The sequence below is a fragment of the Haemaphysalis longicornis genome, unplaced genomic scaffold (assembly GCF_048455015.1).
Source record: "Haemaphysalis longicornis isolate Haplotype H1 unplaced genomic scaffold, Haemaphysalis longicornis Haplotype H1 scaffold_6, whole genome shotgun sequence".
Lineage (NCBI taxonomy): Eukaryota > Metazoa > Arthropoda > Arachnida > Ixodida > Ixodidae > Haemaphysalis > Haemaphysalis longicornis.
The window spans coordinates 147880228-148024406 of NW_027526407.1; the positions used below are offsets into that span (position 1 = coordinate 147880228).

The 144179-nt window shown below is 46.0% G+C and overlaps 1 protein-coding gene across 1 annotated transcript; it reads right to left on the bottom strand.

Moving 5' to 3' along the window:
* Nucleotides 1-11030: 11030 nt before the first annotated feature.
* LOC144141186 (cytochrome P450 2A12-like) lies at nt 11031-84627 on the bottom strand. Its single transcript, XM_077672745.1, has 9 exons — nt 84437-84627; nt 81872-82080; nt 58464-58588; nt 32114-32220; nt 28541-28845; nt 26211-26329; nt 24895-25153; nt 14971-15161; nt 11031-11348 (listed from the first exon to the last, which is right to left on the bottom strand). Exons 1-9 carry the CDS (start codon nt 84443-84445, stop codon nt 11173-11175), a joined length of 1500 nt encoding a protein of 499 aa, XP_077528871.1. The 5' UTR covers nt 84446-84627; the 3' UTR covers nt 11031-11172.
* Between the last annotated feature and the right edge of the window lie 59552 nt (nt 84628-144179).

A 144179-nucleotide genomic window follows, 5' to 3' on the forward strand; every position in this document is an offset into this window, starting at 1 on the left:
TCCATATCAGGAGCTGCCACGGAATCCGAGGCTAGCGCTTTATTCGACACCTTCATTGATTTTTCATTGATTCAATTAATCACTCAGCCCACAAGACGTTCCGCAACCTCAGCTAACATCCTTTACCTAATATTAACAAACAACCCCGATCTTTGTTCAGATGTAATACATCTTGATGATCTATCCGATCACACCGTTATCACAGGTAACCTTAAATGCTCACGAGTTAAAAAGAACGTCACTAAAAGCAAATAATGTGTTACAGAAGGGCAAACTATGATGGTGTTAACCAGGAATTGTTTACCTTCGTAGAAGGTTTTCTAGAAGATTTCCAACCCGATCAGTAGAGATTAAGTGGAGTTCGTTTAAAACTAAACTTGCCGACCTCATAAATTTGTACCCGTCATACAATTTCTTGCACTAACACAGTTTCTAGGTTTAATAATCAGCTTCGCCGAGTTAATAATAAAAAGAAGCGGCTTTACAGGCAGGCTAATAAACACAAAAAATCAGCTTCCTGGAAACGTTACAAGTTATGTGACAGTCACTACCAATCCCTGCTAAAATTAACCCGCCGTAACTTTTTCGCCAGCGATCTGCCGTCAATGTTAACTAACAACCCCAAAAAGGTCTGGCGCACAATAAACCCTTCTAACCATCCCGACAATTCCCGTGGACGAGCGCCCGCAGGTCATGAATAGCACATTTTTTTAGTGTTTACCTGAGAGAACGTCACATCATTTCCAGCTGATAACACATCCACCGTTAGCTCAATGCCCGAAATAGTTATTAACGAGGCTGATAAGCTTTATTTACTCAGCTAACTTAAAACCACTTCCACATCTTCTCACCTTAGATTCAATAACAAAATACTAAAAAATGTTTGTCAAGGCATCCATCGTATCTTATCAGCTATTTTCACTCAATGCTTGTCACCCGGTTTAATCCCCGAAGACTGGCGAATCGCTAAAATATTACCCATCTTTAAATCTGGCGACCGTTCATCCCCATCTAATTATATACCAATATTGTTGACAAGCACCATTTCCAAATTTCTCGAACACGTCATTTACTCGCAGCTAATTAACTACGTAGAAGATCCTAACATCATTTTGAGGTACCAGCACGGCTTTCGAAAGTGCTACTCGTGCGACACTCAACTTGCCAGTCATACAAACTGACGCAATTTTTCTTGATTTTTCCAAATCCTTTGACCGGGTCCCTCATCACAGGTTGCTAATCAAATTAACACAGCTTAACATTCACCCGCTTGTACTAGCATGGATTAAAGATTTCCTTTCAAGAAGACTTCAGTTCATATCCGTTAATAACAGTTTCTCCTCTTTTGAGGAAGTGTACTCAGGCGTTCCACAGGTCCGCGTGCTGGGCCCGCTGCTTTTTTTTAATTTTCATGAATGATTTGCCTTACACGGTTTCATCCCAAATCAGGTTTTTCGCGGACGATTGCGCGATCTGTCGTACAATTTGGTGCAATGAAGATGAGCAGGCCCTCCAGGCTGACCTAGATGGTATAAGCTCTTCGTACTCTAAATGGTTAATGTGCCTTAATAATTCTAAAACAAAGCTTATGTCCTTTACTAAACGCGCATCTCGCATTTCAACCTCGTACTCTTCAAAGGTTACTCCAGTTGAACTTACTTGTAATTACAAGTACCTTGGTGTTTACCTTAGTTCGGACTTATCCTGGAATCATCATATTGACGTCATACTTGCATCGGCTAACCGCTCACGAGGTCTTTTAAATTATACCTTGAAGCATGTCCCATCGCACCTACGTAAACGCGCTTACACCACACTTATACGGGCTAAAATCGAATATGCGTCAGCCATGTGGGACCCTTACCAAGCTTACATAATCAACAACGCCAAATCACTTCAAAACCGCGCAGTTTTCTTCATCTTTTCAGACTACTCCCGTCATTTAGAACTGCTCGACTTGTCGCAACGACGCACAGCTGCAAGGTTATCACTTTTTCACAAACGTTATCACCACTCATTGCTTCATGACGATTTCTTGTTTTCACCAGCTTTCATTCTTCCCAGACACGACCATCCTTTCAAAGTGAAGCGTTTACTATGTCATACATTGCACTGCTCTCGGTCATTCGTTCCGCGTACAATCTTGACTGGAACGCATTGCCATCACACATAGCCACCGTGATTGATGCTGTTAAATTTAATCAACTAATACTCACGGATGTTGTGAATTGAAAACAAAACTATCGCTTGTTTATTCTATAAGTTCTGACATATTGTTCCGTTTCTAAAAGTTTTGTTTGTTGTTGCTACTACTGAGTTTAATTTTTGCGCGTTATTTCGAGCTAACATTACATTTATCATATTTGTGTTAGCGCATGCGTTGTCCTCTTTATGTTCTATTTCTCCTAGTGTATATATTGTAACGGTGAACTCACACGTGGACGGTTGTACCAGGTGGAAAGAGAGAGTTTATTCTAAAAGGCGAACTTGTGCCCGACAGCAAGCCAGTCCAAGTAAGCTTCGACTTCTTTCTCGTCTTCTTCCCTTGGCCCCCAAGCGGCCCGAAACCTTCTTCTTCTTCTTTGATGCATTATCAAAATCCCTAACAGGATTCCACTGAGAATGGAATCAACCTTACAGTCGTGGCATTGCCCCCCCTCCAAGCTGGCATCGACCCGATGCCATTGCGAGTTGACAACAGCCAAACAAAGGAGAAGCAGTCAGTCATGTCGGCGGCGTACTAGTCGGCATGTAGTGCTGCGTTATTCTTGGGGGTCACACGTGCGGGTGTAGTATGGCTTAATGCGCGCCACATGCACAACTTCCGGGCAGTTCTTCGGCGGGAAGAACCTGCTGTGGTGCCTTCGGGTAAAACCTCGAAATTAACGTCTGACAGACGGCGAATAACACGATACGGTCCGAAGTATCTGCGAAGCAGCTTCTCTGAACGTCCTCGCCGGCGGATCGGTGTCCAGACCCACACGAGGTCACAGGGTCGATACTCGACGTGACGGCAGCCCTTATTGTATCTTTCAGAGCCGACTACTTGTTGCCTTCGAATGCGTAGACGTGCGAGCTGGCGTGCTTCTTCGGCCCGTTGCGTAAATGCTTCCACATCCGGGATGGTTGTGTCGTCATGCGCAACCGGCAACATTGCATCTAGGGTTGTCGTCACAGAGCGCCCGCAAACAAGTTCAAATTGGGTACTGCGAGTGGTTTCTTGTAGGCGAATGTGGCATACGGTAGAATTTCGTCCCAGTTCTTGTGCTCCAGATCAACGTACATGGAGAGCATGTCCGCTAATGTTCTGTTAAGTCGTTCTGTGAGGCCATTGGTTTGGGGGTGGTAGCTGGTGCATTTTCGATGAGTGCTGTGTGTTACCCTTAAGATATTCAGCAGGAAGGTTGCTGTAAAGGCAGTGCCCCTGTCGGTGATAACAATCGTAGGTGCTCCATGACGCAGAACAATGCCTTCAAGAAAGAATTTCGCGACTTCTGAGGCGGTGCCGTTGGGAAGGGCCTTGGTCTCGGCATAACGCGTCAGGTAATCAGTGGCAACAATAATCCACTTGTTCCCTGACGCCGATAATGGGAAAGGCCCAAGTAAATCCATGCCAACCTGCCGGAATGGTGCATCAGGGGTATCAAGTGGGTGAAGGAGTCCTGCCGGCCTGACGGGAGGTTTCTTCCGGCGCTGGCAATCATGGCAAGTCCTCACATACTGGCGAACCGACCGAAGCAGGTTTGGCCAGTAGTACTTTGCATGGATCCGTGCGAATGTGCGACTAACCCCCAAATGTCCGGCGGAAGGCTCGTCATGGTAGTCTTGCAAAATTTCTCCTCGAAGAGCAGATGGCACAACCAGAAGAAACTTCTCATTGGTGTCGTAGCTTCGTTTGTACAGCACGTTGTCCCGCAGGAGATATGAAGGCAAAGATCGCAGAAATAATCGTGGTACTGCGGGGTTTTTTTACCGCGAAGGTGTTCGATGAGCAGCTTCAGATCCGCGTCCTGCTGCTGGTAATGGGCCATGTCGGCTGCATGGACGACCCCTACGAACGGAAAATCCTCTTCCATTTCATGTGCGTTGGTTGGAATCGGTGCTCGGGACAAATAATGGGCATCCGCATGCTTGTTTCCCGACTTGTATACAACCGTCACGTCGTATTCCTGTAGCCGTAAGCTCCATCGAGCGAGTCTACCGGACGGGTCCTTCAGGTTAGCAAGCCAGTACAAGGCATGGTGGTCGCTAACGGCTTTGAAGGGCCGGCCGTAAAGGTACGGTCGGAATTTAGTTATAGCCCATATCACCGCCAGGCATTCTTTTTCTGTTGCTGAATAGTTGCTTTCAGCTTTGGATAGCGTGCGGCTTGCGTAGGCTATAACCTTCTCTGTACCCTGCTGCCACTGTACCAGGATAGCACCAATTCCAACGTTACTGGTGTCTGTCCGGATTTCCGTGTCGCTGGTCTCGTTGAAGTGTGACAACACTGGGGCGGTTTGCAGGCGTCTACGCAGTTCAGCGAACGCTGCTTGCTGTTCCTCAGTCCAGACAAAAGGTACGTCGCTTTTCGTGAGGCGAGTGAGTGGTTCCACAATCCCAGCGAACCCTTTCACAAAGCGCCTATAATAAGCGCAAAGGCCCAAGAAGCGCCGGACAGCCTTCTTGTCAGTTGGTATAGGGAAGCAGCTCACAGCAGTTGTTTTTTCAGGATCCGGGTGCACTCCTTGAGCACTCACAACGTGTCCAAGGAATTTTAGCTCTTAGAATCCAAGGTGGCATTTTTCAGGCTTGATAGTTAATTGTGCAGAGCGGATCGCTTCCAGAACGCTTTTTAACCGTGTCAAATGTTTTCAAAAGAGCTAGAAACCACTACCACGTCGTCTAGGTAAACGGGACATGTTTGCAACTTCAGTCCTGTGAGCACGGTATCCATCATTCGTTGGAACGTTGCCGGGGCGGAACACAGGCCGAATGGGAGGACTTTAAATTCGTAGAGGCCGTCGGGAGTTACAAAAGCTGTTTTCTCACGGTCTCTCTCATCAACCTCGATCTGCCAATAGCCAGATTTTAGGTCTAGGGACGGGAAGAATTTAGCGTCGCGTAAACGGTCCAACGTATCGTCTATTCGCGGAAGTGGGTAAACATCGCGTTTATTGACACTGTTCAATTTGCGGTAGTCGACGCAGAAGCGAAGCGTGTTGTCCTTTTTCCTTACAAGCACTAGAGATGAGGCCCATGCACTCTTAGACGGTTGAATAACATCGTCGTGGAGCATCTCTTCGACCTCGGTCTTGATGGCCTCCCTCTCTTTGGGCTACACCCTGTAGGGCTGCTGGTGACGATGTGATGCTTCGTGATGGGAGTATGGCGCACCATGGCGCACCTTGGAGAGTATGGCGCACCTTGGGAGTATGGCGCACCTTGGAGAGAGCTTATTCTAAAAGGCGAACTTGTGCCCGACATCAAGCCAGTCCAAGTAAGCTTTGACTTCTTTCTCGTCTTCTTCCCTTGGCCCCCAAGCGGCCCGAAACCGTCTTCTTCTTTATTGATGCATTATCGAAATCCCTAACAGGATTCCACTGAGAACGGAATCAACCTTACAGTCATGGCAATATATTTGTTCGTCTGTTTGTTTCTGCTCCATTGACTACCCCCTATGTATTACCTTCCTGCGTAAGGCCTTTAGGGCTACTTTGAATAAATAAATAATAAATAAATAAAACCTATTTTCATAGCATTCTTTTCTAGCCTGTTAAAGGTCAGAATTCAGCCTATTACGGAATTTTTTAAAAATATTTAGGAATGTCTTGCTTTGTCGTTTTTATAAAATTCGCACCTAATCTGGTCATTTTGTTTCTAGACCCATATACGTCTGGGGTAATTCAATCTATCTTGGCTTTTTTGTGCTTTTAAAATATTGCACGTGGAAAGCTATTGTCATAGTTTTTGAGGCATGTTTCTAGGAAAATTAGGCATGCTTTAGAGGGGTTTGGTTTACTGTACACTTTGGTAGAGTTAGTCGCAGACATCAAAGGCCAAAATCTACCAGTGCTAGCTTCATTAGTAGATATTCGTGTCTATTAGGTGTCTCTGAAATCTCTCTTTAGCGGAACTAACACAAAGAAGGGCAAATGATCACATATTTTTTACATAACTCCACTTGACAAGCTGGCACTCGCCGGTATACTCGTAAGAGATACATCTCATGAAGTATCTCTATCCTCTGTAACTCGTGTGGGAGAGTCAATACTAATTTTACAACCATATGACATAACACAGGTATTTCAAGCAAATTTACTTGGTTCAAATTATTTTTATAAGGTCTTTATTTAGGTCACCACAATATCCCTTCCCATCTATTCGTGCTTGCATTTTTGAGAGAAGATCTATAAAATTAAGGACTACGTTGATTGTACTAGACAGTGAGCGGTAGATTAGCAAGATAGCTGTGTTTGGGTGGATAGCAGCGACAGTTTCGGTGTCATTCTACAAAACGGAGTAATGATACAAACATCGTAGGGTACGGTTAAGATATAAACTTACAACATATCCGCATTTATCTTTACTAAACATGCAGGTATTGTCATAATCAGTGCGCTAAGTGATATTACATTTGACGAGTGCCAAGTTTGAGAAAAACCAATTTGTGCCAAACGTATACTTTAGTTGATAAAGTCTGCCTTAATTTCCTCTAGTTTGATTCGAAGACCTTGTGCATGGAGATGATACAAAAAGAGGTGTTATCGTGGATAATAGTCATTACTAATAAGCAAGTTTATCAAAGTGTCTTGTGTGAAATAAACTGTCATGAGGGCTGCAAAATGGGGTGATAATATTTTCAGAGCTAATCACTTTATTTGCATTATTTCGCCTTTCTGCTTCAAAGGATAGCCCGATGCTAGACTTACCAAAATTTGTCCCAGTGCTTGCCTCTTTATCATCAGATACGGGTGCAAGTAGGTCCACGTAAATTTTTGGTTTGCTTGCTCTACTTGTGCATAGGGTTCTTGTTTGCATGCAATGCAGCTTTTGTCTTGCAGCCTTGGAAATACTGTAGTTTTGCGCACCCCAAACACCGGACGTTTCTTTCCTTCTCATTGCAAAACTACTCGATGTGTCCAAACTGAGGAAACTTCATACACGGAGAACGAAGGTGTCGTCGCAGAGTGGACATCTCCACCAGCCGACGCTGATGTGTTTCTTACCTGTGAACTGGTGGTAGACGCGCTTGCTCACTTGGATGACGGCCGTTCTATGCTTCTTGCCCCTCCGTGCTCTAATGAGCTGTGTGTGCTCTCCGTTGGCATTCAGATTATTTTGATTCACGATCTTCTAAAAAATATTTTCGTTCATGATATCTTCTGGGATACTAATATTCCTAAACTCTAAGAACTTTTTCTTAAGCTCTTTCATCGTCAGCTCCCGCAGTTCAATATTGGAGTTTATTTTTTAAGCTTCTGAAAAGCTTCCTTGGATGTCCGCGAGGTAACTACTGCTGTCCTGCTTACCCTTACATTGAAGTCACTCAGGCCCATTTGAGCAAGGTTGATTTTGGGAGAAAATCTTTTTGTTACTTCTGCTGGCTTCAGGTTCTTTGAAGTGATGAGTAACGCTTCAGTTCGCGTAAGATTTTGTAGAGAGATTGTTGGTCTGTTCTTTGCTACCTCTGTGAGTACAATGCGGTAAACCTCACTCCTTACGGGACAACTCAGTGAAGAGCCTCTCTCAGCCCCTCTACTGTACCGTTGAGTTGGGCTGGCTGAAAGCATATAGACTGACTGAAAGCTGGCTGGCTGGCTGGCTGGCTGAAAGCATATAGACTTCAGTTTGAACGTGCCTTCCAAAATGGTTTGTGAAAGTGCCTTTAGTTTGGGGTTATCACCGTACTCTGCACACAATTCTAGTGTTCCCTTCATTACCTTGTCTACCGTCTCTAAATGGCTTTTCATTAACGTTCGTTGTTCCCTGTTTTCCACAGTGCGCTGCATCAAAGCAGAAAAGGAGGCGTCTCTTTGTTTGCTCCATTTTCACACTCAAACCTCTGTCAAAATTTAGGCGACAACCAGAGAGTCCGTCACGAGAAAGCTCCGCGTTCTGCCATGACCTTCGTTAGCCGAAGGAATGTAGGATTTTTATTCTGTTATAATATATCTGAAACCGTGCGCGCCAGGTTCCTGCTCTCAATTTATTGTGATCTCTGCCATAGATCAAAATGCCCTGATTGTTGTTATCTGTTTCATTCTTTCTCACGTGGGCGCGCGTTGAAGGGGTAGAAGGCTATGGAATATGTTGGCGAAGGGTTGGCTGCTGTAAACGCTTTTAATGACGGTAGTATTTATTGGGCTACTTAAATCCAGAAATTTTGGTCTGTCTGTACATCTGTGTGTCTGTATATATGTGACTCGATTCATCACTCGGCCAACGTGAAACAAATTCTGTGCAGTACTCTTATACAGCCACAGCCAAATCCAAATGTCTACGTCTCCTGGCAATCTTCATAGTTGTCAACTTTGTTGATTAAGAACAAAACATTACACGTATATAAGACAGAAAATAAATACATAAGTGATATTCGCACTGTTCCTTTACAACAACTTCATGGATGGTTGATTGAAATGAATTACTGCATCTACTGCTAAATAAAATTTACTCCGTCGCCTGCTGTCGCCCGCGCCACTCTAGCTTCTAGCGACATTTTAAGAAATCAAACGGAAACAGTTACAAATGGTTCCACTTCATTGGTTGCACGTTCCACTTAGAACGCCCGTGTAGTAGTGCAGCGGGGTCAATAAACGTGTAAGTACGGGGCCTCGACTCACGCGCTTCTCCGCCGTACGGCATCGCTGGCATCCAGGAAGCCGGCCTGGAGCAGTGAAAGGCAGTAAAGTTAAATTCACTTGAGCAAACCCCTAGCGTGTTTACCTGTGGAGGAGCGTGACGGGAGAGGAACCGCGTAGAGCTGAGGGGGAAAGCGAAGAGAGACATTTAATGAACAGAGTTTGACTATATGAAAATGTCTTCCGTGCACAGTGGCAACTAATGGAGCAGATACGCGGCCAATTTTTCGCGGAGGATATTGGATGCGTATTCAGTGGACACCAGCAGGTGCGTGCATTGACATCCTAGCCAAGTAACGACTTCGAATCGAACAAAAAACGCGAAATTAACCGCACCGCCAAGCACATTTACGATGTGCGCTTATTCCGGCCTGAATATTGAAACATTTACCATCCTTTCCTACAGAAACTTGTGAGAGAAGCGGGAATACTAAACGTACTGTCAATACCTGCCACCGTGACTCAGTGGCTGAAGCGGTGGCTCAGCTATGAGTTGTGCTGCGGAGCGAAGTACCCGTATTCAGTTAACGGCTACGGTGGCCCGTTTCTTAACGGAGGCAAAAAGTAAAAATGGCTGTTTGTCGAACTTTTGGCGTACGTTAAAGATGCCAGGGGGCCAAAATAATCCGGAGCCCTCCTCTACGGCGCTCCTGATAGTTGTGTAGGTTCGGTGCGTTAAACCCCACAATTAATAAAAAAGTGTATCCAACATTCACTGAAAGTGATTCCAATCAATCATCACGCTTTGAAATCCCGGAGAACGACCCAATCCGACGAGTTTTCGCGCGCTAAGTAAGCGCAGTCACGAGCGATCTAAACAAATATTTATATGCGGTTTATGAAGTAAAGGTATTCTGTTGTACTCCTTATTTTCCAACGATGCGTGTATTTTTTTTTATCTAGAGGTGGTCCTTTTTCACATTTTTTAAGTAACCATATTGACGAAGTCGAAGTCCGGCTGCTGCACGCTGCGTGTGTCTAGAGACCTTATCACAGCTTTTGATCCGACGAGCTGGCTGCGCGAAAATGCAGTATTTTTTGACAGAACGCCATCGGTCCAATAACAAAGCGTTCACGTCAAAGCTAGGTACTACGGACTGACAAAAAACGAAATAACATTGGTGGCAGGATGAAAAAGCACGCATGGAACGGGCGAATAGCAGAACACCGCCTTAATAAAATGCACAGTAATACGGTGCAGTAGTGTCTGAATAACAAAAAAATTGCCGAAGTATCGGTTCACTTCGCTTCATACGTCGTCGAAAGGAGATAGCCTTCTGCGACCCCAGCATGTAAAGCCTCTCTCTTTTTTTCCGCCTGCCTGTCACGTTTTCGCCATCCCGTTTCACCCCTACCACAATAAACACGGCGGACATAAGCTCAGTTTAAGTTAGTTTTGCCGCCTTTCACTCTTCGCACAATATCTTTCGTTACTTTAAGCTATGAACACTCCGCCGAGGGGGTGCCGGGAGCGCCTTTTGTAATCGGAGATGAAATATTTTTTTTCATGGCGTGTTTTTAATTTGCCATTGCAACAATGAAGAAACCGTGTATTTTATTTAGAAGAACTATGCAGATATAACAATTGTATTGACGCCTTGCCTCAGCTATACCTCATTTGTTTTTTTGCTCAACAATGAAAGGCTGTAGACTTAGTAGTATCGATATGGTTTGACTATATAAGCTTCTCGTTGATTACTTTTTTTACCTTTTGTTCGGGGGGCTGATTCGAGGGATAAATGCACAGGCTGGCCAAGGAGTATCGTCTTTAAAATCAAAACAGACAAAACGAAAGCCCGCACGCGGAACATTCGAGAATGGGCACGTCGCTATCTACCTGTTATTCCTGCCGCACCTAAATTGCGAATAACGGTGAATGTTGTTGTCCGGCGCCGTAACGCACAACTAACAAATACTCAACAAATGTCACAATCTTCAGCCTTGTGAGCAATTTACCAGGATCTTATATTGAGCTCTAAAACTGCGAAGAACTATTCGAGATTAAGTGAAGTGGTAACGAAAGACATCATCACCGACCACTATAACTCACTGAAAACAACGTAAGAGCGGGGACAAGCACAGTAAATTTAAAACTCAAACAGCTATTTTAAAAATAAAAATGCGCCGCCTCAGCTCATTGGCAATCAGACAATCTTGTAATGTAAAGTTTATGAAGTAGAGACAAAGAAATATTTTTCAAACGTTTTTTTGGCACTTTCTCTTACACCAATAGGCTTGAAACACAAAAGCAGGTTTCCCATTACCTAAAGTATAACAATGATCTCAAGGGCGACGCTCGACTTTCTAAATTGAAACGTTCCGTCGGCTTTGTCTAGCGCAGTATGAAGCGTAGTTCTTGCACCCTTGGGTTGTTTGTAACTAGTGAGTCGGGCTCCAGGATGATGCGCTTTCCATCGGGAGGTAGCACGAAGAACTTCTGTAGCAGAGACGTCACGAACATAAAGACTTGAGTGGTGGCGTACCACTGGGCAGGACACATTCTTCCTCCTGTTGATCAAAAATAAACCCGTGAATCAATCGCCCAAGTTACCCTGCGTAGGCTGGCTTCGTTTGCAGACAGGTAAATTCACCTCATACAAAGTAACAACTACAAGAGGAAATTCTTACAGCCCTTGTGAGAATGCCCGCATTGGTATTTAATTTTTTGCTATTGCTATTTTTTGCCTATTTTAAGGTAATTAATATTAATTTATACATAAATTGTTGTGCAAACATTGAAAAAACTGCGCTTTTTTAGTGTATGCTGCCGACACTAGAACTAGAACCAACATTACATGAACGTGAAATGGAGACGAACCCTCTAGAACATTTAAATACGTGAACTATAAATAGTTCCTTAGATATTACCGCTTAGAAATCAAAAGCCCTAATAGTTGCACCCTGAAACAAAACAATTGACTCGAAACTTCGTTTAGCCATTGGGACAAGGAATATTGCATTGGTTAGAACGGTAAAAAATCTTGGTGTTCTTTTTCAAAAACAGACGTCCTGAGAGCCCCAATTTGACGCCACCTATTTAATCTTCTGTCGCAGTGTTGGCGTGTTGTGCGGTTGGGTTCCTTGTTGCCGCAAATATGAAATTACTAATATATAATTCACTTTTCTGCTCACCCTTACGGTTTTGTTTCCTTGTGTGAAATATTGTGTGGGACCATTAAAACTTTGGATGAAATTCATACATCTCAAAAGAAGGTCTCTAGGGCAATTGAAATAGTAGCATACTTCGAGCACACGGGCCCCATTTTCTAAAAGCTAAACATGGTTCCTGTACATGAATTGTACAATTCGGTAATACTCGCGCGATATAAATTATATATTAAAAACGAAGACCTGTACTTACCGCAGCGCGCTGGATTAACAACCCGTACCTGTACCGGCGATGCTCGTGTCACGCACACGCACCGAGTATACGGTTGAAAAATGCTTAAATATACCCTACCGACTGCACTAAATTTCTTGCCGGCTTGAAAACCTCAAACATAATAAATAATCTATTTATTGTAACTGCTAAAAGCATTTAGAAATTTTGTTTGTCTTTGCGGTGCCCGGTCAGTGGTTGTTTTGTAGTATGTAATTATTCCTGTTCAGCTCAATGTGTTAATAATGCTATGTGTGCCAAGAAATTGCATTTCTTTCTGACATGTTTATGCTATTTAAGTGATTGTATATAGTAAGGCTAAGTGGGCCAGAAAATGTTCTTCTAATGTACTTATGCCTCCTAAGTTCCAGGTGTAACTATGGCTAAGGTTTCCATAAAATAGTTCCTCTATCAAAACTGTCTTTTTGTCTTGCTGCGAATTGGTCTGCCATATTGTTTAGTTTAAGTATACGTACCTACATTTCAACTGCTTCTGGAATTGCCAAAGGGGCAGAGGCCTCATCAAGCCCAAGGTGGCTTTTTGCCTGCATCCACAGCATAACTATGATGTTGGAATACATACGACTTTGACTTGCACTTTGACATTCACTACTTACTCATTTCTCAGACAGCGGGAATTGAGTGTTTTTGGGTACGTGAATGCCATAAAGGCCGGTATTTATTCTAGTAACCGTGCTTCGAACGCTATGAGAAGCTTCTCGTGATACGTTTCGTCGGCGCCTTTATCCGGGTTATATGAAGAGATTTTGTGTTTAACTGTATAATAAACTGATACTCGTTATAATAATTGCACCTCAAAAAATCCCGATCTCACGATGCAAGCTTTATTGCGAAGCACGACGTGTACGCGCGGAGACAAAACGCCCGTGGCAGGTAAGACGATGCGGACGCCTGCCTTTATTATCGCTCTGTGGGCGCGCTACCACGGAACACATTTTATTGGAAATCGGTTCATAGAAAGTTCCAACAGCGTCAAATTTTTCACGCGTAAATATCGGTTGGAACTTCCACATTCAGTGCTGAAAAGAAAAGGCTCTAAACGTCGTTGTCATGCGCAGTAATTTCTAAGTGTAAGTCGCTTTGAGAAAAAAAGAAATTTTGTTTAGTCGGTTAGACGATGCTAGACGATGCGGATGCCTGCCTGTAATGTCGCTTCGTGGGCGAGCTACCACAGAACACAAATTTTGGGAAATCGGATCACGGAAAGTTCCAACAGTGTCCAATTTTTCACACGTAAATATCGGTTGGAACTTCCACTTTCAGTGCTGAAAAAGATAAGGCTCTAAACGTCGTTGTCATGCATAGTAATTTCTAAGCGAGAGTCTCTTTGAGAAGAAAAAAAAATTGTTTAGTGGCGGTCTAATTTTTACTCTTAGGTGATGTTCGTACGGTTTAGCACTTAGCGTTTAGACTGGACACAGCGCGCATTTAGTTCTGAATGCGGACAGTAGGTCGCATTTATTTCAGAAGAAAGTTCTCGGTCAGTTCTTGTGCACATGCAGGAACACCATTAGGTGATGCGCTTATCAGCCAACAGACCTATGTAGTAAGTTACTTGGTTGGTCAAACATAACTTAGCTGAAGAAGAAATAGCAAATGCTCCACTTTTATATGACCATTGTAAGATTTTATAAGCGCTTTTCAGAAATTTTCCATCTCCAAAATATAACGATGCTTTTCTACCAGCTATGCTGTGTAAGATTTTAGCTCCCGCAGTGTAGCCTTAGCAGAAAAAAAAGTACTAAGGAAAAAGACCGAGCGCTCATGAACGTGCGCTTCGTAAGCATCACGCTGCGGCACCCAGGCTTTTGTGTGGGCTTGCAACACGTGATGAGCTCCCAAAAAAAAAACAGGCAGAAATAGCGAGCGCACAAGGGAGTGCACCTTGTCAGAAGCGTTTGGCGTCGGCAAGCTCGGCCTTGGAGAACACTGACGGAATTTCGCTGCGTGATCTTTTGTGCACTCTTCTATTCGCCAGTTCACGCGTGTTCGCTCGTGAAGTGGGAAGCAGAGACTTGACGCCACTTGACGAAGGTTCTAGCGCGTGCTAGCGCGGTCCTCTTTAGGAGAGATATGAAAGGCTGCGGACAAAACCATGCGGGCCTGGGGGTCATGCACAATTTTCAGCGGCAAGTTCACAAGTTAATGTAAGGTGAAAGGGCGGGTCTCCAAACAGGAGAGAGGGGCCGCCAGCTCCACCATTTCTCCGGCTTTGCGCCACTAGAGGAAGCTGCGGCCATTGTTTTGTTCAGTTCTCCTAAGTCTAGGCCTGGCAATAGAAAGCCCTTCAGAATTTTCGCCCAGCAGGCAAAGTCAAGGTGCAAAATAGGGAACGTTTTTCACCAACTTATCGCATGCTATCGGTCTAGTTGTTACCTCAAAGACACCCCGTGACTAAAAGAAACTTAGAACATGAGCGTAAACATTTTGCGGTCACAAAAGGGAGCGAAAATGTAATAGAGTTCTAACCCTGCTGTTGCAAAATCTCTAAACGACGAATGGGAATGCCTTGTGTTTCAGTTGCGCAAGAAAATTGCGGTTTAAACTCTACCGAAAAGAACGAGACCGTAAAATACCTAGAAGAGAGACTATGTACAGGTGAACTGAAAGGTTGGAAATCACAAAGCTGTGTATTTGATTTTGTGATTAGTCGGCCGAGAATATCGCATTCCAAACAAGTTCAGCGTATTTTAAAAGAGCGTAGAGTATATAAACAATTGTATAACGTACCAACAGAAAATGGCATAAGCACTGGAGGTTTAGGTTTTAAGCTGAAGCCGTCTTCATCAATGAACCTTTCAGGCCAGAACTCTTCCGGGCGGTGCCAAAAAGTTGGGTCCTGATGAACTGCTGCGATGTTAGCAATAACAGTAGATCCTTTCGGTATAACGTATCCACTGTATGAGTTGTCAGCGTGGCATCTACCACGTAAAATGAAACAGCGAAAATGAGTACTATTCACTTCCGGCATTCTAAGCAGCTTAAAAACCGTGTTTTTTCATAAAATGCAATGTACTAGCAAAACGCCAGAGCATATTGTTCCTTTTCTTAGTTTATATTTATGAAGTGTTACACAAGAATGACCACGCTAGTATTGTATGGTACAGTAACGCCTGAGTTTTTCTGCGCCTTTTTTGTGGCGGGAGCCTCCGGTTCAAGGTATTTTTTACAGATGGCCATTGTAATTTTTATTTGCAGAGTAGTGTGGCATTCTAAACAATAATTGGGGTACAAGAATAATGTAACGAAGGAAGCACCAAATTACTCCTGCTCTTGTATATGATAATCAAGTAGGGTGGAACATGCGAGTATCACCACAACTTTGCAATAAATCTTGTCAAAAATATGTAATTGTATGCTCGAGTGCAAAAATATATTCTGGCCTCAAAGCCCAGCTTTCGTGTGTGGCTAAAGCGATTTTCTGATTGCAGTGGGGTTGACTTTGAACAGGACTCCGCATATCACCTCCCCAACGCCTCACGCAGTCTGGCTGTCGGCCTTTTTTTAAAACAACTCGAGTGCTGAATACAAGTTGGGATTGCAATGGAAATTGTTAGAGCACCGGTACTCGTCTTCAAAGCAGAAATTCTTTTTGCGGGCGTCAAATAACCACCACTTTAAATGCTAAGAATCGGGGAGCCATTGCCAGAGTGAATACGGCAGTCCCTACTGTTTTCTTAAGCTTTCGCCACACGGGCATATTTGGTAGGAATATAATCGGGAAAGTATCTGAAGTATACTTTTTGAGAAAACGAAAGCCTGAATACTTTGAAAACTTGGAATAGTCATTAGAATTTTGGTTACAAAATTATGCACTGCTTACTTTTTCCTTATATAAATCTGCGGGTGCATAAACGAAACAAAAAACGCTGTGACCGTAACCCAATGGCTGCATGTGAGGAAGTGAGGCAGAACGGAAGCACGGCAGCCTCCTGTAATTCATAGCTCAGTGCCAAACGCTTTTATTCATTTTTCGCCAACATACGGGTGGCATTGTTGGCTGCATTGCATCTCATAAGAGTAGTTTTGGGGGGTTTTTTACAGTTAGAACTTTTAGGTCATCCCAGCTTACTTTTCCGTGTTGGCAACTTCCACCGCGCGGTAATCAGCGTCATGTGGATATAATGATGATTAGACATTCTTAGTGCACAAAACCTACAAAGGGCAAAGAGCACTACATAAAAGATATTTAACGAGGTTGAAGTGACAGAATATATAAAGCATTTAACTCAAAATATCCGTGAAGCGACATAAAAGGTAATAAAAATAACTGGTGTAAAGGACCAGCTTGTCAAAATGCATGATAAATATTGAGGCGAAAAACTTGACATCGCGGAATTTTGAAGACTGCGTTGATGCGTGTTACGGGTTCATGCCCTAAAAAGTGCGATGGGTGTAGTGGAATGTGTGGTCCGTACAGTTGCGGGAATCATTTGAGGATTGTTGTGGCGAGTGCTTCGCATGCAATTAGGATGTGAACGACGGGTAGGCCCTCTACACCTGCTGCACGGGATTCTCTGAGATCCAGTGCGCACGTGGGCGTGTGTCGCCTGTGTGTGAATATCCCTAATCCAGCTAGGGCAATTTCGATAAATCTGTTGTGTGAACCTTACTCGTGATTATCCTAAGCGGGCTTTTATTAAGTGTAACATCATGTTTGTCGGTGCACTTCAGTGGGTCTTGCCATATTTTGTGATGGTGCTGTGTAAGGTGTGGCTTAATGGCGATGTAGGGTATTGTTGTTAAGTCTACTATATTTGTAAGTGCACAGCGGCGGCCATTATATCCGCGGTCTCGTTCCCGTGATTCCGGCATGGCCGGCTGCCCAGAACATCAGTTGCGGAAAATTTGTAGCATATACAAACATTATGAAATTACAAATAGATTGGCTATTTAGTTTTTTCTGGATCTGTGAGATGACAACGCCCGCACAACCCTCAAAGAGTCTGTATAGGGGATGGACTCATGAATTTGTTTTTGAGGAACGTCATGTACAATAAGTTACATTTCATATCCTTCAGCTGGGAACATAGTGATGTGTCCACTCATGGTTCTGCATGAATTGACATTGGGACCATAAGCGGCGCACGAGACCATAGTGAAGGTTTTCAGGCATCGCTGTAAAATTCAGGGCATTGTTACTTTTCCTGGAGAGACAAGAAGTGCAGCGCCTGGAAGCTTTCGGAACCGTGTTTGTATTTTTGTAAATCATGTAGTCATAAGTCATAAATTTTTATAAATGATAAATACCATGATACAGGAAGAAGTTGCCACTGCGCCAGAATGTCAGTGAATGACAATGTGTACAAGTCTATACATGAGATGGGGATACCTGACGCCTGATCTCTTGCTCTAACTGAAAAGGACGCAGAAACCGATGTGTGAGTTACGAAGAAATCGGAGACGGATGCGACAGTACGAGCTGTAATAAACGAGTGACAATTTTTTGACGAGCTTTTAAAAGCATATAGTAAATCTTAAAAGCATATAGTAAAAGCATATAGTAAATGTTCTAGGTGCCATTTGCTTCATTCAGCCCACAGGCTCTACGCGGACTATTGCGGAAATTCCCCAGAGCAAAACGGAGCACTGAGTAACAAGCATTTGCAGTGATGGGTTCATAGGCGACCCGTACACATCACTGCCTTAGTCCAGCCGAGACCCCAGCAAGGCGGAATAGACGCACAGGACCAGTTGTTTGTATGCACAACGTAAATGCTGACAGAAGGCCTTCAGAATGTTCATAATTTTTAGGCATTTGGGTTTAAATTTTATGAGGTGTGGAATGAATGCGACTTTTTCTTAACAAAGACAACACCTAAACTCTTGTGGTCCTGTATTATAATCTATTATATTTAGGGACTGAGGCAGATCCCGCGCCTCTCGGAGAATACAACGCAGCTACTCATAAAGGGTTATCTTTAAAGCCATTTTTATCTCGGAACAAGCAAGTCTGGTGACCCCAAGCTGGACTTGTGCACATATGGACATATTACATGATTTGAACAAGACTTGCACATCGTCCACATATACTGAACAAGGTATTGATGGTGAGAACGTTTTCCGGTTGAAATGTATCTTCACTTTAAACAACGTACACCTCTACACACCTCATCCAGACACGCCATTCTTTTGCACATGAACCTGTGACTGTGATCACCCAACTCTAACGTAGAATGTCCCTTCAGAAATGTAACTGGCAAGAGCCTTCAACATGTTTCTAGACACATAATTACTTCCGGCGCGTATGATCAAATAAGCAAGCGATGTCACTACGCCTTCCCGACGTAAAAAATAACTGTGACGTAAACGTGCTTATGGACGAAGGAATCATTATTGTACGCTTCAAGGGCCCCTATTTGATCGTTTGAGGATCGCCCCGCCCTGAACCCCCGAAGGTTTTAAATTTATGGATGGTATGAAGGAGCGCCAACTATATTGTTTTGCCGCATTTCGCACGTGCTTTCCAAAAGTCCTTGTCCTTTTGAAATTTTGAAAGAAAGTAAGTTATTCGACGTGGGGTATTTGCGAAGTACGCCCGACGCCTTGTCCTGGGTCTCTCTCGCCCGCCTACAGTTCTCCTTACACCTTCTCCTGATGGAGTTGCACGCAACACCAGAGACCGTGGGAATCGACTTTTCGGTGGCGTCGTGGTTGTGCGCTGTCAGTAGCTGGGTAGCTTCTTCAATGTGTTGTGTAATATAGATGGGTGGTGCAGTTTTGATGTTTCTGTAAATGTGGCCCACATCGCTCTTGCGTCATTGAAGCCATTACGTGAACGTGAACTAGTGGGGTCTGTACCCATGTATTTTAGGGAGGTAGGGAAGTGGTCACTAACATATGGGTATGTGCCAAAACCCCACTCAAGCAATGGAAAGAGAACTGCAGAGCCAATTACCAAACTAAGATGATTTTGAGTTGTGTCCTAGGTTATGGTACGTAGGCTGTTTTCTGTTGAATGTGCATGCTACCGAATATGTTGTAAATTTTCAATGAGAAGAGCTCAGATATATGTGTGAGAAGAGCCCGAAGGGGAATTATGTGCATTTAGGTGCCGTATATTGATATAAGGTTCAGGCAACTCAAGTAACACCGAAATCGGAACTAGATGGCTTGAAAGCAGGAGTATTGTAAAGGGAGGATACCGGTAACACCCATCAAATTTTATTGTGCTAACTGCCAGAACCACAAAAACAGTGTTTAATTGGATGGTATACATGCTATAAATTTTGAAGAGACAATTAATACACCGCCCGAGGTATGTGCGCATCCATCCCTTGTCATTTCTGAATACCATATATTCATCAACAAGTTCGTGTGTTTACTGTTCAAATGCGTTTCCTGGAAACACTTTATCATCGGTTGATTGGCATGCAGTATCGCATATACATCATCAAAAATGTTATATGGCGTCTAAAGTTCTATTGCACTGTGTTTTTTCTTCCCAGTATTTTGTTTGGAGCGACTGGAAATCATCGCGTGTGTGTGAATATGCATGGCCATTCGCGGCAGTGACTCATCTTTTTTCGCTTATCTGGAGGCTTAGACGACAGAACCCAGTCCTTTTGCTGTGATGCAGAAAGGAAAGGTCCAATGTCCCTGTCCTCGTCGGACGTCCCCAGACTACCCAACTGATCGGACGCTTAGAACCCCTCACCCTTGTGGGTGCTCTTTGCTGCACTCGCCACACCCAATAGCGTCGACTGCATCTGGGGTTGCATGGGCGGTGCGGCGAGTGTTTTAGCCGCTGTCCCTCCTTGTTTATTTCCTCGGCGCCCTCAGGATTAGTGAGGGCGGGGGAACCAGATAAGAAAGGAGCTGCATTGGTCCCGACGGTGTATGTGGCCACCGCCACCTTTGCTGGCTGGACCACCGGTGTGGTGGGGAGTTGGGCTGCCGGCGGCAACTCAGTGGGGGCCGTGGGCGGGAGCAGGTCTGACTTGCTGACCTGGGTCGCCTCAGCAACCAGGCGGCGCTACGCACCACGGCGAGATACCTCCCCAGGAGGAAAGAGGTGAACATCTTTCCCTCCTCGGGAAGGGTGATGTTCATACCGGCCGCACTTTGCGAAGGTATGTCAGCCATGGTAGGAGTTATTACCATGCCCGAAACGCTGACACTTGAAACAGTGCCGCGGGTTACGGATGGACGTGCGACAGAACATTGTATGAAGCCTTCATTTATGGGTTCTCGAAAGGTAGAAAGGTCTTGATGATGTGTTTAGTTGCTTTTTGTTTCAAATTGTGGCTTGTGGATACATGCCGAACAGCCGTAACGCCCTGATTTCTTAGGCCTTCCAAAAAGTTGGCATAGGTTACGCTAATCCGACCTGCCTCAGACATCCCACCCTAAGAGCGTTGAGGTTGCAATGGGGTCGGATCCTGATGTCGCCATCTCCAAGGCACGTTTGTTCTAAGACCGTTGTTGCTTGTATCTGGGTGTTCATTTCAACCAGGTGTTACCTGTTCTGAGTTTCTCACCATCAGATTTCTTCTCGCAAATTGTCGGAAGGAGCGGAAATGAACTTTTTGTGGGGACCCTTTTCAGGGTCCGATCATGGTCTGGGGGGATCTGTTTTCCCGTATGCTGTAGAAAAAAGGTGGGGACAGGGGTACTGGCTCCCTGCTTGGCAAACCGAGAAGGAGCCCATCGGCCGAAGCTTTAACAAGGCTCCGACTGCTACCGTTTGCGGTTTCTTATTTTCCACCTACAAACACATCGCCACTGTAGGCTACAGCTTATTTTGGGGGGCTCGGGGCCTTTGATGTCGCCAACACCGTCACTAGGATTATTCAAGGTTCCCCGTGCGGGTTAAGTGGGTGTGGGTGTGGGCCACCTTTACACAGCAGGTTTTTCTAGAGATAACCAACAACGAGTATTCTGCGCTGCATGTAGATGTTGAGGGAAACTCAAGGAAACATGCTGTTTTTACTTTCATTAACTGGTAACAGCCTGGAACTAGCGGTAAGAACCGTGATATTCTATTTCCTTTGAGCATACATGTATTATTGATGCAATGCAACCCGGTGGGTCATGTTTTGAACACAACTGCTGTCAGGAGTTTTGCGTCTGAAATCTGTATTACACGCGTTTACGTCGGCTTCCAAGCAAATAAAAATTACTGGTTTCCGCACTTATACATATCACCACTTATGCAGCTTCCATACATGTACATGCAGCTTCCACATACAGTGTTGGTAAGAACTGCGGACAGATAAAAAAAGTTGCTTTCTAGCAAGGCGTCATGTGTGAGACTCTGATCGACTGCGCCTTTATACGGCATGTACACTGTTTGTACTACTTCTCTAGGACATGCCAAAAGTGCGTAAGCAACAAGTATTACAACGTAGATTGATTGATTCTGATTCTGGGGTTTAACGCGCCGACGCAACGCAGGCGATGAGGCGCGCCGTAGTGGAGGGCTCCGGATTAATTTTGACCACCTTGGGATCTTTATTGTGCGCCGAGATCTCGTACACACGGGCGATTTTGCTTTTCGCCTCCATCAGAAAAGCGGCCACCGCGGCCGGGAATCGAACCCGCGACCTCGTGCTCAGCAGCGCAACGCCTTAGCCACTGAGCCACCGCGGCGGGTTATTACAACGTAGAAGCTTACGTCTCGAGTGAGGCTGAAACACTTTAGGCAAAAAAGGTAGAAAAGATACGTTTCTTCCTTATTGGCATTAAATTCTTTCTTTCTTTCTTTCTTTCTTTCTTTCTTTCTTTCTTTCTTTCTTTCTTTCTTTCTTTCTTTCTTTCTTTCTTTCTTTCTTTCCTTCCTTCCTTCTTTCTTTCTTTCTTTCACTCTTGCTGGTTTCTTTTCTTACTGGTCAAGTTTGTTTCTTACTCGTCTTACGTTTCTTTTTTACTAGTCAAGGTTAAAGGTTAAAGTCTTACTTCGAAGATTTTGTGTCTCAGGCACCTTCGGCTTGGCGTAGAAAATTTTGACAAATACTGTACACTTCTTGTATTTGCTTTTGACTACGATATTAGGCTCTAAATGCCATCCGATGTCGCACTCATATAAACAGATAAAATGAAACAGCGCAGAAATGTACGAGGGACACAGAAGAAATTCACAAGACAGGCACTGACTCACAACTAGTATATTACTGCGAAGGAACACAAATATATCAGGTGTTTTTTCTTCAAAATAAGCGAGATACAAAAACCGAAACTAATTCAGATAAAATTACTGCGACAGAAAAACTCGGCAAATTTTCCGTGAAGAAGTGGCAAAAAAATACGCTAGATGGCATACATAAAGGCCTTTCTCTTCTAGAAGAGCGCCAGAGAAAGCTGGCTTACACATTCGCCTGACTTGTCGAAGTCGTGGTCCACTGGTAAATGTACCGCTTATTTACCGATAAGATAGACTGTTTATGAGCAGATATCAGAGGTTCCTACGGACCACTGTTACATGGGCCTCTTAGAACCACTGTTACACTTCAGCATTTATACCCACCAACTCGCCCAACTATCCATTTTGTTGCATGTAAATAGAGTTTGCTTTACTCCTCGAGGATGGGTGCGTTTACAAGTACCCAAGTGTGGATTAATAAAATTTATTTTCTGACATATTTAAAGAGGGAATGCAGACAAAAAAGTGTGGTTTGTTCGAAAAATTGCCTCCTTTGAATCTAAGTGACCCCACTTTTAACGTAATCAGGAAAAAAGGGAATGGCCATGCGACCCACTACCTCATTTCCCGCAACAGAAGTTGAAATGTCATATGTGCCATCTCTGCGATTGGCTGAGACCGGCAAAAGCAAACCCAAATTAGGCACCGCTTATAAGGTCTCCCAACGAGCTATTCGCGCGTACATTTAGGGCACATTTTTTTTATAACAGTCAGAATGGCAGTGTGCCCAATGGAAATTATGAAAGTACTTGTAACCATAGAAGTACGATGGGTACTGCTGTTGATACTGCGTGCACTATGCCTATTTTAGCTGCGTAGCACTGCGGCGCTTTGCGGTTATTTCAGACGACATGGGCGATTGGCGCAAGCGACGGTGTCTTACGTGACCATATTGGTCGAGCGAGCACCACGTTTCATGAAACAAGTATTTTCGACCTTAGTAAAAACAAGCCAGATACAAATATGGTCAAAAACAAAGCAAAGGCTGGAAACAGCCAACCCGAGTATGGTGGCGCCATATATGTTGTGTAACTGTAAACAAGTCTCGGGGGCAGCTTGAAGACCTGCTTTGTGATGTCATTGTAGACGTCATAAAAACGCACGAGTTGGCTGGAGAATCAAAATGTGAACCTACAATGATTATGTTCTCAGTGAATGAAGCATTGATAGCTCTAGGACAAACGCTATGTGCACTATAAACACGAAATCTTTCGAATACAACAAACTTTAGTTTTTTCTATATGGCAACTTCAGTGATAAAGGTTGTTTTGTTCTCAATCCCATAGCGAACGTATGCCTATATATATACTTACATAGAGACGCCAGGAGCTGCGCCAGACGGAAGAATGTTTTATGGCGTTTAAACGTAGTAACTACACGAGTTCTAGGAGACGGTTGGCCTTGGAAAGTACTGAATATTTCAGACGGCCTACATTTTGGTACCAGCTGTCAATATGCCTCATGATTGACAAACCAGCGCGGAAAAAACACGGCACTAAAAAGGAACGAGAACTACACAAATCAGCACTGTCTCGTCTACTTCTCGTTCTTTTTTTGTGCTGTGTTTTTTCTGCGCTGGTTTGTCAATCACAGAACGTTCGCCAACTCGCCCAAATCACCGTCTTCTTGTCAATCTCTCCCACAAACGAAAATAGTTATTCATCGATCAGCATATACCACAGCGCGTGTGTCCCATGCACAAACTTTACGTCAGGAGCGGCGCGTAATAGCCCTTACAATACTTCCACCATGGCGCGAGGGCTTAAAGACGTAGTGATAAGTATAAATGTTGACTTACGCACACAGTTCACTTGAACAATAAATCCGCTTTACATACATTATGTTAATAATTAATTTACAGCCATTGAGGAAGATCCTCAAGGTAATTTCACGCCTCTAACACTTTACCTTTTTCTTCAAGTACCAATGGAATGTTATTTGCACAAAGCAATCATTTTGCTGTAATGGTGTGTTATTCTTGTGAACGTGACTGTGTAGACTCCAGCGCATTTATGGCTGTCAGCAGGAGAACCCACATGATTTCCCTCTGAATTATACCACTGAAGCATAGGTTACGTAAATAATATAGCCGCATTCGACTGGCGAGCGTTGTTCATAGCATTTGATGGCGCCCAACACACAAGAATTCGCCCTCGGTGGTATCATCGACTCCACTTTTTCCGCAAATATGTGAGAAAAAAACACTGGCGGATGTGCAGTTGCAAAGAGAATGCCAACCGATATGCAGCGAGCAGAGCGTTATGTTTGAAAAGAGCGTGGTAACAACAGAAAAACATGTGATTCAGCAGACTGCAGACGCTTCGTTTCCGACTGGAGGACCCCACCGGTACAACATATTTTGCATTGTGTGAAACAGCACCAAGCAACGTTGGGGCAGATAAGTTTCTGGTAAATTAGGCCTCCTGGATTTGAAATTTTCTACACTGTGGGAGTAATGTATATTAAAAGAAAAAGAAGTCATTGCTTTACTTATGTAGTAAAACGTAACGTACTCTCGGGGCAAGGGAAAAACACCGGGGGTTCTCCAGCGGTAGGTCTCCCAGATTGTGGCCATCGTGAAAGGCATCTGGCTCATGTCTTCCCGTTGCGGAAACCTGTCTTGACCTATGACACGGTCTACTTCCTCATAGATCCGTCGCTGAATGGTGTCTCTGTTGTCGGCACAGATAAGCAAGAGCCAGTGCATTGTCTTTTTGACATTATTGACGCCTGCGCCGAAGAGGGCAATGATGTTGCCGAGCAGATTGGTGTCTGCAAAATAAATTTTATTCACGTCTTATCAATGTGGCGATGCAAACGATTGTCTAGGTTTTGAGCGGCACAGATTAACGTACTGCAGATAGTTGCAGCTGTTTGACACGGCACTTTAACTCGAGAAGAAAACCCGAAATACTTTCTTTGATAACTGTTCCTGTCTAAATTCTGGCCTTCAAGCGAGAATACCACATTTAATAGCAATTTTTTATTTTGCGCGATTTAAAGCATAGCAATTGGTCTCAATATGTATGTTCAAGTTGTGCATATCTACCTATTAGGTATTCCTAAAAATAAGACTAGTTTTATGTAAAAACACCAGTAACTTAGGAGTAGGGTATCAACTCCCCGAAAACAGAGTTGAACACTGTTAAATCAACAAGTACTATCATAAAGAGTGACTGATCAAACAGTTTTGCATCGCCTTAGGCACACAGCTGATCGGAACCAATGGGCGTAACCTCAACGATATGGCTTGCCATAAAACGTTTATACACTGAAGCACAACACCAATTCCGTGTGTTCCAGAACTACCGACTTGAGGCTCCTTGTATATGTCCAGAATCAAACGTGGTGGCGCATTACGCAACAGGATGAGCTGAATTCGGATATCTGAGCCTTAGTTGTGAGGTTATATGCAGACATGATTCCACGGTTCGAGATACGGCTTTTGACATATCCGCTCCAGCTTTTATGGCATTAAAAATGGGGCTAAGTTGTATAAGCTTTGATTATAGCAGTCTCCAACAAAGAGCTTTGATGGCACCGCGGCTATTATGCACAACACACCTGAATAGACGGGGCACGCCATTGGCGCCATCATGTTGTGCATAGATCGTTGGCACTGCCCAGACAAAAATGACCAAGGGGTAACCAGCAGCCATTCGCGAAGAGCGTCCTACTGAAATCATTCGAATTTATGCAGAGTAAAACTCAGAAAGCCAGCACGACTTCCTTTGTGCCATTTCCTAAAATTCACAGGGCCAGAATCTGGGCTTATTTTGTAATTTATTTCTGTGCTCTTATCACTGTATTTTTCGCAGCGCCAACTTACCCGTAAATTTCGAGTCCATAATTTGCTGGTGATCTTGCATTTGCTTCAGGTACTCGCAAACAAAATCCTGATGCCTTTCCCCCAACAATCCGTCTTTCTGATGACGTTGAATTTCTTCTCTGTAATCATGTCACAAAATCCACATTTGGTTCAGCGATGCCGGGACTCCAACGAAATAGGGTATTTACGTAAGAGGATCCATGCTGTTTCTTTCGGACTGCAGTTCTAATGACTAAATTTGTTCAGGGCTCGTAGACACCATCTCACTTTTTGTGCCTTTCGTCTCTACGATTTAGATTTTTTTTAATCAGGATGTATATTGTGAATCTGCGTCTGTGAATCTGTGAATAAATAAATTAACCCGCGTCGTAAGTCCAAACTACGTTTTGTCTACAACTGGAATGGATGACCCTTCTGCATAATCAGTTATGTCTACGTGACACCTGTAGTATTGATATGGTTCTTATCAATAATTCAATGTGTAGAGTACTGTTTTCTGTAATTCATGAAGGTTTCAAAAACGAAAACTTTTCCTACTTTGAGAACATCTTTTGTTCTAACCAGTCGGCACGTGGTAGAGCAACATATGTTTATGTGCTGCTCTACGAAGAGCCGACTGGTGGGTGATCTAATATAACACCACGATTTCTTTGAATGTTGGAAGCGCCTATCTTAGTGGAGGGTTCATTACTCCCCGCATCAACAAAACTCAGATTAGCGCTATTTATATCACCTTTCATAAGCAACCACTCTTCACCCATGCAGTACCTCAGGAGTAGAAAAGCGTTGCTTAACATGTACCGAGTGCACTCTGGAGCAGGAATACCATACTGCGAAGGGTGCATATATTTGTTCCAGGCCCGCATGTACAGTTGTAATTCGTTCGAGGAAAGCAAAGCAAGACACAATTAAGGAGAGCGATAGTCGTATAAAGTAAATCCCCTTGGTGAAGAGAGGAATGGTAAAGGCGGGAAGCTACCCCCATGCAACCTGAGTGAAAGACAATCCAAAATTTGAACGGGTTCGACCATGTCCACATTGCACAATATGAAAGACGCCGCCTTCATAACGCGAGAGACCCAGGTTCGATTCTGGCAAAGAGAAGCGTTTTTATTCTTGAGTTGCTTCTTGCGCCTTCACTTATCATCCCCATCGTTTTGTGTTTGCCATTGTGCAAATTTGGCTCTTCTGCAGTGCGTTCGGCCACCACCTTCAAAGACATCAATGAGGTATAGAAAAATTCGCTTTAAACGTAACACGACTTCCCTACAAACACCTTTCGCACTTTCGCAGTGTTAGATGCTTATTTAAGAATAAAAAAGTGTTTATTGTAATTTTTTTATTTCGAGCTTTATTACTGTTTGGAAGGAACAGCTTGTTATAAATTTTCGTTCACCTCACAGCCAAGTTTTTTTCGCACACATCAATTTAAATTTCGGCCAGAAGGTATTTTTATGAATACCCGAAGCCCATCCTTCTTCCTAGCGTTCTAGGCTTTTGCGTGCGGTACGAAGCAAGTTCTGTTTAAATTATATTTATTTGATGAAATATCCCTAGCCAGGGAGCGCTTTTTACACGCAATGGGTTAGGATGAGTATTTGTAGGTTTTGTATAGTATTGATCTCACTGAATTGAAAAAACGCACTGCGAAAACGTTTTTATTTTGAAGTTTGCAAAGAGAAAATCACACAGGCGCCAGAAGCACATTCCTCGTGTTTTGTTACGTGCGCAATCTAGAACAAATTTTACGTTTTCATAACAGCTTGCCGGCAATAAAATTCTGGAACAAAATTCTTAGTGGCGGGTGTTTTCTCTAGAAAATCTGCACTATTGAACTGTTTTGTCACAAAACAGTTGCAAAATGATGATAGTAATATTACTCCGGGACAGGAAATGAGCTACCTGGATCAGAGAACCAATAAAGAAAAAGAAGGGGACTTGAGCTGGCCATGTAGTGAGAGGCACCGACAACCATTGGACACTTAGGATAACAGAGTAGATACCGAGGAATGACTTTAGAAGTAGGAAAAGGCCTTTGACCCGGTGGAGGGATAAAATAAAGATATTCGGGGGTAAACTTCCGACTCGAGCATGCAGGAGAGGAGCGGTTGGAGGTCAATAAGAGAGACCTTCGTCCTGCAATGGATGTGCGAAGGGTGACGATGATGATGATGGTGTTTATGATGATGAGTGACAAAATGTATTAAACTTTTTTTCACATTGACAAAAATGACTATTTAGACTTCGCACACTTGTGGAACCAGCATAGGTTTCAATCTTGCCGCCGTACTATTGGCTTTTACTCAGAGCGTTGGTATGAAAGTACTCACTTTATGAAGAGTTCCAATTGATCGTAAGCTACCTTCATTTTCCTAGAGGTTGTGAATGGCAGCAGTTCCGCGATCTTTACGGCTGCGTTCGGCAATCTGAAGAGGATTTTTTTTGGTTGGACGAGTTTATCCAGTTGCCCCAGCTTCTCGAACCAAAGTCGGTGCCTCTCATCTTCCATGTTAAAACGCCTCCCAAATACGAGTGCCGCGATGTTGTTTGAAATACTCGACTTGAGGAGGGGGTCCGCGTTCACTGGCACCCCGCTCAATTCCGCAATTCTCTTCCTCAACCGCTTGAGCTCGTCCTGTAAAAGGGATAAGAAAATCCCGTCATTGGAGAAACAGCGAACAGCACTCAAATGTGGCATAACGTAGACAGTCGAAAGAAAACAAGGGAAACGGTTGTTCGGATGCTCGCCGACCGGCTGGCACGCATACAATAGGCAGGAGCAAAATGACCCATTTAGCGACAATGTGCCGTTGGTTTCGTATTTGGTGTTGTCCGGCCCAACATGTGGCCCGGTGGTATAGCGTAGAAGAAGCATTTTGGTTAGTACCGTAGTTCTACCCGGATGTTTATACTCAGGGAAAACTTTCTGTGGTAATTCAGAGAAAGCTACGCGAGGGGGGGCGATTAGCGACGTCAACAAAGCTAACCGTATGCTTGGCTATTTAAAACGCAACTTTCATTCCGCCCCGTCGTCCGTAAAACTTCATTTTTACGTAAGCCTTGTACGCAACTTGAATACGCATCATTCATATGGGATCCTTCCACGGAAATTCTTACTCATTTGCTGGAAATGTTTCAGAACCACTCGGCACGTTTTATTAACTCAAACTACCACAGAACAACCAGCGTAACCACAATGAAAAACAATTTGGGCCTTCCACTACTAAGTTCACGTAGCAAAATCGCACGTCTCTGCCTCTTTCATAAAGTTTTTTTCCACAGCACTTTGCGAGATTGTTTAATCACTTCGCCATCATATGTATCATCGCGTCTGGATCACACGCGCATAGCCGGCTTCATCAGTTGTATTACTAAGGCTATTTTTAATTCATTCATCCCGCGTACGTCCAATGACTGGAACCACCTTCCACGAGACTTTGTAGAGATTAACAATGTGAATTTGTTTCGCTCTGCATTGTGTAGTGTTACTTCAATTATTTTGTGCACGCGCAATTTCTTGCGCGTGAAATGTATTTAAATTACTGTATTACTCCCGAAATGTATGTACGTGTACAAATTTGTATGTCTGTAGAAAAAGTTTAAGTATTTTCTTCTACATTGCTCGAGCCACCTTGGTAATATTTTTTAAATACCGGCCGGTTTTCATGCTTTTCCCCCCTTAAATGCAGTCCCCTCTCTAATGTATTACCCTGAGGGTAGCAATAAATAAATAAATAAATAAATAAATAAATAAATAAATAAATAAATAAATAAAAAAAAAAAAATAAATAAATAAATAAATAAATAAATAAATAAATAAATAAACAAAAAAAACTGAAATATGGCTCAGTTGACGTTTGCGCGCACGACGCACGCTCTTTCACCGCAAGGGGACGACAAATCGGCCTTCCAAAAAGCTCAATACACTCTGCCTTGCAGTAGACCCAGCTGGATATATCCTCTACATGTGTTTCGTACCATAACTCCAACCCTTGGCGGTAACGTTGAGGCCAAAGAAGACATTACCAAGCAAAACTGTTGATCCCAGCAATCGATCATCTACGTCAGTATCGCCTGTGCTGTAAAACGTACGAGGTTTGCTGGGCGGCAAAAGGAGAACTAGTGGCGTGAGTGACTTCTTTTAAGAGGAGGTGGTGTCATGGTGGCGCCTTCAAGGAGGCGGTCACTATTACAATACGTGGCCTGCATCTGTGACCAATCTGTGTTCACAGCTAACACTGGTTCAGGAATGGGGTCGATGGGACTAGGTCGACGCCGCCGACTTCATCACATGATACGAGGCTGTACATTATATTTACAGGGTGTGTTTTCGGATATATACAAGGCATGCCAGGAGAAAAAGAACAAATAGGTAGCCATAAAGTGGAACAGCTCGTGGGAGACAGACGTAACGTACTCGTCCTGAATAACGTAAGGTGGCTAGTTTGAGTATTGGGACTAGTTTGCGTTTGAGACTGAGACTGGGCTCGTTTCCGTATTACAGTGAAGGAGAACAACTGGCTCCTAAAAAACTGGTATGGCCTGCGTATTTCTTTCTGTCAATATTTTTCCGTTTTTTAAGTAAATAAACTTGGGTAATACAAGCGCTCGATTTGGTTTTATATTAGTGCAGCCACGGTGAGAAAATATTTTGATACACCAAAACAGGGCTAACATGCATTCTAAGGAGGGACACGATACGAGCACCATGACAGACAAGATTTTTGTTGCATGCGTATATAGCCGTTCTTTTGAAACTCTGAATTACCATGTTGTGCCATCATATCCACTATTTTCGAAATAATAATCAAGAATAGAAAACTACTTGAAACATTACGTCACTGGCTTTTTCCTCTCATGCTAGACCCCAGCGAAAGATGTTTCGCGTCATTTCGAGCTCCTATATTTATATTTACGAACACTCACGCACGTATTTGGCAGGAGAATCTTCGATATACCAAAAAGAAGCAGAATAATTTACTAGCTGTGAAACAGTTACTATCCTTGAATATGTTAGGTTGCTCTCAGATATAATAGAAAATAAAATCTTTGCTGGAACACCAAATATGCCGCAATATAGTAAAGTATGCCAGCATTGACAAGTTTAGTTTCTGATACCAAGAACAGAACGTGCACGTCAGTAATTCATTGCAATTTTATTTGCGTTTTCAGCATTTTCCCAGTGATAAAAACCTAAGAGTCAGAAGAAAATGCTGAGTAGTGAAAGGTGTTGTTAGTTTTTAGCAATTTAGGCAAGCTGTTTCTTGTCTCCATCTATTTCCCAACAGATTATTTAGTTATTTCAAAAGATGTGAGACAATCCCAAAATATTTCAACTTCTATTGCTAACAGCTCGTATGCATGTGTGCACTTTCTCAACGCATACGTTTTCTCGTGGACATGTTTTCAGGTTTCTACCTATCAATTCTCGAAATGTGTTATATTAAAGAGAAAAATTCAGGGTCAGATAATGAATAAAAAAAAACACAACATAACAGCTGCGGCTGTCTGTGCTAGACGTCTTTGTCCTGCCGTTGAGGTATATATTTTGATGATGGCGCAATGTTACCATGATGCTGATGATGCTGATATTCAGAGTATGGTGCTATTCCCATCCTCAGTAAAAATCACGGGCTCAAAAGTCTGTGTAATGAAGGCACTGACAGAATGGTGGCAGCCGTCACACACTGACTCGTTTCACGACGGTAAATTCGGCGAGATATTTCCGCCTCAGCTACAACTATACCTTGAAAACGCATATCTACAAGGTTTAGGCTTACATTGCAATTCCTACGTTTTTTTTTATAAAGCACTACTGGGCGGTTGGTTTTTGTTTCAGTGTATTCAGAGGCAAATTTTTCGTCCAACCACGAAGTGGAAAGAAATGTATGTAGACCACTTACCTCGAAGTTGTCGGCGATTACTTTTTTTTCGATGTCGACACCACCAAGAACCCGCAAAAAAAACTTTCTGTTAACGCTCCCGTCATCGCCGTTCAGAAACGTCACACCTAGGGAGAATGTCAGAGGGTCCGTATGAGAATAAACGAAAATGTAATCCTCTTCGATTTTAGCTCCACTTTGATAATTAGGTACATTAGGTACAGTAGGTACATTGTCTTATAAATGTCTGTAGAAATAGGTGACTGACAAAAAAAACCATTACGCAAAATGCAGACACAGGGGTAAATTCGTGCAGAATTACAAAAACATGTTTAAGAACCAACCGAAAGAGTCGCACCACCTGGAAAAAAGACAGGGGACAAAAGAAATTCGTTTTCGGTTTTTCGGCTATCACTCCAGTGCTGCGTTGTATGCAAGACGCAAATAATAACAGACAGGCAAGTTTAGTCTCGAGGCTTTCCACATTATGAGGTAATGGAATGACTGCTGACATTGGCTATCAACTTCCAGCCAGTAGGTTGGGGAAGGAATAGCTTCATCGTGAGAGGGGTTATAAATGGCCTGGTGTGGAAGGAGCTACTGGCTGAAAAATTTTCAACCATCTCGCTAGCCTTAGTCGGTAGCTAACATACTGAATCCTGACCGAGTCGCTACAGAGTGAACACGGACAGAGTGAACAGAGTGAACACATGTCATCGCCTGGGAAACGTTTGCAGTTTCTGTTGGTGGTCTTTCTCGTCGCCTCGAGGAAGTTCATGGCGAGCCTCGCGACAAATGGCTTCGCTTGAGTACATGTCAATATTGAAGCACGCAGAAAACTACGGCAGTTCCCGCTGCGCCGGCCGAGAGCTGGGGCAGTATGTGACTAAACATTTCACGCGTACAAAATACTAATTAAGGAGTAGCAGAAGATTTCCAGTTATTTGTCTCGGCGGCGTATCGCCAGCGTGATCTTCAAGAGCGGGTATGACTTTCAGAAGCAGATTACGTGCCTCTAGCAAATTCGGAGTTATACTGGCCATGAAAATAAATCAGGAATCCGCAAAATACGCGAGGCACGTTGCACTTAGCCCACAGAAATAAGCACCCACAGAGTGCTGTGAGCCGCAATCATCGTACTGTGGTAAAAAAGTCTGTCAGCGCGTGTGTTTGCTGCTCGTTGAACTTATCCGGCTCAGCGATACCTATACTATTCTAACAGTTGTCAAGAGTTCTCTGTCATTACATGACCTGGCAATAATTTATTTCGTCGAGGTTCCCTCACGCGAGCTATTTTGTGTTCGTCGCTTCCCTCGCCGTTACCGCTCGTCAATATTTCCACTTGACATAAAATTATTGGCGCGGCAACAACTACCGCCAGGCAAAAAAAGGACGTAACGCGGTACTGCCGCTCTTCCTCCGTCTGGTTTCTAGACGTCTTCCGTACTAATACATTACATAACTCAGCACCAAAGTTCCCCTAATTTTTTTTTCAGTGAAATTTTTTTTTGAAAGACACGTGTTCATGAAGACAGAAAAAAGACCGCTGGAAGGTGATTTCGTGTTTAAACAAGAAAGGTCAACGCCACCACGCCAACGCTTCTCTGAAAAGAAAATAATCGTGCCGCTTTCGAAAAACGCCAAAAGGGATAAGGCACGCAAATTGAAAACTATGACAACAGTAATAATATTCATTTTGTTATTATTTCTTCTTTATTTCAGGAAAACGTATTACAGGTTGCGCGGTCTAACAAAGTAACACTGGGCTTAAACGGCAGCCCCGACATGCAACATAAACTGCAGATGAAAAAGCACTGTAACGTGTACACAGAAACACATTGCGAAATACTTACGAATAAAAAAAGAGAAAACAAGTCGGCCTATGATACTTAGGACATAAGGGAAACAATCCAGATAGAAACTATCAGATTGTTCATTAAACCAGTCATAGCTTATTAAAGACTCATACAAAAGAAGGAAAGTGACAAATTCAGACTTTGTTTAACACACAAAGTTTGCTATGCTTTGACAAATCATCCTGTGGTTACATCTGAGAAAAAGCACTGTAAAGCCGAGAAGTAGAACTTAATACTGATATACGGACCTAGAAGTACAAGGCTGTGCGTGGAAAGCTGAAGGGGCTCGGAATGATCGTCTCAATTTAAATGAAACTACAACCTACAAAGCAATTTACATGCCTAAATGGTGTAATATTTATTATGTGCTACTCCGTTTCAAAAACCAATACTGGGAGACAGTTTGTTTACATAGAAAGGGACGTAATAACTCCGCACTCTTATACGGTATCTAGTTGAGCATGGGGGAGAGAGAGAGAGAGAGAAGACTTTATTGAATGTTCGCCTGCCGGAGGGACGAGCAAAGGCTCCGCGGAGCCAGCCCGTCTCTCGACGCTGCCTAGGACGTCCTCGAAGCATTGCCCCGCAGGCGTCCGCCAGTTCGGCGCGCGAGCGGCCTTCGGGGATGTCCCCTCGAGCCCTCCGTCGGCGCCTCCCCGGGCTTCTGCCTGGCGAGAGCCGCCTCGTGCTGCTGGACGGCTTGCAGCTGCTCCGTCAGATCCGACGATGCAACCGCTCGTGCGATGGGATCCGGCAGCCGCCCCTGTGGCGCGGCCGCTTCCGTTGGGTAGCGGAGTTACATTAAATGTCTGTCGCCTTACACAACGAACAATGCATAAAATTGCCTAAATGCGCGAGGGGAAAGGCGTTTCTTTACGGCAGTTGCTATTCTTAATTGATCAAAATTTGGTAGGAACAGTAGTTTTAAAATATCGTCCTTATTCTCATAGTATATTTTAAAGACGGTTGCCATTAAAAGGTAAACTCTGTTTATGCAAATGGCCAACTGTGCCCACAAGCAATGACCTCCTGCTAGCTTTAACTCTTGCGCGGTCTTCTTCCGCTTTCACAACATTCGGAGCGCACTCCTACATCTCTCCCTTGCCTTCGAGCACCGCCTAATGGCCAAACAGGATGGCAGACCACTATGGACACGGCAAGAAGCTCAAACTGTACCCCGACAGTTTCTACATTGCTCCCCCTCCGGGGTGGCATCAACCCGATGCCAGTAGAACATGCACACGGAGGGGCAACGGAAAGAATATGAATACACAGAACAAAATAACAAGAGACGGAAAACAAGTCAGCACAAGGGCAGCAGTAACTGGGAAAAAAATACCTGCACAGCCGGTCAAACGGGAGGGCCCAGTGGCCGGGCGTGATACCGCTTTAGGCGCTCCGCGTGCACAACTTCACAATTCATTCCTCGCAAAAAAACCTTGGAGTTGCCTAAGGTAATACCTCGTAGTTCAAATCAGAGATACGTCGGATAACATTGTAGGGAACGAAGTAACGATGCAGCAGCTTCTCCGACAGTTCACGACGGCGGATAGCGTCCGTGCCAAAACAAGATCGCCGGGAAGATACTGCACATTCCTTCGTCTGAGGTTTTGTTGCCGGGCGTCAATTTCTTGTCGCTTGCGGATGCGAAATCCTGTCAGCTGACGAGCTACATCAGCTGTTTGATTGAATTCAAGAAACTTCGGTGCCGGTTACATCATCGTTATCCGCAGGGAGCATTGCATCGAGGTTTGCCGCCACTGGGCGGCCAAAAACAAGCTCAAGTGGTAAGAACCGGGTCGTTTCCTTCGTGGCTGTAATATAGGCGAAAGTGGCATAAGGGAGAATTTCATCCCATGTATTGTGCTTCAGGTCGTTGTACATAGACAACATGTCAACGAAAGCTATGTTAATTCTTTCCGTCGTACCGTTTGTTAGGGGGTCTCGCTGTGAGTACTGTGTGTCCAATATTTCACGCATAAAGTCACATGCGAAAGCCGTCTCCCGCCCACTCACTACTACAGCGGGCGCACCATGTCTGAGTGCAAGTTTGTGAAGGAAGAACTTCGGAACATCGGGAGTGGTTTCACGAGGACGAGCGTGCTGCGCAGCATATCGCGTTAAGTAATTCATTGCCCAATGAGCCACGTTTTCCCTGAAGCTGACTAGGGGAAGAGGCCCAGTAAATCAATTCCTGAGGGTATAGTGGGTGAAGTAGTCCTGCAGGTTTGATTGCTGCCGTATTCCAGCGCTGACAGTCCCGACAGTTCATGAAGTACTGTTGCACCTAGGCTAAGAGCTTGGCCCGTAATATTTCTTATGAATTCTAGCGAATGTGCGAATGACCCAGAGGTTTCCAGCTTCATGCTAGTCATGGGATGCTTGTAAAAGTTTCGTGCTTAACTCTGCCGGTATATCAAGAAAAAGTTTCATTTTACTCCGATAGTAATTTCTATGTAGTCAAGAGTTCGAGGAAAGTTCGTCTGGTGAGGTTTCATTATGAGGACGAAATGCGGTCGCTGACCAAGTCAAGGTGACAACACAGAGATGTTTCAGGACCCTTACGGGTTCCTTGATTACACTAAGCAGGCAAGAGCCGTAGGTCACTTATTATTCTAAATGTGACCTAACGAACGGGTGTAGCTTGCCGGCCGATTGCCATCTGTCCTATTGATAGCGTCCCTTGTCTTTTGAATGAACAGGGATTCGAAAAGTTTTCTCGTGGCTGGGTTTTTTTCCTTGGCTATTATAGCGGCGTTATCCCAGTCGATGGAATGACCGGATCATCGGCATGCTCGGCCAGGGCGTTGGACGCTTTCTTGTGGCTGCCCACTCTCCTTTTGGGTTCCTTTAATCTCCTTCTGAAGTTGCCAGTTTCGCCCAACTGCAGCTACAGTTTCCGCATGGTATCTTGTAGGCAACACCGGGGTATCTCTTGCTTTCCAAGCGACCTTTCACTTTCACGAGCTGATTCCTCAGCTTGTTGGACGACATGTGGGCAACGCGAAGGGCATGCGTTAAAAAGATACGGCTTAAACCTTTGCTGACCGCAGGAACGTATGGGATGCCGGCGCATCTTCGATATGACTTGCCCTGGGATGGCCTGGGATAGAGAACATGATCTTCAGCACTCTTAATAAATTTTTCCGGGTACCCGTTCGTCAGTAATTCTTGATGTATCGTCTCAAGTTCTTTCCTCCTTTCGCCGTCACTTGAGCAAATATGTGTTGTTCGCGTCACAAGGGAAGAAATGACGGATTGCTTGTGACAGGCTTGGTGGCACGTCTCAAAATTTATCTCCGGTATGCGTCGCCTTCCTGTGCACAGCAAACGAAAGACTACTTCTTGCACGCCTGAGCTTGACATCGAGGAAAGGAAGGCTGCTGTCACACTCATATTCTGCAGTGAATTTTATGGAGGCTTCTATTGAGGTAAAAAGAACCAGGAGCCGTGGGGCATTGTTTTTATTCATGATGCAGAGCAGTCGTCCAAGTAGCGGACGAATATCTTGGGCCTGGGATCAACACCAGTGAGGGCCTTCTGTTAAATGACTTGCATGACCAAATTTGGTGTAGTAAGGGATATGCAAGCTCCCGTGGCAGTTACGTAGATCTGCTGGTAAACCTGCTCGCGGTAGGTGAAGTATGTGTTGCTTCAACAAAATTCGAGCAACTCACACACGTGTTCTACCTCTAAAGATGTGCGTTCCGCGAGCGTTTCGTCTGCCAGAAGGACCTCTTTCACGTTGCTACGGCCACGTCGACAGGAGTCGCAGCGAAGAGCGACTTGACGTCGAAGAACACCAATACATCGTCTTCATCCAGCTAAATGTCGCCCACTTTCTCCACGAAACCTGAAGAATTGGCAATGTGAGTTGCTGTCTTTCCGGCGAGCGGGGCCAACACTTGGTGTAGGTAACCCTTAAGTCGGTGCAACGGCGACCTTGTGAAGTCGACGATGGGCCGTACCGACTTACGGCTCTTGCCTGCTTGTGTGATCAAGGAACCCATACGGGTTCCGAAACGTCTCTTTGTTTTCACCTTGACTTGGTCAGTGACCGCATTTTGTCCTCACGATCGGAATTTCGTTTGTAAAGCATGTTGTTTCGTAGACACACCGATGTGAATCCTCTAAGAAAAGCATGGGGTGTACCAGAGTTCTTATCCCGCAGGTATTTAATGAAGAGTCTGAGTTCCACGTCGGCCAGTTTCCGGTCAGGCCTATCTGCCGTTTGGATCATCCCGACAAATGGAAAGTCCTCCTTGCCGCCATCAGGGGAATCGGTGGAAATCGGTGCCTTTGACCAACAATCAGCATAGCTGTGCTTGTTACCCGACTTGAACACAGCTGTAGCGTCGTCCTGCTGCAGCCTTAAACTCCATCGAGAGAACCGTCCAGAAGGGTACTTGAGGTTCGCGAGCCAGCAGAGGGATGGTGGTCGCTGACCGCTCTGAATAGTCTTCCATACAGGTATGGATGAACTTTGCTGACAGCCCAGGCGATTGCAAGCCATTCCTTTTCTATCGCCGAATAATTACTTTCTGCTTTAGAAAGGGTCCGACTAGCATAAGCTGTAGTAGCGTTTTCCACTCCGTCCTGACATAATGCAAGAATAGGGTCAATTCCCACATTCCTGGCATTAGTGCGGGTTTTCGGGCCGGCGGGGTCATCGAAGGGAGCTCTGTTTAGTCATCTACGCAGCGTGTCGAAGGCTTGTCGAAGGCGCATCAAAGGCGTATCGAAGAACAGCACATCATCTTCCATAGGTCGGGTCAGTGACTCGGCGATATTCAAAACGTCCCCAACAAATCGTCTCTAATAGGCACAGAGGAACAGAATACGTCGCACAGCCTTCTTATCATTTGGAGGGCGAAATGACGCGACGGCAGTCGTTTTCTCACGATTGGGACGACCACCGGCGACATTTAAATTATCACCAAATAATTTGTGTTCTTCGAACCCCAGATGACACTTTTGTTGCCTAATGGTCCAATCTGCAGAGCGGATAATTTCCAGGACACTTTTGAGCCGTGACAAGTGCTCGTCAAATGAACTGGAGAAAACGACTACGTCGTCCAGGTGTGCAAGACAGTACTGCTATTTAAGCGCAGCGTGGGCGGTATACCTCGTGAGCTGGAATGCAGATGGCACAGAGCATGGGCGGTAGGGTAGTACCTTGAATTCATAGAGGTCATCTGGTGTAACGCATGCCGTCTTCTCAAGGTAACGCTCGTAGACATCGATCCGCAAATTTACTGACTTAAAGTACAGGGTGACAAGAATTTGGCATCGCGCCATCGGTCCAAAGTGTCGTCAGCCTTTGGGAGCGGATAAACGTTGCATTTCGTTATACTGTGTAACCGGCTGTAGAGAAAGCAGAAGCAGCGCGTTTTGTCTTTTTTCCACACACGTACGACAGGACAGGCCCATGCGCTCTTTGTAGGCTGGATGACATTATCGATTAACATTTCTTGGACATCGTAGCTGGATGACCTGATCGCTTAGCATTTCCGAGTAGCATTGCTTCACACACCTTCGGGAAAACTCTGTAAGGGTACTGGGAACGAGTCATGTGGCTTGGTCTGTTAGGATGCGGTGCTTCGTCACATGAGTCTGGCGGACTTTGGGCGTCATGGTGAAGCAGTCAGAAACTTCCTGCACGAGACTCATTGGATCATTCTTCAGAGGCGGTGTTGAATGTTTTTTTCCGTGACTCGCTTCATGGAAATGTAATTGTCGATTTCTTTGGGTCAGTAACTGGACCATTCCCTCGAAGGAAGTCCTCACCAAGGTGGAATTTCTTTAGAGCATTCCTGTTGGACGACGAAGGTGCCGAACCCTTTGATTTTAATCCGAGCAGTGCACGTACCCATTAGAATAATCAAGTGACGTCCTTTGCAAATCTGCAGGCCAGTCCAGGGCGTCAGCACCTTCTTCAGTGTGATGGAAAAGGCTTACTCATAACGGAATGGTCCGCCCCAGTGTCAGAAACGGAGTCACCTCGCGTCCATCGATTTCCACGGAGACATCACATGCTAAGTGTAGGGTGGCATAGCTCCTGGTTTCCGCCTTGTCGCTTGCCTCTCGCTCTGCTCGTCGTCGTGGCAGTTGAGGCTCTTCGTAAGAATCTATGCCAGAGGCCTCAGCTCCGGGGCCGCGCAGTTTAATTTCCCCGCCTTTCAGGGCTGCGCGATGGACGATCAGCAGAACTGGGGGCGAAGCGTGGACTCGAGGATCGGCGTTTCATGGGCGATGGCGAACCTGACACTTGGCGTCACGGTGCGAAAATATTTTGACAGTCGGCGCCGTAGCCTGCAATCTCTTGCAGGCACTCACCATTCATCGGACGCGGAGCATTTCGTTGCAAATGCTCGCTAGCCGATACGACAATAGGGATATGCGCGGCAGACATGCCCTTCTTGTCCACAGTGGAAATAGAGTTGTCTGAGGTCAGGAGGGTACCACAAATCATTTTTCTGCTGTTGTGTTTCCGGCGTATATCGCCGCTGCTGCGAGGCCTGGGGTTGAGCGGGCGGCGTTGGCGCAGGGGTAGCGATGGTCTGCAGCGAGAAGTGTTGGTACTGCGGCACAGCAGCTACGTATGAGAATCTTGGTTCCTCCCGCTGTGGCTCCTGTATTGGCTGATAAATACGCATAGCTTGATGGACTTCTTCTCGTATCATTTTAGCGATAGGCACCGTCGCTGCTGAAGTCTGATGCTGGCGCAATGCCTGGAGCTCCTCTCGCACGATTTTTCACACCAGTCCGCGAAAATCAAAGCAGTTTTTCAATGCTGTCATGCAGCTTGCGTTGGAGACAGTGGCTTCAGCTCGGCCGTAATGTCCCTACGCTGAAATGCGCTTTCAATTGTGGTTGACTCGCTGACGAATTCGGCAATCGTTCTTGGGGATTCCGCATTAGCTCGGCGAAGATGTTCTGCTGGATGCTGCGCATAAGGTGCCGTAATTGTCATCCGTCGTGGTTGGATCTGCGCGCCTGAAAAGCCGGGCGATATCCTCGGAGTACATGGACGCTCTCGTTGTGGCACTGAGTTCTGGCTTGAAGAGCAGCATTTTCCTTGCGGCCACTGCTCGTGTAAGTCGCCAGTAGTCGCTGGCGGAACTCCTGCCAAGACGAAACTTTGGACTCAGGGTTCTCAAACCACGTTCACGCATATTCTTCAAGAGAGAAGTACACGTTCCGCAACTTACGGCCGTCGTCCCAGCCGTTGATTGAGGGGACGCGCTTCAAGTGGTCCAGCCACATCTTCCACGTCTTCGTAAGGCTCGCCGTAAACTACTTTTTGTGTACGCTGCTGCTGATCCACGTACTGGAGGGGGCGTCCATCTGGTTCACGTTCACTGTGTCGACGGTATGTCCTGTCAAATTGGTGTCCCGATGAGGTAAGGGGCCGCACTCCAGCGGCAGTCCTAGTAGGCAGCGGTTAGTCAGGTAACTACTGATATAAGGGCTAACCCTTTGAGGGTCGCATTTTTTGCCCAATGCGACCACCAAGGTTGATTTTATATTGCTGATGTAAATTCTTCAGATGAATCTATTTCGAGAAAGCATTATCGTAATTTTTTTAGTGTAACCATCAGGTGACGAAAAATCGTTTGTGGTGTTACGTATATATGGTTTATTCATGAGTAACACAAAACACTCTAAAAAAAACGAGAGATTAACAACCCGGCACCTTTTGAGTGAAACAACATCAGATAGTCATCAGTTTAGCGGGCACAAAAAGCGGAGAGCGCACCGGGGACGATACCGAAACCAGCCACTGCGGGCGCAAGGGCGCGCGCGGCCGGATGCGGGAGCGACATACGGCGCACCGCCAATAAAATACAAAAAAGGACTAAAAAGATCCTCATAAGTTGCGTAGGCGATCTTGATCTGTAGCAGGCGCAAGAAGCGAGAGGCTCCCGGGCGCGCGGTTGGCGATACCCAGGGCACCCCCTCGTTAGCGTATGCGCACGTGATAGCCCGTCCACAGCTGAAGTAAATCATCAGAAAATAAAAAGAAGACCCATCGGCGCAAGCAAAAAAAATACGACGTATTTAAAAAAAAACCACTGAAGTAAATCATCAATAAATAAAAAGAAGAGCCATCGGCACAAGAAAAAAATTGACGCTTTTCCGAAGTGCGGCAGCACATGCCAAGCAAGAGAAGTTGGCGAAAAGGCGGGCTTTTTGAAGATACAAGCAATGCCGTACCTGTACGTGATTGACCATTTTGAAAGTGTTTACTGATGACGTAAATGTACGGCCATGACCCTCAAAGGGGTCACAGGTGATGTTGAAATAATGCGCTTATGAATAATTCAAATATTTACCGGTGCTTTCCTAATTTATATACTTGTAAAATTTTATGTGCGACCTAACAACGGGAGCGTCCATGGCTACGGCACCGTCCATCGTGATGGCGTAGCGCAACGTTCCCCCAACACTTTGCATATGAGTAAGGCATGTCTGTGTGCCCAATGGGGTTAAAATTAACATCGTAACGCGAGTAACCCAGGTTCGAATACTAGCAGGGAGAGCGGTTTCATTTTCGAAGCCTGCGTTTGGATACGTGACGCCATAATTACGCAGTACCCATGACACAAACACGGCCTATTGAGTGTTCCGCGATTTAAAGCACCGCACATAACAAATGGTGACGCTAATGCAGCAGAACATGAGCTCTGAAGCCGGCTGTACATGCTGCGAAGTTACCCCCGCGTTCGCATGAGCGGCGCCGCTCTGTGTCGCGCAACAACTTTTAAGTGTGAATGCACTTTATAAGCGACCCCAAACCATCCACCGCCGGCGGCAGCGGCGGCGGCGTCGGCGGCGTCGGCGTCCGCAGTGCTCATCTATATTTAAAAAAGAAACAGCATCCGGCGCCAGGTTTCGATCCGAGGACTTTGCGGCCGCAGCGCGACGCTCTACCGACCAAGCCACGGACACTTTTTTTTTCTTTATTACCTGCTTGGTACAATAGAACAAAACAAAAGGACATGCTTACAAACAGTACAAGGTAAAATAACACCAACCAATACACTGTGGTAGGTGCAGCTGAGTTAAAACCGTCATATGGTTACAAGGTCATCCAATAAGTGCATCCAGTTTGGCATAGCCTCTTCGAGTTTGTACACATCTCGGATGTAGGTCACACTCTCAGTGAAGTGGTCCTTAGCAGCCCGCCCGTTTGGGTTCAGGCTCAGAAGCATAAACATGTCCAGAGGGACACCGTCTTCATTATCGGTAGGCAAGAACCGTATACCAAAGGGTGTGATTGGTAATGCCTTTTTAAGTGTTCTCTGGAGGATGTCCCAATGGAAAACGGCATCTGAACAATCCAATAATATGTGCTCAACTGTTTCTGGCCTATGGCAAAAAACACAGTTTACGTCCCAAGGAACGAAAATACCTCTTTCCTGCAACCATGGTTTCACGGGCAGTGTCCCAGTGTGCAGCTGAAAAAAGAAACTTTTGGCTGATGCCTTCACCGGCATCTTTTTGACTCGCTTTAAGACATTCATTGAAGTGGGATTAATACCTATGGGTCTGTAGACGGGAACAGGTAAGCATATTTCAATGACATCTTTATACAGTTTTCTACGTGATACACCGCTGAGATACTCCTGTGAAAACCGCGCCTTTAGAAATTTATACGACCATACAACTTCACGCAGAAATCCTCGAAGGCTGGTCCTTGGTACAGCGCTTGTAGAAACAATGAAATCAGGTAGTGCCTCGCAGTCTTATCTGAATCATTGTCCGTAGGAAGCTATCACTTTGGTCTCTTAGAAACAAAAAACGTGACACCACTTGTCTCAAAAATAAATGCACAAGTCCCAGACCCCCCGACTTAACAGGAAGAAACAAATTGGAACGGCTCATGCGCTCCCACGACCAAGCCACGGACACGACGCTGATATCAGTGTTAGTGACGCGCCTTATATCTTTAACGCATTCAAACTACGTCGTCAGCGGCGTGCGTTGGCGACTCAGCGGCGTTATAGCGGCTTGATAACTGCGTGGTGTACACGTGATACTACAAACCCGATGGAAGAGATGGAAGAGAAGGCGGCGAGGCGGTGGGCTGCGGGGGCCGAGCGCAAGCGCCGCAAGCGGGCCGACAACCGTGCATTCGCACTTTCACATTCTCCCCCTCGGGGAAATGCGGGGGAATTTTTTTTCGCAGCTTCGAAAGCAATGAACGTAGATCGTTTGGCCGCAAGTATGACATTGCAGCTGCGAAGTCGAAGCACAATTCGCATCATGTAGAACGGAATTGAGACGGATCGAATTCAAGCACGTTTGGCCCGATTTGAGGTGGACTGGAAAAACGCTGATGCGGGCTTCTCCGTCAAAGCGCCCGCATCTAGCCCCGGGTCAAGTTCACCAAGAAAAAAGAACATACGCCCACTCAGTCACAAAGACCCGCCCATGTGCCCTTCAATATTTCTAGCTGAACGTTCGCTCATTTAGCTATTACAGATATGTCATATCGTGCCAAGTGACATCGTGCGGTGACGTGCAGAACAAGCGACAAGCTGGCGATGTGATATCGTGCCAAGTGACGTCGTGCGGTGACGCGCAGGACGGGCAGGCGAGCATGCGCCTTTCCTTCTCTTTTTGTGAACGCCGATAAGCATCGGAGCTGAACTATTTAAGCCGCGCTATCGCTTCAATAAACGTTCTTGTTGTTGGAGCAGCAGTCTCTGCTTGGTCACTACATTGGCGACGAGGCACGGTCTGGACCGTGCGGGCCGCCGGAAACAGGCGTGATGGCGTTGGGTGGCCGTATTTCGGACTTTGATGTGCATGGAAGTTCGACATGGGAAGAATACGGCGAGCGCATCGAACTGTGCTGTGCCGTCAACAAGGTGTCGGAAGCCGTGGACAAGAGAGCGGTGCTGCTGAGTTGGTGCGGGCAGGAAACGTACTCTCTGATATCGACGCTCGTCAAGCCCCTACGACCGCCGAACGTGGAATACGAGGTCCTCAACGACACCGTACAGAACCACATTCAGCCAAAGCCGTCCGAGCTGTATTCGAGGTACGTGCTTTCGAAACAGGACCAGGAATTTGGCGAGTCTGTGGCCGACTACGTCACTGCCTTGCGAAGGTTAGCTTGAAACTTTGGGTTCGGCGGGGACAAGTTGCCGCTTAGTGAAACGCTTCGTGACCGGTTGGTTTTCGGAATCGCTGACGGAGTCGTGCAACAACGGCTACTGGCGGAAAAAAAACTGACTTTCGAAGCAGCGTACGATCTCGCAGTCACGGCAGAGGCTACAGCTAAGCAGCACCAAGCTATAAGCGAAAGAGGACGAGGAGCTGAAGCTCAGCTAGAAATGACCGCGGAAGTAGGCTCGCGAGCTAAAATGCCGAACGCGGAAAACCACGGAAGCCAACGTGTCGCGGGGGCGCGTCAGCAGGGTGAGCAGCGTTGTTTTCGGTGTTTGGGCAACCACGCAGCTGTGCGGTGCAGGTTCAAAAATGCCAAGTGCTTCAAGTGTTCCGGAAAAGGACACATAGAAAGAGCATGCAAAGCAAATAAGACGCAAGCACAGGATCAGCTGGCTCAGACTACGGGTGGCACAGGAACCGAGTACGATAGCCTATTCAGCATCGGCCAAGTCGCAAGCGCTGTCCCGAAGTACGTAGTTGATGTCGAGATTGGCGGAGAAAATGTGAAAATGGAAGTGGATTATGGGGCAGCGCGATCTATTATCAGCCAGATGGACTTTCAAAAACTGCTGGTGTCAAAGCGTGGAAAGCTGGAAGAGCCGGACACGCAGCTGGTAACCTGTACAAAAGAGGGTATCGAGATTTTAGGAAAAGCCGTGGTGCCACTGAGGTTCAAGGGTAAAAACAGCGAGTTGCCGCTGCTGGTTGTCAAGAATGACGAACACCTTGCTTGGCCGCGATTGGTTCGGACCTTTGGAGATAGAAGTAATGGGTCTTCATTCCATCGGCAGGAGCCGAGAAATTTTCGCTGCCCGATTTCCGCAGGTGTTCAGCGGGTCTCTGCCTGGCGCTGTTTTACCGCCCATTCTACATCGAGCTGAAGGACGGCGCCCTGCCAAGGTTCCTAAAACGCCGAAACATGCCGTTTGCGCTGAATTATGAGGTTGTTACCGAGCTGGTTAGGCTTGTGCAGTTAGGAATATTGGACCCAACCCAAGACTCCGAATGGGCAACACCCATTGTCATGGTGCGGAAAAAGGATGGCTCGCTCAGGATCTGCGGAGACTATCGAAGCACAGTTAACCAAGCAGTAAAAAGCAATGTATATCCTCTACCCACTAAGCTAGGAAAGGGGTGGTTCTTCTCGAAGCTTGATCTGGCACAGGCGTACCAGCAGCTTGTGGTCGACGACACAACTGCCGAACTTCTCACGATAAACACGGTACAAGGGCACTACAAAGTTCGCCGGCTACGGTACGGCGTATCTGTGGCACCGGGACTGTTTCAAAGGGCAATGGACACTATCCTTGCTGGACTACCTAAAGTAGCTGTGTAGCTGGAAGACATCCTGGTGGTCAGCGAAATGGCAGAGGAGCATGAATGAATGCTCACGGAGATATTCGGCCGCCTAGGTAAGGCAGGACTCAGAGTGCAAGCAAAAAAATGCGAGTTGTTTCAGGAAAGCCTCGAGTTCTTGGATCATCGCATTGATAAGTGTTGCATCTACCCTTCCGAGGCGAAAGTCGAGGCCATCCACAAAGCCCCGGCCCCAACTAACAAGAAGGAACTCCAGGCATTCTTGGGTATGGTGAATTTTTACAATAATTTTTTGCGGGGCAGATCCGAAATAGCCGAGAAGCTTTACCGTTTGCTTGATGACAATGGTACCTGGAAGTGTGGCGAAGAGCACCAACGGGCGTTTGAAGGCCTAAAAAAATTGCTAACATCGCAGTCCTTGCTGGTGCATTTCAACGGAAGTGCTCCGTTCATACTGTCCTGTGATGCATCTCCGGTGGGTGTGGCTTCTGTACTCGCTCACTGTGACGAGACGGGAAATGAGCAACCCATTGCCAATGCATCAAGGACTTTGTCGAAGGCTGAGCGGAATTATGCTCAAATAGACCGAGAAGCATTAGCCGTGGTGTTTGGAGTGCGTCACTTTCATCAGTACCTCGCCGGCCGAAAATTAGCAATTCTCACAAACCACAAACCGCTGCTAGGAATATTTCGGCGCCAGAAACAAATACCAGATGTTCTGTCACCACGCATGCTACAATGGAGCCTAATGCTGTCGGCGTACGAATACCAGCTTGACTACCGCAAAATTCGGGATCACGCGAACGCGGATTGCTTGAGCAGGCTACCGGTTTCAGCATTTCGGTTAGAGGCAGAAGCGCCAGGCGACGTATTGCTTTTCGAAGCCGCCGAGTACCCGCCAGTCACTGCCGCAGAAGTTGCTTGCTGCACGTCGCAAGACAGTCGGCTATCGCAAGTACGGAAATGGATCATCGACGGCTGGCCAAAAGAAGGGGTACCGAAAGACTGCGGCGCATACGAGATAGCACAGAACGAACTGTCCGTGCATCGCGATTATGTGGTCTGCGGAAACCGCGTGGTAATTCCTGACGTGCTGAAAAAACGTGTCCTCGTCTTGATGCATTCTAATCACCCGGGAGTGAATGCAATGAAAGCTATCGCGAGGTCCTACGTTTGGCGGCCTGCGCAGATCGAAGAATTGGTGCGGCACTGCAAGGCGTGCCAGGAGAACCGGCAAAGTGAGCCGAAAGCGCCTACGCATTTCTGGACGAAACCGGAGCGAGCATGGAGCCGAGTGCGTATCGATTTTGCGGGTTCTGTCGATGGTGCCGTTTTCCTATACCCGGTTACAACTTAAGAACGGCACCTCGCGCCTCATCACTGCAACCGGCTGTTCCTCCGCTCGGCGCAAAGAGTGTGTTACTGCGAATGTTTCTGGAAGCACAAAATAAAAGAACCCCGAAAAACAAAACAAGTAAACTTAATGTTCTTGGGAGTTTAAAATTTCAATGTGAGATATATTACCACAACTAACGTGTATCAAAACGTAAAAATATTATTAAAAAATTGCCATTCCCAGTCAAAACCCGGTGCAAAAATGACAAAACAGAAAATTATTAAGAAAAAAATAACAAAGCTCAGTTAACTTTTTATGGCTTACGTGTTGTATTTTACACACGTTTGCATTATTGACTAGCTTTGAAATTACGATATGTTAGCGTATAATGGCCTTTTTGCTTCACGCATTGTATTTTTGTCCTTACATTTTCCACCATCTCATTCTCCAACATGGACGTCTCGTACGAGGTCGATTTTTTTGGCGGAGCATGACTACAGAGTACCACCTGCAGCCGCATTTGTTACTGTTTCTTGGACTCCAGATTCTTCGTCGCGTTTGTGGTCTGGGGCGAGTTCACCTCCCCCTCAGAGCCCGTCAACGCCGAAGCATCTGTACAGGAAGAACTGCAGTTCTTTGTCGTCACGTTCGGCAGACAGTTTTGAATGTCTACATGAAGCTGCGAGGGGAGCACCAGCACGTTGGCGTGAAAGAAACTTGCCGCAAGACAAGTGAGTACACCGGTGTCAGTTTCCGGAAGATTTTGGACATCAAATCCAAAGCGAAGGCGACGGGCGGGAAGCTGACAACACCTTCGCGGAAAAGGCCCGAAGCGAGAACCGCAAACGCCGCACTGCGATGTATGACGGCTTCACTTTGTGCGCGCTGAGAAACATTGTGCACGACCTCTTCCGGCGCAACGAGCCTCCTACTGCACAGAAGAATTTCGGAGGAGTGAGCATCTCCCCAGCGTTCGAACGTGGACCATCCGCCGCCTCCTGAGTGACATCGGCTTCGTCTTCGAGAAACGCGAACGGAGCTCGATGATGATCGAGCGTCAGGACGTGCTGATTTGGCGGCAGAGGTACCTTCGTCAGATCGCTGAGTACAGGCAGCAGCACCGCAAGGTGTTCTACACAGACGAAACTTGGGTAAGCGCTGGCCACACCATGACGAAGGCTTGGAGGGACAATACAGTGAAAACGTCTGAGGACGCTTTCCTGCGTGGTTTGACGACTGGGCTCAAACAGCCATCCGGAAGAGGAGCGCGGCTGATGTCACCCACATCGGCAACGAGGATGGCTTTGTTGACGGCTGTCTGTCCGTCTTCAAAGGAACGAAGTCGGGAGACTATCACGAGGAAATGGACGGCGAGCATTTCGAGGCTTGGTTTGACTCTGTTCTCACTAAGCTGCCCCAGGGTAGTGTTGTCGTCATGGACAACGCGTCCTACCACTCTAGGCGCCTGGAGACTGTCCCGACCATGTCCTCACGCAAGCCTGACATACTAGTCTGGCTGACATCAAAAGGTATCCCGAGTGATGCAACGATGACAAAGAAGAAGCTTCTTGAACTGGTGGTGATAGTGAAAGGCCAGTTTGTGAAGTTCAGAGTTGATGTCGCGGCAGAAAAGGCTGGGTGCGTCGTTCTGAGGTTGCCACCATACCACTGCGAGTTTAACCCCATCGAGATGATCTGGGCGCAGATGAAAGGTGAAGTTGCTAGGCTGAACACTGACTTCAAGATTGACAGTGTGCGGAAGCTCCTCATCACAGCAGCTGAGAACGTTTCTCCAAGCAACTGGGCCAAGGCTGTTGAGCACGTCATTGGAATTGAGGACAAGTGCTGAGAGGCGCGTGGGTTCAGCGTCCATGTGGAGCCAATCATCATCAGCCTTGGAGAGGAAGACGACGACAGCTGTGGGAGTGCAGATGACGACCTCTCCGGCATCGAACAAATGGAGTGAGGCTTACCATGCTGCAGTCTTCAGCTCCGAAGCTCCAAACGGCTCTTTTAAGAGCCCACCAAATGTTGAATAGCGGTCTGGCCTACAGCGAGCTTGCCACCTGTGTATCCTCCCACTATGTTTGCTTTATGCAGCAGAATTCAACTTTTTTTCTGGAACAATACCAAGGTTGTTTACATGGCTGGTCAACAATGTAGGGCTCAGGAACATGAAACATAAAACTAAGGGGGATGGTGACACAATCTTGCATTATTTAAAAGACAATCTTGTATTATTGAGGCGACGCTCAAACTTTATGCTCGGCTGCCTCCCGCCTACCTATCTTTGTGGCCTCACGCTCAATTCTTGCCTTAAAATATTTTCATGCGGCCACTTCTGCAGTGTTGGTTTCACGGTTTCCAATGGTCTTGTTTACCTTTTCAACGAGTTGAGGTTTGTGAACAGCGCCAGGATTCGTTATCCGGCGATTGCTGGTCTTTCTTTCCACACGAGCCAAGCTGATTAATATGGAGAAAGACACTAGTCCATGGTCAGAAAAGACGTGCGACACCGCATCTAACCACCCACTGCAAGAAGTCCCTGGTAACGCAGAAGCGGTCCAGGTGAGCTTGAGGCGTGCCATGCCGCCATGTGTTGCGGGGTGGCACCCCACTGACGTCCCGGGTCCACATGGATTCTATCACTGTCCCACAAAACGAACATTAGTGTACAATCTGAGAGTGTCTGGCTCTGCTCTCCCTTGTCGCTGACACTTTACGCAGTTAATATCCCCTCACAAAGAAGAAATACATTTCCCGTTACATTACGTGGTACTGTTTGTGGGGAAGCAAACAGGTCAGTACGAGCTTACGCCTTGTCGGGGGAATGCACCCAAAGGAAACAGAAAAACTTCCCGCTCATTTTTGCATCGACCAGGGAGAAACCACCATCTGCCCAAGCTTGCAGTCAACAATTTTAAGGAAGTCTTTTTTTCTGTAAGAATGGCTGTTCTGCCCGCACGACTACATTTAGCAGGCTAACTTACTGTCCAACCAACAATTTTTTTGACGTTGCTACCATGTGTGCCCTGCCTTTCCACAATACACTCTTCTACCCTTGGAACGAATGCCAACATGTTGCAACAATGCACAAGATACGCTGAATACCATCAGGGCAAGGCTGTCTGATCAAGTTCTCGGACTGCCTGAAACTTTCAGCGACAAGCTTCAACGAGAGGAATGTGCCTCGCGGCAGTACAGAAATTTTTTTTTAAATGGCTGCTACGATAACTAGCTGCTGTACAAAATGTGCTCATGTCGTTTTGTTCTCTTTACGTCTAATTTGTGGCGTTGTGCCTGATGAGTAGGAACCTTATGCGCATAAGCTTGAAATTGTCTTGCAGCATTACGTGACCTGCAACCATATTTCTCGTTGTTTGGTGATTTTATTTCATTTGGAACTGCTGGCAATGAAGAGTTGCCGAGGTGCTGAGGCAAAAAACGACTTGTATAGCAATCTCACTAAGCCCCTTTGCACCGGCAGAATTTGGAAGTAAGGTATAAGGGAAATCACTGCAGTGTTCTGAGTGGCATCATATGCTACTTATGTGCTTGAATGGACTTCTCATGGCAGAGCCACGTATGGGATGTTTTGTTTTCACTGAGGATGTGTACTTTTTCCTCTCGCTACAGGTGTGCTTGTATGTGATTTCAAGTCAAAGCTTGCAGTGTAATTCAATGTATGTAATATGTAATTAAAAAAATTACATTTTACGGTGCAGTTGCAATTTTGCAACACATCCCTGGCTTGGTGTCGTGTTGAATGGTATCAAAAAAGCAGCCGTTGCGATTTTTGTGCATGTAGAGTACACTGCTTATAACGAATGCATGTATAATAATCTCAGGCTCATTGTAAGACACGATAAAATGTGACTCATATTATGGGCATGGGGAGGTCATTGAATGCAACTTTGTTTTCATTAAATGCAACTTAGAAGACTGAGTGTCAAGTTTGTCGAAAGTGCCTCACGTAGTTAAATAGGCAGCTGAATAAAAGTGTAAGCAGCTGTTTCAACATCTAGACTGTAAAGCATACTTCAGGGAGAAATGTGAGATATCGAGGTTCTTAGCAGTGCGTTATTGTGATAATGTGGAGGCAACATTGAACAAAACTGTGTATGGGCACTGTGAATGTCTTCAGACACCTGTGGTAGTGCCCTAGTGGTAAATCCAGATGGAAGCCCTGCAGGGAATCACCTATCGCACTCTGGATTCTGTTGTTCAGTGAAGCTCCATGTCAAAACCACACAACATGTTTTAGCCCAATTTAGTTTTGGGGGGGGGGGAGACGCCTGCTAATGTTTCTGGGTTCTAATAACCTTTTCATATTGGTAAATTGGTACCTCAAGCTTGTGTCCATGATACCTCAAGCTCGTATCCTTGAGTAAGTCTGCCAGTGAGACTGTCTGCATCATGCCCTTGTTTTGGCACTTCAATTTGCATAGAAGACACTACAACTTTTCATTCATAAACATTTCAGCGCAAAAGGGAATAAAAACAAATGCTGTTTATAGGTGGCGGTTCTCTAGCCAAATTATAAGTGTGAATAATTCACTCCCACATATAATTAAGAGAAAAGCAAACTTTTTTGCTATTTGGCTTGCGATTTCTTTGAGCTTTCCCCAGCAAATGCAAATTCAAGCAATAGGCATAAAAAGGTGAGCTGTAACTATGACGCCAAAAAATTTTCCCTGTACAGGCATTTTCCCCAGTATCGTAAAATGACAATCCAAATGCCGTGTGTTAGGGCGTATTAGAGCGTAAAGAAGTGAAATAGCCTGTTATAACCTATATTGGCGTTGTCAAAATCGCAATTGCTATGGCAGCTGCGAAAGAGCATTTTTCAGGAATGGAGAATTTACCATCTATTTCGAGACTAGATCAGAATCGCATTGCGTTGACACTTGAGCAGAACTAAGCTTAAAAGCGCTTTTCCCCAAAAATGTGCAGCACCGTGAAGCACGGTTTTTACGCGCAGAGACTTCATGGTCGCTTCCTGTAAACTGCAGGCTTTCTTGTCAAGACTGTGTAAAAAAACGCGTAACAGTGCGATATTAAGGACAGTCGTAGAAATGACGGCAGTGCTTAGTCAATGCACATGTAAGGAGCAATAACCAGGAATAGAAAGTAATAAACTCACGCATAATAATGAAGCAGACGCGAAGCTATTTTTCACGCGAGATCTGAAAGGAGCAATTCTGTTATTTTTTTCTTCTTTTTACAAACAGCGCGCTACCTATGTGCACCTCCGATTGGCGTGGCTTTCGTGCACACATTAATAAACACAAGAGTGTTTGATGCCATTGTTATTACCCATCAGCATAATCTAAAATAGCTCTCCGCGTCGTCGTCGAACGCGCATAATGTTGCGTACCTCGCGAAATTAATGCTTCAGCACATCGAGTACTTCACGTACGTATAACTGCATCGATCTTTGTAACACGGTGAGTCTTATATAAATTAACGACGCACTCGCTCTTTTACGCCCTATATTAAAACTTATTTGTTCATTCGTATGTCAAAATTACGAAATCTCGCGCCGTCCACGAATTGGTGAGGTGAGGTGGGGACAATCGATCAGTTCTGAAATGAGAGACGGAAGAAAAACAACCGATAGCAATCACCGACAGCGCACGCACACAATAACCACACCGGACACGAGTCGTTTCCATGATTTTCGGACTTAATCTGCCTATAAATTACTGCAGTGACGACAAACAAACTCGGTGAGAAAAGCAGATGATGTCACGCATTTACCGCAATCCTCTTTCAAAACGCGCGCGCACTGACGTCACGGGTCCGGCGCTTCGGCGGAGTGATACGCTACATGAGGTGGTGCCGTTCTTAAGTTGCAACCGAGTATAGTGGTAGTTGATGCTTTCTCGAACTGGTCTGAGGTGGAAATAATGACGTCAATGCACTCATCTGCCGTAATCGAGCGGCTGCGTAAGATGTTTGCAACATACGGACTGCCGGATTTGATTGTTTCAGATAATGGCACAGCGTTTACCAGCCGGGATATGCAGTCCTTTCTGAAGTTGAACGGCGTTGAGTACATGTACACTGCTCCCTACCACCCAGCAAGTAATGGTAGAGCAGAACGCATGGTTCGTGAGCTTAAATGTGCACTAAGAAAACAGAGTCAAGGCTATCTAGCGTGGAAAGTGTCTTGGTTCTTGTTCAAGCAACATTCACTCCTCATTCCGAGTCAGGCAAGACCCCAGCAGAGCTTATGCTGGGCAGGAACATGCGCTCGGGCCTGTCAAAACTTCACCCCGATGCGATGGACGTGGAATGCAGCCGGCAGCCTCCAGAACGAAGTTTTCTGTGTGGTGACTTTGTCTACGCAAGGAATTTTTGCCAAGGTCCTAAGTGGTTAGCTGCTCGTGTGCTACGGCGTCGGGGTCACGTCATGTACGAGGTTCAGACGTCCGACGGGAGTTTCCATCGACGCCATCGGAACCACGTGCGAAGGGCCTGGGAACCAACAACTCCAACAGGCAGGACAAGAGCTTCGTTTGCCTTTCCGGAAACGCCCGGTTCGGAGCCTGGCTCTCTGGAAGCCGGGGCTTCTCTTACGGGCCCGTGAATTCTGGGGGCGACGTCACCTGTGGCCTGGACTCCCGAATTGAGGCGTTCTTCTCGCCAGCGTCGTCCAGTGCACCGATACGACATAGATGACTAGGAGGGAGGGATGTGATATCGTGCCAAGTGACGTCGTGCGGTGACGTGCAGAACAAGCGACAAGCTGGCGATGTGATATCGTGCCAAGTGACGTCGTGCGGTGACGCGCAGGACGGGCAGGCGAGCATGCGCCTTTCCTTCTCTTTTTGTGAGCGCCGATAAGCATCGGCGCTGAACTATTTAAGCCGCGCTATCGCTTCAATAAACGTTCTTGTTGTTGGAGCGGCAGTCTCCGCTTGGTCACTACAAGATATTTTCATCCACACATTGACCGAATATTTATTGTGCACTTTTTGAGTTGATGTATTCATTTTATGTACTTACGCAATGGCGTAAAGAATTATAAATGTTGTTGAAAGCATTATTCGGCATCAGCCTCTAAATACGTTTAGTAGATAGGAATGGTTAGTCGCTGTTAAACTGACAGTTAGACTTGCCAGCAATTGCACAGCAAGAACTTCACGTACAGCCATTTTGGTGCACCGGTACAGTTATATCGATGAAAATGGGCAACATTTATGTGCCCCGGGTTCCCTACAGGTATTTTTTCAAAGAGTGCTTTGCCTACCCAGAAGACTTTACTGAAATATCGTTTTCTTCAGCGAGGAGTTCAGCGTATTGAAAAAGCACAGGCTCGGTCGTCGGTTGGTTGAAGAGTGCGGAATAATCTTCGTGAAGAACTCTAGCAACAAAGCTACATTCGCTGCTGCGCTTACGGCGACCGCTGCTCCCAGCCTGCCACGTACTTGCGAAATGCGATCAAGACGTGTAGCGGGGCGTTATACGGACGCACTACAACGACCACCGGCCTTCTCAGTTGAGGTTCCGTAACCTCAACCCATGTTCTCTCAGCCAACCACAACCTCCCCCAAGAATGCAGGCCCGAGTACATGCACAAACTGGTGGCCGCGTCTCGGTGTTCATGAAGTGAATGCCCGGTCTACCTCGGCAAATCATGCACCTCTCTGGATGGCACTCGCAAGACGAGCGGCAAGGCTACACAACCTACGAACACCACATCCCATACCGTTATTCGACAACGCTCACAGTCACATCAGAAGTTAATCACCTGTTCGCGAGGTGACCGTGAGTGAAGACGCCGTTTACCCCCTCCTTCCCGTCGTTTCGTGTAACCGAGTCTCCCTGTCTCATGTCCCCTTAACATGCAACCGCAAAATTGTATGCAGCAGGTTAGGCGAGAAACTGCGTCGGTTGGGGTAAACTGAACTCTTCCCAAGCGCTTCTTGAGAGTATGCATGCACTAGCGGAAGGAAATTTTTTGCAAGCTGTAGTTTATACTGGAGCAAGACTTTCTGTTATTCTTTTCCATCTCTGTACTCTTCTACGAAGAATAAACACCCCTACATTGGCCCTTAGTTGTGGCCCTTCGAGGGGCACATAGACGAAGCAAAAGTTTGGTTCATTTGAAAGCTTTTCTTGTTAGAATCATACTGACATCCTTTTAACGCAAATTTAGACCAAAAAAACTATATAATTAGAAAAAACAAATGGCCATGCCACTCACTAGCTCATTTCCCGCACTAGAACTTTCTTGCTGAAACTAGCCTCTACGGCGTTCTGTAGAGCATGAAGTTGCTTGCTTCCCGCGACTTTTGTTTTTTGTTTTTTGTTTTCTTTCAATTCTTTTGATGCCCTCGGGCAAAATACGCAATACAAAAAGAAAATTGATGTCATATGCACCACCGTGCGATTATCGAGAGGCCGGCAAAAGGAACGCAACTTAGGCATGTCTTTTGACCTCGCAGAGGGACATATTTTCGTTTAGGTGTAATCCATACCTATTTGATATCTGTAAGAATGGTGACGTAAACAATGAAAGATATGTAAACATAGAAGTACCAGTGCGTACTGCAGTTGGTACTGCGCACACTAGTCTTGCTCCAGCTACTGAGCAGAGCGGCGCTTTGGGGTTTTCTTACACGACCAAGGACGATTGGCGTAAGCGACATGACCCTGCTTGTCCAAGATACCCCATGTTTTACGAAGCGATTACTACTTACTGTACAAAAAGCAGCCAGTTGCAAATTCGTGTAAAAACAAAGCAAATGGGAACAACTCTGCGGCTGTAAAGTCCCTAAAATTTTAAGGGCCTTATGCGGCGCCGCATTCGGGTGCCATCTAGGAGGACCGACGGTAAACAAGGCTCCGTGGTCTGCTGCAGAATAAACGCCGCACTTGAAGTTCGCTTGAAGGGCTGTTTTTTTTTACATCATGGCAGACGTCACGAAACCCACAGTTTGGCGGCACAATCAAATTTTTAGGAGAAATTTAGTCATTTCTCATTAAATAAATCCTCGTTTTCTGCCTAGGAAGTACTGGGGGAACTATACAACACCAAATCTTAGGGAAAAAAAACAAACTTGTATTTTGTCAGCACGGCCGCTTTAACGAAAACACATAGTTGCAAAGCTTTGCGCAAGTTGTACAGCGAGTCCATGTATTAGGGAAGATCGTCACCACATTCAATTCACACTCCCGTCGCAGTGCACTCAAGAACTGTGTTTGCGTCGGCAATTTCTTTACCATCTTCACCCGCCATCTCACACCAGCCACCGACCATTCGTATTAGGGATGCATAGTATTCATCTGCCTCAAAATTGGACACCGGTATTTGGCTATCCACAACTTGGAAACCATAGTGTTCACTTTTTACCGTTTGGTTGCAAACAGGACCTTGCGGCTTCATTGCGTGGTATTTCGTACGCAATGTGATAGCCTCTCCTGCAAGCCGCTTCTTATTCCACGGAATTGCAGTGTCTACATGCCTTGTCCGTTTTTCACGAGGATTTAAAGCTCTGGCAGCACGGGACGCCAGCGGTGACCGAATTTTGCTACTTAAAGGCATAAAAGATTCTTCGGTTGTCCAGCGCAAGTATCGATCTGTCGTTCAACCTTTTTCAATCTTTGGTCATTCGTATGGTCGCTCGAATGGTCGATATGGCATTTTTGTTATCCCGTACCTCATTATGAGGCAGGCCGAACAACTGCTAAACATTTTGATCAATCAAAGAGCATTCGTAGGGGTGAACCTAGGGACGGATGTTTAAAAACATCCTGTCACTAATGTCGCGGATTTACCTACCCCATGCTCTGGGGATGCCCCTATGCGTCGACCGCCCTTCCTTCCCCTTCCCTTGGGCAGTGGGAGCACGAGCTGGTCAGCTCACTGTGCAAGGCCAAGATACGCCTTATTGCTCACGCTGGCTCGCGGCTGTAAGCTCAGTAAAGATTTTTCAATCCCAAAATCAATAATCACGCTGACATTTCTGGTAACATTGAGACATTGAATATACATAAATACTGGCACCCATCATTCTACGAAGTAAAGCCATCCTTTTTGCAGTTTTACTGCACACATGACTGGTCTTGACATAGATCGGACACAAAACTCTTACTGCCGCGTGTCAACATTTGAAACAGAGCGGTTCGAGTTGCTTACAGCAGAGCTATAAACAACGTGAATTGTTAACCACCTTTTGAACAGCGGAAAAACTTGCTGAAAAATATCCCGGGCCACCTCCGCTAACGTCAACCCTAGGGATAGCGTAGCATGCAGTGTTGTAGTGCATTCCTCGCGCCCCGGTATTTTTGCCCACGGAGACGAAACCGTTGCTGGTAGATATAAACAGCTTTGCTGAAAAGTACCGTGAATTTGAAACACGAAGCCTCCAAGCGCGAGGCGGTGGAAAACGGGTGTCGCAGTGTGTTTTTGTAGCACGCGGTATTTTCTAGCTCGAGGCTTAAACGAAGTCATATGAGCCCCCTTTAACCAAGAATCCTCCCCTCTCAACTCCCCCACCAGGCCTCCGGCCTTCGCTTTTTATTAAAAGATTTGACGACAACAATAAGCGATTGTCCCGTTGTTTAAGTATTATGACTACATCAACGATGACATCAGATGACGACATGAGACGCCGACAGCTCTAATCTTAAGGGGCTCGGACCTTAAAAGGTAATTCCGCCTACCACCTACCTTTGAACTTAGGCTGACCGAAGATGGTGTTTTCGGAACGAAACAGCAATCCCTTCCTTGTCATCACCTCCTTGATAGACTTGAAATTATTCAAAAAAATGGTCTGCTTGGAGCCAATCTGAAAGCTGGAATAAGGGTGAAGAAAAAAAAAACTTTTTGAGGCATAACCACTCATACCCTCTGCAGTGTGCTCAGATCTGTGTAACCGCATCAGGTACCTCTCGTTTCCGGCGATTTGTTAACATAATCCTCTGTGATTGAAATTTTGACACGAACCTTGTTTGCTCTATTTAGCTAAAAAACAGAGCAAAAATTATCAAGCTACAAAACAGCGCTGATGTAAACTTGGAAGCCAATTGCAAACGCAACTGCGCGAGTTATGCCTATAAGAAATAGACGAACCAGTTTCGCAACGTACTGAACCTATAACGCCTTAGGGTTAACAAAAAGACTCTATTCCAGACCGATATCCCTCGTAACTAGATGGACGTTTAACATAATTTTGCTTATTATTATTGAACAAGAACTGTGAGGCTGCTTCTAAACGGTTCTGCAGAAGTACCCCTGGTAAAACAAGACAACAAAGCCACGTCAGTTTCTCTAATTCTACTGCTGCGATAGTTTATAAATCTAATTAGGCAATGCTATTTGCAATTCAGTCCGGTAATACTGAAAAACAAGTCCAGAAGCGTCATTCCGGTTTGCTTAGACTACGGTACAGGTTTAAAAAGGACGCCGACTGTTCCTTTCGGAAAATACTTTGCAAATATCATTGTGGCCAGTCGTCTTGGGTGACTGCAAAAGTTATCAAGTTAAGCCATTATTTAAAGTCTGTTCTGTTTCATTTTTTTAGCTCAATGCACGCCGCCGATTGGCAGTTAGCCATGTTTGTAAAGCATTCACGAAGAGACGTCATCATCGCCAACAAGAAATGGTAATGGTGGCGTCCGAACGTCAAAGTACACGTGAAACTGATTGGGATCCAGAAAGAAGTGGAATTTTGAATAAAGGTGCTGCAGAATGATAATATGGCGGGGAAAAAATATTATTCCTGGTTATAGCAAGTGGCGAGTGTGCGCAGTGAAGGTTGGTTTTCTATGGTCGGTGATCACACGTTTCTAGCAGCGTCGTGAGAAGCGGAGCTAGGGCCGTCGCCGGCTGTATGTGACCTAACTACAATATCCGCCCCAATTTACGCAGTTTCAAATCAAGCCAATATCCTAAATATAGGCGGAAAATAGCTGTAAAAATCGAGCGTGACTTCTTGCATTCCAACACTATTTTCCTATCTCACGCGATATTGTCACCTGCGTAAAATATCTGCCAAAGAGCTTATGTCACAACGCATACAAAATATCCACTTGCAAACACTGAAACTCTAATTTTTGGGGAAACTAAGGAGCAAACCGACACCACCCGGTTTCCCGACCTTTGCTGAAGAAAATGAATGGGGGATCTTACATCGTGCCGATTATCAAGGATGACAGCGAGACACCTGCATTTCGGGGTGTCTTTTGAAATCTCGGTCTTTCGATACGCCGCCCGAGGTGTTGAAACTCTGAAACTAAACTCCACGCATATAAAGCTGTAATCACGCCTTCACTAGAGTATGTGTCAACTATCTGGTACCGACATACGGCAAAAGTATCTGATATGTTATAATCGGGGCAAAATGAGGCAGCTGGGTTTATCACCTCCTATCATTCTCACCACCAAAATTGTAACATTTTGTAAGCATTCTCTAAAGCTCCCATTGCTTGCAACGCGGAGAAACCGACTTTCTTTTTTTCGACAATGTATATCATAGCGACTCGTCATTTTCCAAACATTTATTCACACGGGTCCCTGCGTTTCTACTCGCTTCAATCATCCGTATAAGGTGGATCCCATACACTCACGCACTAAGTCTCGTGTCGCCTTCTCCTTGCCCTGTCCTAGCGCTGTTCCCAAACTAAGTATGTACGAACAAGCCCGCATTAGCGCAGGTATTAAGAGATAATAATTTTCAACTCATCCGATTTCCACAAACGAGAGGAAATCAGAACGAGTGTACAACCCCTAAACATCATGTCTATTACAGAATCCTCTCTTTTCATGTCTTCATTACTAACTTACTTTAAATCCGACAATATTTTGTAGCTACAATTGATTTTTAACTTGTAACGTGTGCGTAGAGAATGTTTGTTGCTATTTCTTGAAATATGTTTTATGTTATGGCGGACTGCTTACTGTGTTTATTACTTACTGTGCTGTTAGTGATGTATTTGTGCTATTGGTCACTTTGATTACTACTATTACTCCCTGACATGTTGGTTTACTGATGCTGTAGGGACCTCCTGTAGGTACTCCCCTTACGCAATGCTTTCTGGGCTCTTAAGGAATTTAAATCAATCAGTAGAAATGTTTGCTACCCCATTGCCGTTTGCTTACTGCGAAACCCGATTCGCATTAGCGTTCGCAGGAGTGGGTGGACAATGTGCATCACTACATGCGGATGCTCCCTGCACTGGCTTACGCTGCCCACTTTTTATTGAAGGTCGCGGAACCCGCCACCATCCACCCGGAGAGGAGCGGAGTGCCGAAAAATGGCGAAAATCGATGATACCCGCAAAAGATGGTGGACGGACGGGTGGTTGCCTTTCATAGGAGCTGTGCGCCTGCAATAGAGGCTGCATGCGTGGTAGAAGTTTCAGGCCAGGAGGCATCAATCGTAGAACGCCGGTGAGGGGTCGGATGGGTCGTTGGCTTGCAGAGGAGCTGTACTCCTGCCATCGAGGCTGCCCGCTCGCTACAAGTTTCACGCGAGGATGCCTCAACCGATAAACGACCAGTCACTGTTCGGTTGGATCGCTGCCTTCCAGAGGAGCTGTGCGTCTGCCATCGAGGCTGCCCGCTCGGTACAAGTTTCAGGCGAGGGGGCTTCGACCGGAGAACAGCCAGTCACTGGTCGGATGGGTCGTTGCTTTTTAGAGGTAGTCGCAGTGGCCTGAAGTAGTACTCACTATTGGCTAGTACATCACGCAAGCATCTGACTGAAAATGTTTTTCCGGTACAAAGTTATTCCATATTTTTAATCAATATTAGCATTGAGCGATTGCGCACACTGTGCCTATCCAAAGCAAGGGCAGTGCCCTAAGTGTTTGGCTTTACTTGTATGAAACACGGGCACGCAGTTCATTGCACGTAACCTTAATCTTTCATTCTAAATTTTCTAGGCACGTCGGTAAATTCAAACCCCCCCAAGGGCAAGGTAATGGCAGGACGAATGACACAATACCTCAGCGGCCGAGCATGAAAAAAGCACCCTAACTTGTAAGTTGATTCTCTGGCGTAACCATTGTGCGCATACGATAAAAACGGTGGCGGGTAGAGTTAAAGGCATGAGGAAGCGAGTTTCACAACATATATTCCATGTTCGAGTTCTTAGATGTTATTTTTATTCATATGCCACAGAAAAAGTCTACTAAGGGCCTTTCCAAAGGGACCCAATCCCAAACAATTTTGTGAGTTGCCGAGGATTTCAACTGGGTAACATTGAGCATTGCGATCATGTTTCGCGAGCATGACGTGCGCTGAAAAAAAAGTTTATGCCTACTATGGAATATATAAAAATAAAAGGTTAGTTCACAAAATGTCCGCTAAGGGCACGTAATCTTTCCCAATTTTCTCTCAAAATGAAGGAATGCTTGAAAAATGCCTGTGAGTATGCAAGTGTTCATTTTAAGAAATGCTTTTTTTTATTTGAATTAAAACGCCACCAAACTGCAATTTCAGAATCGAAACTTGGTATATTGTTTTAAGTTACTCACTGTGTCACAGGTTTTTATTTGATCATATTCAGGATGAAATACATGTTGATTGCAAGCCAAGTAGCATCTCTTAAAACAGAGTATTTTTTAGCACATCCAAAAACTTTAAGACAATAAGTCGCGATTCACGTATGGGAAAGAAGTCTTAGGGAGCAATACTAGACCTGTCGGTGTTTCTCTGTGGCTAAGGCGTTGTGCTGCCGAGTACAGGTTCTATCCCGGCGCTGACAGGTTTTCTGATGGAGGCAAATAACGAAAGTTCTCATCTGTCTAGATTTTAGCCCCGCAAAGATTCCCAGGTGGTTTTTGTTACCCTGTACTCCTCAATTATTGCAAAACTGATCAACTTAGTGCTGAAAATATCGAACTTTTGAAATTTTAGGAATATAAAAAAGCTTTAAAAAGTATACTTGTTGCAATTTTTAAGAATTTACAAGTTCAAATTACTCTGGAGCCCTCTCCTACTGTGTACCCTAGGGCCCAGATGTAGGTGGAGCGCATAATAATTTTTTTATATCTTCCAGAACATTATTTTACCGATGAGAACAAGTTACAAAATAGCAATAACCCTAGCGTGGTCTTGTTGCTCAGAACAAAGCCATGTAAATTGTATAAAAGTTTTGATGGGAGTGTTTGTTTTAGGTTTATGCAGTTTCATACCTTTTTTTTCAAAGTGGAGCGAAACTGATGCATAAAGAAATTCTCCGAAATAATAACGGTCGCGCGAAACCTATAAAAGCCATGATTGTTAAATTTCAAATTAAAACAGATCAATAATCTCTGTGACATGATTTGCATGGAATGACCTGTACAGTTGTGTACAATGTTCGGACAAATGTCACAATGTGAGAATTATTGCCAGGAATGTTGCCCGCGTCACGAAGTTATCGTCGTCGTGTGTGAATACCGTGTCTGTAAGCTTCCGGCTGCTGGTGCTGAAGATAGCTGGTGCGCAGATGAACTGCATTTCTTCGGCGTTGGCTGATCGCTGCGTAGAAAACTGGCTAGTTGAAGGGGCACGGAAGTGAATTTGTCGAGGTCCCATTTTTGCTTTCACTGCGTAGACTGGCGCGCATTAACACACTTTTCATCGTCTAGCCGATTGATCAGTGGGTAATTATTTTGCAAAGCACGAAAGGATAAAAACTACCATGCGTGGTCTGCGGCGGCCGCACCAACTAAAGGCAGTGATGTCGGAAGAAGGTGCACCGGGATTGGAATATCTCCGAAATTAGCATTCAATCAAGTTTTGGTTTCGGTTCTGCAAAGATCATGCTTGGCTTCCGAGGGTATCGTTGGATGGGCATTATCGATATCTCAATAATCGCCATACCGCACTTCTTGCATGTTGTCGGTTGTAAAATGCCTAAGATAAGCCTCCCAGGACGGCGTGGAATCGTAGCGATCACTAGAAAGGCCTACTCAGTGGATGAAAGCCCTCCACGTCAACTCAGAAGCTCAAATTCAATGCGCTTTTCTCCCGTATTTGGTGGTTGCCTCACTCATGCCTGTATCGTAAAAAGCGTGTTTGCACCTGCCAAAGGTGTGCTGATTCTGACCTGTGCCGACTGCCTGCAAGCAGTCGTTGCTTATGGCAACACCGCACCAACGAGAACTCTCTAGTGCGTCAGTGTCAGTCTTCGTGCGTTTTGCCAACTCGTTCGTGGTGCAGTGAACGTTACGACCCGAAAATGGTTAACTCAGGCTAAAACATCGGACGAAAACAAAAAAATTGACTTACAAAAAAAAGAATGTACCCTCCGGGATCCGGACTTGCGACTTCCAAAATGAAACTTCTAGCGCTACAGACCACTGGGCCATGGGCGCACGCTGCCGTTTTTTTTTCTATATGGCCGGTCCTTTATCAGTAAACACACACTATACAGACCAGAAAGGGTACCAACAACGAAACCTGGCAGAAAACATACAATACATAAGGCGGCCAACCTTAACTCCGGCTTGGCCTTTTTCTTGTTTTCACAACTGTGTGTTCCTCTCTGTTCCTCTTCTGTCCCAACAGCGCAATCACGCCTCCCCCCTCCTCCTCTGAACCAGTCATTCTCTTCACTCAGTGGAGTTATAACGTACTCGCACTCACAATTTTATTACAGTATTATTGTTAGCGACCGTCAATAATTTGCACAAATGCAAGAAACAGACCACCTCGGTCTCTTCTGCACAAACAACGCTGGAGAACAAGTCAGATATCAAAAGAAAACAAAAGTTGGGGGGAAGCATGAAATGGGGCGCTAGATAAACAGGCTCCAAATATTACTCCGATTACTTACACATAAAACAACCAAATGCCATTGCAAAGTATTATCCTGCCATCTGCTTCTTTTTTGTCGTTCAAATCGAGCGCCAGAAAACTTGGGCAGTTCGCGTTTTATGCTCGTAAAGTGTAAAAATCTAAGCTTCTCTATTATAACACACACAATAAATAATAAAGCCTATAGTTACTGCTATATTCAGTAAAAGAGGCAATTATCTACCAGTTGTGTTTTAATTCGTTTAAGCCACCGGCTGCCAACGGCCGCAACCGTGAGTACGGCGTCCGGCGGCGCGGCCGAAACACTTTCGGATTCGCACTGTCTGCCGTCGACCGTGATCTCTGGTATGCCGTTACCAAGCGCAGTTATTATGATTAATTTCGCCACTCGACGTCATCGGTTATGTCTGTCCTGTTCCAGTTCGCATTAAAGTATCTGAGAACAACTTTTCCACCTAAAGACGGGTAATTTCGTTGGGCGCTTGCCCCTGAACCACCTGAACGTCGCTTGCTCTTCTGCGTCGTGTCCTGTCAGGTGAGCTGTCTCGTCACAGTTGCCGCCTTTGTTATCACTGGATGTCGTTTGTTGTTGTCATCGCCGCTTTGTGGATTCGTTTACAGCAGCCCGTGTGTGTGTGTGTGTGTGAATTGTTTAACTGAACTGGTTAGGTTGAAACTAGAGGGTTCGTCTTCAGAAAGGCGATGGGCGCAAGTAGATTGTGGTGTTTTCATTGAGCGCTAAACGCCTGGTGCTAGACATAGTAATGTTTCCTGTTCCGCAGCAGTATATTAAACTGCTTCAGAGTTCATCACTGAGAACCACGTCTTATTCGTGGTTTATCAGAACACGGACGGCTACTCCTCCACGCTGCGCTGAGCAGCGTTTACGGCTTCGTTAATCACCGCTGTCATTTGTGCCGTGTTGACAATGGCGAGAGAGAATCCTTTGCGAGCGAATGTGCGCGCCTCGCAAGCTTCGTTGGGTTATCGGCGAGCCACCTCGTGTACGGTGCCGCTGTATGCGGACATTAATTTTAGCTGAATGCTGTGTTACCCGAGTTGTAACATTCGTGCACCCAATCATTTCCGTTCTTTCATATGTGGTAATCATATGCCATACTGTTTTAGAACTCTGGATGGCCTGAAAACATCACGTTCCTCGATTCAACTGGAAAAGAGCCACAAGCATTCTCAGCAGTGTTTGTCCGACAAAACGTAAGTTTTCAGACACAGTTTTATTAGCACGGTGTGCTATTATAGTTGAATAATGTTGTATTATCTAAATGTAGAAGTACTCTCCCCTATACTAATAATTGGTGTTTCGTGCATAACCTAACATGTAGCCACTAAATAGCAACCTTGATTGTTGATTTCGGAAAACTCAAAATTTGCCCAAAATCATAATTTGGGTTTAGCAGGTAATAACCATGTATCAGAATTTCCTGGTGTTAGTCATGTTTACGTTGAAGCCATATTTCTTAGGTGTTGACACAAAAATGTCGGTACCTTTCTACTTTCATCTTGGATGAAGCACGACCAGTTGTTTTGTTTTGTTCACCCTTTTTCGGATGTTTATCATGTGAATTGACAGTCCTTGCAGCCCACTTTCCAAGTTAGTTATGTAACTGGCTGTGCCATCTAACGACGCCGGATTAGGGTTCTGAAGGCTGCCATTTACAAACGCTAGTGGAGCACCACCAATAAGGAAACATCCTTCTACAAAGAAATAGATTTGGAAGTGTGAAGTATCAGCTGCTTTACCCTTAACTGCAACGTGCTGATTACAAGGTTTGGGGCTTTTCGTGAAAGTACTGCGGATGTTCAGCTGACCAGCAAAGAGGAAGACCACTCAAACACACCGCTCAAGGCTGATGCTGCTGCAAGATACGAGCAAGCATTGAGTCGACTCAGCAATACATTTCACCTTTTCTAAGCGGCCGACGTGCAAACCCCATGTTCTCCTGATTGGGCGTTTTCTTATTCTTTCTTCCGTCCACCACACTCGAGTCACGTTAATTTTGGAATGGTGGGATTCAGAATTTTCGGGCAAGATAGGTGTCACGATTTAGCGCCGCGTTCGTGAACCTGGGAGGGTAGGAATACCCTCCAGACGAGTGACGACATGTAGCGTGCTGGTGGGGACGGTGACTAACGGACTGACCACGAGCTGCTGTGCTCGGCGGGGTTTATTCGCCAGCCCCACACATTGTTGTCCACCGAGCCTGGTGGGGCCACTGGACCTAGCGGCCAACGAAAATCAGGGTCGGGGGGCGCCACACACTTGTCACCCCCCTCACCCCAAGATTGTACAACACAACCACAAAACACCTGTCACCCCGGCGAGTAACGGTTCGGCGGTCTCCGCTGTCTTTCACTCCACCTGAGCCCAGGTGTCGATGTCGGTGAGGCAGCATGGGGTGCTGCTTGTGCCCCTGTGAATCGTGACACTGGCGACGACGGAAAAAGCCCGCGGAGCGGCCGAGGCCACCGTGAACGCCGCCACCGAGAACGCCGAGACACCGCCCCCTCAATCCAGCGCCATTGCACCATGCCGCTGTACGGGAGGCTCGAGCCGTTCGAGGGTGAAGGGTCCGCCTAGCCGGTCTACGAGGAACAAGTCGGCGTGTTTTTCCGGGCGAACGACACTCCCGAGGGAAAACATCACGAAATTTTCCTGGCCAGCTGCGGGACCTACATCTTCGCTCTCCTGCTCGACCTGCTCAAGCCGGCCACGCCGCATGACAAGTCGCTGGGTGAGCTGCTGGCGACACTTCGGTCGCACTACAGCCCGGCTTCGTCGACGTTAATGGAGCGCTCCGATTCAACATCCGGAGCCGCCGAGACGGAGAGACTCTCGGGCAGTTCGTCGCAGCGCTGCGAGGGTTGGCGAGCGGCTGCGCCTTTGGGGACCAGCTCGACTCGCTGCTCCGGGACCATTATGTCTGCGGCATCAACGACACCGCCATGCAGACGCGACTCGTGGAGCTTCCCGACCTCTCGCTGGACGACACCGTGAAGGCAGCGCTGGTGATGGATGCTGTGGCCAAGGACGCGGGCGAGATAGCACGCGCGGCCGGCTCACCGTCGACGGAGGCGGCGGTAAACAAGATGGCGACACGGCATGACTGGTGCGTTCGGTGCGGTGGTGACCACTCACCCTCACAGTGCCAGTTCGCGCAAGCGGAATGCTTTGCGTCTGGGAGGACTGGGCACATTGCTCGGGTGTGCCGAGGGATACGACGGCGAGCGAACAGAAGCAGCAGCCGGCGTCGAGCACATGTTCCGCGCCAGCCCACGGGCAAGGGAGTCGGCGCAAGGGTAGGCGGAGGGGGCATGCAGCAGCAGCTACTGGTTCATCAACGGATAGGATTCACGTCGTGGCCGAAGACACGCAGATTTTCGACATGTGGCACGCGGGCACAGTGCAGCCGTCGGTGCCACCATACATGCTGACCGTCGAAGTCTGCGGGCGCCCCATCTCCATGGAGCTAGACACAGGGGCCAGCGTGTCGGTCATTGCCGGGAAAGCCTTCAGACCCACCTTCCCTGGCGTGTCCGTCGAGGCGTCGCGCGTCATCTGCGCAGCTACTCCGGACAGCTCGAAGTCGAGGGTCAAGCCTAGGTCGGCGTTCGCCTTGGCGACAGGGAGGCCACCCTGTCCGCCCAAGTCCCTCCAAGGGGTCGTCACTGACGCTGCTGGGGCGGAAGTGGATCCAGGCTTTGGTGTGCGGCTTCCAGAGTACCAGGAAGCAGTGCAGGTGGTGGAAGACGTCCCGAGCCTCCTGACCAAGTTCACCGGCACGGCGGCAAACATTCATGTGCCAGAGGGGATGCCCGGCCCCGATTTTTCAAGCCGCGCCCGCCGCCATTCGCCCTGAACGATGGGGTAACCAAGGAGCAGCAGCGGCTGCAGCGAGACGACATCCTGGTTCCCGTCAAATCGTCAGAGTCGGCCGCTCCCATTGTGCCAGTCCTGAAGCAAGACGGCAGTGTAAGGATCTGCGGGGACTTCAAGGTCACCATCAACCCCGTCGATACCGTGGAGAAGTACCCGCTGCCACATATTGAAGATCACTGGTTGGCGTTGTCTGGGGGACAGAAGTTCACGAAACTCGACCTGAGAAATGCGTACCAGCAGCTGGTGCTCCAGGAGTCGTCCCGGAAGTATGTCACAATATCTACAACGCTGGGACTCTTCGAGTACACGTGCCTACCGTTCGGCGGGGCCTCAGCTCCTGCCATTTTCCAGAGGGAGATGGACAACCGGTTCAGGGACATGAGGCATGTGGCGGTGTACTTGGACGACATCCTGGTGACCGGTAAATACGACAAGGACCACCTGCAGAACCTACAAAACGTCCTTGCACGATTGCAGGATACCGGGCTGAAGCTCAAGCTGGAGAAGTGCCTTTTCTTGGCCCCCAGCGTTGAGTACCTAGGCCACGTCATTTCGCAGGCAGACCTCGCCCCGGCACCCCGCAAGGTTGAGGCTGTGCTCAAGGCGCTAGAGCCCCAGAACAAAAAGGAGCTGCAGAGCAACCTGAGCCTTGTAAACTTCAACAGTAGCTTCCTTCCCAACCTGCCGTCGCATCTGCAGCCGCTCCATCTTTTGCTTCCAGATGGACAGCAGTGGGCCTGGAAGAAGGAGCAGGACTTGGCCTTCCAGCGCAGCAAGGAGCTGATCACCAAGGCTCTGGTGCTGGTGCCCTTCGATCCGGCCAAACCTGTCGTCCTGACTGTAGATGCGTCGCCTTACGGCGTGGGAGCTGTCCGGGCCCTCTGGGAGAAGAACGGCCAGGAACACCCTGTATCGTTTGCATCCCGTCGGATTCATGCGGCAGAGCAGCGGTACAGCCAGCTGGACATGGAAGGCCTGGCCCTCATGTTCCGGGTCCAGTGCTTCCACCAGTACCTGCGGGGCCGGAAGTTCGAGGCGGTGACGGACCACAAGCCGCTGCTGGGACTGCTGGGGCCTGACAAGGCAGTTCCAGTGCTCGCATCGCCTCGAGTGGTGCGCTGGGCCTTGAGGCTCGCGGCCTACAACTACCGGCTGGTCTACCATCTGGGAAAGGACTGGGCACCTGCTTGGGCCGTGAGCCGACTTCCCCTGCCGGAGGTGCCTGCTGCTGTTCCTGAACCTGCCGAAGTGTTCATGCTGGAGCACGCTTGCCCGGAGGTTCTGTCCAGTGTCGCAGGCAATCAGCCGGGACCCAGTCCTGTCACAGTTGGTCAAGGCGGTATCCCGAGGGGAGGAGTTGGCTTAGCGGACGTACAGACACAAGGCCGCCGAGCTGAGCCTGCAGCAGGGCTGCTTGCTGTGGGGTTCCAGGGTGGTGATTCCGCAGAGCCTGCGGTCCAGGGTCCTGGAGTTGCTGCACCTGGTGTGATGGAACATACCCGCGAAGGGGACTGACGCCGTATTCTACGCGAGAAAGACGAAGTGCAAGGCCAAGCGCCTGCTGAGTAGTTGGGAGAAGAAGAGGTGAAGGAGGCACGGGCGCAGAGAGCGAGACCCCAGGCAGAGAGCGAGACCCCAGCCAGGGAACGAGGCGGACTGAACGGGGCACGGCTCTGTGCGACCTCAGGGCGAGACGTCTGGTCTATGCGCCACAGTGAGGCAAGGCCGTCGCGAGTCTCTGCTACGGTTCCGGGCGTCGCCGCCAAGGCCCGGGACATCGTCGCCAGCACGGGCCACCATCGACCGGGCTCCGGCGTTCCGAACAGCGCGTGACCGGGCTCGAGGCGGGAGCAAGGCCGTCAGCGGACCCGGCGGAAAGTCTTCTGGCTACGGAACCTGGGCATCCAACCTCAACGACGCGGACACCGCTACGAGGGCGACGTCGGCACCCGCGTCCCATACAACCGATGTGAGCGTTTCCTGCCCCGGGACGTTTACGCGGGGACGGTGCGCGGACTTTGTAGTTGCGGGCGCTGGAGCGGACCGCGTGGGCTGTTTTATCATCTGAGTTTCCCCTAACGCTTTGCGAATTCCCTTTGCCATTAATTCAACCCTCTGTGCTGTCCAGTCTGTAAATACAATGTCATCTCCTCATCCGCACTAAGAGCGTTCCCTCCGTTTCGTGTGATCCGGCCCATTTCATTACAAAAAGTGGCGAGCCTGCCAGGATCCTATCATTAACATCTGCGGAAATTGGTTGAACGCTGTGTGCGGACGAGTGATCTGACAGTTTGAAGATGGATTTGGAAAAGTTAATGACAATAGGGTCACAGTTAGGCTTGACGGGACCCGAACTTCGGGAGTGGATTGAAAGCAAGCGTGCGGAGGAGAGGGCTCAGAGGGCAGCTGAGAGAGAAGCCCTTAGAGAAGCAGCGGAAAGGAAAAAGGAAGCTGACGAAAGAGAGTTGGCACTCCTCCAACTTAGGCTGCGCATCCAGGATGGGGCGCAAAACACTCCAGCAGTTACTGGAGAGAGTAGCGCTGGCCCCAACACGCTTGTTATCAACCCACAGAAGTTGCTACCCTTGTTCGACGAGAGGCGAGACGATTTGCACGCCTATTTGCAAAGGTTCGAACGCGTAGCAACGGGTCAGGGTTGGCCCCAAGACAAATGGGCTGTTGCCATTAGTATGTGTTTGTCAGGGGAGGCACTTTCAGTTATCGGCCGGATGACTGCAACAGAGTCGTTGGACTATGCGAAAGTCAAGAACGCTCTGCTGCAACGGTTTAAGTTTACTGCCCAAGGCTATCAGGACAAGTTTCGCAAAGCACGAGCTGAGGATGGCGAAACAGGGAGGCAGCTAGCAGCAAGGATATCCGGTTATTTCGATCATTGGATTGAAATGACCGGGATACAAAAAACATTTGAGGGTCTCCGCGATCACGTCATTGCCGAGCAGTTCCTCCGCTGTTGCCATCCGAAGCTCGTAGTCTTTTTAAAAGAGCGCCAGTGCAAAACTCTGGATAACTTGGCAGATTACACCGACCGGTTTCTGGAGGCGCAAAACCTCCCAAATCTTGGGAAAGGCCCAGATGACGCAGATCAACCGCAGAAGGATGCGCAAGACGCGCAGAAGCAAGCTGCCAAGTGCTTCTTGTGCAACCGGCCGGGCCACCGCGCTTCGGACTGCCGCAGCACCGCAAGGGATCCACCGAAGTGCAGCGCCTGTGTACGTGTCGGACACAAAACAGAGGACTGCCAACCTGGGTCAGACGGTGAAGAGCAGTTTGCTGCTTGCGCACTGACCATGGCCTCTCCAAATCATCCGGTGTGTAGCCAGCGGAGTGCTTCCGGAGCAAAAGGTTATCCTTTCGGCCACGACCGCGGTCAAGGCACTGGAAAGGACGCGTTTTGCGTGAATGGCATGCCTGTCGTGGAAGGCCGTGTTCAAGGGAAGCCTGCTACAGTGCTTCGGGATACTGGAAGCAATACCGCCATCGTTCGGAGAGATTTGGTTGAAGATGGTTGCTTAACCGGAAGAACAACCCGTGTATCACTTATAGACGGCTCCATGAAGCAATTAGCCCAGGCGAGGATCCATGTCGACACTCCGTACTTCGTAGGTGAACTCACCGTATCGTGTATGGAGCGGCCGATCTACGATCTCGTCCTCGGGAACCTTCCAGGTGTCAGAGCGGTGGGCAACCCGGATCCTCACTGGAAAGGTCCAGGCGGGCGTTCACTCAATCTAGTGAAGGGTATCACCAAGGAGCTTGTCTATCCGAGCAAGAACGTTTTGGTGTCGGCTGTCGCACAGGTGACCTCATCAAACATAAAGGCCTGGAAAGCGCTTGTGATTCCGACCACGGACACAGAAAGAGAACAGCTCGCCCGGGAGCAGCAAAGCGATCCTTCGCTCAGAAGCTGCTTCCGCAAGGTTGGACAAACGGTCTCATCAGGGAAAGGCGGGAGCTACCGTTTCGTCAAGACCAGCGACGTCTTACATCGTCACTTCCACCTTTCAACGGGTAGAAGATGCACACAGGTCGTTGTGCCCAAGTCCAAAAGGGAACCTATCCTTCGATTTGCACACGAAGGCTTCGGCGCAATTCATCAGGGCTTACGAAAAACCGTCTACCGCATCTTGGACGAGTTTTACTGGCCGGGTCTGCGCGGAGACGTCAAACGCTTCGTCAGGTCATGCGACGGTTGCAAGAAAACATGTACGGACAGGGTGAATGTGTCCAAGCAAGGAAAGTGTGACTTCATAGAAACGAATGGGTCTTCCCTAAACCACGGTATAAAGGGCTCGAACCTACCTCGTCCACAGACCTTAAGGAAGATCGTGAACTTTGAAAGACCTACAACGAAACGGGGCCTCCAGTATTTTCTCAACTTGACTTGGCGCTACCGGAAGTACATCCCGAATTACGCTGCAATCGCCAAACCCCTCACTGACCTGATGGACACAACAGAGAGAAACAGGGTTGCTTGGGACCAGTCTCAGGAGGCGGCGTTCAGCATATTGAAGCAAAAGCTTTCGTCGCACTTTTGCTCTGACGACAATCCTTTGCAACCTGTCTCTCCGACTCTTACCAAAACAAAAGAGCGGGAATAACCTATTTTTGACAATTCCTACAATCGGCTAAGCATGTCCACAGTTTTGCACTGTCGCTTTCCATTGTACGAGAATATTTTGTGTTAATCCTGCCAAGAACTCTTTTACTGTATGAGCTTACCGTTCTATTTGACGTGCCTTAGCAACTTGCATGCTTCCGTAGGACACAATTTTTGTGAGGACAATGTTTTTGTGTACCTGTTGGACTTTTTGGGACTTTGCTTTGGACTGTAGAATAGTTGTTCCCCGAACAACTTTCTTAAGCGGGGGGTAATGTGATGGAACATACCCGCGAAGGGGACTGACGCCGTATTCTACGCGAGAAAGACGAAGTGCAAGGCCAAGCGCCTGCTGAGTAGTTGGGAGAAGAAGAGGTGAAGGAGGCACGGGCGCAGAGAGCGAGACCCCAGGCAGAGAGCGAGACCCCAGCCAGGGAACGAGGCGGACTGAACGGGGCACGGCTCTGTGCGACCTCAGGGCGAGACGTCTGGTCTATGCGCCACAGTGAGGCAAGGCCGTCGCGAGTCTCTGCTACGGTTCCGGGCGTCGCCGCCAAGGCCCGGGACATCGTCGCCAGCACGGGCCACCATCGACCGGGCTCCGGCGTTCCGAACAGCGCGTGACCGGGCTCGAGGCGGGAGCAAGGCCGTCAGCGGACCCGGCGGAAAGTCTTCTGGCTACGGAACCTGGGCATCCAACCTCAACGACGCGGACACCGCTACGAGGGCGACGTCGGCACCCGCGTCCCATACAACCGATGTGAGCGTTTCCTGCCCCGGGACGTTTACGCGGGGACGGTGCGCGGACTTTGTAGTTGCGGGCGCTGGAGCGGACCGCGTGGGCTGTTTTATCATCTGAGTTTCCCCTAACGCTTTCCGAATTCCCTTTGCCATTAATTCAACCCTCTGTGCTGTCCAGTCTGTAAATACAATGTCATCTCCTCATCCGCACTAAGAGCGTTCCCTCCGTTTCGTGTGATCCGGCCCATTTCATTACACCTGGGTCATCCAGGCGTGGAGAAGACCAAGATGGTGGCCCGGTACCACGTTTGGTGGCCTGGCCTGGACCAGGACATTGCTCGCATGGTGCAGAGCTGCCAAGTCTTTGAGGAAAACCAACGAGCCTCGCGCCATGCGGAGATCACCACCTGGCCGTTCCCGGAGAGACCCTGGTCCCACCTTAAGGTTGGTTTCGGGGGTCCCTTCAAGGGCCACTACTTCCTCGTGGTGGTGGACGCCTTCTCCAAGTGGGTGGAGGTACTGCCAGTCACCACTCCTTCGGCAGGAGCAACCATTGCGGCGTTGCGGCAAGTCTTCGCAGCCCAGGGGTTGGCGGTTGTCATCGTGTCCGACAACGGTCCCGCTTTCGCCAGTGAGGAGTACCTCGCCTGGCTGACGAAGAACAAAATCCGTCGGATGATGGTTCCGCCGTACCACCCTACGTCGAATGGTGCGGCCGAGCGGGTGGTGGAAACGGTTAAGGACAAGCTCAAGAAGAGCAAGGCTGGGGATTTCCGGACGCAGGTTGCCCAAGTCCTGTTCCAATACCGGACCACACCCCACGACGTCACAGGCCGTGCCCACTGCGAGCTCCTGTTGGGCCGGATGGTGAAGACACCGTTGGACGTGTTGCACCCAGACCTCCGGTCCACAGCGCTCCTGAAGCAGCTCAAGCAGAAGCTGGCGGCTGACCGAAGTTGCCGTCCTGGGCCCTTGCCGGAGTCTGGGGCTCCGGTCTTCGCCAGGAACTTCCGGCCTGGTCCACCCTGGTCTGCCGGGCACGTGGTCTCTCCTGCTAGTGCATTGTCGCTGCTCGTCCACATGTCTGACAGGACCACTTGGCACCGGCCCGCTGACCATGTGAGGCCTCGCCTGGCAACCTCAGCCGCATTTTCAGGAAGCTAGCAGGCAGGGGAGCCCATTACACCGGTTGCTGCCACCACAGCACCAGGGGCTGGTGCTACTCGTGCCTCTGCGGCACCACCTGCAAGTCCGGCGCCACCTGCAAGGCCGACGGACGTGGCCAGAGGGGCTCAGGCAGCACCCCATGCTGCCACACCGACATCGACACCTCTGCTCAGGCGGAGTGAAAGACAACAGAGACCGCCGAACTGTTACTCGCCGGGGTGACAGGTGTTTTGTGGTTGTGTTGTGCAAACTTGGGGGTGAGCGGTGTGACAAGCGTGTGTCGCCTCCGACCCTGATATTCGTTGGCCGCTAGGTCCAGTGGCCCACCAGGCTCAGTGGGCAACATTGTGTGGGGATGGCGAATAAACACCGCCGAGCACAGCAGCTCGCGGTCAGTCCGTCAGTCACCGTCACCACCAGCACGCTGCATGTCGTCACTCGGCTGGAGAGTACCCCTACCCTCCCATGTTCACGAACGCGGGGCTAAATCGTGACAATTGGAGAGCTTGAATGAACTCAACCCACTTGCCCGCAATGAGTTTTCAAAGCCCTCCACCAGCTCAAGGTACTGAAGAGAAGTGTAAGCATTGCCTGAAAACCATAGCAGATGAGGTTAAATACAAAGCATAGTTTACGTTATGAGTCTTTCTGTCCCATTTACATGTTTTGAACGATAAATGTGCCATTTAAAGGTGACACCTCCTTCCTTGCCGATTTCTGATGAGGGATTGTTCAGTTTGTGGCGATAAGTTGATTGCTCACATGTCTAACCTGTATTTGTGCTTGAGCAGTCAAACGCTGATGTTGGCAGTGAAGTAGGTGAAAATTGTAGTTTGATTGTAGTTGTGTGCAGATTACCTACATTGTGTAATTCGTAGAAAAGCAAAATTCAGGTAACCCTGCTAACTGTTCCACATTGCAGCATTTCATTATGCGAACGTTAAGGAGTTCAGCTGCTTGTTAAAGGTGAAATAAACGGTGGTACAAAAAGAAGAGAATCTACTAAACAGAAATATCTTCACAATCGCAGGATGCCAACGGTCCGCCTACCAACTTGTGTCCTGCATCGTTTCTGCTGGCTGGAGCGGCTCATGGAGCATTTTGTAGCTTCGCAAAGTTTGTGGTCAAGCACTCCTCCAAGTGAAAGATGCCGCAGAGTAATCTTTTGTTTTAATGCCACAATTTCACGTGCTCAGCAGTTAATTTACTTGTAAGGCTTTTTAAATATTTATCACCCAAGAGGGCATGTTACCTTCGTCTTCGGTGGAATGTGTCTGCAATCAGGTTATTTGTGACAGAATCAAGTGGACCACGTCGTGAGAGTCATTGACGCCTTATTGATTGTGCATGCCTCTGAAATGACATTTTCGTTCGGCGGAATACTTTCCAAATATTACGATTTGTGAACAAATTATGGTAAAAGTCATGATTAGTTGTACTACAATGCAGAAAGAAAATGCCAACATACGTTTTAAGCGCCTCTGGTATTTCAGATCGTTGGCTGGTGAGCGATAAAACAAAACTGAAATTTTTTAAAAGTAAAATCAAATATTCGTTTTCACTAGTGCATGACCATAGCAAAAGCTATCTAGGCACTAAATTGCGAATTAGACATGAAATGCCAAGAAAAATAAGGAAATATACTAGACAGCTTGCTACAATAAACCAATTCGTAAAATTCCTCAATGTCTATAAAGTGATGATTCAGGCGGGTTAGTTAAGGTGTCGGTGGGTTTACACGCCCAACTTGCGGGGAAGCACAGAAGCTCTAAATATTAACATGTTTTAAGTGAAGACCGTCTTCCTTCATTAAGCTGCTTTGCACATTGATGCCAGTCTGATAAATGTAGTCCTGAATTTTTGTTATGATCATTCTTTCTATGGGAACCATATATTTTTATAAATTGTCGCTGTGTTGTTCTGAAACTGTATCTTGTCACCAATTCCAATTTGTTGTGGTCAGGTTTTTTCAAATAATTCGTAGCTTGTTTAACAATTATGGTATGTTTTGTGTGCCTAAAGGAATGCATCATTGCATGTTTGGCCTATATAGTGTTGAAAGCGGACATTTTACTTCAAAGCGGATTGTCGGGCTAGCAACATGGTACTTCGCGTGCTGCTCAGTTTAATTCATGCCATTACTTTTTATATTATCATTTAAAATTTAAAGCCAACCAATTTGCGTTCGTTTTAATTTTGTCACCTACTTTATACTTTCCTTTTTTTCAACTTTCTGTAAGGATTGACTATCCATATTTTTATGATACCAAGGTATTGGACTGGGCTAGCTGGTACATGTTTGAATGGATTAAAAACCAAAGGAAAACCCAGGACACAGAAAAGAACGACGGGACAAACTTGTGCCGTCATTCTGTTTTAACTCTTTTCTGTGTTTACCACTGCTCTTGTATAAATTCAAACATTTTTTATGAGTTTGTTGAACAGTGATTAGTTTAGGTGCTGAAACATTTTTTTGCTGCGAAGGCTCCCTGTAGCATTTATATAAGTGCTCTCTTCTCTTTTTTTGAGCCAATACCCAATCAACAGTCTTCATGCGGTGGTCTTTTGAAGAAATGAAGTTGAAATAAATATTTGTTTGCATTGCTTTACATGTTTTGAAAGGATTTCTTGTTTATTCTTGTTTCTTTCAACCCTGTTTCAGAATCCAGCTTAAGGCATTTCCTTTGTTGTTGTTTTTTCAGAACCAGGAAGGGTGCTCATCCTCGGTTCTTGCTGAAGCAGCAGTATCCATACTTCACACGTGAGCTCTGAACACACAGTAATTATGGTATGAAACATTCTACCAGGATAAGCTTGCTTTGTAGACGTCATTGTAGATGTCAAAGCTCTTGACAGTGTAGTCCAATGTCTGGTGTAATGCGCAATGTCTACAACTTGAAAAAATTAATTGTGTGGCTATAATGTTTGAGAATATTTTAAAATGCACGTCAACTACTATTAAGAATCGCTGTGTAGATTGGCAGCCATTCTTGGTGTAGATTGGCAGCCATTTTCCTGGTGGATACAGAGAGTGAAAAGCGCATGTGTAGAGATTTCAGTGCACCTTAAATGTCCCAAATTTGCTAACGCTAATCCAGAGCTCTCCCTGCAGTGCACTTTATATCCCATGTGCAGTTTTTCGGTAAAACAGCCAAAAATGTATGATCAATTTAAATTTATTTTAATGTTTTTAAATGCAAATATTCTCAGTGTAAGCTGCCATATTTAGAGTAAAATATTTTGTACAATTATTTAGCTTAGGTTTACAAAAAAGCTGTTTGCTTTCGGTTATGCACCTTCTTATCAAAAGAAAAATGTTAAGAAAGGCAGAAGAAACACAAATATGGAAAATAGCAAACCTTAAAGCTGCGGATAGACTGAATGTTTTGTAGAGAATCTTTTGCTGATTTCAGTCTACTCAACTCTAAAAAAGTCTATAGACGTAGATTGCTTGCCGTGAGACACCTCATAATACTAGCCAAAAATAATGGGCCCTGGCTGTTGCCTTTTCATTTGCCACAGTGACAAATGACCCCACATCCACCGGCAGGGACAGAATGCAAGGCACCATGTAAAAGCTAGCCTCATGATAAAAAATTGTTTTAGGAATAATGACATTACATTTCAACCGTGGGCTTCAACAGGGAAATTGTTTGCATTGTTCTGTGATGTTTGCAGTTCTTGTTATTGCTATGTGGGATCTTTAGTCTAAATGTATGCTTATAAAACTCGATATACCACCAAACCTTGCAAGTGCGGTACCATATGTATATTTGTTCGTAAAGTAAAAAGAATAATGCAAAAGAAAATAAATGGCTTGGGTACCCAACTTTTATAAGTAGATTATGAGCCGCTGTACGGAGGAAACTGTACATTTTGCATTTGGTCTTCCTTCATATTGAACTTTCGTTCTCAGCTCAAGAATAAGGCACTAAACATTAATAATAATAATATTATAATATTAATAAGCTTTCATTTTATTGCAGGTAGCTACCGTGATTGGAAGTTGGTGCAATACTGAGAAGCCAAGTGTTTTAAGGTTCAAGGAAGTTTTGTGTCGTTGAAGTGTTGCACACCTAATAGCTTTCACTGCATAGCATGGTTATGCTGTGCAGTGAAGCTCGAAGGATGTGTTTTGCAGTTCGGCAAAATGAACATATAATTGATTTTTTACGAAGTTTTGAATAATCAACTACCTCTAAAGTTATAACTCTGTACTGAGATGTGGCTCATGACTCTTTAAATTGATTTTTTAACAATCGGTGACACAGGGTCAGGGAAATTATCAGCTGACGTTGAGCTTCAATGGAATGTCTCAGAGAACCGAGATTGGAAAGCACGAATGTTTCATACCATAATCAGGTGTCATATTGTGCAATATGTGGTTTCACACCTGCTGTGCCATTTGTGAGCCGCGGATGACGCACCCTTTTTGTACCCCTTTAGGTGGGTGCTTTTGCAGAAGATGCTCCTACAGATTGGAGTGCTAAGTAGCACCCTAGGATACTTTTAGGCCTAAAATGGTGTTATAAGTCACCCGTCTTCTGGGGTGCTTCACAAAGGGTGCTCCTGCGGCGACAGAATCCAAGCACCCTAAAGGGTGTAAAATATTCAGTTTTTAGGGTGCTCCTGTGGCGACAAGCTGAAGCACCCTTTTGGGCGTAAAAATTTTTAGTGTGCAGTGCTTGAAGCGGTGTCATGTTACACCTTGTTATCAACCCCACTGCTGTATTATTCAGATTTTGGGTCTCGTAATTGGTATTAGAAATTTTGGTTTCTGAACAGTATGTTTTTAGCCGTAGTTGTAGGGAATGTAGCGGCAGGAAGCAACGGCTAAGCTTATGACTTTTTAGTTCGTTCTCAGGAACCTTGCGGCGTAGCGCGGCCTCTCCTTGTTAAGAGGGCCTCAAAGGAGCAGCATCTACCATCTAAAATGCCTCTCCGAGGGAAATATCAACGCAAGAAGACAGGGTAATAATTTGAACACTGATTTTGAAAAAAAAACGTAGGGGGGCAGCCACATCAAAACTGGGAAAGCTGAATTAAAACAGGTTAAACAGCCGAAGTTCAGGCGGAGAGATACCGAGTTCGTGGGAGGCCATGGTAAAGAGTGCTGTCTTTAAGAAGCCTTTTTATAAACAATGAATTAGGCGGAAAACCCCACAGCGAACGAGCCAACTGCTCAATAAAATGTTTTATTGGCATTTGGTTTAAAACCCTATAGTGAAAAATTACGTTCATTTGATTTTATTCATTTTTCATTCATTTATTTATACTACCAGCCCTTAGGCCGTTACAGTGTGGATGATCCATGTCGTACATGGTGCATTCTACCAGATGGGTTAAGAAGTTTTTTTTTATTTTCACAGTATAACTCCCTCTATCGTCGATACATAGAAAAAATAACACATAATATACATGCAAATACAGGTATAGAGTACTGTCGGGAATCAAGATATGGACAATACTTCGACAGGGGGTTCTCAAAATAAAATATGTAAAGTTGCACGCTTTGGTACTACCGCGCGCCGGTATCAAAGCTCGACACGGGCCTCTCGAGCGCACCAACAGAGTTCAGCTGCGTTATCTCCGGTAGCAGTCTGTTCCACGCTTCGATGGTATGAGTGAAAAAGGAGTATTTAAATATATCTGTTCTTGCTGACATAGGATTGATCCTATCACGACTGCTGTGTCTTACTGGCCGCGATCATATTTTCTGTATGTAACGTTCAGTTTTAATATTAAATGAATTCGTGTGAAAGAGGTGGAGGAATTTCAGTCTTGCAATGGCTCAACGTTCGGATAGCGTCGGCAAGATCAACTGAGTTAGCGTGGCAGTGACAGAATTTGTTCGACAGTATTTCCAAAGTAAAAACCGCGGGGCTCTTCTCTGGATTCTTTCAATTGTATCAATTTGGTTCTTTTTGAAGGGAGACCATTCATCACTAGCATATCCTAACATAGGACGTACAAGAGATAGGTAGGCTGTCAATTTCCCAGTTGACGTATTACCTTTTAGTTTACGTGTTAAGAACCAAAGCTTTTTTTTCGGCTGAGCTACAAAGATTGAGAATGTGAAGTTTCCAGTTTAAATCATGTGATATAGTTACGCCGAAGTATTTAAAGGGCTGGGTTTTGAAAAACGTTTCTCGTTTAGCTGGTAGTTAAAAACAAGCAGTTTTTTTTTGCTTTTGGGGTATTGTTTTGTATACTGTTTTATCGTAGTTTATTTCTATTTTCCACTTTTCACACCAATCACTAACAGTTTTTACGGCTGAGTTTAGTGCTATCTGATGCTCTTGACATGAAACATCAAAATACATTCGGCAGACATCTGCGAACAAACGCCGTCTGACACTCTTCTTGAGTCCTTCCGTTATGTCGTTGATGAAACATAAGAACAAAACAGGGCTCAGGACAGAGCCGTGCGGTACGCTTGAAGTTCCAGGTAGTATTTCTGATGTTTCTCGTTTGAATTCCACAAATTGCTTCCTATAAGAGAGATAGGCTTTAACTCACCTAACCATGTTATTATGAATGCCATAGTTGCATAATTTGTAGGAGTTGTCATTGTGAAACGCGGTCGAAAGCTTTTTATAGGTCTAGACATGCGGCGTCTATTTGGGATCGTTCGTCTATTGCCGCAGCCAGATCGTGATTGTTTCTGTGAGTTGGGGATTGTGAGGGGACTTTGAATGGAGACTCATATTTAAAGTAAACGTGCACACTGAAAGGGTTTCAAAATTTTCTTCTCGGGCTCATCTCTGCTGTAAAAAAGAACATATCAGAAATAGATTACTTGCATCACGGCACTCTCACCAAACCCAATGTACCAGACGATCAAGCCCTCTCTCAACGACATCCTTAATGCAGATCTTTTTCTTCTAAATAAACGTCACCACTTACCTTATAACAGGTCCGTATTGCTTTGCCAATTCCATGATCCTTGTGTAGTCGAAAACATTTTGTTGGTGAAGTAAATGTCCAATAACTGGAAGCCCCTTCGGTCCCGGGGGCAGCATTCCTTCCACAAAACTTCGTCGCCTCTTTTGCCAAAGTAGCAAGAAGAGCAAGGCTAGAGCCCAGCATAGATGCACCCAGTTCAGACAGCTCACCTGAAAATGGATACCCATGTATTACGTGTTGTAATACACAGAAAGACGGAAGAGAAATTCGAAACACACATGCTTACATGTTCATTGTCGGTTAGCGGACTCGTGAAAACTCTACGAAGTGCACAATTAGTTATAAAGCTTTCACAGAAAGTGCGCCAGTACATTCCTAATATTTCTGTTGCTAGCAAAGAACCAAATTGTTACACCTAGTTGCACGGAAAAAATGTAACGTAGGATTACAAAAGCAAGATACAAATCGCGGGTATGCTCAGGTTGGAATGTCAGAAAAGCATAACAATGTCATTAGGCAGAATTGAGGTTGCCTTTCCTTGGAATGTCTATCCCTATGACTATTCAACAACAGAGAAATGCTTTCGGCGTTTTAAACGTTTGAATGATAGTTGGATGAACAGAAGGATGATCGTACGAAGTTTCAAATATGTTTTGAGGCTGGGCAAATGTAAGACATAAACACTGGCTCTCACCGGCATTCGCACTTTGGATGTTAGCGCTAAACTTGGTCTCCAGTTTTTAGCAACAAAAATTTGAAGGAGTACTCACTAAAACAAAACCCCAGGCTGTTCCTTTTTGATTACACAAACACTCAAGTTGCATATAATCTCCCAAATAATAACAAGGTAGTCAATAAAAATTATGAACAATTTCTTGAACTACGGTCACTGTAACGCTGAGCGCGAAACCTTTTCTCGTATTTCTGCAAAACCCGATGCTCTTTCTGTGCCATCTGATGCGTATACCTGGCAAGTGTATTGTTTCAAAAGGAATGTAGCGTAAGCACCGAGCTAAGCATGTAGACCACCCATAACCAGAAACAATAAATGTCCTAAAATGCTTAAAAAATCACTTTTAAAGAGCACTCCAGCCCATTCACAAGTGCAAAAATTAGAAATTTTAGCTTTACGTGCCGACGCTACGTTTCGACCAAGAGGAGTGCCATATTCAAGCACTATGACATAGTGTGATGGCTTGTCCCATACTGAGGTAGTAACCCAGTGCTAACATTTGTGCCCTTTGGCACAAGGAGAGTAAGGAGCCCTTTAGAGGTTTGGTGGATTTATTTTTAGCCAATAGCTGCACTTGAGGTTTTTTGGATTATATATATTTGTGACTTATTTTTTTGCAACGCTGCTTGATTCTATAGTCTCCCCTTCATTATGTCTACCTGTGTAGCTTTGTGTTTGTATTGTTCGACCACTTTTGTATTTTAATGAGCAAAAACTTGAGGTACAAGGGGACCGTATCAGCGCAATCTACGCGTATTTCTACGCCTATAGTTTTGTGTTTCTATTGTTCCACCATTTTTGTATTTTGATGAGCAAAAACTCCAGGTACAATATGACCGCATCTGTGCAATCTTCAGATGCGGGGCCTCGACCGGTGTCTCGAACGCCTATCGCCCCGTTCACGTCGGCAGAAGATGAAAATTGAAATATACCGTGTGATGAACGTGTAGCATGCCCAAATTATACAAATAAACAATTAAACAACTAGCCCTAATGGTGAACTGTATCCAAGACGAAAGAATATTTCAGGAGTATAAAGGAAAATGCAGAATCATATACGTGAGGTAAAAATATACAAACTTTTGCCATTCAAAACAAAAATTTATATATCTTCATAGCTATATCAAGGAGTAACAAAACCAATAGCTCGGAACATACATGGAAGGGCTTTGTCTATCGAGAATGTTTCCGAATCAAAATATATTAAATGGATAAAACACTTTCTTTTCAGTATGAAAACACAAGTATCTACATAGTATTAACTAGTGGATAGTGATTTTTCGTAGTCTTTACAAGCGAAATCGCAACCCTGTACTCCTGTTAAAATGGCAGTTGATGAACACGTTTTCACTGGGAAGGCCGTTTCTAATAACATTTTTTAATAACCCCATTAGAATATTCAGAGGCTGCTCGAGGTGTTTATTGTAGTTTTCAGCACATCATTACCGATATATTTACAAAATAAATATCGAAAAAAAGCGGGAGAGGTCATAAAAGATACTATATAACCGAAAACAGGCCAACGCGGATTTTCATTCGGACGAGTTTGTGTTTGGAAAAGTGGGTAATCTACATACTACACGACCACACATAAAGCCTGCCTACGATGTTTCGTACAACCTGCGTGGTAACCTTTTCCACCCCGCTTTTTGATCTTTTTGAAGCACTCTGAAAACCTTGTTACCCTAGTTTCAACACAACTTACTGCAACTTTTCAACATGCTAGCAATGCTAATTTCTTTGCAACAAAAAATAAAATATTTAATCACTCACGGTGGTAAATTTCTCTATCGATTGCGCTTTTTTGTATTATGATCTGTCGTAAATCTTACCTGGTCCATTTTTCGTAGCCGCTTTCACGCATCAGGCCCACACGACTGGATAGAATGCGGCGTCTCACTGTTGCTTTATGTTATAAATGTTAGCTGAATCGACACACGCGATACTGGATATACCAGTCTCCGCAAACAGAAAATGAAACAAACCTAAAGCACCGTACTTCCGTACCAAACTGCAACGCTCTCAAAGTAAGAGTGGGAGTATTCGAACTGAACAAGTAAATATATAAATATACCCCTGCCTGGTATACGGTGCACCTTGCGTGCGCGCCCTCTGCAGCAGCTGTGCGCCGCAATGCCTGGCGGTTAGAACGCATGCTTTTTGACCTGAAAAGAACTCACGCCTTCACCGCACACCGGACATTAACGGCAAACATTTCTCAGTTTTTAACAGGTACACAATATGCACACATTGTTGGGTTTCTGAGTTTGTTAAATGCTTATGGTTTCTTTGGTTATGGGTAGCTTAGTGGGGCGCAAGCATTGGAACCAGAAAGGAGAGAGAGGACTAAAAGACAACAAAACCTATTACGAGCAGAAGTCCCAAAGAATAATCATGCTAAACCAATACGGATGCCTTACTAAATAAAAAAGAAAAAAAAACGTAAAAAACATTTATTAGGCGTACGAATAAAATATACACAAAAATGCCTTCAAATAAAGTACTCACATTCACGAACGGCCAGCTCGAAAGAAAAACTATTACGAAGGTCCTTAAGCGTTCCCTGATAGGATATTTAAGAAACACAACACTTTATAGTACTGGCCGACAGAACGACTTATTTGTGTTCACTTGTGGGAGAATTACAAAGATACGGACACCTCCCTTACCCACGCTTGTATTTTAGCCAAGCCTACGCAAATTGGGCAATACCCGCGTCGTTTGCGCCAAAATATAACTGAGGCTAATGAAGAATTTCCAGGGGCGAACACTCATACAGCAATAAGGCATTATTCCCTATCAACGGCTTAATGGTTGGTGCGGAAAAAAACTCCAAAAGATATTTTTTCAGGTGCGTACGTGAATTAAGCGTTTATCGATTGGATGCGCCCGGACTTACTTTTTCAATACCACTGCTGGTCCCAAATACAGTTGCCTGCACGTACCCTCTCCTTACTGGTGTATCGGAGCAGTGAATATCTCAGCAGGGACTTAGCAGGAACACGTCACTTCACTGGGAAATTGTTCGAAATTATTCTAAAACTTGATAATCATGTCCTCTAACAACTATCTCGTCACAGACCACGCCAAACAGAACCGTTATGAACCTACAAGCCCTTTTTTCATGCACAGGGCAGGGAAAAAGCTTGGACCATGCTCACGCTTTCTCGTTTGTTTGTAACTGGATGGTATAAGTAAGTGTTTCTAAAAAAACAGTATTTCAAAGTTAGCGCTTTTGTTTGTGAATCCTTACTGTCCGTCGTCTTTTGTTGTGGTGTACATCAATTAAACGTGAAGCTCCACATATGACAAATATTGCGTGATAGTACACAAAGCCAAAACTTCTACAACAGAGCAGAAGAGCATTAGGCAGAAACAGCAATCGTGCAGAAAAATCAGATGCAACTGCACTGAGAGTTGCATCTCACCATGCGACGCACAATGCGACGCACTCTTTTGTAAGCATAGTTACTTGTCTTTTCACTTGAGGACGTCCGTAACGGCCCTTCGGGTGTTTTTTGAATTGGTCGCGCTGTGCCACTCTTTGTTTGCAAAACAGATGGTGTGGTAAGGACAGAGCCGAAAAATATGGAAAACTGCCTCGTAGCCCGGAATAGCTTCCCCACGTAAATTGGCGAAAATGTGAATTTTTAAGCGTCGGGTGCAAAGGGGCTTTGGTGTGGTGGCGTCAGCGTTGGGTACGAATGGCGACCCCGCCCGTCGATTGTTCTAGCGAGGGGGCGTACAAGACTCAATATGCAGGCGCACCACCCGCTGAAAATTTGTAATCTTTCTTTCGATTCCGCCGAAGTATGATCGTCCTTCTACCTCACTTGAGTTGCCGCTAAACCATATTTTATCTTCCTACCACCCCTAGCAAAAGGCTGCCTTATTAGCTTCATAGGGATGTCGATGACGTACTTCGGCGGGCGGTTGATGAGAACGGCTTACAGCGGACACCTAGCAGCCACGGAAAATCGAAAAATATGCGTAATAACGCCGTCGCGTAATAATGTCGGGCACCTTCGTTCCAGCGGATCCAAGACTAAGAAAACAGCTAAGCTGGCAGTCCAGCTACCTGTTTCATGCTTTCGCGAAGTTTGTACGTGGCAAATCATGGAGACGTGGATACGTTTTTCGCGTAGTTATGCTGCAAGGCGCGGTCCAGTTGTCTGCGTGGTGTCGTCGTTAGCCAGCCAAAGAGCACTGAACACTCGGTAAATAAATCTAGTACAATGTACGCGAGGTTGTAAGTGCGATATTTCTACAACTGGCTCACATTTAGGAGCCGCTTCATGGGCCCGATATTCGGGATTGGACCGGCGTCTTCGCATCTGTTCTCCCGAAGCGGCGCAGTGGTTTTCTTTGCGGCTTACGCTCTTTGTCCATCACCCAATCTTTTCTTCGTCCAATACCCTGCTGTCGGATTTTCGAAGCTGCCACTGAAAGTTTTTCACGATTGATTTGCCCGAACCATTTTGTCCGCAGGCGTTACACCCATAGTGTACCGTATTCGCACGTCCTAGAACCGCAGAAACCGGACTCGCAAACTAGGCGTCTGTGGGGCGATAATTTCTGTGCTTTCCTTTTCAGGCGCGAACGCTTGTGCACTGACAATGAGAAAAGTACGGCAGAGATCACGCCACGAGAACTGGGCACAGCGTTCTAGAAGGTCAAGCGGCAACACCGCACGCGATGTCGTCATCGCTCGGCAAGGCTTTCCTGCCCACGTTCGCCGTCCAAAGGTCAGATTAAACAGTATTCCTCTTAATAAATGCACAGACCTGCTAGCGCGACGGGCCGACTGTCACCTAACGAAGATTCTGTGGCGCATCGGCATAGACTGTGGTTGTCTCAACGATAAATATCTCTCTCGCTCTCCCTCCCTCTGAAACAGATGGGAGAGGGAACGGATGTTCAACGTAAACTAGGCTTAAGCGCTTTCCGTTGGAGCTGAGGAATGGTGCCGATAGGAGAATAGCATGGCAACAACCACCGCCTTCCGACTCGAGGGCGGTTTCCACGCACAGCAATAGCCTTGAGATGTTGCTGATGATAGTATGTTTAAAAAAATTGAAATGTTCTTCACACCATGGTAATTCGATGATAAAGGAGATATTTCGAGGATACAATAAGACGCAGTTGATAGGAATTAGTCACAAGCAACTAACAAGCAGTGACCAATTTTGAATTTAAGGCTGATTTAAGGTATCCTTCAATAGAATTCTGGCTCTGATTTAAAAGCAAATGGCATTTTAATGAGGAAAGGCCTGCTTGATTTGTGACATTGAACATTACAAAATTTTTGAAATCTGTTGCTCGCACACCCGGTTATCAGCAAATGTCAACGTACGCTACTGATGATATCCATCGACTTACGACCTTGCTGTGATTTCCAGTTAAGATATCTTGTATGAAATACGCATAACTCAGTTTCTCGATGAGTTTCTTTTTAATCGCCGCGAATAAAACAGTGTCACACAAGCAGATGTACTTCGTTTACTGGCTCCAGGAAATATCGGTTCACGCTTCATGCAGCGTCTTTTGATTCGCTGATTTAAAAACACTTTGGCGTTTTTCCTAATCAATAATTAGTGGAAGAGATACACTCAGATTTAAATGTTTTTCCTACAGGCAATGCTGCATTTTTAGAATGCCGAATACTGCTGCTTCATTATGCCTCTAGCTACATACCTGTCTCGAGTGCAGCATTTGGGTTCTCGCCACTAAGAGTACAAACTGCGGGCTTCACAGGATCAATTCTGTTGTGATTAGCACTATCGAAGTGCGATTAGAAGACACTGCACAGGTCTTTGTAAAACATATTGCTGAACACACGGCCGGAAAATGGTTCGGACGCGTAGTAACGAAAACTAACCGCGTAGCGACGAAACATAAGAATAGACGGTAAAACGCGAGCACGACAAACTCAAAAAAAAATTTATCATTGCCTACATGAACTTCTGCATGTTTTCTTGTAAATATAGTAAAGATAATGACTATTAGAGTTACTCAAAACTGGCGTATGACGACCTTTCACGCCAGCGTAAAGTAGTGCAAACCATTCTTCTTTGGCGAGATTGGTTGCATACGTTATCCCACTGTACCCAAATGCGCTCTATTCAAAACACCAAGCTGACGACGGAAGGGAGCACACAATTGTACGACGTATTTACGACAGGTTCTGGCTATACACAGGAAACGATATTGCATCGACCGACATACATAATCCAGATTAACTGTGTTGTGCCCGGCGCAATGCACTATACACGCCAGAACTGAATTGATGACTTGATTGCGGTCACACACTTGTCACCCACCCCTGATGCTGTTTTGGAGTTTGAAAGGCTCAAACTAATTCACCTAGCCAAGGAAATGGTTCCCCCAATACATACTAAACAAGCCAGATTTTTCCGTTGACAATGCGTCTCCGTTGATGGAGATTGCAGTGCAGAAAAAGTGTAGGCAAATTTTGTAAAAGATGCTTGAACGGAAAAGAAAAATGCTACCATATTCCGTCAAGTTGAAAGCGACCGACCGCAATGTCAAGTTTCTCGCGAACGTTCGGTTTCATAGGAAGTCATCTCCTATTATTTGAAGGACGAGGATTGTATCCTGAATGCAGCAAGAAAACGGGTCTGCTGTAAAGCAGAAGAGTCTCCGAAAGGGCAGCCACCCAAATATGGAAGAGGCACCGAACATTTTACTGCACGCATCCTTGGCTAGCAAGATGCCGCTTCCTGGATATATACTCAGGCACAAGGCAGAGACGCTGGCTCACCGCATGGATTTTACAGACTGCAAGTTCAACGCTGAATGGCTGCGTAACTTCCGCAAAAGATACGGCCTGGCCTTTAAACGCATGTGTGGCGACAGAGGTGCTGTTGGCGTACCACTTGATATAAATTACCGAGCCGACAATCTGTGTCGGCTGTGCCAGTATTGCTGTGCCAGTACGCCCCGGGCAACGTATGTAACTGTGATTAGTCTGGTTTGCTTTACAAGATGTTACCTGACAAGACGATTGCTTTCTCTGGCGAAACCTGTATCGGCGGGAAGCACAGTAAGGAGCGATTAACGGTTCTCTTGTGAGCCAACATGTCGGGGACGGAAAAGCTTCTACTTCTCGTCATAGGACTCAAATCGCCCACAGTCTGGTACGAAGCGAACTCGAAGGCCTGCATTACACAGAAACTATGTGAGCACTACATGCGGAAGCTTGACTGAACGTACGAGCAACAGCAGCGCAAGGTGCTTATGTTAGTTGAAAGCGGTGGTGCCCAAGGGCACAAGAACATCCTGAAAGCAATCATCTTGGAATTTTTGGCGTCCAACGCCACAAGTGTGTTGCAGTGCATGGACCAAGGAGTCATCACGAAAACGCTCGACTACCAATCCCCGCTTCTGAATCGTGTGCTGTTGTGTGTGGACTGTGACAAAAGCTACGTTGTGGATGGGCTGTCGGCTATCAGTGACCTCTGTGATTCTTGGAGGGCAGTGACGCAGGACACGATCCGCAACGGCTTTCGGCATGCGGACTTTGTGGTTGCAGTGACGAGGAGGTTAGTGACACAGCCCCGAACCACACAGCTTAGATGCCGCCTGCCGCAGCATCCGACATTTTCGACGACCTCCTGCTAGCGGTGTCGATGTTGGAGCCACTACGTTTCGAAATTTCCCCAGCATCGAAATTAGCGTAGTGCCGTGCGCCGAGTTGGACGATGACGAAATCGTACTTCTGGTCCTCGAACCGACCCAGGTGCACAGCAACCCCGATGATGGCGTGCCACCAACCCGAGACGCATCAAATACCGATCGAGCCACCTGTCGCAGACAATTTTCGACGCCCTCCGTGCTAGCGGTGTCGATGTTGGCGCGGCAACGTTTCAAGATTTCACCAACATTAAAATTGGCGAACTGCCGTGCACCGAGTTGAGGGATGACAAATTCGTACGCCTGCTCCTCGAACCGGCGCAGGTGTACAGCCACTCCGATAATGGCGTGCCACCAGCCCCAGAGGCATCAAATACTGATCTAGCGCGTGCCTACAGTGACGGCCATGCACTGGCGGAAATACAGGCGGACTTGGCCGCGCCTTGGCGTACGCGTGTACAGACGCGTCTACTGACATTTTTCAGTCGTTGGGACCATAAAGGTTTTTTCTAGTGAATCCTCTTTTGAGAACTCCTGATTATTCGGATTTATCGGCGGTTCCCATCGAGTCCAAAAAGAAACGGTCGGTGACCGTAGTTATTTCTGATAGTTTAATATAGGAGTTTAAGGCACTCACGCCTAACAGGCGACGAAGCGCGCCATAGTGGAGGGCTCCGGAATAATTTTTACCACCTGCGGATGTTTAACGTACGCCGCCAGTCTAACACACGGGCATTTTTGCTTTCGCGCCTTCATCACAATAGCGGCCGTCGCAGCGGGGAATCGAACCCGTCTACATGTACTCAGCAGCGCATATTGTTATTTCAAAATTGATGTTCGAGTACAGCACGTGGTAGATGTAGATGCCGTATAGTTAAGTTTAGCAGTTTTGCGCATACCAATGCTATCCGGTGTTTGTAGACACGACGTCCGTGTTTACAATAAAACCAGCTGGGCATTGCGGATGCAATGTAGCTGTAGTGGAACAACCGTACCTATATTCAAAGTTTCTGTAGCGTTTTGAGAAAAATATTTAGGCAATAAGAAAGAATCAGGCGCCCTAAAGTACCGATGCATGATAATCTTTTCAAGCGGCAAAAAATACCCAATTGATCAGTTTCAGCGTTTCTATGCAATATGACTGCTTACTTCTTACACAGCGCTTCCTGTGCCTCTTTTTAAGATTTCGTGTGGTTACAGGCCTACCTCGTCATCTAAAAATTCCGGCAGGGTGTTTTTTTGTAGAGCTGGTATTTGGTACGTGGCATTAGTCTTGGACGCTATCCACCGCGGTGGCTCAGTGGCTATGGCGGTGTGCTGCTGAGCCCAAGGACGCGGGTTCGATTCGCAGCCGTGGCTGCGGCTTTTTTGATCGAGTCAAAAAGGAAAAAACACCTGTGTGAAAGAGATTTCCGCACACGTAAACATCCGGAGGTTGTCAAAATTAATCCGGAGCCGTCCACTTCGGCGCGCATCATCGCCTGTAAAGTCGGGCTGTCGAGGTGTGCGGATGTAGAGGGTGGCGGAGGCTACAACGATAAAAACGGATAAGGGTTTGAAATTTATTATTCTTTTTTTAGAATGACCATGTTTTAGAGGGAGATGTAGTTTTAGCCAATAGGGACGGCGTAGGGAAGTGACCGAATGAGATGTGTTGCACGGCTGTGTCACGTGGGGTTTTGAAAGCGGGATAGTTGGTGACTCCAGTTAGCAATTCGTGAAAGAAGAATTTATGCTGCAGGAAAGAATCGCACGTTGCGTTTTACTTTTAGATTAGAAGGGAGCACGCGAGAGCGCGGCAGTGAAGTAAGTCAGAGTTGGGCATGACATGGAAGGGCAGTACCATGCCTCCGAAGAAAAAGCCGGATGTGGTGAGAACGGTTGGGGGGGTGCGATCACGAATACCCGATCGAGGAGACTAGGTTAGAGTCGGTCGAGGGCACGGAAGATCAGGACTTCAGGTGCAGAGTGTGTGTGCAAGCGTCGCGCTTCGACCGACTCGAGGAAGAAAAGGAGCAGCTGAGGGTGCAGGTAGGCGAGCTACCGGAGGAGCTGAAAGATGCACAAATGTAGAGGAAAGAACTCGAAGCGAGGTTGGCGCAAATGGAGGTCAAACTTGCGACGGAGGCTTAAATCCAAAGAAAGAATGCCGTAGGTCACGAGGCAGGTGTGTCTACAGTGCTTGACCCGAGAAGGGAATGCAGGAGGACAAAGACGCCATGCCGGAAAACGATCCGGGACTGGTGCTGACTGGTGCTGGTGCTGGTGTTGACTGGTGCTGAGGAAAGAAGGAAAGACGCATGGTGATAGTGGCGGACGACCCCAACATGCGCTACTTAGAGATGGTGAATAGGAGACGGGTGAGAGAGGACGAGAGAGTGCAGGTTCCCGTGTTCCCGGGGCAGACGGTAAGGGTAGTGTTTGAAATGGGAAAGGATAAAATGTTGGAAAACATGCAGGGGAAGCACGTAGTGATTATAGCAGGAGGAACCAATGACGTTCTGCAGGGAAGGGGCGCGGGCGTGAACAAGCAACTAGAAAAGGTGGTGAAGGAAACTTCGGGCGCTGTGCGCACATGTGCAGGTCTTCGTGAGCACAGTACCCGAGATCATTGGGAGAGGGGTGCATGTGGAAAGGGAAGTTGTAGCGGTAAACCGAGATATACAGGAGCTGGGCAAGGAGCTGAGTTTCGCCGTCGTAGACATCAACAGGGTTGTCCGATGTGTGGGGGGAAAGGGTGTTCCAGCGTGACGGCGTTCATAATTTCCGCGGGCAGGTGGCAGCAGCCATCGGAAGACGACACACGGCGCAAAATGTGGCTTTTTTAAAGGGGCCACACGACTTTGCGAAGATGGTGCAGAAAAATTGAAGGAGCAAAGGGAGAGAGCGCGTTCGGTGCAAATTGGTGCAGGCAAACGACAGGGGCGACGACGGCATGTAGAGGAGAGAGAGAGGAAAGTGATTATAGCATACATAAAAATGCAGGTTGGCAGGATATGAGATAAGTAGATGGAGATTAGTAAGCAGCTAGAAGAGGAAGATATCTAGGTATACGCTGTGACCGAGACGCAGCTACTGGACTTATAAGAATGTCGGTAATCGGAGAGTATGTATGAAAAGGCTGTAACAGGACGGCTGGATTGAGAAAAGGTGGGGGAGTAGGTATGCTTATATGGCAGGGGGCTGATTGGATGAGACTGAAAGAAGACTGTAAAGAACGTGTGTGGATGAAGAGGATAGTTGAGGGCAGGGGGATGGCTTAAGGGGTGTCGTATGTGTGATACAATAATTGAATTTCCCAGTCTTCTACATGCGTAGATCTCGTGTTTTGGTATGTACATATTTTCCATTATATTGTGGTCCGAGATGCGGAGGGGCGCTTCTTTTATAATGCCCTTGATGGAGTCATCAGCCACGATTCCGTAGAGGGGCACTGGGTAGGTCACGTTACGCATTTGGATTTGCCTGACGTGGCTCAGGGCTTTTGCACCTTCCGCCGATGTGGTGATGACCGTAGCGATGTTCTGCACCGTGATGTAGCGAACGCGCATGTTGGGTTGGCTCCACGTGGAATGGATTGCGTTCGGCAAGGCCATCGACACCTCGGCTAAGTCTCTTGCGCTAATTTGAGGGCCCCTTGTGGTCGCAGCATGAGTTCGTAATCGTCCCTGGGAATGGGAGCTGGCCTAGGAGCAGTCTCGGGCCTAGTCGAAAGACGAAGTATTTGACGGCGCCGTTAGGCCTACTGCTGGCGTGGTGTTCTGCTTTTGTCGCCGCTTTGCTCGGAAGACGACATATATTCATTCTGATTGATTGATTGTAGGGTTTAACGCGCCGACGCAGCGCAGGCGATGAGGCGCACTGTAGTGGAGGGCTCCGGATTAATTTTGACCACCTGGGGATCTTGAACGTGCGCCGAAATCTCGTACACACGGGCGTTTTTGCTTTTCGCCTCCATCAGAAAAGCGGCCGCCGCGGCCGGGAATCGAACCCGCGACCTCGTGCTCAGCAACGCAACGCCTTAGCCCCTGATCCACCGCGGCGGGTGACATATATTCATTCTGCGTTGGAGTCTGAGTCCGCAAGTTCATCATAGTTGCCTTCACTTGGGTCTTGCAGCATTGCGTTGTCTTCAGGTTGACTTGCGTCAATGCTCGGGAGCACCGCGGAGCGGTCTCCTGTGTCGACGGTCGAGCCCGGCATTGGTCGTGCCCATTGCTGGGCCATCCCGCTGGACGAGGCCTAGCTCGCGCCTTGGTAAACAACTGCCGTAGATTGGCTGAAACAGCACTCACAGAGGAGTGAAAGGTGTCCTCCGGTGCACATAAACTAGCTCTCGAACGCAGTGGTACCAGTTTTGGACCACGGTGCAACAATACTGCACTTTTGTGTAAAAACTGAGGAGCCCACGCATGGAACGTCCGCTCAGTGGAGGACCCCTCGTGGCGCCCCTGAGGAAAATGGAAAGCCAGCCAGTGATGATTCTGCGTCGTGGGAAGGACCCTACCAAATCTTTTCTATGTGCAACTCACCCCACCTACCGGAGAATTTTCCCATGACACCGAGCAAACGAGTCCACAGAACTCTACAATTATTACATATACCTCGAATCTGACGGACAATAACACATTGGGCTGCCTACAACGAACCCACTCCGCAGTTACACGATCGTGTAGATTTGTCTGTATCCTTCGGAACCAGACATGAATCAGCGGGCATCCGACCACTGCGCTTCCGACGACTGATAAATATCCTATAACAGAGGCTACTACGGAATCCACGGCTTGAAAGGACCACGTTTCCTCAAGGCTGCATCTTCAGGGAACCGTGTCCACATCGACATTTTCTATGGCGCCAATACAAGCGATTTGTCTCGTACTGGAGCCCGACAAGAATGTGAAAAAAGGACACATCTTTGTATCGTGCCGTCGGGTAGGCCAAACTATACGCACGGTCTGCGTAGGGACTTGCATCATGGCTTCCCGGTCAACGTCTCTACCCTTTAAAAGCATGATGGCTCCAAGTCGTAGGAGGCCGGGAAGATGCAGAATCTTTTTGACATCACCACTCACTCGCCATCGACTGCCATCAACCTGCTGCGGCCAGCTAACCGGATCGACCTGATGGCCTTCGGCCAATCTCCCTTGGCTTGAATCATCATCGCATTGGGCCTCATGAGCGCACGCATTGCTTTGTCCTGTTCACCTTACCGCTCGACCTTGCAATAAATGTGGGCCTTGATGGTCCCTTCTCTCTTACCCTGAAGCTCGAGTCTTGTCCTTGGGGGTCCACGGATCCCACAACAACACAAACTTCACAAGAAAAAATATACCCGCATCCCACTCCGGGAGAGAGCGCGCACCTGTCGTCGCATTCCCCGCGGACGAGTTAAGAGGGAACAAATATCTGCCACTTCTCGTTCACGCGTAGTTTCGGTGATGCTGAACGGATATTCATATTTCTTGTGGAAGGAGTTTTCTGGGACAATGTACTATACGGAAAATTACACTCCTCGTGCAGCGGTGGCGTAGACGTACCATTGCAGGACAATTCCCACCGGATTAAAAAATCCACGTATTGACGGAATTGCATTATTTGGCTTGGGGTGGGGCCTGACACCGGTGACCATTGGCGGTACTGCACTCCCTCACCAGAGCAGGATTGGCCACCCTGGTGTAGTAACGGCCAAGACCTCCCATGAATACGCAATTTAACCTACGGCCCCTAGTCTCCAGTGGCTGCGAAGCCACTGACCACGGCGGCGGTAAGACCTGTGGCGCTCCAGAGGGTGGTAATTATCCCTTGACCCGTACAGGCCGTTATTGGAATCTGAACCTGGCAACAATTAACATGAGAACCTTAACTAGCGAAGCGCGTCTAGAGGTGTTCGAGACATTGAAGGGCAGTAAATGGAATGTCACACAGCTTAGTGAGGTTAGGAGGACAGGTAAAGCCTTTACGATCCTGAAACTTGGACACGTCCTATGTTACTGTGGTCTAGTGAACAGAAAATAACTGCGAGTGGGATTTCTGGTCAATAAAAGCATAGCTGGCAACATAGAAGAATATTAATCATTAACGAAAGGGTAGAAGGTCTTGTCCCACATCCAGCCACGACGACAAGGTAGAGGAACGCCTCTATGGAGATGCGGAATTGGCCATGGGTGAAGTAATAACACAATAGCGTTGTTGTGGGAGACCCAAATGATAAAGTAGCAGGAATCAGGGTGGAGACAAGGCAGTTGGGAACGATGGTCTGGGCTGTAGGAATAGAAGGGGAATCGACTAGTCAAGTTCGCAGAAAAGAATATCCTACGCATCATGAATACCTTCTCTGCAAATGGGGGAGCCGGATGTGGACGTGGAGGAGCCCGGATGGGGAGCATAAAAATGAAATAGACTTCATTATATGCGATAACCCTGGCGTCGTGCCGCATGTGGAAGTGCTCTGAAGGGTAAAGAGCAGTGACCACCGTATGGTAAGATCTCGAATTTGGCTAGATTTGAGGATGGACCGTAAGGTAAGATCTCGAATAAGGCTAGATTTTAGGAGAGACCGTAACAAGCTAGTGCGAAAGAAACCGAATAATGAGGTAACAGAAAGACGTCAAGTAGAAGAATACAGGATCGCGCTACAGAACCGATATTCAGCTCTTACCGAGGAAGCAGGGTTTAAGACACAGGAATCCAGCGACAATCTCACACGCATTATCACGGAGTGTGCAGTAGAAGTGGGGAGCACGATGGTTAAACAGGATACCGGTAAACTTTCCCAGGAAACGATAGATCTAATTGCGAAACGGCAAACCATAACAATCCCCACCCCAGCTGACAGAATAGAACTAGGGGAGCTTTCGAAGTTAATCAATATTCGTAAGGCAGCTGACATACGGAACTATAATATGCAGATGATGGAGCGTGCTGTAAAAAACGGTGGCAGCCACAAAGCAGGAAGAGGCGTCTTGGCGTGTGGAAAATCGGATGTATGCACCTAAAGACAAGCACGGCAATGTCATCACAAATATTGATAAAATAGTCACAGTAGCCAAGGAGGTCTATAGTAATCTGTACAGTAGCCGGGACATCCAGGATAATGGCGACCGAGAAAGTAGTTCAGAGGAGACGGACATCCCACCAGTAACGACAGAAGAAATAAGGAAGGCTTTGAAAAAAATGAAAGGGGGCAAAACACCTGGTGAGGATCCGATAACAGCAGACGTATTAAAGGATGGCGGAGAAGTTGTACTTGAAAAACTGGCAAACCCGTTTACGCAATCCCAAGAACCGCAAGTGTACCGGAATCTTGGAGGAACGCGAACATCATCCTAATACATAAGAAAGGTGACATGAAGGACTTGAAAAATTACAGGAAGATCAGCCTACTGTAAGTCGTCTACAAGGTACTTACCAAAGTAATGGCTAACAGAATTTCTGCCACCTCAGATTTCAGTCGACCTTAAGAACAAGCAGGGTTCCGTAAAGGCTATTAAACAACGGACAATATTCACACTATCTATCAGGAGATAGAAAAGTGCGGTGAGTATACTGAACCCCTATATAAAGCCTCCATACATTACGACACAGCTTTAAACTCGGTGGAAACCTCAGCAGTCATTCCCGTATTCCGCAACGAGAGTGTAGATGAGCATTATGTAGGAATACTAGAGGATATCTACAATGGGTCCACAGCTACCATAATCCTCCATAAGGAGAGCAGAAAAATACCTATAAGGAAGGCCGTGAGCCAAGGAGACACAATTTCCCAATGTTATTCACACATGTTTACAAGAAGAATTCAGAACATTTGATTGGGAACAGGTGGGAGTAAGGGTTATAGGAGAATAGCTGAGTAACCTCAGATTTGCTGATGAGGCGGCGCGGGAGGCTTCGTCGCTGATGACCCACCTCTCACCCACAGATTTCTCGATGCTGCGTGCTGGCTGCTGTATCTCTGGTACTGCATGTGCGAGAGCCTTGCGCGGGCGACTGACCTGCTACGCGAAAGCCACGGAGAGGACCTACTGCGCAGCATCCCAGCCCGACTTGAGTATAAGAAGATCACCACATCGCCGATTCCGTACAGAGCAGCAGCGGTCGCGGCTTGGGAGGGTTCGTCGCTGATCACCCACCTCTCACCCACAGGTGTGCACCTTTGCCTTCTGTACTACGCACGTACTTCTGTTACTTTGCTGTGACTGCTGCTGCCGCTGCTTGCATCATCCTGTCGATTGCTCCATCGTCAATATGGCGCCAACATGTGCTGAATTGTCCAAGCGGCTTAAAAACTTGGAAAACCGATTTGAAAGCAAGCTGACAGAAATGGTTGAGAAGATTTGAGACAGCGTGCAATCTAAGTTAGCTGACAATCCCGGCCACATTATTGAGAACATGCGGAAAAAAATGGATGAGTTTTGCGGGACTCTTATGTTCCTGAGTGCTTCATTTGAGCATCTCACCGCCGAAAAAAAGGACCTCAAAGACACGAATACGTCTGTGTTAGCACATAATGCCATGCTAGAACAGAAAGTAGCCGACCTCGAAGAATACTCTCGTAAAAACAACGTAGAGATTCGAAGCGTACCATGTACTCAGGGAGAGGATTGAATTGCGATTGTCTAATCAATTGAAAACAAAATCAACTGCTCCGTTTCTAAAGATGACCTAGACGTTGTTCATCGAGTTTCGTCGTCCTCCAGCTCAAAGAATTGGATCTTCCGCTTCCGCTGTCGCACAACAAAAGCAGAGTTCATTTCCAAGGCACGGAAAGCACGACTGCAGACGAGAGACATTGGTTTTCATGGAACTGCGACTCCCCCTGTGTATGTCAATGACCATTTAACACGTGAACACCAGAAGCTTTGTGCCAAAGCTCTTGCACTAAAAACAGAAATAAGGGAGCAGAACATTTGGACTCAGGACTGCCTCATAAAGGCCCGCTATTCGCCTGACAGTCGGGTCTGTCGTATCCGGGCTGAGGGTGACCTTGCAATCTTCCACTCTTCTTAAACTTTTACACCGACTTCAAGCTGTCCTACGTAGACGTTAGTGAACTTTCGTCCTTATTTTTGGCTCCCCATTGTTCTGTCGTCCACTTCAATTCTCGCAGAAGTCGTTAGCATTACAACGAATTTCTTTTGCTCTTTTCTTCGATCCGGCATTCTTTTTCTGTTTTCTACATCTCGGAAACGTGGTTAACTAAATCGGACAAAGATCTTTACAGATTTTCTTCGTATTCATGTGAATATTTTCATCGAGCTTCTTCGGGCCATGGGGGCTCCGCAATATTTATTTTATCAGGAATCAGCTACAAACGTCACTCTGACCTTCAACTTAATGTCACTGATTGCGAATCGGCATGGTTTGAAATTGATGGCTACACCTTTGGATCTAACGAAAAAAACGTTGCGTTTGGAAGTATTTACTGTTCACCAAGTTCTGCTATCTCCGACTTCTGCTAAGCTCTTACTGCTCTGCTTGTGTCGCAAAAGAACAAAAAAAAATGTTGTAATTACGGGGGACAACAATATAAATCTGCTGGATGACAGCCACTAATTTCTCCTGGATAACACGAACTGTTATCAGGGGTTTGAATTTGAGACCCTAACTAACTTGTCAACTTTAGGTAATAACCTTGGTCACGGCACGTTAATCCATCATGCACTATCCAACCTACTTTCTCTTCCGGAAGCTTTCATCATACGCGCCAACATAACCGATCATTTTCCAGTAGCATTGCGTTTTCCACCTCCAAGAAAGTGGCATCGTAAACCGTTTACGAAGTCTGTTTTTAATAAGGTACAATTCATGGGAATATTTAATAAGTGTGATTGGACTAGAATTACTTCTTCCTGGGATGCGCAGACGTCCTACAATGATTTTTGTGAAATCATTGAAAACTGCACGTTTTCCTCAACTCATGATGTAATCTGCAGACGTAAGTACTCCTTCCCACAAACTCCGTGACTCACGCCGGGCCTACTAGTTAGCCTAAGGAAGAAAGATGACCTATATAGGAAAACAAAAAGGAAACCTTTTAACGGCCAACTCAAGCTACGCAACTTACTCAATACGCTACTAAAACGGGCCAAGCGTTCATACTTTGAAAAAGAAATAAATGAAGCAGGTAATAATACTGGCATACAATGGCGCATAATTAGCTTGTTTTTGAACAGAAAAACTGCTGAAAATTTAATTTCTGAAATAGTACAATCTGGAACTTTATTAGGTAGCCCCAGTGACATCGCTAATGGCTTTAGTGACGCGTTTTTCGCTCTTCCAGTTGCGAACTTAACTAGACCTGACGATAGTCTGGAGCGTTCTTTGCACTCCTTTTATCTCTTTCCTACCACCTTGGTGGAAGTTCGATCAGTCATAACTAATCCTAAATGTTGTAGTCGCGGCCTTGATAACATTCACGCAGAACACATCAAAGCAATTTCTGATATATTATCTGCTTTTTTCGCTAACATTGTTAACTTGGTTTAAAAAACGGCTGTTTTCCCACTCGAAATGAAGAAAACCGGAGTGACTCCAGTATTCAAAAAGGGTGATAAAACATCTGTAGGAAATTATCGGCCAATTTCTTTTCTCCCATTTTTTTAGCAAAGTGCTTTAAAAGTTGATAGAACAACGTCTTTCAAACTACATCTGCATGTTCACCCCACTGACTCCAAGGCAGTTTGGCTTCCGGAGCAGTTATTCCACTAATCTTGCGTTGGTTGCACTAACTGACAAGATCAAAAATGAAATAAATAGGGGCAAATTTGTCGGTGCTGTTTTTATTGACTTCACGAAAGCTTTTGACTCAATCATAGCATTCTTTTTCAAAACTCGACTCTCTATGGTAATAATGGCCCTCTGCTACAGTTAATACAGTTATTTATTAAATCGCCAACAAGCAGTCATTATATCTGGCGTATCATCTACCACTAAAACAATTGACGTAGGTGTTCCCCAGGGTTCTATTTTTGGCCCACTTCAAATTTTGCTTTATATCAATGATACTCCTAATTGGCTTACGCCAGCATGTGATTGTATTTTATATGCGGGTGACACCAGCATATATTCGTCGCATACGTGCATAGACCATCCACCACAAAATTTTAATCCAGACCTCACCAATATTACCACGTGGTGCCGCAACAACCAACTACTGACAAATCCAAGCAAAACTAAATTCAAGGTTTTTAGCTCGACTCACAAAGAACGAAGCTATATTCCACTTTTGCGCATTAATTACCATGCAATATTCTCAACAGATCACTGTTCATATCTCGGTTTTCAACTTGACACATTCTTGAAATTCAATGTTCATATTATTCCCTCAGAAAAAAAACGCCATTTTAAATTAGCTTGCTAATAAATCACGGCAATATTTCTCTATTTCTACACTCCTCACGCTATCCTGCGCTTTTATACATAGCCATATTAATTACTGCATAGCATCTTGGGGACTAACATAAAACTCACATGTCGCTCCTTTACAGCACGTTGAAAAACAAGCTATTCGAATACTTACACACGGCACTTACAGCGAACATGTCCCACCTCTTTTGCGCCAAATTATTCTGTACTCAATCACACAGCTTATAAGCCACAATCTTTGCCTCATTACCTACCACCACCTGGTTCATTATCCGGGTATTCTTCAGATAATTTACCGCAATATCATCTCTAACCCCAATAAAACTAGGTTTGCAGAGTTAAATAATTTCTTACTGCCTTCAGTGCGCACTAACTATGGGAAAAATACAGTCGGCGTTGCTGCTATGAAAGCTTGGAACTACTTGCCTTTTAATGTTAAATATACATCATCCTTGTCATCGTTCAGCCATGCTTTCAGGACATTTCTTTTCTCTGACCATTTACGCTGATGTAGATGCTTAGTAATGTATTCCTTTCCAATGCTTTGTGTACTTGTACTTCATTTTCTAGTATTTATTATTCCTACATGTTTGCCATAATTATAAAGTTTCTTTCCATGTCATACTTAATTACTATTACTGCAGCTGTCCGTTTATGCATATTATTCGCGTTCATGACTGCTACTAAATGCTTAGTTGTGTACAATAAATAAAAAGGTGTCCCATTACAGTTTATAACTCTGGGACCCCTTTCTGTATAGGTATTTTTGCACACTGTATTTTCAATACGAGAAGAAACTGAAACTGAACTGAACTGAACTGAACTGACGTTGCCGTGCTAAGTAGCTCGGGGTACGAATTGCAAAGCATGCTTTCCGCACTGTACAACCATAGTAGAACCATGGGCTTGGAAATTAATCTACAGAAAACCAAAGTACTGATCAATAATCTCGGGACAGCACAGCGGTTTGAAACGCGGCGAGGCAGTGGAAGTGGTGAGCGAGTATATCTACTTGGGCCAAGTTGTGACCCCGCAACCCAACCACGAGGCAGACATAATTAGAAGGATAAGAACGGGGTGGAGTGAATATGGCAGACATTCTCAGATAATGAATGGCAGCCTATCATTTTCCCTCCAAAAGAATGTGCATGACAGCCGCATCTTACCCGGTACTCACCTAGGGGACAGAAACTTGGAGGCTCACTAAGAGGGTTCAACCTAAATTGCGAACGCCTCAGTGGGCAAGGGAACGGAAGATGATAGGTGTAACTTTAAAGGACAAAAAGAGAGCCGAGTTGGTCAGGGAACAAACGCGTGTTAAGAACACACTAGTAGAAATTAGGAATATGAAATGGACGTGGGCAGGGCATGTTGTGCGCCGGCAAGATAACCGCTGGTCATTAAGGGTAACAGAGTGGATCCCTAGAGAAGGCAAGCGTAGCAGGGGGCGGCAGAAAGTTAGATGGGCAGATGAGATCAAGACGTTTGGGGCGGGGTAAAATGGTCGCAGTTAGCAAAGGACCGGGGTAATTGGAGATAAATGGGAGAGGCCTTTGCCCCGCCGCGGGCGTAGATAGGCTGGTGATGATAATTATGATGATGATGACGATCCTAGTAGTCGGTGGTAAGTGCTGCACAGCCCCTTTGGCCTGTGTTATATGTCGCCGTAATAATTGTGTTTATTCGTTTTTCTCCGCTGCGAGCGAGCACACTGTTCGGTTGACTCGGCGATACCCGCCGTATGGTCAGTCTATGCGTAAGTCTTATCGTTCCTTCTTGTCTCTTTCCTGCTGTTTTCCTCGTCAGGCGTGTTATATTCTTAAATATATTCTCTGTTTTATTTACTCTGACACACGATGCACCGCTTGATTCGGTGCAACGCTGAGCATTCTCTCGTGTCTGTTCACTGGAAGGGCATCCGTAAATGCGTTTGCGGTGGTTTTTTACTGAGTTGCCTCCTGCCATTCCTGGACCCGCTTGCACGAACACACATTCTTATTGGCAGTCTTATTCACATTGTAGTCTTATTCACGGTCTTCAATAAGACCACGAATAAGATTCGGACTAGTGCGCTTATTCGAAAGCACTCGGGCCACGTTACAGAGCGGTCTTATTGAAGAATATAGGGACAGTGGGTACCTAGAGGAACACCACTGAGGCCCCCAAGGAAAAGCGGGGAATACGCCGCAAAACTGCTTGTTGCCGTCACCGGCGTTGGGCAAGCGTTTATTTTGAACCATGATTAGATAAATACAAGAAATCCTGACCTCCACACGGCGTAGTTGGGCCTTGTCACAAATACGTTACAATGTTGCGCCATCTTTGGTAGACCAACTCACGCAGCCGGGCCTCGGTCGCCCGGCCGCGTACACGGAGTCATGAGCAAAGATCGTCATGAAATGTAAGGTTTTACGAAAACTTCCTTACGTAAAAAACTTCATTTTCATTACGTTACGACGGTCGTATGGCCAACCGTTTATCACTGAAGTGCGCCGATACGTTGACAGTGAGCAAGGCTTCCATACGCAAGCCGAAACGTCTTTTTAGCCTTTTTAAGCAGAGAACAAGGCTTCCGTAGGGAAGCCGAAACGTCTTTTTAGCCTTTTTAACTGAACCTTTGGTCGTCGATAACCACTTTCTTCAACTATAAACAAAGATCGTCTGCTGAAAGCGTGGGCCCGAGAAACCCCCTGGGCTGACGCAAAAAGCACCGCCGTTGCCTCAGTTGTCGCAACACGAGTCGTGCTTTTCATCTCACGGTGAATTAGAAAGTTGCGAATTGGCTTTGGGTTTATAGTCGTAGACTTGGATGCAACGAGCCCTCCATCGGCTCACGCCGCCTGGAACGGCGACACGATCGCAACAACCCGCTGCTTAGAAGGCAGCACGCTTAGCGAGGGCTGCAGCTGTAAATATTCGCGCTGTAGAATATAGCCGAATGTTGATATTATGCATGCTGCTTTTACGTGCCGCCTACGGATCCCAATTGCTCAAGCGGAATGGGCAATCAAAGTGCAACCCCAAACAATCAAGCTTCGTAACCGCCACTTTCGAAGAGAAGGATGGAAAGACGCGAAGTCTGCGCGACTTCTCGTTGAAAACGCGATTTGATTTGACGCTCACGGACAGAGGTACTACAGGCTGCTAGCGTTTTGCTGCTGTGTGTACTTTTGTTGTCACATCGCAGTTGTTTTGTGAACGGCTATTTGTTGCTCCTGAGTTTAAAAAACATGACTTTATAAAACAATACACTTGTTCCGTCTTTTCTGTGCCGCCTTTTCATTGCTACTGTGGTGAGAGCTGTCATAGCACACGATCACAGATACACACGGCGCGCTTGGCCGCCCGATGTCTGCTCGGGACTAATATCGGGCTGCAGCCTACCATTCCTGTCCATCTTTGTTTGACATGAGGAAGAAAATAGGCCGCACTACCCGGAAAAAACAAGCACACGCCCATAGCAAACAGCAAAAGTTGAAAACGGTGGTTGGCTGCAGCCATCGGTGCCACATCAAAGTAGGTAGGCTATGCTTCTTTAGGCGCCGGCGATATCTGTCCCTTTCCACCCTCTCCCACGACGGCGTTTACAACTGCGTCGATCTCCTCGGATCAGGCATTTATTTGTTCCAAGCAGATGGTCGAACGGCCGCCGCTCGGTATCGTTGGCCACTTCTATAGCTACTGCACTCGTTTTTCGCGGTATTGAGGTCGATCTTTATGATGAAATGACCGACCACGTCAGCATAAAACTGTGAATAAGACTGCTCGGAGCAGGCTTATTCACAGTCTTATTGAGTTCTTATTTAGAGTCTAATTCACTGTCTTAAAACATTTCAGTAAGCGTCTTATGGCGCAGGGAACATAAGACCCAGAACAAACGTCCATAAGATTAAACTGCAAATAAAGCTGTCTTATTTGGCTTCGAGCAAGCGGGCCGTGGTTTGCCAAATGGAGTTTGGTGGAAATGCAGAATGGCAGAATATGCAAAGGCATTGTAGCCAGGATGTAGCTTTCACACGTGAAGCGGCGAAAATATAAATTTGTTCAAGCCACTTGGTGCAACGGCGCTTTGGAGTGATGGCGTAAGCTGTGGATAAGCCTGGCGACATCGTCGGCTGAGCGTTCCACCCACTGGGCGTAGAACAAACCTTCATAAGCTGGCGCGACACCTGCTGAAAACGCGTAATCCTAATTCGGTTTCTGCCGGAGTATCAGCGTCCCATTTAACACTTGAGTTGCCGCTGTACCATATTTCATACTCAGGAGAGCCGTTGCACCTGGCAACCTTATTAGTATCGAAGTGGCCATGATGAAGTATTTCTGCGGAGAGTTTATGAGATCGGCTGATAACGGGCGGCTAGTTGCTTGGGGAAATCGGTAAATTTGCCTAGTTACGCTCTCGCGTTAAAACTGTGGAGCATTTACGCTCTACTGGCGCGAAGACTGGGTAAACAGCGAAGCTGGCGGCACCACTATCTGAGTATTTGTTTCGCAATGTTTACACCTGGCAAAGCGTGGAGATCAGGGCAAAATCTTTGTGTGGTTATGCGTCGAGACACGTTCCAGTTGTATGCGTGGTGTCCTAGTTTGCCACCGAACGAGTGCTAAATGCTCGCACATTAAAGCATGTGCAATCTACGCCGGGTAATCACTCCTAATTTTCCCTTTCTCGCTGACGTTTCACCGGAGCTTAATGGGTGTGATATTTGGGATTGGACCGAAGCCGCCGCATGCGTTTCTCCAGAAGCGACGTGGTGGTTTAGGCGCCGGGCTTCTTCATCTTCGGGTTTCGCGCTCATCTTTTAACGCCCCATCTCTCCCTTCCTCAGAGAGCTTGCTGTTGCGTCTCACAAGAATTTCAAAAGCCGCCACTGAAAGTTCTTCATGACTCACATGCCCGAACCATTTTGACCACAGGCTTTAACGCCTCTCCCCAAGTGTACCGCGTTCGCTCCCCAGCAAACCACGTTACGTCGTGAAGATATCCTGGAGACGTCCACAATTTACATTGCAGACGTCCAGGAGACGTATCGTCGGGGTCGAATTTACATATATTCAACGTTACTACAACTGCAAAAAACCTATCCAATTCACAAAAAAATAACGTAGAATAGACTTCTCATGGTACTTTTATAGGCTGTTTACGAGAGGTTACCTTATGGACATTGTAGTTATACGCATGCAAGACGTATATAGATGTCTGTTCTACATTGTTTTTCTGTCTTTGGCACAAGCATTAGTTGGTTATATTCATGGCTAGTGTACTTCAGTATGATATTGTTGAGATGAACACGTATGCTTGAAATTTACATTCTTTATACATAGTTCGGTGGCTTGGCCAGCCCTCTTTCCAAGGTTGCCTACCTGTTGTGGGCATTTATACTTCAAATAGATGTTTTGCTAGCTATTCAGCACTGTTTGCTGTTACTTGGCACCTGGTTTCTATGTGCTTTCATTTTTGAAGTGCTGCATACTGCATGAAGTCTTTTATTTGAAGTGCCAAGCTGACCACACATTCTTGTAGAAGCACACGAAGCACATCTCTAAAGAAGAAATGTTGCGTCGAAAACAAGTGGCAGTAAGTAACAGCAAACCTGCAGTCCTGATCAGCACAAGCGCCCTTGACACTAAGGGAACCACAGTAGAGTCATCGAAGTGTACCACACAACACGGCTGTACAGGGCTTCTGCAAATAAACTACCAGAGAAACAATTCAAAAAGTAAACTAATTAAAACGACAGTCTTGCCAACGTAGCTGTAAGTGCAGCTGGGTAGTAGGTAAGCTTTCAAAGTACACCTAAAACGCAAATTATTTGAGGTCAAACAGTTTATACTGACTTCCAAATTATATAATATGCTTTTCTAACACAGCCACTTTAACTTTGATTCTTATCTGTGCTGGCCTACAGGGTACGCATTGTATAATTACAACATTAGTAGAAATATTCATGACTATAAATAAGTCACACACAGCAGAAAGGTTGACAAAAAATAGGAAAAAAGCAAACATGTAAACCCAGGTACAAGCACAAGATAGTTATGCGACTAGAAATATCTCACATTAAATGAAACTTGTGGAAAACAACACAAGAAAAGTGTGGAAACAAAAAATGATTGAATGGCGGTTACAAAAACAAAGCAAGTTTACAAAACTATATTGATGACATCTAGTCAAAAGCTTGGGGAACAATAAAACAAAAGCACCATGGAAACACGGAAGTGCTGCTGAATGGTGGTTCTTATTGCCATACAAATTTAAGCTACCTTAAACAAACCAACATCTAGGGAAATGGTTATGGACCCTAGAAAAGGTGTGTATACAGAAATGACTGCACGGCGGTTACAATACCAGTAGACATTTACGTGATGAAATGACTAACACTTAGTGAAATGGCAAGACAACAATAAAACAACAAAAAAACTTTAGAAACAACCTATTGAATTCTGGTTAGGAAACAATACAAAGTTACACTATTTCTATATTTCACACAGTGATATGATTTGGCAACAAACGAAAAAACGTGGAACATGGAAATGATTGCATAATAGTTACAAGACAGATTTACACGAATACGTTGATTCACGCCAAGAGATACGTTCAAAGAACAATAACACAAAACAAAAACGCATGGAAGCACGGAAATGATTCATTGGTGGTTCAATGGTGCATGCCTCCATCATCAGTTATGGTCGGGATTCTTGTACAGTTGGCGTTCTTCGTTGTGGCGCCAGAAACTGTCAAAATAGTTCCAGTCCAGATTGATTGGAAGGTGAGTAAAAATTTAATGGTCCAAAGGCTGAAAGAAATTTAATTCCTCGTCCAGCAATAAAAACTAAGAAGACGCAGGTTGTCGAGAAAGCTGCTATTTGCGCCGGATCTGACTGCAATAAAAATCTGGGCCCTATACATTGTCTGGTGAATGAATTGAATGTCTGTAACAACACGAAGATCTCTAGTAAAACACAATGCAGTATGCCACTCGCAGGTGGAAAATGCGTGCTTCTCTTTTTCGCAAACCAGGAGAACACCTGCGCCAAGTTGAGCGTCAAGAGTAGCTTGAGCAGATGCCTTGTGCAGCAGCTCATTTGTATTTGTATTTGTATTTGTATTTCTTGGCAAAAACCAAGGACGCTGAGACTAAAGGCGAACGTGGCCTGACAGAGGCCTCAGCCACCCGATTTACAGCGTACATAAAAACACGTCTGTTCACAAATTTATGCATGATAGCACAATCGTAATAGAGAAATAGCACAAAGCAAAGTCATTACTACACTTCTTATGTATTATACAAAGCATAGGTCACAAATTCGCAAAGGGAACACAATTTACACATGACGAAGTAATTCATGCGCATGAACTTTCATCAGTTACACTACTATGTCACAATTACGTATTAATATATTTTTGTTTGTAATTGTTTTTAATTTCTACCTTTAGGGAAACAAGTAGACATATACTTCGAACCTTTAATTATATATCAGTACTGGGAGCGTTTTGCTTAAGTAACACTGCTTTCACCTGTTTTTTTAACGTAAGTTCACTGGCGTCGAAGTTTAATTTTTCTCTTAATTTATTTAATATTTCAGTTGACTGGTACACGAAAGATTCCTCACCATATTTCCTTGTTACTTTTGGAGTGTGCCGTTTTGTATGCCTGAGATGGTAGCCAGAAGATTTATTGTTAACTTGATTGCGGTTCCTTTGCTTATACATGGTGTGCAGAACCTTCATGTAATAGATTTGTTCAGCTCGAAGCATTGAATAATAAGTAAATAAATACCTGTCCTCAAATCTGCGTAACTGCCATGATTCTCTATATATGTGCGCAAAATACTTTTTAGCAATACAAGGAGCCTGTTATAATTAATTTTAGTTGTGGTCCCCCCCACCAAAATCCCGCAGCTTGGTTTCGAATAAATGAGAGCATTGTATAAGTTTTGTTTCAACCATAGTGGTATCAAATGGCCGATTGTATATATGAGACCTACACTCTTAGAGCAGTCGGAGGACAGGCAAGCAATATGCGCATTCCAAGAAAGTTGTTCTTGAAACCAAACACCTAAGAACTTCTGTTCTGTCACTCGGTTTAACTTGGTTCCGTTTTATATAATGGGGATTTCTTTCTCGACATTTTTATTGTACGCATAAATATCATGTAAGTTCTCTTTGTAGCGTTAAGTTGCAATTTATTATCTAATAAGCAATTTTATAATTTTTCCATGTAAACATTTACCATTGAGTGAAGTTTAATTGTAGTATCAGATGTGAAGAAAACGTTTGTGTCATCCGCATAGATAACAAGTTCTTGCGGACCTTATATATTTATGATGTCATTACATAAACTATAACCAGTAACAGGCCTAACTTGGAGCCTTGCGGGACACCTTGTTTTAGCTCTTATACGTCTGATGCAATGACGTTTAGTTGAAGAAACTGCTTTCTTTGAGTAAAATAGCCTTTTAAAAGGTTACCTGCCACGCCACGTATTCCATACCTCTCCAATTTAGTAAGCAAAATATTATGATCTCTCGAATGAAATGCTTTTGCTTTTTTAATGTCGAAAAACAGTCCAATTGTGAACTGCCTGTTTTCAATGTTTGCCATTATTTTAACTTCAATGTACAGTGATGCTTGCTCTGTTTATTTTGACTTTTGGAAACCATATTGATACTTGGAAATTACATTGTGTTTAAGAAAGAAAGTCGATAGTCTATTATAGATTACTCCCCCTAATAGCTTGGAAAAAACTGCCAGGACAGATATTGGTCTGTAATTTCATACATTGCCGTGTGCTACCCCTTTATGAATCGGTGTCACTCTAGCAACTTTAAGTTCCTCAGGAAAAACACCGGTGGACAGACATAGAATAATAATGTACGCTAACACGTCACTTGCATGAGCCACCTCATTACATTTGAGAGATTCGTGACCAGGTATCCAGGTGAGCCGCGTTTCAGGTATGTGGGCAAAGTGCCGTTTTGCTTATGCGTCCTCGTTGGTAACTGCGGACTTCTATTGCCACGCGCTAATTCACACTCGATAAAAACCGGTCAACTCCTGCCGCTGCATAACTATTTATTTTTCCGATAAGGTCCCGTACTTCGGTATTGTTCGTTGGTTCAAAAAACTAGAGCTGGACAATCGTGGAATGCCAGTCGCGCCGCGGCCGCCGTTATCAGTGTGTGTTGCACCTACTATACCCTGATCCCAAGCAAGCTGAATATTTTTCCAATGCAACTTTGCATCAATACACAGTAATGGGGCCACATAAGAACGCCTACTGCACAATTCCTCAATGCAGTGCCGGGTGTGGCATGAGACGGCATTGAGACGGCCGGGGTCCAGACGATGTCGAGTGGTTGAGGATGGGGATTTTAGAGAATCTTCAGCGCTGTAGCTGAAACGCTGCCACGAATAAAGTTTTGAGAGGCCGTCTTCGAATAAATTATTATAATGAGTGGTAGCAGCCTAGTGATGCAGGCAGGGCTATTGCCGCCTCTTCCGCCGTTGCGGGGTAAGATGTCCGTACGGTTAGGAAAGTTACCGGGGGAGAGCCCACCAGCTCTGCTGTTCCTCCAGCCTTTCACCAGCCGTACAAGCTAAGGAATTTTTTTGCTAACATTTGTGGCTAAACAGTGTCGCCAGCAATTTGTCAGGTCAGCATTTGTATTTTTATTACGCAGGTAGACCGACCAAGTAAATTGGTGGTTTCACTGAAGAAAACCCCTATGAGCATCAAAATTTGTTCAGGCATATGTTAGTCTAATTTATTTATTAAGTCCTCCGCATTTATATTTCCGTAAAAGCCGTATTGGTGGATTACAATACTTGCACAAAATCCCTCGGTACAAAACCCATACAAAACATACAAAACCCCTCGGTAACTTCAAAACAGTACGCCTGCGGAGAGTTTGAAAATAGAAAATAAAGTATCGCAGATATTGCTAAAAAAGTAACTGCGATAGAAATGTACAAAGTAAAAAACGGACATACCAGCAACATCTGAACAACGTTAGCAAAATATGTCTAATACCGTCCACAAATGAAGCAGCAGCAACGTCCAGAGTGCGACTTTAGCATAGTTGAAGGAACTTCCGACATTGTGGTATCCGCAACGTTATCTCAACATCCAAAAACTTTCATGAAATATTGCATTTTGTACGGATGTATAATAGAGATAGAGGTCGCCCTAGGACCGGCAGAAACCGGTTTGGCGAACTTGGCGTTTGAAGGGCCACTTTGCCGTGCTTCCCAATTGAGGCGCGAACGCTCATGCACTGACGACGAGAAAAGTACGGGAGAGATTACGCTGGGAAAACTGTGCAGGGCGTTCTGTAAGGTCAAGCGGTACTGTCGCGAGTGATGATGTCATCGATGGGCAAGGGTTTCCTGATCACGTCAGATTAAACATTATTGACGTTAGTAGATGCACAGATCTGCATCCGCAACTGTCGCGTAGTCATTATTGTGTGGCACATCGGCATAGACCGAGGCTGTCTTAACAATAAATTTTTTTGCCGCTACCTGTCGCTCTGCAACAATGTGAGAGGAAATAATATTGAAGGTAAACTAGGCTGTAGAAATTGTCCTAGAAGCTCGGGTATGGTTCCGATTCCGGATTAGTGTGGCAACAAATACCGCCTTCTGAATCGAGGGCGCTTTCCACGCACTACTAGTGCCTTCAGAGGTATCTGATTATAATATATTCGCCAAAAATTGAAATAGTGCTCACACCTCGGCAATTTGAAGATAAACGACGTATTTTGAGGATACATTTAGACTAAGTTGATAAAATTTAGTCACAGGCAACCAAACACAGTTACCAATTTCGAATTTAAAGCCCAGGTAGGTAACCTTCAATGGAATTTCGGTAATAGAATTGTCGCCCATCCCAGGTGCTGTTTTGGTGTTCGAAAAGACTCAAACTAATTCGTCTAGCCAAGGAAACGGTTCGTCCTATACATTGAAACCAACTTAGTGTTTCTGTCGTTTACTACGAATCTCCGGGGATTGATATTTCATTGCAGAAAAAGTCTAGGCAAATCGCGTTAAAACCAGCTTGAACAAAATGTGACACTGCAATAAAAACTTTCTTCGGCACAAAAACGGGCGAAAAACCTTTAGACCATTTTAAAAGGCAAAAAGCCTCACTCTGCGGTACTGCGGAATTTTATCCTCAGAGATGTATAGTTGTTTCTGATTATCTGATGATAGGGGTTTAACGCGGGCAGCACCACAGGCGATGTGGCCCACACTTCACACGTGTTTAGGCGCGCCAAAGTGGAGGGCTGTGGATTAATTTTGACCACATTTTTATATTTAGTATACGGTGAAATCTTGAACACACGACCATTTTTTTCTTTTCGCCTCCATCAGAAATGCGGCCACTGCGCCCCGAAATGGAAATAGTGTCTTTCGGCCCAGCAGCAGCTAAGGTTATGTCTAAGTTGAAGATTGAGTAAAACCCGTGTTTCGACATCTGTGCCTGCTCTTGAGCGAGTGCAGCGTTAGCAGAACGCAATTTTTATGGTTCATTGCCCTTCACGCGGGAGAGATTTGTAATGTTCACATATTTGTTGTTAGGAGTCAGAACGTGGAACCCACGCAAGGAAGAGCAGCTGGGTATAGCGGATGCAATATAGCTAACGTTCAACAGCTTTGCGTTCCCAGTGCCATCCACGTTGGCCGACAGGATGGCCCTGTTCACAATAAAAACCAGCTGCGCATGGCGGATGCAATGTAGCTGTAGTGGAACAACGGTACATTTATTCCAAATTTCTGGAGTGCCGTACTAAGAACAAAATGTGCCTCAAGGAATACTTCGGCACCTCACGGCCCTCATACATCGGAATGGTCTCATTTGGCAAAAAACAGGTTACAGACCAGATGTAACGTTTTTAAAAACATTATTTTTTGCACCGAGCTTCCTGGGCATCTTTTTAACGTTTCTTAACGTTACAGGACTACACTTTTAGCCAAAATAGAGTGACTGGGAGGGCTATTGTCCGTCTGGGGGCTAAAGATTACTCCCCTACGAGAGTAACGGCGAGAGAACGCACGATTACTTCCCCAACCGTTCCTTCTTAGGGGCCGAAAGATTGCTCAGCGCTGTTACAACCCCCGACGCGAACTAGAAGCAGCGAATAAAAAACCCGCTCAGCTGGAAGATTCAAGGGAATCGTGCCCAGGGGGTGCGCTCCGATCATGTACTATCTGCGGGCGAGATGTGAATCCGCGGCAACTTCGTCAAGCCAAAACAGCCGTTAACAAAATTTGTACAAGGAATGACACTGTGAAGTTGTCTACTTAGCTAAATAACGTTCCCAAAGCAGACGGTCGCACGCTATCAAGATGCATGCCGTGAACACCAGTCGCCAAGCAAAAGTCAAGTTTGTTCGTGTTCAAGTGAATGGCATCCCGTTCGAGTTCAAGGTGGAATTAGGAGCAGAAGATTTTGTTGTTCCAGGCACATTTTCGGGAGAACCATCGTAACTCAAAAAACCCCAGATGCATCTCGCTGGTGCAGGAATCCATCCTTTTAAAGTATAGGGCAAATTCACAGCTAATTAAAGAGGAAGGTCAGCAGCTGCGTACAAGCAGTGTAGGTCATGCCTGCACAGACTACTCCTCTTCTGGGCTACCCTGCTATCTTCGCATTGGGCGTCGTTAGGTTCATTCATGCTGCCCAGCGAGTTTTAAAAAGCTTGCACTGTAAGTTACACAGCCCTAGTCCAGGATATCTTCGAAGGCCTAGGTGAAGTAGGGCATGAGTACACTATTCAACTCAAGACAAATGCAAAACCATTTATTTATTTATTTATTGAGGTTACCCCTAAAGGCCCTCTCGAAAAGGGTATTACATAGGGGTGGGGGCAATACCACATTGTGTGTAAACTACAACAACAAAAAAAGAAAAAAGAGAGAAAAAAAGCAGTACAACAAGATACAATGCAACGTAACAACTGCAACAAAACGCAAACCATGAATACGGGCAGCAATTGCATGGCGTTATACAATAGTTAAAAAAAGAGAAACAAAAACAGAACAACAAAAGCAAAAAAAAAATAATTAGTTGGTCAGCGTAGCGCGAATGAGCTCTAAAAACTTAGCCGAGTCTTTCTCGGTGGCAATGTGTGCGGGTAAACTGTTCCACTCAATAATAGTGGGCGGGATGAATGACTGAGCGAAACGAAGTGTGCGATATAGCGGGCGCTTAATTTTGTTAGGATGATCACGGCGTGCGAAGATGCAACAGGGGGGTTCAAAGAAACTGTCATGTAATCACGGGTGATTGTAAAGTTTGTGGAAAAGTGATAAGCGCGCATATTTCCGACGAAGGGCCAAATCCTCTAGCTCAGTACGGTTTTTTAAGTTAGTGACGCTGGAATAAGAAGAATAATCTGAGTAAATGAAACGAACAGCACGGTTTTGCAAGGATTCAATATTTGATACGATGTAGGCTTGATGAGGATCCCAAATGGCACTGGCGTATTCTATTTTAGGGCGAATTAAAGTGGTAAAAGCAAGCTTTTTTAAGTGCGATGGAGCCTGTTTAAGTTTTCGTTTCAATAACGCGAGAGACCGGTTAGCAGCTGCAAGAGTGAGTTCTATATGATGGTGCCATGATAGATCCGATTGAAAGTGGAGGCTGAGGTACTTGTAAGTAGATGTTAACTCAAGTGTCATATTATTCAACGAGTATTGACCTGAAAAACCGGTAGCAGCGTTAGTAAAGGACATACACTTTGTTTTAGAAACATTTAATGACATAAGCGAAGTTGAACACCAATGATTAATTTTGGTAAGGTCAGATTGCAAAGCTAAGCGGTCCGAATCAGAAGAAATGTTACGGTATGTTACGCAGTCGTCCGCAAAAAGTCGAACGTGTGACGATAAAGAATTCGGTAGATAGTTAATATAAATAGGAAGAGTAGAGGACCAAGAACACTTACTTGGGGTACACCAGATGTTACCGGTAAAGAAGAAAAATAAACATTCATAGCAAAGATGAATTGACACCTGGAGAAAAGAAAAGCTTTTATCCATGCAAGTACGTTAGGATGAATGTTAAGTGGTTCTTGCTTTAGTAGTAATCTGTGGTGAGGAACGCGGTCAAACGTTTTAGCGAAATCTAAGAAAATTGCGTCGACCTGGCAACCAGCATCCATACATTTATGAAGGTCGTGAACAAAACCGGCAAGTTGGGTGTCGCATGAAAATCGCTTGCGAAAACCGTGTCCCTCGAAGTTCTTCGAAGGACACGAAGAACTCGAAGTTCCCTCGAGTTCTTCGAGTGTCCCTCGAAGAACTCCTGCTCCTCTGTACAACACGGTAAACCTGGAGCTGCGCCATGAGACAGCACCACGAGTAAACCAGGAGGCGTCATAAGGCGGATTGCGCAGCCGACACCATTTTGTGCCGGACTTGTCACAGTACCGAAGGCATCAGGCGGACACCGAATTTGCGTAGACCTATAACGAAGTTCAACAAAGAAGGTGGCCGCGAAAGGCACGACCTTCCAACGGTCGAATGGGTACTCGAGCAACTGGGAGACGCAAAAGTTCTTTAAAAACTCGACGCGATGTAGGGTTTCATAAAGTGCGGTTGTCTCAAGAATGTCAAAAGTATGCGCACTTTTCACGTAATTCGCACGCAACTGCTACTACCGTCATCGTTTCGGACTCATTTTGGCAACGGAGTATATTCAGCGTGAAATGGCTCTTATTTTGGAGGAGAGCAACATGTCGTCAACATGATAGATACGTCCACATGCTAGATGACATTCTCGTCTTCGGAAAAGACAGTGAAAAGCACGACAAGTTGCTGGCTGAACTTCTGGAACGGTTGAGGAAAGGCAGTGTTAAGCTCAAGAAGGCAAAGTGCTGCTTTGTTCAATACCGAGTAGAGTTTCTAGGTGTTGTAATTGACAACAACGGCTTCTCGCCTAGTCCAAAAAACTCGAAGCACTGCTCAACATGGGACCACCAAAGGATGTTGCTGTGTCAGACGCTTTCTCGGCATGGCCATTCATATCGTTCACATCCTGCCCAACTTTTCGCACTTCACTGCCCCTATTCACGAATTGTTAGGCGAGCGAAATGCATGGCAATGGGGAAAACCTCAAGAGACTCCATTTATTCAGGTAAAGGCAATGCTCACCTCAAACCAGTGCATTGCGAAGTATGATCCCGCTCGAAATACCATCGCCTCTTGCGACACCAGCTCATTCGGTCTGGCAACTGTTCTTCAGGAGGAGTATCCAGCGGGAGTGCAGCGCACTGAAGCATTTGCGTCATGGTCACTAAACGAAGCGGAACAGGGCTACAGCCAAACAGAATAAGAGGCACTGGCAGTGGCATTGGAGGTGCACCATTTCACTAGTAAGTTCGTGGCATGACGTTCACGGTAGAAACCTACCGCCAGCCCTTGGTAACATTACTTGGGAACGCAAACTTCGACACGATGACCACACGCATTCAACAATTTTGCATCAAACTTACGCGCTACCAATTCCGCGCGGTCGACGTTCCGGGAAAAAAATTAGCAACTGCGGACACTCTTGCAAGGGCTCTGGAGAGGAACCCATCGATTAGTCAAGTGGATGTCATTAAATACACGCGGTGCAGTTCTATGCGGGTTGTCCTCGTTTGCCACACAACGAGCACTTGACAATTAAAGGATGTGCAATCTACGCGAGGTCACAACTCCGAATTTTCTTCTTCTCACTGACGTTTCGCCGGAGCTCCATGGGCGCGATATTTGGAATTGAACCGAAGTCGCCGCATGCGTTTCTCCAGAAGCGGCGCGGCGATTTTCACGCAGGTCATCTTTATCTTCGGGTTTTGGGCTCATCTATTAACGCCCGACCTCTCCGTTTCTCAAAGAGCTTCCCGTTGCATATCACATGTATTTCAGAAGCTGCCACTGAAAGTTGCTCATGACTCACATGCCCGGACCATTTTGACTGCAGGCTTTAACGCCTCTGCCAAATTGTACTGCGTTCGCTCGCCCAAGAACCGGCAGAAACTGGATTGGCGAACTTGGCTTCTGGAGGGCGACATTGCCGTGCTTCCCACTTGAGCCGCGAACGCTAATGCACTGATGACGAGAAATTACCGGAGAGATGACGCCAGAAAATGTGGGCAGGGCGTTCTCTAACGTCAAGCCGTACCATCGCGAGTGATGATGTCATCGATGGGCAAGGATTTCCTGATCCCGTTCGCCATCCCAACGTCAGATTAAACTGTATTGCTGTTAATAGAGAACAGATCTGCTAGCGCGACGGACCGACTGTCGCGTAATTAATATTCTGTGGCACATCGGCATAGACCTGTGCTGTCTTAACAATACATTTCTCTCTCGCTACCTGTCCCTCTACAACAAATGTTTGAGGGAATTATTATTGATGGTAATGTAGGCTGTAGAGATTGTCGCTGGAGCTCAGGTATGGTTCGGATTCCGTATTTCTTTGGCAACAAATACCGCCTTCGGATCGAGGATGGTTTGCCCGCTCTACTAGTGCCTTCAGATGTTGCTGATGATAATATAACCAGAAAAAATTGAAATGTTGTTCAGACCTCGATAATTTGAAGATAAACGAGGTAATCCGAGGATACATTTAAACGCAGTTGATAGGAATTAGAGTACAAGGCAACTAAGCACAGTGAAGAATTTTTAATTTAAACCCCATTTATGATAACCTTAAATTTAACTGCCTCCCGACAACTGACTTGGATTTCAAAGCGAATACCACTTTTAATGAGGAAAGGCCTGCTTAATTTGTGACATTTAAACTTGCGAAGTTTCGCAAATATTTGGCTCGCAGACGCTGCTACAAACCAAGTTCAATGTACCGTACAAATTACATCCTGGGGCCTGCAATCATGTTGGGATTTCAAATAACGATGTATTGTTTGCAATATCCACACTGCAGCTTCTTAATATGAATGTCTGAGTCTGTGCGATCACCAACAGTGTAGCGCAACAATGTAGAGGAATTTCATTTACTGGCTCCAGCAACCAAGGGTCGGAACTACGGCTAGCGTCATTTGATTCGCTGACTTGAAACACTTTCGCGGTTTTCATAAACATTAGTGAGTGGAACAGATACACTGATAGTCGAACGTTTTTCCTATAGGCACTGCTGTAATCTGAGGATGCAGTTTATCGCTGCTTCAATACAGCTCTAGCTAGATGCTTGCTCGAAGGCAGCATATGGGCTCTAGCCCTTAATGCACCTACCACGGGCGTCGCATGATCAATGCCATTGTCATTAGCACCACCGAAGTTCTTTTTAAAGAAATTTTACACGCAATTAAACAAACACATTGCTGAAGACACTGCCGTAATATAGTTCAGACGCCCGTATTTCTAACCTCGAGGCAACAAAACATTAAAATTGAGCGTAAATCGCGACCACGGCAAGCGTTTATAAAACGTTATTATTGATTGCATACAGTTCAGTATGTGTAATTTCAAGTATTCTAGAGTTTCTAACAGTTACACTTACCCAAAAATACCTACCCGATTACCTTTTACGCCAAAGTAAAATAGTACAAACCATTCTTCCTAGGCGAGATAGCTTGCATACGTTATGCACACTATAACGAAATAGCCTCTTTTCAAAACGCTATGGTGACGAAGGTAGTGAGCGCACAGTTGTGGTATGTATTCACCAGGCGTTCCAGCTGTAGACAGGAAACCGTAATACACTGGTCGACAGATATAATCCAGATTGACTTTGAATTAAGGCCTCCACAATGCACTATGCACACCAAAACTATGTTGATTCCTCCCTAGTTTATTTCAGTAATACAATTGTCGCCTACCCCACGTGCTGTTTTGGAGTTCAAAAAGGCTCAAAATAATTTGTCTAGCCAAGGAAACGGTTCGTCCTACACATTAAAACCGACTTAGTGTTTGTGTCATTTACTACGAATCTCTGTCGATGGATATTGCAGTGCAGAAAAAATCTAGGCAAATTGCATAAAAGCAGCTTGAAAGATATGTGGCAATGCGATAAAAACTCCCTTCGTCACAAAAACAGCCGCAAAAATTCTAGCATGGATTTCAGAATTTCGTGCTGACCCTTCCCACTTTGTCGATATCAAAAATAACCATTCTAGCTCCCTCTCGGTAACATCGGGCGTCCCCCAAGGGTCTGTCATCGGACCCCTTCTGTTTGTAATATATAATAACGATCTACCCATGCATGTATCTTCTCACATCCGCATGTTTGCCGACGATTGTGTTCTATACCGCAAAATTACTAACCCTTCTGATCAAACTGCGCTTCAAAATGACCTTAACCGTGTACAGCAATGGATCGACCTGTGGTCAATGGAGCTTAATCCCACTAAATGCAAACTCGTTTCTTTTGAACGCCAGCGTAATCCCTTGTATTTTTCTTACGTAATAGCTAACTCGGCTCTTGAACAAGTTCAATCCTATAAATGCCTAGGCGTCACCTTGACCAGTGATCTTTCATGGCGCACGCATATCACGAACGTCATGTCATCAGCAAACCGATCTTTGGGTTTCTTAAAGTGCCATTAGCGTCATGCCCCACTGGACGTCAAACTTCTCGCCTATAAATATTTAATCCGAACTAAACTAGAATAAGCGGCTCCCATATGGAGTCCGCACCAGGTATACTTAATCAATGAATTAGAATCGGTGCAAAACCGCGCCACTAGGTTCATTCATTCCTAATATTCATATGACATAAGCATATCATCCCTTAAACGCGAAACTGGTCCTTCAAATCTTTCAGTGCGCCGCCGCATCACCAGCCTTTGTTTGCTACACACGTTTTTCTACAGCCCTGTTAATCAAGCACCCTACATCGTACCACCGACGCGCATATCTCACCGCACTGCCCACCCGTACCAAATTGCCCGTCCACATGCTCGCACTACTACTTTTCTGCCTCTTTTTTACCCCGTGTAGCAGTTGACTGGAAGGGCCTTCCCTGTGATGTTCCGGCCATCACGTGTTCATCAACATTTCAAGAGAAGGTCACCACGCACATTTCCATTTGACGACCCGTGAGCATTGATCTGTAACCCACCCCTTATGTAATACCCCCTGCATGGGGGTCTTTATAGTATTGAAGTGATGAGTGATGAGACAATTTTAAAATGGCACCAAGCCTTACTTTGTGGTACTGTGCAAATACATCGTCACAGATCTTATAGTTATTACTTCTTGATTGATAATAGGGGTTTAACGTGGGCAGCAGCACAGGCGATGTGGCCCCTACTTCACAGGTGTTGAGGCGCGCCGAAGTGGAGGCTCTGGAATAATTTTGACCATATGTTGATATTTACCATACGGTGAAATCGCGAATACACGACCGTTTTTGGTTTTCGCCTCCATCGGAAATGCGGCCACCGCGCCCCTAACTCGAACCAGTGTCCTTGGGCTCAGAAGCTATGGTTATGTCTAAGTTGAAGTTCGAGTACCAGCCGTGTTTTGACATATGTGCCTGCACTTGTGCTAGTGCAGCGTTAGCAGAACGCCATTTTTCTGGTTTATTGCCCTTCACGCGGGAGAGTTTTGTAATGTATACATATTTGTTATTTGAAGTCAGAACGTGGAAACCACGCAAGGAAGAGCAGCTGGGTATAGCGGATGCTATATAGCTAACGTTCAGCAGCTTTGCGTTCCCAGTGCAATCCACTTTTGCCACTTTTTGATCCACTTTTGCCGACCGGATGTCCCTGCTCACAATAAAAACCAGCTGCGCGTTGCGGATGCAATGTAGCTGTAGTGGAACAACGGTACCTATATTCGAATTTTCAGGAGTAGCGTTGTAAGAAAAAAAAATACCTCAGGAAAGACTCTAGCGCCTCACGGTCCCAATACGTCGGAATGAGCGCATGTGGCCAAAATGAGCTAATAAACCCGTTGTAACGTTTTCAAACATATCATTTTTTGCACTGAGCTTCCTCGACACCTTTTTTAACGTTTCCTAACCAAAGGACAACACTTTTAGCCAAAGAGATCAACGGTGAGAGCTATTGCTCCTTCTGCGGGCTAGCTGCGTTGCCACAACGGTTACTCCCTACGAGAGTACATGCGAGGCAACGAACGATTACTCTCCCAACTATTCCTTGTTAGCGTCCGAACGATTGCTCCGCGCTGTTACAACCTCGGACGCGAGCTAGAAGCAGAGAAAAAAAAGCCGCTCAGCTGGAAGATACAAGCGTATCGCAATCCGCCGGCGCGCTCCGGTCATGTTTTTTCTGAGGCCAAAATGGGCATCCGCGGAATTTCGTCCCTCCAAAACTGCCGTTCGCATGTTTTGAACAAGGAAGGACACTTTGAAGTTGTTTGCTTAGCTAAAGAACGTTCGCAAAGCAGATGGTCGCACGCTTTCGAGATGCATGCCCTGAACCCCAGTCGCCAGGAAAAATTCAAGTTTGTTCGTGTTGAAGTGAACGGCATCCCATTCGAGTTCAAGGTTGAATTAGGAGCTGAAGTTATTGTTCTTCCACGTAAATGTTTGGGAGTACCATCCCCATTAAAAAAAAGCCGGAGACGCATTTCACTGGTACAGGCATCCATCCTTTGAAAGTATCTGGCCAATTCACAGCTAATTGGAGTGGAAGGGCCGCATCTGCGTGCAATCAGTGTAGGTCATACCTGCACAGATTACTCCTCTTCTGGGCTACCCTACTATAGAATTGCTTGGGTTTGGGCGAGTTGGTTTTCCATATTGACTTGAAATTTCAGTTTGAACAAAAAAAACGATAGGGCTTAGGAAGGAAACACGGACACAGTGCTGTGTCCGTGTTTCCTTTCTAAGTCCTACCGTTTTTTTGTTCAAGCTGAAATTTCAAGTCGATACCATACTATCTTCGCATTGGGCGTCGTTAAGTTCATTGATGCTGCCCAGGGAGGTGAAAAACGATCTTGTGCTGTAAGTGACTCGGCCCTAGGCCAGGATATCTTCGAAGGTCTATGTAAAGTAGGGCATGAGTACACTCTTCAACTCAAGACAAATGCAAAACCATTTGCTCTCAGTGCCCCTCGAATGACTCCAGTTCCTCTGTACAACACGGTAAACCTCTAGCTGCACCATGAGACAGCACCAGGCGTAAACCAGGCGGCGTCATAAGGCGCATTACGCAGCCGACGCTATTGTGCGCGGGACTTGTCGCAGTACCGAAGCCATCAGACAGATACCGAATTTGCGTAGACCTATAACGAAGTTCAACAAAGAAAATGCGCGCGAAAGGCACGTGCTTCCAACGGTCGAATGGGTACTCGACCAATTGGGAGACGCAAAAGTGTTCTCAAAAGTCGACGCCCTCCCGGGTTTCCCCTAGTGCGGTTGTCTCACAAATGGGAAGAGTATGCCACATTTTTCACTCCATTCGCACGTCATCGTTTCGGACTCACTTCGGCACTGGGGTATGTACAGCATGAAATGGCTGTTATTTTGGAGGGAGAGCAAAACGTCGTCAACATGATAGATGGCATTCTCGTCTTCGGAAAAGACCACGAAGAGCACGACAAATGGCTGGCTGAAGTTCTGGAACGGCATAGGAAAGCCGGCGTTAAGCTCAAGAAGGCAAATTTAAGCTTTGTTGAAGCCCGAGTGGAGTTTCTGGGTGTTGTCATCGACAGCAACGGTGTCTCGCCTAGTCCCAGAAAACTCGAATCACTGCGCAACATGGAACCACCGAAAACTTTTGCGGTGTCAGACGCTTTCTCGACATAGCCAATCATATCGTTCACTTACTGCCCAACATTTCGCAGGTAACTGCCCCTATTGCCGCCTTGTTAGGCAAACGAAACGCATGGCAATGGGGACAACCTCAGGAGACTTCCTTTATTCAGGTAAAGGCAATATTCACATCACACCAGTGCATTGCGAAGTATCATCCCGCTCGAAATACCATCGCCTCTTGCAATGCCAGTTTATTAGGTCTGGGATCTGTTCTTCTGTAGAAATAGCCCGCAGGAGAGCAGCGCACTGAATCATTTGCGTCATGGTCGCTAAATGAAGAGGAACAGCGCTACAGCCTAACAGAAAAAGAGACACTGGCGGTAGCATGGGAGGTGCACCAATTGACAAGTATGTTCGTGGCATGAAGTTCCCGGTAGAAAACGACCGCCAGCCCTTGGTAACATTACTTGGGAACGCAAACTTGGACACGATGACCCCACGCATTCAGCAATTTCGCAGCAAACTTATGCGCTACCAATTCCGCGTGGTCTACGTTCCGGGCAAAAAATTAGCAACTGCAGACACTCTTGCAATGTCTCCGAAGGGGGAGCCATCGATTAGTCAAGTGCATGTCATTGAATAGTTTCTAGAGCTCAGGGACATACCCAGAGGGGGGTTCCGGGGGGGGCCGGCTGCCCGCCCCCCCCCCCCGGACATTTTTGGGCCATGCCCCCTTCCCCGCGTCACCTCTCCTCTCCCCTCGCGCACATTCTAAAGCGCTGCCGTATGAATGCTGGCGTTAATAGCTATTTGAGGCTTTTTTTTTTCGAAATGAGCCAAATCAACCTAAGGGGAAGTTTAGGGGAGGAGGAAACGAAAGTTTGGAACCGGACCTACATGCAGTGCTGTCAAAACTATTAAATGACATGTCTCAAATTTTAGCTAGGGGAAATATAAAGCGACAAGTAATTAAAAATTATGCGGAGAACTTGAGCAATATTAGGATACGTTCAGGTTTGGCTCGTACTTAGTTGAAAAAGACAAGTTGGTGCGGCATTCTAATGAAAATGTTATTGAAATCGACTTTCAAGAATGGTACGATAGAGGTTTAGGCAAAAAGGCAATAACCATGAACAGTAAAACTATGCATGAAGAGCCTGTGAGTACTCTTAGCAGCATTAGCAGCTATTTTCGAATGGTTCGGTATGATACATTTTTGGGCACGCCGGAAAACTCTCATGAAGCACTTCATGGCCTTGCCATAAATTTCCAAAACGCTTCTCAAGAACCCAGCTCATATCATCTTTCATGGCTTGCCATGGCTTGTAAGGGGCCGCTAATTTTTTAGGTACGTAAATGGGAAATATGGGAGTAATAACAATATTAATAACCAGATTTCCTCCTTACGGACGAAGGAAACGAGATAGTATCACACCTCTCAGTTTCATTTAGTTCAGTTCAGTTCAAGTTATCGTAGATGTGTGACGGCAGATCATTTGCTGATCGCCTCATTGCTTTCTGATTTCATGATAAGCCAGCTCTCAAAAGCAAATGAAATGATGCAAGAACGCACAAAACAGCCCGACACGTCACACCAAACGCGAAATCCCATTGGGCAAATAAATTTGGCGAAATAAATAAACCAGACAGTGCCGCAGCAGGGTCTGGCTCATTTTGTATACGAAGTAAGATCTGCGTACACGTTTGCAGGAAATTGTCTCAAGTATTTATCTGGCACATTTTTTTTTAGGGAAAAGGTGCCGAGATTTTTTTGGCAGTGCAGTTTTACCTGACTGTTTTGGTTTGTGGAGTAGATCCGTTCCGAAAAAAAGACGGCTCATTTGGGGGTCATCGTGGGATTTAAAAAAATCCAGGCGAGGTTTGTTTGCTTCGTTTACACGGAGCCAGTACCGCTGTACACTGAATTTGTGCTATGATGCTGGCCTGCCACTTGCAATTTCGCTGCACCCCCTTTACACTGTCCGTCTGCAATCGCTGCTTCGGTCCTCTCGGACAGCAGTAACTTATCGCTTGTTTCGCCAGAAAGGCGGTTTCAGCGGCTCCCATCGCATATGCTATTGTGGGGAAGAAAATTTTTATCCTTAAACATTCAACAAATCCCTCCATCCTACCGCGCCGCGGTGTCGGTGGATACTGTCACTCAAGCCTGGTGTAAGCGGCTCAACCGTTTCCTTCCCTGAGCCGAACTCAGAGCGCGTTTTTCACTAGTTTTCGTGGAAATGCTGCTTTTGCGTTGGTCCGTAAGCAGGGTAAAAAGTCTCCTTGCCGCAGAGAAACCCACTGTAGGGTTTCTCTACGCAATGCCTTCCAACGTCCGGCTCGCGCACGTGTGCAGCATCCGCCGAACAAGCCAAGGCGACACGAGGGCTTGGAGCCGCATGGCGACGAGCGGAGGGGCGCGAGGGGATGCTTGACGCTATCGCCCGGCGCCTCTAACACTACGCCCGCTTAGGGAAAGCTACCGTGGGAGTACAAATGCCCTGTTCCACAGTCGGCGCGTCCGTCTGGACAAGAAGGATCGCTAAAAAAAAAGCGCAAAAACGTAACTAAACCTGACGACGGCAGGGTGACTAAAGCGCTGGACACATGTACTACTGATGAACGCGATTTGCATGCGACTGATCGTTACGACTGTCGCCACAACTAGTTGTACGTGTCAGTTTGAGACACATGACCCGATTCGCGCATGCAATGCGTCGTCGGCCTTGCTCCGCCAACTGTTTTTGCTCCATGGTCAACTACGACGATCGCTGAGCTGAATTTGTAGATTTCGCACGTTTGTTCGCAAGAAATGGATAAAGTAGGCAATTGTGAAGCGTTTTCTGCCTTCGGAAACAGACCGCGCACACGCCGGCCGCCATTACACAGCCATTGTGGTTAGTGGCTGCTATGCACAACGGCGGTGTAGTGATGCCAGCGCCGGTGGATCCCGTCGGGGCGATTACCCTTCTCGTCTCTTTGCCGTGTCTCCAAAGCCGTCGGCGGAGGGGCAGCCCTTTGGGACAGCCTTGCCGGCGACCGTCTACGCGGCTTTTGGGAAGACTTGTTTCCTCCCGAACTTCGGAGCGCGGCGGACAGGGGCGAGCGGGGGTCAAAATTCTAATCGGTACGTGTGTTGCATGGCGGGGCCAGCTTCGTTTGCGACTGCATGCGCAATTTGGCTGAGTTTGTCCGGCGCTGCGGCCAAGAGCGGTCGCATCAAGACTTGCTCCCGTGGCAGTTTCTGCGCGCTAGAGCTTCAAGAATTCGTCGCAGACCGTGCGGCGGTTCGGCAGCTTTTTTGGCTCCCGGGCCACCATCAGGGATCATGCCGCGATACCCTTTTTGTGCGCTGCGGCACCTTTTATCTGTAATCTATTTTTCATTGTCTGGTGCTATCTTACGTTCATGCTTCGTCGTCTCTTGCAAATAAGTCTAAGTACACTTTTTCTTCATCTACTTGCCTCGTCTCGTCATCAGGTCCTTCACCATCCTCCATGACGACACCACCCGCCTCAACAACGAACCAAGCTTTACTGGCGGGTTTGCGGACCCCAAGCTGTATTCCTATGAACAGACCTCTAGAACGCCGGGCTTGAGCGGGGAAGGGCACGGAGTCAAGGCGGTCAATTGTGAACATGAGAGAGATGGGTGTGCACCGGGTGATCGGTGAAAATAAACCCGGGCCGGATATCTCGACGGACACCAACCAGACTTTGGCCGACAGAAATTTCGGCTTCAAAATTGGACTGCGAACTGTGTTTTTGTATTAGACAGGTTATAAAACCCGGGGTACATATGATGAAAATACGAGGTGCATTAAACAGAGCTTAGTCTCGCGATGTGGAAGTATCGTCAAGGTGTCGGCAGAGAGCAACGAGTTTACTTCACCGACGGGACGAACGAGAGGACAGAGGAGAAGCTCATTCTCGCCTTGCAGGACAAGCCACGCTGCGACGCCGAGGAAGCGACAAGGCGCATCCCTGGAAAAAACAAGATTGTTTACAAAACTTTCATGGGTAAGCGCTGGCGCTTGAAACCGTTTTTTAATCTATATTTACTGAAGTCCAGTGCGTCTCGATATCGATACTGTGATTTCCTAAGCCTGAATCATTGGTGCTTTAAATTGCAGACCGTTAAACGTCGAACTCTGAGGGTGTTTAGGGTAATAATACACAGAATTAGGCGTATGACATCTCAGATTTATCTAGAATTTCATTTCCTTCCTTCATAACTAGTAGCCACAGGTTTTGTTTGGAGAAAAATATGGAAGCGCAAGAGGTTTGCCATGGAGATCTGAACTCTCGAGTGCCTACATGCACTTCCGTTTCTGCCGACTTCAATTGCGTATACGTGTGGGAAGCTCCAGAAATATGCCTTAACATTAGTAGAGGGAATGTATGGTTATTGTGCAGTACGCATATTTATTTCTGTAAATATTTTAATTACTGACGTTATTTTTTTAGGTTTGCAAACTTCGCGTAGGGATCTTTAACGTGAGCACAAATCTATAACATACGAGTGTTTTTGCTTTTCGCCTCCATCACAAGTGCGGATACGCTTAATTTTATATCTCTATGCAGGTTTACGCGCCTTTATGGTAAAGGCTGGGCGTTCACTGTGTTTGTACTGGTAACGGCGGCTACCCTCGCCCTCTCCCCTAATTTGCATCGAACAGTTGCCTTGGGTTGCCCCCCCCCCCCCTCCTTCCCGAAAAAAGATCCTGGGTACGTGCCTCCTAGAGCTTAAGGTTCCAATCGCAATAAACACGAAGCTGCGCACTGTCGATAATGTTCGCAGGCACCAAGAACTGGACGGGGAATCCATCTTTTGCGTCAAGAACTGCACCCGCGGCTGGCCTGGTCCAGTACGGCTTCCTGACAACGCGAAGAAGTACTGGAGTCATATAGGGCATACGTCGCTGTTCGACGGCATACTGCTAAACCATCCGGGCTTTACTGCAAAAGGATACACTTGAACTTATCCACGAAAGCCTCCGAGACATTTACCAATGTGGCCTGCGAGCCCAGGTTTCGGAGTAGTGGTGTGGACTTTCGAAACAACTATGGGACAGAGTCTACCGCTGTAGACACTGTGCCATCATACGAGTGCAAGGAAGTGGCCGATGGTGGTGACCGATATCCCAGAGCAACCTTGCCAGAGGTAGGAGTGGACTTGTTTTCTTTCAAGGGTCACGGCTACCTACTTTTAGTGGAATATCGTTCTCGCTACCCGAAGACATCTTTTTTCGAAGCACAAATTCTCTTGGACTCATCTATGCAGTCGAAATCATTTTCGCTCGTTTTGGCATTCCCGCCGTAGTGTAAATTGATAAGGGACCATAGTTGGCATCGCATGCCTTTGCAGCTTTTGCGAAGAACTACGGCTTTCAGCACCTCAAGTCAAGCTCAAGCTACCCGCAGTCAAACGGGGAAGTTGAAAGGAAGGTGCGCACGATCAACAAATTGTTTACGAAAGCAAACAACCCTTTTCTGGCGCTCTTGTACAGAGACACCGCAGACGTCACAGGGTACTGCCAAGCACAGCTGCTGATGGGAAGGAGCTTGCGAAAGATTTTTTCCAAGATGAGGGACAGTCTTGAACCGAAGTGGCCTGCACCTGACGACGTCAAGCGCCAAGATGAAGAGCTGAGAAGGCGGCAGAAGAAAGACTTCGACCGCCGCCATGCCACGACCGTCTTTTCTCCGCTGCAACCCGGAGATACGGTGTGGGTTCGAGATGTCAATGCTATGTATGGCGTGTGTTCTCACCCCAGATGCCAAGCCCAGTTCTTACGTCGTGGAAACACCCACGGCTTTGCTTTTGCGTAATAGGGTTAATCTAGTGCCCAATTCAGAGACAGAAACGGTGAGGAACAAGATCTGAGCAAGGTAACACCCACCACCGTGACAGCGACACCAGGAGTCTCCGGAAGTGCGTGTTACAAGATTCAGGCGTAGGGTCAAGATTCCGAAAAGACTTCAATTGTAAAGTGTTTCCTTTTGTTATGTGCTAATCCCGGGGAATACATGTGGAGGGCGCTACACGCCATTCTTGCTATGTATTGTTGTGAACAATAAAGGTGGGCGTCATTCGTTCGGCTAGCACAGCTCCTGTCACTTGTGCGTGCGCGGCTAGGAGCCGTCCGCACTCATTCTCCTGCAGAACCCTATGTTATGTACAGAGAGGCTTCCGCGACTCTGTCATTTAATTTCGTTATGCGCACGTGCTCGCGCACAACATTGTTTCGGCATTACTAAGCGTAGAAACATGGTCTCTCAAAGAAACCGATTCGGGTGACACACTATTTTCAGCACAGTTCTTCGATCGATTCGCCTGAATCTGCGTGGATTTAGTTTTTACTTCTGCGAAAGGCAACTAAATTCAGTTAATTGCTCCTTGAAATGGAATGTTTTATAACTTAAAAACGGCGCGCCAATTTACGCATTGGAGGTGACTGGAAATCGAAGATGTCGACGACACTAACAACGATTACCCATTTGACGTCACTTGACACGTGGCTCTAACAAAAAGCGAAAACAGAGACAAGTGAAATGCACTTCCTCGCACCCTAAAGGAGTACTGACACGAAAATTGTGTGTTCCATTTTTTTTGCTTTTATAGATACTTTATTGTCTGGCGAACCCGACACAGAACTTTAAATACTTCAGCGCGCAATAATTGATATCATTGAATGGCCTGAAAAGCGGTTGTTTCACTTTACTGCGCTTTTATGCCGAAAGGAGCATATGAGAGAATCCCGGCATGGCGTGTTTCTATTTCAAAAACGCTGTAGTGCCAAAACTTCCGGTGACGTCACAAAAAAAAAAAAAATACGCAGAAGCCGTTTATGGAACAAGTAGTTATAAGCATGACCATAAAAAGTAAAAATATTGCTGCGCGTGTAAGCACTTGCATCGAAACGTTTCACGCATTAAAGGGGCACTGACACAAAATTTTGAAGGCGAGATAACTTCGGAGATAGATTGGTGGGAACACACATACATCATCTGCAAAATATCAGCGGCGAATACAGCTTAGAACATATTTAAAATCAGTTTTGAAGTGTGCGAAACGCAACCGAGCAGCCAGCAGAGGACCACGCGCAATTGTAAATAAACAACATCCAAACACGTCACGAGTTTGTGTTTGCCGCTTCCGCACTACCGGCGTTTTGCGCCGGCTCGCGCGGCTCGCCGCTCCAATCGGAGGGCCGGAGGGCGGAGCTTCTGCTCTCGAGAACGAACGACCCGATCGTTGGCGGCGGAGGCGCCGTGATTTCGTCAGCTAATCGGGCAGCTGGCCCCGACCAAAGTTCTACAGCGATTCCAGGCACTCTGTTTCTATTACTGTTTATTACCATTGGATGCGAAAACGCGCCGGAGGCACGAAAAGCTCACTGAGCTAGCCGCACGGTCGCTGTGCAGGCGGCGGCTACGGCCGCGAAGTGGCCCAGGCCGGCGCAGGTAGCTCGAGTGATAGCTTGTTGCCGCTGCACGAAATTGTCCCCAAGTCCCGACCATGGTGGCTTACATGAGAAAGGAGTTAATGATGCGATGGCGGGTTGCATTAAGAATTGTCATCTGCACCGCTTACGAGAGCGGCACTCGAATATCCGCCGCAGTGCTGAGCCGAACACATCTGTAGGCGGACCTGTAGGCAGACCGGCCGGCTGCTCCCAGCGCGCGTCTTGCCACCCACCGTCTCGAGCGTCGCGCGTCGTTCTTTAGCCGCGGTAGCATTTGCACTCGCAGCGCCTGCGTCACATCCACGGTCACTTTTTAATTAAGCGCTTCACGAGATCAGTACGTGGGGGCATTCGCAGAAACTGCCGTCGATGCGGATTCGACAGTGCTACGGCGGCTCTGCTCTGTGATATCCCTCCGACGGTCACGTGGTCAGCTTTGTTCACACAAAATCCACAAAATCCATCGTTTCGCGGCACTCGCTGAAACCGAAACTGCGACTGGCCGCATTGAAAATGCCTCTAATTAAACAACCGTCGCACGCTGAAGCAAATGAGGTTTCTACAGGTTATAAGTAGGCCACTAGCTACTTATCGCAACAAAAAAAAACAAGATGCAAATTTTTTGTGTCAGTGCCCCTTTAACAAAACTGGGGCGGATGCGCCACGAGCGCCTTCTAGTGGTATCAGCAGTTATCAAAAAATAAAATAATAAATAACCAAACAGCCGGTGAGCGCGATAGTACAGGAGGCGATGGCGCGCTGCTTGTGTTTACATTCTCGAGTGACAATGGTTGTGATCGCATTGTTTTTCAGCAGTATGTCAAGCGTTCCACATGAACCATTTCAGTGCGGATGCCCGCCCCAAGGCCTGCCGCCAAAGCTGTAATTATCGATGTAATTATAAATGGTATTTAGAAATTTACAGCGAGTGGTAGCCGTTGGGCAAAAATGCACACAGACTGCCTTCACTGCTCGTTGTGAGCCGGGTACGCTGTTTGGCGTTCCTCCTGGATGAAACGCTAAGCAAGGGCTTTCTCGAAATCCCCGTCACCTTTTCTACGCTTGATAAAGAGCGCATCCTCCACCTGTAGCAACTATTTTTAGTTAATCCACGTTTAGTTTTTAGTCAAGTACACAAACAAAAACACAGCCTCCACAAAAATTTTAGGTCTGGGTATTGTATTTCTGAAATGTAAGGGCGGAAAGTACAGTGCGTGATTTCTTTCTCAGCCAGCCAACAAACGGTGATATAGTCGCAGCAATATTATTGGAATAATACTGCAGTCTCTGATGTTGGGACCACTTTTACAGGGGCCGTGCTCACATTTCTAGAAGTCTTTATTTCCCCAGGACGCGTATGTATCAAAATTGAAAGGTTTGCAGCAAAAACTTGAAAATGAGAGCGTTAAATCTAAACTGCACCGTTGACTGTCATTTGCGAAAGGTGTTGTTTGTTGTCTGTACCAGTTACCAGGGGTTCAAAGACCAGAGTCACGTCACTGTTGGTACAGTGTAGGGTATGGGGCATCTCATAGCACCATTCCCTAGTAGGCTGCATTGCAGGTGCTTAAAATATAAATTTTAGCCTACATCTGAGAATGTCAGTCCGAAAACCTGTGTCGCCGAAGTCATGCAGGTGCCTTTTCAAAACCACATTACGTTTCTGAAGTGTGCTGCAGAAAAGTTGTGTCCGCGTAATCCAGGAACACACTGACCGCCAGGCTTATAGGTTAACTGCAGAGAGTTTTCTGACACCAGTGCTTAAGGTGGTTGCAGACTGCCTCCGTATCAAGTTTAAAAGGCAAAACCAATGTGAAGAGGCCCGATGAAAACAAGGTTAAAGTGATGCCGTATCTCCATAAGCCGTCGCACTACATAAAGTAAAGTGTTTCATGGCACGGTTTTCGAGCAGTGTTTTCCGCGCCATGAAAGCTGTCCAGGCTGTGCACGCATATTGAAACTGGCAAAAATTGAGGGCGGAGGTGTGGGTCATATACAAAAATTACACCTGTATGTACGTGAGAAGCACCATTTTCAAAGTATGAAGACTTGGCATGAATACATTGTACTACATTACATAGGCATCTTCAACTCTCACCGCGGCTTCATGGCTGTGAACAAGAGGTGTGCTTGAGAAGCAGCGCCTTTACAGCCCGAGGGCCTCACATCCATTCCAGCGTGCTGCATAGGTCTGCAATTCTTGGCGTGGCAACAGCCCACCTCTGCAAACGAGCAACATTAGCATCTCGAAGGGCTGACATCAAACCATTGCAAACTGCTGGGCAACTGGTTCCTATTCTTACTGCAGCTGTACAGCCAGAATATTTTTGAAAAGAAGCGACATCGGGCACTAAGGTTCTGAACTATTCTGATATGCTGCATCATTTTCTATTCTTACCACAGCTGCATAATCAGAAGCAACTGCGCATGCTTGAAAATCAGTGACACAGCACTCTGAAGCCCCTCCAAATCGTCATGGTTGCTAGAACAACAAAACTTCCAAGTGTGTGGAAGAGGTGTTGAATCTGAACAAACTAAATATATATGGGAAGTCTATGAAATAATTGTACCACTTGGTAGAATAACGGCCCTATCATTACAAGGGGACGCTGGACACCTGACTGTTTGGCAATACACTTTATAAACTTCTTTGGGAAAATTTATACTTTACTGTTATTCTGCACAAGCACCAAAATGTAATCATGAAACTTCAGCCATACCTATGAAACACAATTGCAAAAAACACATTTTTATTGCTCACGAAGGCCATTCTACCTACTCTGAAGAAAAATAAAGGAAAAATATATTGCTGGGTTCATTCCTCACAAATGCACTGCACAATTCCAAAATAGCTTTAATAGCTGACAACCCTTCAGACAGAATCCAACGCTGCCACAAAATAACGGCAATTTGAGATCAGTACCCCCTTTAGCCGGCCCCTTTATTCGGCCCCCACAAACACTGCGTGTATGTGGATTTTTAAAATCAATTTATCAAAAACACGTAAAGTAATGCCATGGGGTCACATACTTTCAGCTTTCAGCACTGACGGGGTTCAAATCTGGCAATGTCTTTGGTACCTTTCTCATAAATTGTAAAGAATACTACTGTAATGTCCTATGTATGGGCGCTGTCATCCCGTACTCCGGAAACACAGCCGCGTGTGGAAATTTTGCGCACAAAACTGCAACTGTCTGCCTATGTAGCCCGCGGTTGAACCTGCTTCACGTGTGGCCACCCCGAGGTCGCTTTCAACAGTACTGTCGAAATTTGCGTCACGGCGTGGAAGACGCCCGGCCCGAGTCGCCGAAATTGTTCAAGAGGAAGACGATGAGAGTGTCATGAACATTCTTACACTTCACACTGAAATTAAGCGTACGGGTGTCTACTTTGATGTCGGGGTTCAACCCGTTTCTCCGCCTTCATCCGCGCTCATCATAACATTTTAGTGCACACTGGCTCAGCTGTATCGATAATGGGAGAACAAAGCTTTGAAAAACATGTTCAGAGACCAAGTTGAGCTGAAAAAATCGCCACTAACATTTCTGGATTTTTCACGTCGAAAAATTACTTTGTGTGGGCAGTTCTCTGCCCTTACTGTGCACTAATCGAAAAGAGCTGTAGTGACCTTCCACATTACCCAAGGTGGAACATCTTTTCTGGGTATTGATGCCGTACAAGCTTTTGGTCCCAGATTGTGGGCACAGAATTACGCTGCCTTACTATGCCCAAACATTGACACAAACCAAGTAAAACGTTGACTCAAGGCCCCAAAATGCTACGCCCCGAAATGCATCCACAGCACTTAAACAAGTTGTCACGGCCCACCACGAAACCACCTGAGTCGGAACAAATAGTGTCTCTGGTGACGTCGGTACGTCAAGATGAACTGAGACGGGCGACAGTGGAGACTAACATTCTCCGAGAAGTTTCTCGTTACGTGCAGACATCGTGGCCGCCCCACCAAAATCGGGCACCTAAGCTGACTCCGTACTATGAAGTACGAAAGGAGTTACAATTGTTGATGGCATGCTCTTCCGTGCTAAGTGCATCGCAGTTCCTGCTAAGCTCACAGCGACTTTTGCCCAGCTGGCTCACATATCGCATCCTCGTATCGTGAAAACCAAACAACGCATACGAGAGAGGTATGATGGCAAGCGTTAGGCAAACATGGTGAAACAGCTATCCGCAGTTGTTCCATTTGTCAGCACGCAGACAAAAGTGCCAAGATCTCACCCACACCACTTCAGCCAATTCCTCTTCCTGACAAACCTTGGGACAAGATAGCTATTGACATTGTTGCTCCTTTTGAGCGTGCACCTGCAGACTACCGATTTGCCATTTGAGTAGTTGATTATTTTTCAAAACGGCCAGAAGTGGCTTTTTGCACTGACGTTACCATTCACACGGTGACGAGGTTGCTTCAAGCACTCTTCGCACGTGAGGGTTACCCTACCGAAATAGTGTCTGACCACAGTCGACTTCACATCAAAGGCATTTGAGTCCTTCCTTGAAGACCATGGAATCAACCACACCTTTTCTGCCGTGTACCACCCACAAGGAAATGGTCTCAGTGAGAGATTTATTTGTGTACTGAAGTCATACATTCAACTGGCTCTGCTGGAGCAGTGTCCAGTGAAGAAAACTGACTAAGTACTTGAGAGTATACCGAGCCACCCCTCACAGCAACACCTGTCTCTCCCCCGCCGTTCTTCTGCATGGCTGACGCATGAGAACTTCTTTGCGCGTCGTTGGTCAGCCGACAGCTGACGTCTGACCAAATCCTTCACGAGAGATGAGTCCGCTCGGAAAAATAGTCGCAGAGTGTCAACGAAAAAGTAAGGCATACGCTGAGCAACAGCGAGCTGCAAGGGTTTTCAAGTTCCAAGTTGGCACCTACGTACGAGTGAAGAAACGAGTTCCTGGACCATAGGGCACTCCATGTTATGAACCACTACTAAAATCCTCAAAAAAATTGGCCGCTGTTCCTTCTATCTGGAAGACGGTCAAACTTGGAACGCTTTACAGCTATCAGCGGTACCAAAAGAGGCATCGCCAGGGCACGAAACAAGGACAACTCTTGCACGCACAACATGCCCCCGTTGACGGATTACCAAAGTAGAGCTGCACCATCGAAGACTTGGATCACTGCACCTGGGGGTCCGCCACAGACACAATCTGCGAGTTCATCCACAGATCAACTTGAGTCTTCAGGCGCTGTACCACCACATGAGCCACAGAGCCCACGAAAGCCCCAAGTTTCGCAGCCACAAAGTCTGGCTGCAGGCTCTGGCACTCAGCAGTGCAGTGTACGGCTAGAGGGAAATGGACTCGATGCCGGGGCCACCACCTGACCGGCCCAGGAGAAATCGCAGACCTCCAGTGCGCTTCCAAGATTACGTGCAGTGATTTGACAGCTGTCAGGGCTCCTACTGACAGTGACTGTATTGGTGATTTCTGCGTACTTACAGTGACCGTATTGGTGATTGTTCTGTGGAGAAAGGACTGTCTAATGATTGTTTGTTCCCAGGGAGGGAAAGATGTAGTGGCCCGCAGAAGCACCAGGTGCCGCCATATTATCCGTAGACGCCAACATGTGGCACCACCTCTGCAATATGCGTACACGCACACACACGCACGCACGCACACACACGCACGCGCGCACACACACGCACACATAAACGATTTGTTCTGAAGTGCATCTGTACGGCCGACATAACTGCTTTTGCTTACGAACAACCATAGTTCATAGCAGTCATGAAACACTATTTTTTTACTCCAGCGCATTTAATTACCTGAACAATATTCACGCTCGTTCATACTGCTTTGTTTGAAGCTACTCAGCCTCAGGCGATTGTGTACAGGATAAAAACGCATCGTTGCTCCGATTGTACTACCGCCCAGAGCAACCAACGAAACTGCTGCGTAAAGGATACCTTCCGTTGTCAGTAGAGTGAACTGGAATATAAGTTGTAACACTAGCTACGTAGGCCTCACGTTTAACTTCGGGTGAGCCCATGTTCACATTTAGAAAAAGAACCTGCGTAGCTTGTTACCACTGCTGTCGTAGAACAAAGCCACTCAAATTTTATCAGGGAGATTGCGTTACACAGACACGCATCACACCAGCAACAAATAAAGCCAGGACGTTCTCGGCAGGAGATAGGTGACGACGCTCCGAGTAAAAACAGCCCACCACGACTTCTTCACGTACAAATGACGACTTGGCAAGACACACACGGCGCCGACGACTTTAGAGCCTTGTGAGGCACTACATTCTTAACAGTTCGTACAAAAATCGCACACATTGGAAGACGCCATTGTTTTTTTGCGTGTTTACAGGTGCTTTCTACCACAAGAAGATGCTCGTGGCACATCCGCCCCACTTTCGTTAATACGTGAAACGTTTCGATGCAAATGCTTACACGCGCAGCAATATTTTTTAATTTTCATGGTCATCCTTATCACTACCTAATGCATTAACGGCTTCTGCATGTTTGTTTTTTTATTACTGTGTGACATCACCAGAAGGTTTGCCACTACAGCGTTTTGGAGACGGAAGCACGCCCCGGCATGACCTCACTGCTTTGTGCGGACGTCAAAATACCTCCGGCGGCAGCACGGAAAAATCCGCGCTGCCCCCGGAGCTGAACAGCTGAGCTGCCTGAAGGTGCTATGCCTACCATTCCAGAGGAAATTAGGTGACAGCTTCCAATAAATGTCCTGGTGGTGACTTCTATTGCGATTGCGGGCTATGTTATCACTGTATTTGCCGTGTTTGGAACTTTATTTTTTCTAACAGAGCTTTCTCATATTTCAGCCAGGGTGTTCTGTTGGATAAAGGAACCGGACAGTGTAATAATATTAACGCCGAAAATTGGTGTCAGTACCCTTTTAGGCTTTTATTACTTCTGAGTTATTCGTTGCTGAAGCTAAATGAATGCATTATTCATGAACGGTGGTTGGTTGATTTGTATTTGTGATTCACGTGAGTGGAAATACATTTTTTTATAAAAAACGAACATCTAAACCGGAGTTTGACAATATCATTTCTCTTCCATCTCGGTCGCTGCCGACGGAGGCAACGAGATCGGCGGCAGAGACAGAGGAGAAGTGCGATACGATGCCCTTGCTAAGCTTTTTTTTTCAGGTACTTTTCTGCCTTACATCTGTTTTTAGTATCGCTCAGATTCAGACGCAAAAATATTTATCAGGTCGGTGCCCAAATAACAAATTTATTCAATATTAACATCTAACAATACGAACAAATGCGGCACGGCCTACGTCACGACCGAAGTCTCCGGATATGACGATGAAACGCACCCTACTATTGGCTTAGCTTGCAATATTTTGTAAATTACTGTATCGACAAAAGGAGCCTAAATGATGCTTTAGTTTTCATCTTATTCCTTAAAGGAAGCATAAAGCTTCAGTGCAAATAGCAACACGGGCATACAAATATTGCCAGCTGCGAGCGCTTGTGTACCATGCTCACTTTCAAGCGGTGTTGCCACGAGCCGCTTTAAGAAAGAAAGTTTTTTTCATTCTTTGCATGCAGTACAATTTTACCAACTGGGCCCTTAGCCAACTGGCTAGTACTCGGGCCCATGCAGTAAAGGCTTCATGAAATTGTACGCTGGTCATAAACAATTCAGTGAAAAACCAGATTACACACATCACGAGAAGACAACATGGTAAAGAAATGCCGCTTGGCTACAATGGTGATACACACTTTCCGTCACGAAAGAACTGTTTAACACTTCTCGTAAAATATTCGTTAGTTTTAATATGTAAAGGCAGAAGATTCCGGATTACAGCTCTGGAAAACGCCATAGTACGCTTACCATAATTATTGTGGATAACAGGGAGGTTGAAACGATGGTTGGTTTGATTGCATGTTTCTTGCTGTGGCCATTGAAAAATAGAATGAGCGAACGTTACATCGTTTTCTAATATATTTTTGACCATACAAGCTAACTTGTGGTTTCTAGCATTTGTAAGTCGCATAATAATTATTCCAGAAAAAAGTGCAGCTCAACTGTCTATGTCGAGCGCTCTCTTTTGTAATAAGATACCTAGGTTTATGTAGGAGAAGTATATGACCCCCATGTCTCAACACAGTTAGTGATATGACAATGAAATATAGAGTAGTATAATATTTTGAGAATGTGTGATGGGAAAAAACGCTTAACTCTAACTAGAATGAAATAAGATATGGTTAACTTGTTACAGATGCGTGTCATATGATGCTTAAAACTAAAGGAGAATCTAGATTCATGCCTACATTTTTGTAGTCATCAATTTTTTGGATCAAAATGTCATCCATCCTCAAGTTCACTTAATAGGATTGAGTTTTAGGGGTGCTGGACAAAACCAGGTAATTTGTTTTGGATACGTTCAAGGTTAATTTATTGTTTCTGAACCAATGTGATACCTTAGTGAGATCGGCATTGGCGTGCCTTTGAAAAAACTTAGGTTCCTCACCAGTAAAAAAAAGCAGTGTCGTTTGCATAAATAATTGCGTTTCCGGGCTCTAGTACCAGCGGTAGGTCATTCATGTAAAAAGAAAATAATATTCGACCCAGCACCGAGCCTTGAGGAACTCCACAAGTAATGCATTCAACACTAGGGGCAGTTGACCCAATTTTGACAAACTGGGTTCTACTATTTAAATAGCTCTGAAAAAATTCCTTAAATATACTCCGAAAGCCATACTGCCCTATCTTTATTAACAAAATTTCAAGGTTGATCGTATCAAATGCTTTCTCGATATCAATAAAAATGCCAATTGCATAACCATGTGCATCTAAAGCTGTGTGTACTGTCTCGCTCAAAGTTTTAACTTCAGTGGCTGTAGATTTTTTTGCGAGAAAGCCATGTTGACTTTCAAGTAGTTCTTAATGTTTATCTAAAAATGGTATGATACACTGCGCTAGCAATTTTTCAAAGACTGTATTAATAGCGTTTAGGTTGGAGATTGGACAGTAATTATGGTAATCATTTACATTTCCCCCTCCTAAAATTGGGACAATCCTAGCCGTTTTCTGGGCGTCAGGATACATTGCTGCATATACTGATGCATTAAAAATTGGAGCAAAATGTACACTAAGTTCCTGAATGGGGTGTTTAGGAAAAGTGATAGATATGTTGTCTGGCCCACAACTTTTCCCTGCTGACATGGCCTGAACAGTGCGAAAAGAAAACGAGTTAGGCATAGACGGCGGTAGTCTGGGCACAGGATCTGAATTTTAATTAGAGGGTGAGCCCTACATTACAAAAGTGTTCATTTAGGTTACATGCCACATCTTCTCTAGTGTTATTTGGTGGCGCAACATCCGGTAATGTTTCTTTGGCATGACTTTTTTTAATTACTGGGTTAATCACTTTCCACATAATTTTCAGTGATCGCTGGTTGCATTTTGTTAGATTACAGTAGTATGTTTTTTTTTGCTTTTCGTATTAACGCTAAGGTGTTATTTCGGAAAGATTTGTAATGGTTTTCTGTAATATTTATTTTCAGGGAACTTTTGATGTTTTCTGAACCACTCATCCTTTGCTCTAATTGCAACAAGTACTTCTTTAGTTTCCCACGGAGAGATAGGTTTCGTGAAGTGTACTTTTGTAGGTTTATTGTAGGTTCACAATTTGTGCTGCTAACAGATTATGGTCGACATTCGTAATTACACACTTGTCCAACTCCTGTTTAAGCGCAGGTACTTGGGTAAGAATGAAAACCGGGAAGTGGTCTGTAATATCGACATCAAGAACACCTGATACAGTGGAAGACGGCTCAAACTTGCATAATATGTGATCCAGTAGTGTAGATGAGGAACACGACACTCGGGTAGCTGGTTGATTTGATTCACGAATTCATATGATTCAATCAGGTTTTTATAACAATAACTGCTATCATTCTGGGCATCAATATTAAAATCGCCAAATATTACTGCTGACCAATTGCGGGAAGATATGTACTCTAGATCAGGTTCTAGCTTATTTAGAAAACTACTATCTTGGGAGCTTGGGGGGCGGTAGACGACGCAAACTATTAGCTTAGGTTTAAGCTGAATGAACAGTACATTGTGAGAATCGCTATCCTGGGTAATTATTTAAGGATATTCTTGAAATTTAATCCTATTGTTTACCTACAAAGCAACACCCCCTCCGTGAAAACGTCCTGAACGTGGCAGAGACACCAGCGTATAAGTTGGGTTGTTAATGAATTTTTATGCTTTAACCAAGTTTCGCTCAGTGCAATTACATCACATGAAAAAGAGTGGAGTTTAACAGTAGCAGAAAGGAATCGATATTTTTGGTTATGCTTCGCAGATTACAATGGAGTAGTTTAAAATTCAAAGTGCCGTTGTTTGACGCATTTACCTCTTCGACAGACATCTTGTTAAAACATTTTTGCACAATATGCTTAAACCATGAACTTCAGATCATCTTCCGAGGCCACGTGCACAATCGGAGAGATTTCTGCCTTCCTTACTAAGATTCGACCGTTCTGCACCGAGGAGGACTTCCACGCTTTTTCTTTCCGTCACTGGCTGGTCTTACAGAGCATAATCTTGAGCTCAGGACACAGATGTTTGTTTACGTAAACTGTGGAGTCTTCAAAATTAAAGTTAGTAGTTGAAAACCTCTTTTTCTTTGACATTGCCAGCACCTTGTCACGTGTTTTGCGAAACAGGAACATGACGAGAACGTTAGACTTGCTCTTAGCTTTTGTAGGCACCCGATGTACAACGTCGATGTCGGAGTTTGTCTCCCAGCATCTGTACAAGGGTCTCAAGACACTCCTTCGCAGTTACAGGCAATGTTTTGATTTCCAGGTTATTTTTTTGGGTATACTGTTTATGTTCCGTCATGTCCCCTTTAATCAAGATAACTTCTTGTTTCAGAGTAGCGTTTTCCGCTTTTAGTAGTTGATAATTATAACTGAGTGTCCTGATGTATCCAACAATATCCAACTTTGCCTTGAATTCATCAAAGAATTCGCTAATGTGAGCAGCAGATTCCTGTACTTCTTCAACGCTGCGCTTTAGTAAATCAATTACGTCCAGCTTGGCCGACATTTCGAGAAATATCTCAGCCAGGTATGTTATGGTAGTTGGTGCCTTATCCGCCATTTTGAACAACCCCTCAACAAGAGCAGCGAGGGACGCAGTCTACCCAGACAGCAAAGAGCGAAAATTACACACTTCTAAAACTGTAGCAAAAGCCTTGAAGCAGCCTTCGATGCGTGCAATCCTGAGTCGCCCGCTGCTCTCTATGCTCCCAGCACACTCGACGTCCGGCGTCTGCGCGCTTAGCTAATATGCATACCAAATCGTCCGTCTGCGCTCCATATGACAATATCTATGCTCGGCGAATGACAGCGTCGATGCCAAACGCGGCGTAGTCGATTAACATCGCAAAGCGGATGGAGGATTCAGTGTTTGCCGTCCGGCGCGAGCATCTCCACATTGTTGACATGCTTTCGCACAGGAAAGCGCTGTTCCCTTCCCCGAAAAGCGATCACAGCTTTTTTTCTCTAGCAGCAATCCGCTGCCATGAAGCAATTTAACCCAAGCTATTTTTGTTGGAAAGCTGTTTGCAAAGAAAACTGTTCCTTCACCTGTGTAGGAAACATCGCGGCTGTGCGATAGACTTTTTTAGTTAAACTAGGTAGCTCAGGCTTCATTTGTAGTATTAGCATGGCAGGGTTAAACTGTGAGAACAGTTTGTGATGAACAAACGTTATCACGGCCAGAATATCCACCAAACGAAAAACACACACAAACATAGATAGTCATTGACGACCAGTCATTGTATATAAAGTGCTCGCAACTTACGCCGTTCCACGTGTGGCTCAGTGGTTAACTCATAAAGCTTTGCTTTTGAAGTTCGGTAGTCCGACCATGCAAAGGCCTACATTTTTTGTGAGGATTTCACAAGTTTTTTTTAAACCAGTATATGCGACTGTTCCTTCCCTTCTGTGAATCCACAACTGGAGTTCTCGTCCTGCCTTAGTAGCAAGGTTGCGCAGACACTTCACACGGCGAATCACTAGGGGCACCCTGCAAGGTAACTCATGTTATGAACAGCCTCGCTCTTAACCAAAAAAATCTCCTCAATCCACCTTGTGAAGGCGGTAGGAAAGCTAATCTGCAAACAACACCCACAACGATTAGATAAACGATGTCACTTGAATTCACACACCTGGTTCTCCAAAGACTGAAACGAGAAACAAGTAAATGCACTTAACCAAACCCTTTATTACTCCAAAGACATATTGTTCGCTAAAAACCAATCGGTATATGATCCGTGAATGGTGGTTGGTTGAGTTGTATTGGTCAGCGTTTGAGTGGAAACTTGTTTTTCATGAAACAAAAGGATGCTGAAACCTGGTGTTAGATGATCTTACTTCTCCTCCTTCTCTGCCACTGCCGACTGAGGCGGCGAGATCGGCGGCGGAGACGGAGGAGCGAGTGAGATGCCGTCCGTTGGAGTAATCTTCGAGTGTCACTAGATAACGTTAGAGTATCGGCACTCTTTTCTCTTATTGTTCCATGCCGCCACCGTTATCATTCGTCAGTTCGCATCACGTGATATTTGTTTACACTGCGACGTTGGGTAGGCGCCGCCATTTTGTTGTTGAAGCGTTTTCTGTCGGTCAACTCTGGTAGTCTCAGCTTATCGTCCTTGCTCTGCGGCATCGCGCGGCAGGCGTCTTTCCGAACGCGAAGAAAGGAGAAGGCGCTTTACAGCATTTGAGCTGCAGATGTGTGTCCCAAGTAGCCGTGTTGGTGCATCTTCGGCAGTGCTGTTGACAAATGACCTCGTCAAAGTTAGTGGCGAGGCCACAGAAGCGGCAATGTGGCAACATTGGTAAAGACCAAAATGGCTAACGTTGCTCCCTTCCGTGCCTCAGTGACGGTGCTCTGCATTTACTTAGTGACACTATCAGCTTCCTTTATTTTTGCTAACTCCCAGCGCATGGGCAAAGCCCGCCCACGGCCGCTACACGTGCCGTGGGAGGACCGCACAGCGGCAAGAGAGGTTTCGTGACACTGTCACGCGGCAATCACCGAGAACACGGGGAGTATGCCCGCAAATGTGCTCGGTAAGTGGACCGTCTGTCTCCCCTATCCCCGAATGTGCTCGTACCTCAATCGGTAACACAACGGGGTCTCACTTGGTTTCTTTCTCTATTTGTTGCAGACTCGATTTCTGGTGGTGCCAGCAACACTTTTTATTTGTTCGCGGAAGTTTGCTGTAGACACAAACGGCAGCGAAGGAACCAAAAGGGGGTAGAGGTAAAAAGTTAGCTTTCAAATAGGTTGAAGAATATGGTAGGTTCAGAAAAGTGATGTTAGCAATGCACGTCAACGCAGCGTTGGCCAGGCTGTTGTATATTTATTATACTGA

What these genes read in the sequence shown, in the direction of transcription:
- LOC144141186 (XM_077672745.1), bottom strand. An exon ending in CAATTGGAACTCTTCATAAA is followed by an intron (nt 26,330 to 28,540) that starts GTGAGTACTTTC and finishes ACATGATTACAG; the next exon opens with AGAAGAAATTCAACGTCATC. An exon ending in GTTTTTCCCTTGCCCCGAGA is followed by an intron (nt 15,162 to 24,894) that starts GTACGTTACGTT and finishes TTTACGTGGTAG; the next exon opens with ATGCCACGCTGACAACTCAT.